The sequence below is a fragment of the Cydia splendana genome, chromosome 23 (genome assembly GCF_910591565.1).
Source record: "Cydia splendana chromosome 23, ilCydSple1.2, whole genome shotgun sequence".
Lineage (NCBI taxonomy): Eukaryota > Metazoa > Arthropoda > Insecta > Lepidoptera > Tortricidae > Cydia > Cydia splendana.
In genome coordinates this window covers 12,404,030-12,525,925 of record NC_085982.1, presented here as the reverse complement: position 1 = coordinate 12,525,925, position 121,896 = coordinate 12,404,030, and the positions used below count along the sequence as shown (strand labels likewise).

The 121,896-nt window shown below is 36.8% G+C and overlaps 9 protein-coding genes across 12 annotated transcripts in view; 4 read left to right on the top strand and 5 right to left on the bottom strand.

The window, feature by feature from the left end:
* Positions 1-983: 983 nt before the first annotated feature.
* Positions 984-4,899, bottom strand: LOC134801988 (zinc finger protein 93-like). Its single transcript, XM_063774607.1, has 3 exons — positions 4,784-4,899; positions 3,921-4,275; positions 984-3,518 (listed from the first exon to the last, which is right to left on the bottom strand). The coding sequence occupies exons 2-3, from the start codon at positions 4,254-4,256 to the stop codon at positions 1,233-1,235; spliced, it is 2,622 nt and encodes an 873-aa protein (XP_063630677.1). The 5' UTR covers positions 4,257-4,275; positions 4,784-4,899; the 3' UTR covers positions 984-1,232.
* An 8,964-nt stretch (positions 4,900-13,863) lies between these two features.
* LOC134802036 (zinc finger protein 429-like) lies at positions 13,864-15,553 on the top strand. The gene is made up of 2 exons (XM_063774650.1): positions 13,864-14,145; positions 14,404-15,553. Exons 1-2 carry the CDS (start codon positions 13,951-13,953, stop codon positions 15,394-15,396), a joined length of 1,188 nt encoding a protein of 395 aa, XP_063630720.1. The 5' UTR covers positions 13,864-13,950; the 3' UTR covers positions 15,397-15,553.
* A 614-nt stretch (positions 15,554-16,167) lies between these two features.
* Positions 16,168-17,864, top strand: LOC134802041 (zinc finger protein 26-like). The gene is made up of 2 exons (XM_063774656.1): positions 16,168-16,465; positions 16,553-17,864. The coding sequence occupies exons 1-2, from the start codon at positions 16,280-16,282 to the stop codon at positions 17,783-17,785; spliced, it is 1,419 nt and encodes a 472-aa protein (XP_063630726.1). The 5' UTR covers positions 16,168-16,279; the 3' UTR covers positions 17,786-17,864.
* A 671-nt stretch (positions 17,865-18,535) lies between these two features.
* Positions 18,536-20,422, bottom strand: LOC134801702 (gastrula zinc finger protein XlCGF46.1-like). Its single transcript, XM_063774297.1, has 2 exons — positions 20,056-20,422; positions 18,536-19,752 (listed from the first exon to the last, which is right to left on the bottom strand). The coding sequence occupies exons 1-2, from the start codon at positions 20,251-20,253 to the stop codon at positions 18,616-18,618; spliced, it is 1,335 nt and encodes a 444-aa protein (XP_063630367.1). The 5' UTR covers positions 20,254-20,422; the 3' UTR covers positions 18,536-18,615.
* A 253-nt stretch (positions 20,423-20,675) lies between these two features.
* LOC134801797 (uncharacterized) lies at positions 20,676-27,503 on the top strand. Its single transcript, XM_063774398.1, has 2 exons — positions 20,676-20,804; positions 23,463-27,503. The coding sequence occupies exon 2, from the start codon at positions 23,463-23,465 to the stop codon at positions 27,072-27,074; it is 3,612 nt and encodes a 1,203-aa protein (XP_063630468.1). The 5' UTR covers positions 20,676-20,804; the 3' UTR covers positions 27,075-27,503.
* A 909-nt stretch (positions 27,504-28,412) lies between these two features.
* On the bottom strand, positions 28,413-73,898 carry LOC134801858 (cuticle protein 19-like). The gene is made up of 6 exons (XM_063774498.1): positions 73,794-73,898; positions 65,520-65,560; positions 41,206-41,340; positions 38,628-38,717; positions 29,103-29,306; positions 28,413-28,559 (listed from the first exon to the last, which is right to left on the bottom strand). The coding sequence occupies exons 1-6, from the start codon at positions 73,867-73,869 to the stop codon at positions 28,434-28,436; spliced, it is 672 nt and encodes a 223-aa protein (XP_063630568.1). The 5' UTR covers positions 73,870-73,898; the 3' UTR covers positions 28,413-28,433.
* LOC134801860 (uncharacterized) lies at positions 29,401-38,420 on the top strand. 4 transcript variants are annotated; one of them, XM_063774500.1, is made up of 11 exons: positions 29,401-30,396; positions 31,059-31,107; positions 31,855-31,881; positions 32,049-32,069; positions 32,566-32,607; positions 33,846-33,878; positions 34,093-34,131; positions 35,270-35,386; positions 36,222-36,242; positions 36,968-37,093; positions 38,245-38,420. In XM_063774500.1, exons 1-11 carry the CDS (start codon positions 30,316-30,318, stop codon positions 38,394-38,396), a joined length of 708 nt encoding a protein of 235 aa, XP_063630570.1. In that variant the 5' UTR covers positions 29,401-30,315; the 3' UTR covers positions 38,397-38,420. The 4 variants fall into 4 exon arrangements, with proteins under 4 accessions (XP_063630570.1, XP_063630571.1, XP_063630573.1 ...); XM_063774501.1 differs by lacking the exon at positions 34,093-34,131 and having other exon boundaries at positions 29,403-30,396; XM_063774503.1 differs by lacking the exons at positions 33,846-33,878; positions 34,093-34,131 and having other exon boundaries at positions 29,408-30,396; positions 35,273-35,386.
* A 21,957-nt stretch (positions 73,899-95,855) lies between the features above and the next one.
* On the bottom strand, positions 95,856-98,370 carry LOC134801754 (uncharacterized). The gene is made up of 3 exons (XM_063774350.1): positions 98,276-98,370; positions 96,630-96,916; positions 95,856-95,929 (listed from the first exon to the last, which is right to left on the bottom strand). The coding sequence occupies exons 1-3, from the start codon at positions 98,368-98,370 to the stop codon at positions 95,856-95,858; spliced, it is 456 nt and encodes a 151-aa protein (XP_063630420.1).
* A 23,430-nt stretch (positions 98,371-121,800) lies between these two features.
* Positions 121,801-121,896, bottom strand: part of LOC134801727 (uncharacterized) — a 4,180-nt gene continuing 4,084 nt past the window's right edge. Inside the window, exon 4 of the mRNA XM_063774322.1 lies at positions 121,801-121,829. Within this exon, the coding sequence (XP_063630392.1) occupies positions 121,801-121,829 (29 nt within the window). The remainder of the gene's footprint in view (positions 121,830-121,896) is intronic.

Sequence of the window (121,896 nt, the reverse complement as noted above, 5' to 3'; positions counted from 1 at the left end):
AAAAAAATCGACTCAAGCAACATTTTTTACTTTTGGTCGTTTTTCCGGAAAGCGGGAAATATTTTAGTAAAACTTTGAATGCAATTTTATTACGAATTTATTCAGCTACAAAAAACAGTAAAATACAACGATCTCGCTTGCGTAGTTTTTAGGTTATTGCAGTTTTTGTACAAAATGGCACTTTGCATGGTTATGATATGCACGAGTTGTGCCCCCTTGAGACCAATAAAAACCGGTGTAACCGGTTATTTCTTATCAGTCGCTTATCAGAAGTTGACCAGTGCACACCTCCTCGCAATCTTTCACCGGAATCACCTTGGAAAAATGGATACCACCGAAGCTGAAGTCGTCGCCTTGGTGAATCGAGGATTCTCGCAGCGTTCTGTTGCTGAGCAGCTGAATTTAAGCCAGTTTGCTGTCTCCAGAGTTTACCGTCGATTTGGAACCTTGAAACGGAAACAAGGATCTGGCCGTCAGCGGTGCACAACGGATCATAACCATGCAAAGTGCCATTTTGTACAAAAACTGCAATAACCTAAAAACTACGCAAGCGAGATCGTTGTCTTTTACTGTTTTTTGTAGCTGAATAAATTTGTAATAAAATTGCATTCAAAGTTTTACTAAAATATTTCCCGCTTTCCGGAAAAACGACCAAAAGTAAAAAATGTTGCTTGAGTCGATTTTTTTTGATCGCGAGTGTATTATTATAGTCTATGAATTTACTGAGTCGGTAGTGCTGCACTCTGGCGGCAGAACATTGCAGTAATATCCCCTATTAGGCGGGCCCCGAGCCGCCTCGCGAAGCAGCTCGGTCGGTGGAGACGTGCCTCGCCCGAGGCAAGTCATCGACCGAGCTGCTATTGACTGCGCTCACTATATGGCGGTAGTATACGAAATTCAAAGTTCTGTAAAATGAAGTTATGGCAGTCAAAAGGGTAAATAAAAGATACAAAAAAATCGCAATATTTTTTTATAACCATGGAAAATAACCACAAACATGATTTCATCTATTTTACAGTTTATCTGTTCCACCTGATTTAAAACATTTCAGTATTTATTTTAATACAAAATATTTGACTACAAAAAGCGTAAAACCCGCTTGATGGTAAGCACAAGCAGTCACCGTAACCCATGGACGCTTGCCCCCCCCCTTGATTGAAGGGTTAAGGGAGCCCTATTTCCAATACTGGATGTCTTTTGGCTGATGTTGATGACCTCTAATTAGTAATTCTCTACTCATTTACCTCCTCAATAATGACATTACTAGTACCATCATCATCATCATCCAACCGCGGTCTCCGTCCATCCTCAAACAGATGATAATACTCCTTCCCTAATCCCTCTACTTCTCTATGGTCAAACTTCTTATCCTTATGAAGCCAATGGAACTTCTTGAAATGCTGTCTCATCTCCACGGCTATGTAAAACATTCTATCACAAAATGGACATGGTATAGACTTTTCAGAATGCCGTTTGATTCCATGTGTTTTCAAAGCGCTCGCTGAAATGAAACTTTCTGCGCATATTTCGCAGTAATATGGTCGCTCACCAGTGTGTAGTCTTAAATGCATTCTTAAACAGATTTTATTCGAAAATTTCTTATCACAAACTTCACAACTATAATTCTTAGTCACATAATGAGTGTCCATATGTCTAGTCAGTTGTAGTTTCCCGCAGAAATCTTTTTCGCAGACTGAACATATGTATGGTTTTACTTTTAGATGGTGACGGTTGACATGAGCCTCTAATATACTAGGATCTGAAGCCATATAGTCACAAACCTGACATTTATATCTACGCTTCATTTTTTCTCTCATAACGGGATCATCTTTGTATGAATGATATTTTATGTGTTTTTGTAATCCAGCAGGCTTAATCAACTTCTCACAAATTGGACAAGGTGTGGGCTTCATGTGGCTCTGCTTATGATACCGGAGATACACTTGAGAGGAACATGTCTTGCCGCATACGTCACAACTATATGCTGGTGCTTCACCAGACTCTACAGCGTGTCTTAGCATATGCTGCGATAAGCATGCTGCTTGTAACTCCATGTTACATACATTACATTGCACCCGTTCGCAATATGACTTCACATGCTTACGCCTATGTACATGTAGTTTCTTTAACGTATCAAACTCTATATTACAAGTTCGGCAAGGGAATTTAGCATTTGGTCCATGCGTTCTGATATGCCGTTTTAAATCGGCTCTAGTATCAAATTTCTTTTCACAAATAACGCAATCTGTAAAGGATCTCCTATTTCTATTCTGCAAACCGCTATGCACTTTAACCGTATGCTCTTTTAATTTTCCATCAGTTAAAAATGTTTTCGTACATAAATTACACGGGTAAATTTCTTGAATATGCCTTCTCTTGTTATGGTTAGTGAGGAATTTAAAACTGTCAAATGAGGCTGGACATTCATTACACTTAAAGTCTCTTTTAGTTAGCGCACATTGCTTCTTATGATTTTCATAGTAATTTGTGCTTCCCTTGAATTCTTGATCACAATATTCACATACGTAACTTTCTGTATGGAACTGATAGATATGTCCTCTTAACCCTACTTTGGAGTAGAAACGTTGCCCACAAATATCACAGGCAAATGATATGTGATCCAAATGCTCTCGATTTGCATGTCCAATGAGAAAATCTTTCTTATGGCACACATAGTCGCAATCCATACATTTTATCTTTGACGCTCTGGCTTTTATTTGTTCTCTATAAGATATTAGATACTTGTGATGAATGCATGGTATTTCTGAGCATTCAGAACACTTGAATTTACATTTATGTTCATTTAACTCTTCTCCTTCAAAGTGTTTTAGACACAACAGACATTGTGACTTTGTGCTTTCTGGATCTGGGTCGTCAGCATTAGGATGACTTATTTTCATATGCGAATTAATTTCGCTGTTTGTATAAAAAGCTAGATTACATATATGACAAGTTTTCTTGTCATCTTCATGGTTCAATCTAAAATGTTCGTTTAAATCTCCATCTGGTACAAGCAAATTACAAATCTTGCATTTCATCATAGCATGAGTTTTATAATGAATTTTAAGACTCTGCTCTGTGCTTAAAACTTTGTTACAAATCTGACACTGTATTTGAGGTTTTTCATGAAAATCTCTTTCATGTTGTTTCCATTCTTTGAAAGTTTGAACTATTATGTTACATTCAACACACCGGTAACCTGCTGGTTTTCTATAAGTCTTCTTTTTATATTTTTTCTTTTTGACAGTAACTGTATTACTTCTAACTTTAGATTCCTTAGCCGTATATTCAAGATATGGTGTTTCAACATTCTCTAAAATTATAAGAACTTCTGAGTTTTCATAATCTTCTACAGGGTTTAACTGTTGTATAGCATTGACGACTTTAAAGTTCAACTCATTTATGCAATTGTTGATGATTCTGTATGAGTCTCGAGTGTTGCGTATGAAGATGTATGATGGTAAGACCTTGTCGATGCATTTGTCACACATGTAGGAGCTGGCTAGGATGGTTTTGACCTGCAGTAAAAGGAGGAAAAATGTTAAGCATATTCATGACCGAATTTAGATTTTGATAACTAGGATTCTGGTACAGAATCTAAAAATATCTAATATTTCGAAAAAAAAAACTTTTTTTCTATTTTGTGCCCAGAAAAGTAGCAGGAGACACGGGGTCTATGCTACAAATATTTATAATTTAGTTTAAAGTTAAAGAAAAGTAGTTTTTAAGTTGGTGCTAGGTTTTCACACACAAAGTAATTAATACCAGAATGTTTTATATAAGAATGTTTTAATTTCATAGGCAGAATCAGCATGCTGATTTAAAAAATAGCACACCATACCTCTATGACAATATGTAAGTAGGTATTTGTATAAATCTGGGAATTAGTCTTATGCATTATATTTTTGATAAATACTTACACTATTATTAAAAACATAGCTGACAATATCTTCAAGCGCTCTAACTTCAGTGCCCTTATGCGTGACCACTTCCAACTCCACTCCGACAGGACTCATGTCATCACCAGCCACAAGACAGATCCCGCAGAATTGTGGAGAGTACAGAACATTCTTTAAATTATCCCTGATGAAATCAAAGTCATCGTAATCCTTAAAGGTTATTAGTATATCTGTGTTTTCTACATTTTCTGTCTCTGTTATGTCTAGATTTTCGCCAATTATGTCTTGGTGTTCTATGTAGGTTATATTTAGGTTTTCTGTGTTAGAATCTGATGCTGATGTTGTTGGTTCATCCATTATGAATTAAATAGGGTATCTGAAATGAAAATATTATTGCTATGCGTTAAAATGAGAAATAACGATTAAGGACCAGACCAGACGGCTTTTTAGCAGGTTTTTCAGTAGGTATATAATATACTACTACATTAAAATTACTCTGATAATTTTGTGATAAAGTGGTGTAGATGTTTATATTATTATTATAATCCCAAAAATAGCTAAGAATAAATTACCATCAATAATAGGGTCAGACCAAGATCTTTATTACCATGGACCTATAACTCCTATGTCTATCACTGTATAAATTAAATACCTACACCTTAAAAACCGAACCAAAAATAAAATTGTACAGTAATAATATTAAATTAAAAGTTTATGTGAAAATAAACATAGGATGGACCTAAATAAAAATTCATGTAGATGCCAAGTGAACAAAATGGCGCTCAAAGAAAGCCAATTTGCTGAACGATTTATATAACTATTAATAGGAATTTAAAGCGTCGAATTCGATCACCAATACCTACATTTAAAAAAAATATACTTACAAAAACATAGTAGAACAATAGCTTTTATGTGAAAGCTAGAAAAGTTATATTTTAAGCCGAAAAAATAATTATATTTAGCGCAATCTCGCATCACACTACTTCATTGACATTGACACTATATTGACAGGAAGCGCAGATAAGCTAAACTAAAGAAATGTTACAAACGTTACAAACATGTTACAAATAACAATGGAATAACAACATGTTTAGCCAACGTAACAGCGTAAAGGGCTCCATAGACGTTGTAAATTATCGCATGTGATTGACTATCGATTTTTTGTCAAGCAAATATAGTCTGGCAAACTAAATTTGTCAGTTAGGGTGGTATTCCACCTGTCCAATTTCTAGATTAGAATTAGATTGAAATGAGACAGTCCCTGACCAAAACTATAGCATATATAGTTGGTCAAGCAAATCTTGTCAGTAGAAAAAGGCGGCAAATTTAAAAAATGTAGGCGCGAAGGGTTATTGTCCCATAGAAAATTTGAATTTTGCGCCTTTTTCTACTGACAAGATTTGCTTGACCAACTATAGGCACAACGGATTGAATGAAACAATCAAATATTGAAAATCGTCTGCAATGGGGTTGGCAACTGTCAAAGCTTTGCCTAGATGGCGCCATCATAGCTTGCCCCTTTTTCTATGAGATTTGGCTTAAAGAGCTGGCATCCAGGGTATTAAAAAAACAAAAATTTGACACAATTCTAGGGATTGACGGGGCAAGCTATGATGGCGCCATCTGCTAAAAACTTCCACCGGCCAACCCCATTTGTTGCAAAATCAAACCGTCAACGTTACATAACAACCAGAAATAATCAGAAAGTTGTTTTTTTTTATTATAGTTAGGCATGAATCTAGTATCCCACCAAAAACAAAAATGTAAAAAAGGAGAGCCAAGTTCAATACAAAAATTATGCTTGGCTGTGGGCTTCGGCGCAAAAAGAATGGAGATCTAAATGAGTGCCAAGTTCTATGCAAAATCCAAATACATATGTATTTATACGAAGTTACGAACAAAATAACATTATGAACAAGTATTAAACTCTATTTTTTTGCTTAATTGGATACCTATAACAATTGTTGTTATTTAAAAAAAAATGTGAGATCTTAAACTTAAAGTAGGTTAGATTTGACTTGGCCAGTTTTCATTACATCAGTCATTTTTCATTTTATAAAGTTATTCAACATATACAGGGTGATTCAGGAGACGTGAGCAGGACTAACACTGCGCATTTCGTAAATTATAAGCAACTGTTTCGTATCAGTATTAGTGAGATTAAAGTTAATTTTCTAGTCATGTTGAAAAAAAAAAGTTATTGATTTATTTACGACATGCATGGTCACCCTAAAATTACAATACTAAACTACCGATACTCTGTGTCAAATTTAATGTCATCACTGTCTGGTTACTTTTGAAAACTCGTATCTCACTCAAGTTTGACAGTTATTTTCTTCGTAATCATAACGCTGTCATTACGGTTAAAGAGTTTTTATATTCAGTGACTAGGTCTAGTAGGGTGACCATGATTGTAGAGAATTAAACTAGCCCTCACTAAAAAGTAAAAAAATAGGAAAAACTGTGGTTGTTTCGCCTAAATACGATGGTGATCGATCAATTATCAGTTACTGAGTATGCAGGATTAGTCCTGCTCACGTCTCATGAATCACCCTGTATATATATTTTTTAATTCTGATAAAAACTGGCCAAGTTAAATCTAAACTACTTTAAGATCTCACATTTTTTTTAATAACAGCAATTGCTATAGGTATCCAATAAAGCAAAGAAATAGAGTTTAATACTTGTTCATAATGTTATTTTGTTCCTATAAATACATATTTGGATTTTGCATAGAACTTGGCACTCATTTAGATCTCCATTCTTTTTGCGGCGAAGTCCACAGCCAAGTATAATTTTTGTATTGAACTTGGCTCTCCTTTTTTACATTTATGTTTTTGGTGGGATATCATTACTTTTTGTAAAGAAAACTAGGCAGGTATTGAGATTTAATGTTACGACACACCGTTGGCCGGTTGTTTAGCGCGTATTACAAGTTTTTTGTATGGGGACACCACTTATTTTTTGACTTAACTTTATTTTTATATTTCTGTTATATAGCAAATATAATAATACATATATTGGGATAGTTCCAAATATCTGCTTGTAACGGTTCCAACGCTACAATTAAAAAAAAATTGTATGGGGATCCCTCCTATTTTTTTAATTTTTTTTATTTTTAGATTTTTTCCTACGCTTACACACAATTACTGAGCTGGATTCCAAATTTCATCCTCCTAGGTCATCTGGAAGTAGGTTAGATTTAGGTACTATATGTCAGTCAGTGCTAAAATTTACGACATTTTGACGTTCATATCTTTATAACCGTTTGAGCTAGCTTCATGAAATTTGGGCTTCTAGATATCCTTATGGATATAATTAAACACACGTAGTTTTATGTGTTTACGTTAAAGAGGTTTTGAGTTATAGACGGGTCAAAAGTGGCACCAAGTGGTTCGTGTAATATTACACTCGGCGCTGGCTAGCCAGTTCCTTTGCTTGAACTTGGCTTGACACGCTGCCGCGTGTCTAGATTTTAACTGGATAAGGCATGATGGGTGGGGGAAATGAGCGAACGGGATAGTCTTATGTATCTTTCAGTAGGAGTAGCAGCGAAAGCGCTATTATCGTTTGTCCTTGTCACAGTCTCACATTTTTTTTTATTGCCCACCTTAAATTAGTATGGGCTATGGTGGGCAACAAATAAATTCGACCAATCATAGTGTCGCATTGCCTATGTTTTGTCCCTCACGGAGACACGCGTATACCACTTCTATAGGATCCTACCTTCTATGTAGTTAGGCCTGGGACTGTCTTATTTTTTCGCACATAGACAGAGACGTTGTTCGATATCAGTTTTTTTGGAATTATGTTGGCAATATGTTATTTAAGACTTAAGACTTATTTTAATTCAATTTCACTATGATTGTGTGAAATATTTCGCTAGTCTGTTATTCTAACAAATGACAGTCACTGAAATATGAAACCTATGGAAGTAAAACGTCAACGAAAAATGCGTGCCAGTGTGACGTCATCCGGCCGCTAAACATGGCGGTTTTAGTGCTGCCCAAAAGATTTTTACTGTTACTAGGTTTTATCGATACATCGATAACTTTTGAACGTTCTCGGCTCATTTTATTTAAAATATGAATGAATAATGAATATGTATGAATTATTTGTGGAATTTATGTTTTAATAGTAAGTAAGTAAGTAAATATTCTTTATGAGTATATTGTTATGTGAAAAGATACTTTGATTGAGTAAGACGTGTAAAATGTAAGACAATTTCGTGCTTCGAATTTAACAGGTAAACCGAGATGACGCTGTTCAACTCCATATATATTGCGATTTTTGCGGTAACTCTGATTTTCAAAAGTTGACGTTTGACAACCCAGTGACCGCAAAACACATGGCGCAGTACAGCGCCATCTGTTTTGGATGTCAGAATAAGTGTACGTGTTTTTCTTAGACTTTACCTCTCTATTACAATCAATTTTGTTGTGTTGTTAACCCTAAAGTCCGTAACACACTACCGCACCGCACCTCGACCTTGGTGCGCCGTACCTATAAGTGAGAGCGATACAAATTCAAACTTATCAAGCGACGGGTGAAAAGAACAAAACACCTTCAGAACATTTATTTAATTACAAAAATAAGGAATGACTTCCGCTTTTCAACTTCAACTTCTTCAACATTTATTTAGCAAATAGGTCAAAAGGGCACTTGTACACGTCAACATTGAATTTACATACAAGCAATAATAATAACAATTAGTGTCCGACCGAAGGTTCGGTTTCGGTTTCGGTTTCGGCCAGTTTCGGCCAAAAAAACATGTTTCGGCGGTAGTTTCGGTTTCGGCCAAAAAACGGCCGAACCTTTCGGCCGGGCCGAAACTTACGAAATGGTACTTCGGACTAAGACCAAAAGTTGGGGAATAAGTAGGACAACAATAGTAATAACCTACATATACTGATTCATGTATAGGTACAGAAATTAATTTATTTATTATTATAAAACACAATTCCATTATGAGGGCGCCACTGGACGGTCGACGCAGTCTTAAGAGGCTGTCAATACCTATAACGCGCACACTGTCTAATTTTATCGGAGTGAATGAGATAGCACTGTCGGACGTAGCCGTTGGCCGAGTATCAGCTCGGCCCGAGTCGAACGATGTCTTTTTCGCTCTTATTCACTCACTTATTCAGTCATTTCCTATCTACCTCTAATGGCAAATTTTAAGCGAGGCTAAAGGCTACGCTCAAGTAGTGCCGCAAAGTTGATTTTCTGTACAGTTAATATTTTGCGAGGCTGAAAAGCTGACTATTGTTTAAAATGAAAAAAAAAAACCCTTAAAAGTGTCCCCAGTACAATTTTTCATACGAATGCTCGACCTTAGCCTAATTTTTTAGTCTTTACCCCAATTTACCATTGGTTTGTATTCCACATGTCCTCTACTTCAGCTTAGCCTTGGGCCTCCCTGCGCCATGCTCGGCCTGCGGTCTCGCTTTTTAATACAATGGACATTGGTTGGAGTCTGTGCTCAACTACTTATCCTGAAGCCTGAAGCACGGCTTTGACTTCGCATGAAAGTTCGCCTCACTGGGGCACTTCGGACTTTTAGGCCCAGGTGAAGATCGGTACGCGGCCTTGCGATCATCATCATTCACTAGCCCATTCATTTGGGGTCGGCGCAGTATGTTTTTTACGTCCATACCTCTCTCTCGCCCGTCATCTCATCATTCACTTGCGTTCGTTTCATATCATCTCTCACACAGTCCATCCACCTTTTTCTCGGTTTTCCACTCTTGTTACTTCCCTTGCGATATTGCTAACAAAAAAATTCGCGCTCGCTGCGCTCGCGTTTTTGATTGGTTTTTTGGTTGACCCTATATCTAATCTACATGTTAGCTTGACTGATGAGTTAGACCAAGAAAATTCGGCAATGATTTTGATAGCATACGTAGTGCTACTAGTGCAAATGTTATTAATACGTCATAATTTCATAGAAGTTTTGACGTTTAAAATAACACTTGCACTGCGTGTGTTATCAAAATCATTGCAGAATTATCTTGGTCTAACTCCAGTAATTTTCTTAAAAAACTGCTTAATTAACATCAATTTCAAGGACATTGGGTGTTGACAGCCCCAAAATATTTGTGTAAAAACGGTTTTATGCCATTTTTTCAACGATTTTAGCAAGTCTACAAAAGTTTCGGTTTCGGTTTCGGTTTCGGCCGAAACTAGAGCCAAAGCCGAACATTCGGTTTCGGTTTCGGTTTCGGCAAAAAAACATGTTTCGGTCGGACACTAATAACAATACATCAACAATTTTATAAAATACAACTAACTGCAACTACCAGTTCAAACTAACATATTACAATTACTTATTGATGTACCTATATGGTCTCTTAATGTCGAATTACATAAAAAAAACTATAATAATAATATAAAAAAGCCCGCAGGGCAGTTTGTGGAGTAACGACCCCACGGACCCGAGTGCTCCCCAGAGTCGGTCAAGGTCTACGTCTCCAACCACTTTTTCTTTTTATGTTCATTTCTTGGTAACCTGTAAAACATGTTTTAATTATTTAATTAAGATAATTTAGTTGGTTTTAAGCGGGGTAGCATGATAAAGTAAGAAAATATAAATAAACAATCATAATAAATCGATATCAAAGTCGATAAATAAAGTACAACCCTAGCTGAAATGTTTACATTATTTAAGCGTAAAAATATAGTTAAATAAGTCAAATCACTTCATGATCTATAACTGCACATAAGAACCTTGCTATTTATAATGTGAAACATCCTTAAAATTCCCAGGAACATTAACAATAACCAATATTTTTAATGTAAATTATAGCGTACCTGTGTAAGGTTAAAGATGGCTGATTTGGTGTTTTTCTTATGCAGCACCCTAATACACTACACACTGGCATATTCGCGACGTAATTGTTCACATTTGGCTTCAATTATTTTCAAACAGAAGCAAAATACTGAAAGATAATTAATAATTTTCATTTTCACCACGACTTTTTGACAGGACAAGTACCGGCTGAACTGACTGACAATGACATTTAGGCCGCTAAACATGGCGGATTTTCGGCCGCATTATGCCGGCTACATACGTAACGATAAATCGTTGCGATAAAACTGTGCAGTCCGACTGTGCAGATAAATCGAACCGTGTGTATGACAAATCGTTACGATAAATCGTTGATCGGTGGCAGTTGCAAATTATATCAGAAAAATCGTTGTCGAAGCGAACTGCACAGTTTTATCGTTGCGTGTGGATGGCGACCGTTCATTTCGGCAGTATTTCACGTCGCTCGCTTGTGTGCGCACGTGGGTTACCTATTATTCAAGTAAGTACATTAATGAAAAAAATAAACTTTAGAATTTGGAAAGTAAAGAAAGTGAATTAAACTAACATTTATTATGTGTAATCAAATATATATACTGTTACTGTCTATCCTTCGGGGCCCCCTGAGGAACGGGGCCCTGTGTGCACGGGCCCCGTGTGCCCTTATGGTCAAGACGGTACTGCATTTAGTGCCAGTGACCCGATAGTAGGGTTCTCTGTTCGTAGTCGCTGTTTTTGCAAGCTTTTATTTAGTTTCACCTGACTGTTGTCTGTCTGTTTGTCGGTCTGTAATCAAATCTAGCAAGTTAAATTTGATCCACTTCCCGGTTTCCGATTGAGCTGATTTTTTTTTTGTATTTGCATTGTATTTGTAATTTGCATGTATAAATCGGATGACAATCCAATATTATGGCACCATTGAGCTGATCTGAGGATGGAGACAGGAGGTGGCCATAGGAACTCTGTGATGAAACAACGCAACCTAATAGTGTTAGGGGTTTTTATAATTGTCTTGATGAGTATTAGTTGTCTGTTGTAAGAAAAGTACAGTCAGCAATAAAAGCTTGTACCAAAAATGAAATTTTTGGCAAAAACTTATTTATGTACTTACGGGATTTTTCATGTTTTCCTACGCTCATACTATAATTTTATTTAATCGTATGGCTTTACCTACATTATACATCTGTATAATAGAGAAATCATAAATCTAACTCCAAAGCAGTGCCATTGTGGATGACATGTTGTTTCTGATGAGCTTTGCGGAGAACTGATGATCGGCTCCGATATCGGAGGCGTGTGGAGGCACTAGGAACGTTCGATTTATCGCACAGTCGGACTGCACAGTTTTATCGCAACGATTTATCGTTACGTATGTAGCCGGCATTAGGTATTTACTCGTACGTATTTTCATGAACCACTTTATGTACGTACCTCGGAGTAATTAACAATGGAGCCGCCATTAACAGGCGTTCCCCTCTGTCGAAAATAGGCGGCCAATGGTCAACAACTTGTCAACCATATGTATGGACTGACGTTTATCTGACATGACGTACCTATACATTTGATGTGCCCCTCCCCCGCAAAAAACGGCAGACTATTTTGTACCGAAAATTTTAGACATGGCGTCTCCGTTGGTTATATCCTCTAAGGTACGTACCGAAATACTGTCATCCTTTTTTGCTGTGGGTGACAGTGCTGAGTAAAAACGAGATAGATAGATATTTATGTTTGTGCCGTCAAAATGGGTGCTATTTGTATAAGCAATTGTACGTATAGAACTTTATTTAAACCTATAACATTTCTTCAAATTACGAACAAGGAAGTAAACAAACAACACTAATTAAAAACTAAACTTAAATATAAATATAAACTAAATAATAATGACGAACAAAAATTAATTAAACTAATAACTAAAAATACTAAACTAAAACTACCTAAAAAATAAAAAAACCTACAAATAAAAAATTGGCCCCAGGTCTGTGCCCTCCGGTAGGGTTAGGGTTGCCAGATCGAAAGGCGCTATTATCGGGAAACAATATAATTTTTTCGGGATTTTGGGACTTATGTCGGGAAAAAAATACATTCAAATTAAAGTAATTGTATTAAAAACAACGATATTTTACATTATTGGCACTACGTCAGCCCGCTCGCTCGACGACAGGTTCAGAACTTGAAATTATTGTTTTATAACGTGAAGCTGTTTTTCGGGACAGTTTACACTTTGTCGGGAATCGGGAACACATGCTAAAAATCGGGAGAATCCCGCCAAATCCCGACCATCTGTGGCCTATTTTATAAAGCTACAAGTTACAATTTACAAGCGGAAGTCTCTTTCTAACCCTATGTGTTAGAACGAGACTTCCGCTTGTAAATTGTAACTTGTAGCTTTATAAAATAGGCCACTGGCAACCCTAGGCACAGAATAATTAATAGTACTACCGTACAGAAAGGAAACTTCCTACAAAAACGAAGTTTGACAGCGGTTCAGGGTCGAATCATGCTGTCCTTTTCTAATATATGGCACTATCCCTTTCGGCTATTTAGGGTTGTCAAAAATCAAGTGATTATCTTATCTGTGGTCGTGCACGCAAAAGGAAGTCAAGTGGTGCCAACCCTAATAATTGCTCGGAGCAATGCTGAGCCGAGCGGAGCCGAGTTTGACCGAAGTCAGGAGTTTCGCACCCCTGCCCTAGGTAGGGTGCCCAGAAGGCTGGCGGCGTTACCGCGCTGAACGGCAACGCCAATGCGTTGGGCGAGGTAGGCTCCAGCCTTCCGGTCACCCGTTGCGTCTATAAGGCGCTTGGCTAATTCTTTGTAAATGCTGTGCGCGCCTTGACCCCACGGCCCAAGCGTCTCCACACCAAACGGCTCAAACATGCAGCCGGTGTCTATGGCTGCATATTTGCGCCGCTTGAGATGCTCGGCCGCATCGGCAGCGGCGCCAGCCCTGGAAGATGGGACGGCGCGAGCGTGTCCACGCTCCGGCGGTGACGAGGGCCCGGCGCAGTATGTCATTAAGACTGGCGTGGCGTGCCATGCGGCCGGAACAATATGTCTTGTCCCTATTATACAGGGTCTATGATGACAGTAGATGCATGACGCATGACATACAGCAATGTCAAGATGACATGTTGATGTGTTGATGTAGAGTTGTTGATATCAACGGCCCTTCAATTTAAGTTTATTTTGTGGCTGCTATTTTATATTTAAAAATAAATAAATTAGTAAAACTTATAAGTCCCCGCGATGCTACCAAACAGTATTACTATGGAAGCTGTGAAACTTATAATTAACCCCAAACTAACAATACAAACTTGTTTTCTGTGCTTCAAACAACAAGATGAGTTATACAATATTCATTCCGATCTGGTCATTATTACAGACCACCAAGAATTCACGGTTTCTGTGTTTAAAATGGTGTCGTACTTATTTTCCTTACAAGTAAGTATCTTTTTACATTAGTCTTGAAATAAGTTATTGTTTTTTTTGGTATTTTAGTACAGTTGCAGAGAAGTTAAGTATTTATTTAGTTTTTCAACACCCTGTGGCTCACAAACGCTCTAAACTTAGATTATGAAAATTCTAAATGAAAATCAATAAAATACCTACGGCACATTTTGTAAGACAAAAGTTTTTTAAGTCAATTAATTTTTTTAGTCAGCTTCAGCAATTATAAAACGTATTTTTCGTCTGTTTCAGGATACAGTATTGCAACAAGTCTGTAATAAATGCTCAGAAATAGTCATAAGTATTTATATTCTCTTACAAAATTACACAATAATGAAACAAAGTCTGAAGAAAATTGCTGAAACCTTAGAAAAAGAGATCTCAGGCATAAAGAAGTTTGACAAAAATTGCTATCTAAGAATACATCGCAATAAAGAGAAATCAGTGAATAAGATTAAAAAAAAGAATGTTAAGTCTGATGAATGCCGAAAATGTGATATGACTTTTGAATCAAAAGAACAGTTACAAGAACACAAAAAAATTACTCACAAAAATACTAACAAAGCAGTTGTTTGTCATATTTGTGGAAAAACCTGCAAGACACCAAGCGCTTTGAAAGCTCACTCAAACTGTCACAAAGTAAAACAATGTCCGTACTGCTCGAAAATGTTGAAAACACATTCGCATTTCAAAAAACATGTTAATAACCATGTGACATACAAACGGAAGCAAAATAACACAAAATACAATTGTCATAACTGTAATTTCGTTAGCCTAAGCAAAGGAACTGTAGAAGCGCATATAAACAAAGTCCATTTAGGAATCAGACCTTATATATGTAGTATATGTGACAAAGGATTTTTCAAGAAAAGTAATTTAACCGAACATATCCACATACATGATAAAGTAAAAACCGAGACATGTGAAATCTGCGGTGACAGTTTTGTCAGCAAAAAGACTCTCATGGAACATATAAGACTACATAAAAATCAGAAACCATACAAATGCGAAATATGCTCGGAAAGTTTTGTCACATCGGGACGGAGATCAGACCATGTTAAAAGAAAACATATGGAGAAGAAGGAATGCTGTTTGATTTGTAATAAAATGTTCAGTTTGAAGAAAACGCTGAATAGACATGTAAGGAAAATGCACTGGCAACAATGCAATGACATACATGTATCAGAGTTTGTTGAAACTGCTGATGGTGGTGTTAATATGGAAATGTTGTTGCCTAGTTCTTGATGCGTTCCAGCGGGATTGGCGGGATCTTGCTCAGCACGGAGGGAAAGGGAGAGGGGAGGCCTTTGCCCAGCAGTGGGACTGGGACACACACATAGGCAAATAAAAAATAAAAAAAACATTATTAATATTGTAAAAATGACTTAGACGAGACTTCATAGGCAAGAAAGTATTAATAATGTATTATATATTATTAGCATAATTTGTATGTATTATTAGCATAATTATATTTAAGATTGTTTTAGATTAATTTTGCAATTGTATCATATGAATAGATCATGTCTATTACTTACATTTTTTTAGTATAATTTAATATTATCTTGTAAGTATTAAATCCAATGGTAAATAATTTGCCTCTTTTTCTATGAAATTTGGTTTAAAGGGCTGGAATCCAGGGCATAAAATTCCATTTAAAAAAGTTTACATCATAACATAAAGGCGTGTCCAGACGAGTCAATTTTTCGCCAATCTGATTAAATTGTCCGATCGAATCAGGCCGTGCGGACGCAAACGCCAATTTGGCTCGCCGAATTCAAACGCCGATTATGACCGATATTACCGATAAAATGGGGCGCGGACGCAAGAATAACAATTTGTGACGCCAGTAAAATTGGTAATTAAATTGGAAATTGACGCCAATTTCATTTCTGATTAAATCGGTCGATTTGATCACCCCGTCTGGACTCCACTTAACAAATCACTGTGTGTATAATAGGCCTTTAGTTATCTGTGCCGAACGCTCCCCAAGTGACGCCTTTGAGACGCTTCTCTTTGAATCGAACATTTTGATTGACGTTTTGAAACTGTCTCTTCGAATCCGAACGATCCAAAGAAATATTTTTGATTTTGAATTAGTATTACGTCTCGTTTTTTATTAAAGTATATCATGGAGCCAGATGCTGGTATTATATTATCAGCTTTCAAGTATCTAACGAAGGACGACGAACAAATTTGCAGGTTATGTTTGAGCCCTACGCCTCAGTACGCAAAATATATTCAGGATTCCGTGATTTTGAAAAAGCCATACTATGAAGACACCGTTACATATGCTGAGATGTTCGAAGAACTTGGTGTAAGTAGAATTTTTAAACTTAGAATACAGGTTAAAATAAGTCTGATATAACAGAACGAATATCAATTGTTATTTGGTTTCTTACAGGTCAGTGAAGAGCCGCTACTGCCGCAAACCTTGTGTGATACCTGCGCCCGGGCCGTTACGAACGGTTATTTATTTAAAAAACTTCACGAACATTCCAAAGAACAGTGGGACACCGTGCTATCAAGTCTTAACAAAACATTGATGCAAGCTGAAACTGTCAGTCCCTCAGTAAAGACTGCTTACATAGTGCTTAGCGAAACAGGTAACTACATAGTGACAAGACGTAAGACACATTCACCTAATAAAGAGACTGCTGCACTGAAATTAAACAAGATAATCAAGAGTAGAACTCGGTATGTGCATCGCAAAAAAACCTGTCTTATTTGTGAGGAATGCGGCATGAAGTTTAAAACTAGAGTTCTCCTAGTTCGTCACATGAAGTCACACAAAGCTAAGCCTTTAAACTGCCCTCAATGCTTCAAAGCATTCTTAACTCAGATACAATTAACGGAACATGCAGAAAGAGTACACTATCCAAAGAAAATTAAATGTACTAAGTGTAAGAAAATGTTCAGTACGCAGAGAACTTTAAAAGCTCATGATCGGCAAGAGCATGTAGCTGTTTTATGCAAGTTATGCTTCGTACAATTCCCGTCTAGATCCGCGCTGAAGGTACACCTGGACAAACATGATGTTATTAAATGCCCTCGCTGTAACAAGAGTTTCATCAACAAACAAACATACAGGAGCCATGTAAAGCAGTGTGGCAATGCTGAAGCCAAAGTGATAAGCTTCTTCTGTGACATTTGCGAGAAAGGCTATATTCGTAAAAATGCTCTGCGCTCACATCTAAAGATAGACCATGGATTTGGTAAAGTACTTTCATGCAGTTGGTGTGCTAAGAAATTTGATGCCGCTAGCAGATTACGTAACCACATAGTGAAGCACACAAGGGAAAGGAACTTTAGTTGCGAGCATTGCAATGGGAAATTTGTTACTCAAGCCGCTTTAGTCTATCATACTCGCTTGCATACAGGCGAGCGGCCATTTAAATGTGACTTATGCGAGGAAAGCTTCCTCTCGGCTTCTAGAAGGATGGAGCATAAACGGAGAAAGCATTTCGGGCCTCAAATGGAATGTCCTGTATGCCACGTTAAGTTTGTGCTTGGCAGTCAGCTGAAGAAGCATGTAGCCCGACATTCAGATCCTCAAAGTAAACTTTATGTGCCAACGTTAGATGGGAAACAGGAGAGAAAATATGTAGTACGTAATGTACTTACACGAGTAAATTAGACTATGTAGTGTGCCTTATGAATAGACATCGTAAATTTTATAGCATTTTCGGTGCAGGGGAGTGGTGTTACGGAATTGGTATAAACAATTTCAACCGTAATGATTAATTTACGTTAATATTAACCTTCATTTACCATTTCAGTTGGAATTATCTATACCAATTCCGTTAACACCACTCCGCTGCATTAAAAATGTGCTATATAATTTACGATGTCTGCTTATGAATTTAATTAGTTATTATTTTATTTTATTATTTAACGAAATAAACTTCTTTTTTTAATATCTGATTTTATTGCAATTGTTTTATAACCAGCATTTAAGCTACAAATTGCAGTTCAATGCCTGCCTGTATTAACCAGTAATCAAGTTTTAAATTTAATAGAGGGACTAAAGGAAGAACAAATAAACAGATGCGTGAAGTGTAAAAAATATTTTATTTATAAATAATGTACCTAATTTTATAATAATTAGCCTATTCTGTGGGGTTGAGATATCTAAAGAAAAGAAGATAAAATCACCAAAATGGCCACAAGTATTCTAAACACCCTATTTTTATACCTCAATATAGCCTGTATTGGCTGAGCGTGCAGCGTCGCGAGGAAATTGCCGAGCGAAGCAGCTCGGCCGGGTTTAGCCTCGCCAGAGGCATTGAGGCCGCGAGTGCGGTTGCTTCGCCAGAGGAACGTCTACCTACACAGACCGATCTGCTTCGCGCGGCAACTTCCTCGCGAGGCGGCTCGTTCTTTGTGGACCCACCTAATGCCGGCAAGTAAGCATTTGGCTCGCCTAATGGTAATTCAATACCATAGCCTAATATAATGTACAATAATCTATATTCTGTTTTCTGTACACCAATCACTGTCCTTTTCATGATGTCTCTTAATGTGCGTCCTTAAGAAATGTGGGGTAACGAATTTACGTGAACAAATCTCACACATTAGCGTAGGCCCCACATGCTTATACTTTATATGCTCCGCTCTGGCTGATGCATTTACAAATGTTTCAAAACAATGTTCACATTTATACGGTCTTTCCCCAGTATGCCTTCTGGTGTGATATAATAACGCCTCTTTTGATACAAAACGGTTTGGACATATATTACATAAAAAGTTCTTTTCCTTAGTATGTGTTACCATGTGAACTTTTAGATAACTTGGAGCGGTGAATTTCTTATTACATTCCGGACATACGTGAGGTTTTGCGCCACCATGCTCAAATTTATAGTGTACTCTGAGTCCTCCTGAAGTACTGTAACTTTTACCACATTCTTTACATGAATATGGTTTATGAAGTTTGGTGCGAAACGGATGCGGGTCTAGAAGTCCTTTTTCGCACAAATCCACATGTTTTAAATAGAAATCTCTTGTAGCATAACTTTTACCACATTTCGGGCATTGGCTTTTATTGAAATGCTTTCCTTCATGAATTTTTAATTTGACAGAGCCTTGGCATGATTTTCCACACTCTTTGCATATGTGGATTTTGTGTGTTTTATTATGGTGTTCCATGAGAGTTTCTGCTGTATTTCTGTATTGGTTACAATCCGGGCATTTTAGTTTTTTACATAAATGGTTGGTCAATTCTTCATTCGTTTCAAATGCCTGCCAGCATTTTTCACAGAGAAGTTGATTATGATTTTCCTCGCAGTGTTTATGGTACTCTTCAGTGGTTGTGAACTCACTGGGACATTCATCACATATTATTTTTGTTTCTCCGACATTATATTTTGTTTCTGAAGTATTTTTATTCATTACTATCAACTCGGAATGGTTCTCATCTACAATAATGTAAAGTGACTGATCATCGTAAACTTTTAGATCAACATTAAGCGCATGTAATAAGTTATCCAAGGCATCTTCTAGCAGTCGGGAAGATTTATGATAAGTTTGTATGAGTCTCAAGCCTCTCAATGCATCAACTACACATTCTGTGCATACAGCATCTAATCCTGGTATTTCTTCATTTACCTGAAATTAAACATAGCTTATATTAGAAGATTTAGAAGTTTGTTTAACAAAGAGTAATTAATAGCTTCTACAAAAATTATAGTCAAGCAGAAGGAAAACAGATACTATAACTAGCTTTTTGTCATTGTGTACAAGTTTTTAAATAAGATCTGCTTAAATACGGGCCAATCTTACTTCACTATTACATTTTTATCCGATCTAGGATTATATTCGAACCGAATTTAAAGCCAATCCTACCACTTTCAGAGAACGAGAATCGACAGGCAATATTTCGAGTTTGAGACTTTATAAAGACACTCTTACCTCAGGCCCAAGGAATTTAGCAAGTAATTCCGATAGGGGCTGTAAACACTGCTGTTTTTCCTCTAAATCCAGGGCTACTCCGTCTCCAAACCGAACGTAATCTTCTTCGATATTCTTCAGACATAACCTACAGTGACTGAACCGTTTCCCATTCGTGATGTTCGAGATTATGAGTTTCATATCTGGTTTAACGCTCATATTTTAATTAATGGCGGTTTTTGGGTTTAAAGTTAATGAAGTGTATTATAAATTGACGAACACTGTATACAAATTTAATCTATTTGGCAGTTCGCGCTTTCGAAGCTTTCGTTCAGAATCAATGGAGGGGAGGAGTGATGAAGTATGAAACGACATTTTCAATATGGCGTCAAGCAAAATACAGATAAAAAAGTTCATAACGTTTTGATAAAGCGCGTTGGTATCGCATGTATATGTATAATGTTGAAGTTGCAATCCAATAGATCAACAGTATCGTTATCTAATCCTAATATTTATATTTAATTTATGATTTTGTACGAAACTATTTTATTCTCCGGAATGCATGCACTCATGCAGGCATGGTCCTAGACCAAAAATTGGGCAGTGTGTAGTGTGCTTAAGGATGATGTCATTTTCCGCCCCAGTGGGCGTTTGTTGTGTTGTGTTTTGACGCCGCCGGTTTGTTGTCTATAAATAGTCGTGTGTCGTGTCTTTCGAAAGTTTCGGGTCGTATTGAAAACTGAAATTCACATTGCAGATTTAGATTCAAGGTAAACTTGTTGTTTTCAATCTCCGATCATAAAGATTACGTTAAGTAAATATTTCTTTAATCTAGCCATATCTTAAATAATATAGCATCAGAACTTGATCCTCAGCTTTACAGACTACCATAATATACCTATATATGTAGATATTTTTCGAGTTCCACAATCCGTTATCCCTGATCAAGTTTCCAGATCAGTTTTTGCAGTATATAGCCCTTGCTACACGGTCGCCGACAAGCCTTCAACCGCGTGGCCTTGGTCTGTCCCGGACCGTGTAGACAGTTGTTTCCAACAAAATTTGACCAAAACTGACCAAGGACAGACCAAGGTCAGACGGTTAGAAGGCTTGTCCGCGACCGTGTAGCAAGGGCTAATTAACCGGAATGGATATGGCTGGCTATAAACAAATCATGCAGAAACATTTTAAAAAAATCAGCACAAAAAGTAACTTGTCATTAATTGACAAAGTTAACTTAGTTAATTCGTAGTTTGCCCAAATATATACGCCGTATCATTGAAGTGAATAAAAGTGACCATAGTAATAAGGTGCTAAAATAAGAGGTGCAAAGACGGCACTACCCAATGGGGTTGGCCGGTGGAAGTTTTTAGCAGATGGCGCCATCATAGCTTGCCCCGTCAATCCCTAGAATTGTGTCAAATTTTTGTTTTTTTAATACCCTGGATGCCAGCTCTTTAAGCCAAATCTCATAGAAAAAGGGGCAAGCTATGATGGCGCCATCTAGGCAAACCTTTGACAGTTGCCAACCCCATTTATTAATATTTTTCGATTCAAATTAAATTCCACTAAAACAATTTATTTCTTTCTTTCTTTAACAAACGTAGTATCTGAATTTCGCATTTTTTGTTGATTTTTATTAAAAAATCTAATAAAAATATGATTAACCCTAATTCCGGAACCAGTTCCGTAATTCCGGAATTGAGACCCTATATCGAAAATCAGTTCCATAATTGGAAACCGTCCGATATTGCAAGCCCTAATTACATCATATTATTATATACCTACCAAATAGGATTGGACTTGGATAGTTTTTACCAAATAAATAAATTTTAGAAAAGTAATATAGACAATCCTATACGTAAAAACTAGCCAAGACAAATCCTTTATAATTTCAGGATTTTCCACACAGCAAGATGGCGCCCATATATAGATCTTAATTGACACATATATTGAAATTGGCTCTCATTTCACATTTATGTTTTTGTTGGGATATCATTAACTTTTGTACAGAAATTACTAGTATTCATCATGAAAGTACTTTTGCACAAGCTGAAAAGGAGACTCTCGCTAACACGCGGTCAATAGGCCTGTTGCAAGTAACAAAGAATCATGGAAATAATGGTTTCAAAGAAACATATATGTTAATATGATTCGAAAAAATGGCCCAATCTCAGTATAAACTGAAGGATTATTAATATATTAAATAAAATAAAAGTGCAAAGTTCTCCAATCGGCCATTATTACTGAAACGCCAATCAGAATTAAGCGTTCTAAACAGTGACGTCATCAATCCATAACATATTTCTTTGAGCAACATAGACAACCTCATTGACCGAAATCCATACGTTCTCACCAAAGAGTTCGAAGGTGCAAAAAAAAATGTTATTTCGCCACTAAACATTTATTACGTCCAAAAAATATTATTACACGATATAAAGTAGATATATATTTGTTATTGTCTAAATAAAATGCTAAATAATACGATATTTCACCAACAAACTTTTTTAATTATTTGGCTGAATGGAACTATCATTGCCATGTTGGGTGTCGTAACTAGAAAAAATTAAAAATTAAAAAGTAAAACCGGCGCTCGGTGATTTTCACTCAAAATTTACATGTATCTAAATAATTCATCTTAAATTGCAACCGTGTGAGAGTTTTTGTGTAAAATGAGTTAATGTGATAAATTTTGGTAGTGTATTTATCATCCCTAATAGTAATATATGGTGCTGAATTAACAATATCATTCGGATTCAAGGGAAATTCGTAACTGTAAGTATGTAAACAATGTCTACCACCCTACCACCAACTAAATGGTGACGTCACAAATGTCGTGCGAGGCGTTTTCGCGCGAGTCTTAAACTAGCTATAATAAAATGCAATTATTTATGTTGAATCTTATGAGTATAGCTGAAATATTGTGTTTTTCGGAACCAATACAAGTGTACCGACAATAATAAAAGGGATTTCAAAATTTGTCATCAGGCCTATTGTCAAAAATGTTCAGTTTTCAGATTTTTTCCTTTGTATACGCCTAATATTGTACCTTCATGCCAAATATCAAGTTTCTAGATCATCTGGAAGTGGGTTAGGGTTTTCATCTATAAGTCTAAATTAATCTAATAATTATCAATATACGATTTTTTCCATCAAATTATCAATATTTTTCAGTTTTCAGATTTTTTCCTTTGTATATACCTAAAAGTCTAGCTTCATGCCAAATTTCAAGTTTGGGTCATCTAGAAGTAGGTTAGGTTTTTGTACTATAATAAAAAATGTCTGTTTTTTAAACGTAAATTTATCAATAACTGTTTGAGCTACGTTTCTGATATTTTGTGTCTAGATCATCTAAGCTACTTAATTCTGAGGCAATCCATCAGTACATTCAAATATCAAAACTAAAACTCACATACTTATGTTTTCAGATGACTCCTTCAATCAAATTATTTGGAAACCTGGGACAACGACATCGGTCCTTCAACACTTTGGTCCATGATGCTTATCTCCAAAACACACCTGTCCCAGACCAGAATCTTCCTGAAGAATCTGCCTTAGACATACTCTTTAAAATAGACCTGGCTTCAAAGAAAAAGAACATAGACTACATAATTGGCACCCTCAAAGATGATGATATGTTGTATGTGAGCAGAGCTTTAAAAAGCCTATGGCTTCTAGACACAGCACATTCGAAGATTATTAACCCAAGTTTCCTTGAACATGAACTCTTCCCCCAGATGACACTACCAGCTGTGAACAAGATGAGACACTCGATCCAGATGCATTTAAAAGATCCACAAAGATGTAAAGAGTTTTATCAGTTTTACAAAGATGGGAACTTTGATATAGCTGCCAAATTCCTCGGGCATTGTCCCAATGAATATATCTCAGCTGAATTCAGTGACATATTGGAGAAAATCACGCCAAAGCTTTTGAAACGTCTTAGCGAAAAGACTCCTCAAATCACGAAGATTTATTACGATAGTTTAAAGCAGAATAAGAAGCTTTTAGAATATTACCTTGAAAACGATTCCAAGTTTTTCGATAATGTAAAATATCTTCTAAAATCGGATGCTGATGTATTTTTCTATGTAATAGAAAACTTCTTCGTTCATCAGAAATTCAGTGCCATGAACGCCGTGATTTCAAAGTATACAATGAAACACCATAAAAACAGATTTCAGTGTAAGCCAGAGTTGTATACTGTATGGTTTCTCGATATGAAAACAGTAGCAAAATATTTAAATTCCGAAGAAATCAAGGACCTGGTGTTGAAACTAGCAAGAGCAGAGTATCTTAAGTCTTGGTTTACATACAAAAACGTAGAGCCCCTAATAAAACGCTTAAGTGAAGAAGAAAGAACAGCCTTCAAGAAATTAGTATTTGTTGATAAAGCATTTGGAGCCACTGTAAAAGAATGGCCGTATCCAATACCAACTCCGCCAGAGTTAGAAACACCTCAGACAAGCCTATTCGATGATGCGGAAATTAAACACTTTGACCCATATTACGAAGAAGATTGTTTCATGATGGAGTGTGGTATGTCTTTTAGATCAGCGCTGAAAAAACGGAAATATTGTAAATGGGAATGCAAGGAAACACTTCTAGACCAACTGTTTGACAAATATCGTTTCTCCAATTATAAACAAACTTATAACGAACTCAAAAAACAGTTGAGAGCTGAGAGTTCTCCACAAAACCGGCAGTTCATGCTGCTTGTTCTCGTGAGCAAGACTGGTGGAAGGACTGAAGATCTCGTGTCTTTGTTAGATCTTCTATCGCAGTACAAGAACGAGCCCGTGCATATCCGAGCTGCAATAATCAGGAGCTTGGTGAAGCGAGCGTTTGTGTGGCGTCTGCCGAGCGAACATTGGGCGAGGCTTTTAGAATGGGGGCACGGATTGGGTTTGGATGGAAGTACCCATGAAGCGGAGTGCCGCGAGGGACTACATGCAGTTGTAATACGCGACTTGCTCGCTAATGTTAAGCCAAGTCAGGCAGTTTGGGAAAAGTTTTTGTCCGACTTCGAGACTCTAAAAGAGTATTCTTTAACTGTTGAAGAGCGTAGTCGCGTTAGCGCTCGTCTACCGGCGTTGCTTTTAGAAGACGCTCAGTCTGAGCCAGAAAAACCCAAATTGAAGCAATTGCAGTATCTGTTGAATACTCTTAGTGCATACTGCATGCGGTATGACTATTTTCCTGGCACAATAGATGCAATAGCGTCAGCTGTCAAGTATTATTGGAATTCTGACGATGAATTGCGAAGAGATACTGAATGGTTGCTCAGTCAACTTTATGACGCTAGAGCGGGGAGAAAACGTCTTATAAAAGAATTCTTTGAAATTTATCAGACAGATGAGTCTTATGTCAATGCACTGCGACATGATGTATCTATTCTTGAAAATACTGAAAAATTAGAAAACATTATCGACGCTAAAAATTTGCAACATGAAAGGTTTTTTCAGAAATTAGCGCTTTTCTTCATGGAGAAAGACGGATTGGGAGAACGGTATCGCGCCTTGCTAGAAAATCGAGCAACTTCTGAGGCCGAGAAAACGGTAGCAAAGGCCAAGGCTTCCTTTTCAGATGAATCTGGAACTAAACCATTACCAGGACGTCAAATGCTGGCTAAGCCCCTGGCATTGCTTTCAGGGTCAAAGTTTCCGTGCCTTCTAAAAACATTTGATGCAGCGCCGCCCAAAACAGCTAATCGACAACTGGCTGCTGCGTTAAGAGCCAATGCCCATCTTGTTAGACCAGCTTTTGACTTGAAATCCTTCGGATGGCGTAAAGCAGGAGCTAAGGCTGTAGCCAACCGCGTAGCTATATGCAGACAAAACGATGTGGAAACGTATCTTACTGAGACTCTGTCCTGGAGACGTACATTACGACTAGCGCTGGTACTAGCTAGACGAGTCAATAAAGAACGATATGTATTCAAATTCTATTCTTCTGAAAGGCCTAATAAAGCGCTCCAGGCGGCATTGAGATACTTCCATTATAAGGGAGACAAATCGGACCTAAGTATTTGGGACATGATCAAGTCTCGCATTTCTGAAGCAGATCCTCGGCAATTGCGTTCATACTTGGAAGTAACGGAATCAGTACCGGAAGCTATTAAGGCGGAATATTGCTTCCTTGTCTACTTAGCATTTAAAAAGAGTGTACCTGATATGGAGTGGAATGCTTTTTCGAAAGTCCCTGCCATTTTACCAGAGTTAGATGAGAAATATATTTTCGACGCGAACGATGCTTTACTCGACGAATATTTTCCAATGAAGGAAATGGATTATAATAAAAGGGAATGTACTTTTGTGTATACACAGATAATTGCCAAATTCCTTGTTCTTAGTACTACTGAAGAAATGTTGGAGGAAAGATTTAGTAAGATTGGGTTGCCATTACTCAATCGACTCGAACGGTTGTGGAAAAAATCTTCCTGGGAAGATCTTCCTGATCAATATTATCTTGATAATTTTCTGTGTTACCTAAAATACAACAAAGCTTATTTCAATCCTAAATACGTATCGTGTCTGCCTGTGTTGGAGAAAATTACTGAATGGATGCATGGGTTTCTGTCTATAGAGAAGTGGTTTGAGAAATACGTATCTGTGCATTTAACTATGATCTATTTTAAAACCGCCAGACACTGCATCAAGGAACACCCAGAGTTATTTGAAGAAACTAGAAAACTAGAGGGCGCATTTATGTTGGGAACAATTTTCGGCAAGTTTATAGCAAACGAGATAGAAGAATTAAACAAAAAATATTTCCCTACTATAACGGAAGTGTATGCTGCAGATCTTGTGGAATATTTTAATAAGCATTTTTATCGTATATTTGACGAAAGCGTAGAGAAATTCACAATAGCTGTCTTAAATGGACTGCTGGTGAATAAATCGGTAGCTTCATGCTTTCTTGCAAAATATGCTTTCGAGCAATACCGGGATCGATTGAAAAGTGATAATGTGAACGACATTTTAAACAAATTTAAGGAGAGTGAGGTTAAAGAATTGCGTTTTGCGCATGATATCGAGTGATATACCTATTCATAAGCGTATATGTGATTTTTAGGGTTCCGTGCCAAAAAGGTACAAAAGGAACCCTTATTTTTATTTGCTTACGTACTCACAACGCGTTACGCTTGAATTGTAGTAAGGTAATAACTAGTAATAAGTAACTACATATATTATATATTTTTAGTTTTTATATTGAACAATTTTTGTGTTAATACCTAGTTAAACATATTTGCTTTGATATAATAAGCAATGTAATGTAAGTAATGTAACAAAAACCTTCATATATAAGGGTTATTAAGAACAAATGTTAATTAAAGTTGATTAAAGTAAAACACTATTTTATTTATTATCTTTTATTTTATAAAAATAAGGTACAAAAGGTATCTATTTCTAACTAACCAATTTTGTATTTATTTTTACATTACAAATAAATATAGCTATAGTACGGCAGTTTCTATGAGTATTTTAAAAATAGAAATAATACTTATCTTTACATAATAATCATTTATAAACAGAACACAAATAAACGAAAAAAGGATTTTGTTAAAAAGCATCGAAACAACAAACAAAAAATCGAGAATATTTTTTATGCGACAATGGTAACTATAATTGAAATATTCTATCTATTTAAACTAGAAATGGTAACTTTCGTTTTAAAAATAAAACAAGCACATACATTTTGGCGCCAGTCCTCTTGAGTTTTGACAGTTTTACCTTTTTTATAATTTAAGGATGTCTTACACGATCCAATTATCTTAATTTCGTCGAGTTGTCACGATTGGCTTTCACACTTAGAAAATATTCCCATGATTATAAAAATTTCGCTGTTTTCGCTCATCTTACATAACCATACAAATAGCCTATGGATCTCCGAGGCATTTTAACTAACGAATCTTAACATCTTAAAATTGTTTATTAGAGAATCAGAGAACCATGCTTCTAAAATATAACGTATTCTAGATACGTAGTTATTAAACTTTATGATTTAGGATTCTGAATTAAGTAAGATGTGTCAAGTGCTTTAAGCGCATAGTACAGTCACCTGCAATAATATATTATTCTTTGAAGGCCGCAAAAATATGTGACACGCTCTTACGGCTTTACAAATAAAATCGTGTCAGATATTTTTGCAGCCTTCGATGTGTAACATATAATTGCAGGTGACTGTACGTACTTGCTTATATTTGTTAGAAATATTTAAGGTCACTACTTTTTTCGTCAGAATCTGACGTGTTGCCTCACTATCACACTTACGTACGAATTTACAAGTGCGACAGAGAGGCAACACGTCGAACGTGGTTCGCGGTAGATCCTCTGAACACAATTTTAGGTCAATTTAAACTTTAACGTTATCTATTCTTGCATCGAACGACTAAAGACTTAATACTGGTAACCGCCTCCTTGGCTAGGGGGCACGTACTGCTGACCGGGACCGGCGCCGGCGGCGTTACCGGACGGGTAACCGGATGGCTGGTCGGGGTACCGGGCCTCGCCTTCGTACGACACCTGGAAATTTAAAAAGATGGATGAGTATTCACCGCATATTTGCACTCCGTCTGCACCATTTGCACTAGTTAGAATCTTATCAATAAATAATTAAAGTTTAAATTCTTCTAAATACTACTTCAGTGTTCCCAAAAACTGTTAATCAATTCTGAACCTTGTACTTAAAGTCCTTAAAGTGCAAATTACCTCCGCTTTAAAACCGAAAGTCTAAAGTCCTCCAAAACACTACTTCAGTGGTGCCGTGACCAGGATCCCAAAATTTGTTTATATATTCTGAACCTTGTACTGAAGCATTTAAAGTCCAAATTACCTCAGCATTGAAACCGTTCTTCCAATCAGCGGTCTACTTCACAATCTGCGTGCGTCCGTCCGGCAGGTCTACTCGGTATTCTCCTCGGGTGTAATTATGACTGTAGACCCTTATAACTAAGTAATTAAAGTCTAAAGTCCTCTAAATACTACTTCAGTGGTGCCGTGACCAGGATCCCAAAATTTGTTTATCAATTCTGAACCTTGTACTGAAGTACTTAAAATCCAAATTACCTCAGCATTGAAACCGTTCTTCCAATCAGCAGTGTACTTGACGATCTGCGTGCGTCCGTCAGGCAGGGCTACTCGGTACTCTCCTCGGGTGACGTCACCATCGGACACGGCGTTGTGGCTGTAGTCGTTACCGTCCTCGTTCACGGAGTAGGCGAAGTCGAAGGGCATGCCGGGCTCGTGGTGGTGGTGTTCGTCGTGGGAGTGCTGGAAAATGAAATATTTTTATTTACCAGCTTTTATTTTATTTCCCCAGTATACCTATGCTTGTTAGTGTGGGCGGGTCAAATCTAGGAAGCTAAATTTGACCCACTTCCCGATTTCCGCGTGAACTGAAATTTTGGATATGTAAATCGGATGACAATGCAATATTACCTATGATAACATGGAGCTGATCTGATGATGGAGACAGGTCGTGGCCATGGGAACTCTTTGATAAAACAACGCAAACTAATTGAGTTTGGGGTTATTAGAATTGTCTCGGTGAGTATTAGTTGCCTGTGGAAATCAAAGTACAGTCAGCGATAAAGCTTGTACCAAAAATGAAATTTTTGCCAAAAAAAATCAATTTAGTAATATAACATGACAGATTACAATAGTGCGCCCAAAAAGGCAAAAGCTCTAAATAAGGGTCTGAACGTTAAGAATTTTCGGTTATTGCGGCCGAAATAGGGCTCAAACAATAAAACTAAGGCCGGACAAAACCGCTACGTAACCAAACTTTGAACCCTCGTTCACTACAACCAACGCGATATTAAGTCAGTAAAGAATAATTCAATTCTAAACGACGTTCACCGTTTTTTGCCGGCAAATTGAAACGCCTGAGAATGAAAGGGACTAAGAGAACATCTTAATACTGTTTAAGGTTAAAGAACCATAAAATTTCGAAAACTCGTTCTTATATTTTTTGTGTCACTAGGATACAACCCATACAACGTGTGATCTTTGTGCGCCTACACAAATATCGATACTGCAACTGTTGTAACTCTGACGTGTTGCTATAACATTTCTGTCAGGCACTTCAAAATCCCACGCAATTCAATTTATTACGCTTTACGAAAATTCGACTGCAAAAGAAATTCAGTATACACGATAAGAAACCAATCTTCTCACGACCGAAACGAAACGTATTACAGTTTACGAAAAGCAAACGTTGTCGTTATGTTTTACGACTGAATAAAAATAAACATAAAATGATGAAAAGTGTTTGAAACAAATGTGTGTTTCGCAATGCCTCTATTGCCTTTGGAACAAAATGTGTTGCGATCGTTGGCTGCGAATACTGATTTGTATTACAGTATGTATGCATTATTTAAATACCTGTACTTACTGAGTTTTAGTTGTGGCTTCACAGAAGGGTCCTTTTGCTTCATGTGCAATAAGTACCTTTCTATCAGAATTTCTCTTGGAATTTCAGATAAAAACGACCTTATTGCACTAGAAGCATAGGACCCTTCTGTGATGGAAAGCCACAATTAGTCTTTGAGGCGTTGGTGGCCTAGCTAAGTGTGCGACTTTTAAACCGAAGCTCGCCGGTTCGAACCCGGCTTGTATCAATTACTTTCAAAGAAATTATGTTCGAAATATCTTTTGATATTTATCAATCCCTTTTCGGTGAAGGAAAACATCGTGAGGAAACCGGACTAAAGGACGACTCATGTTAGACCGGGCCGTGTCCGGGCCGGAGCTTCCGGCGCATCGTTTTCTATGGAAACAATCACGTGATCGCCTGTCATGTCATAGAAAAGTAAGCGCCGGAAGCTCCGGCCCGCACACGGCCCGGTCTAACATGAGCATCCTTAATACTTACCTATACCCGAAGAAAAGAAAGTATTAGAGCTAGACCAAGCTAAGTTTGCAGCTATTTTGATAGCACAGACGGCGCAAGTGTTATTTTTACTAAAGTTACATCCTTCTCTTATTTATGTGAGCAGTGGATAAGTCTAAATTGCTTTTCAGGCAATTATTATATCAACAAATGGAACAGGACTGGACCGTCTCAGTTACGGTAAGAACAGTAAACTGTAATAAATGTCATATAGGTATAGGTACGAGGCTTTGAATAGAATAGAATAGAATAGATTTATTCGTAAGCACAAACAAACAATCGGAACAGTACATAGTATAAAAGAAAACACAAAATAAGATTAAAGTGCCACGAAATGGCCCCATCTCAGCATGTTGCTGGTGGCTTCCAGCGCTGATCTTCCGATGAGACCATCAAGTAAGAAGAATCACAATCACTTTGGATTGTCACAAAGAGTACAAAGCCTGGCTCTCTAATGAATACAGAAAAAGACGGGTAGTCTATCTCGCGGGCGAGATACTGTAGCGCCACTCCTGTGCTAGGCCTACTGGTCCCGAAGGAATTGAAAATGCTGCCCTTGAGCTCCATCATCCGATCATGTACAATCAGCATTAAGAGCAGAGTTAAAGACGTACTAGTAGTAGTACATATATAGTGCATAATTGTTTTCCATCGTATTTTCTCGGAAACGTTCGTATTTGTCATGCTACTTCAGTTAACGTCAGTACTTTTTGTACCGAGACTGACTGAAATAGTTAATTTAATTGAGGCTTTTGAATAACGGCGTAAAACTACTATATATATATACTCTTAACACAAAAAATCGATTTAATTAAAATACTTGTATTTTCAGCGTGTAAGTATCATTATTTTCCTTGTTTTTTTTTGAACTACCTAATTATTACTTTTGTACTTTATTTTACAATGAACACTCAATTTGTTTTCCAGACGATAGAATGAAACAACAAGAAATGGGTACGTATTAATGTGCCCTTATAACTTTCAAGACCTTCCCTGAAACTTATTTTTTAAAATCTTAATATATTTAAGGCAATACACCTCACCGTAGTGTAGGCGAATGCTCATATTATGAACATAAGTTAATTTTAATCAAGCAAATGTTTTTATTTCAATATTTACAGACTATGGAGAACGTCTGTCAAGTAAGTAAATGAATATTTTTTCAAGAAATTGCCTACTCTCGTATTTAATCATAATTTTATAAAAATTTTAAAAAATTCAATCGCTCGCGGCTGTCTAAACCAAAATTATTTCTCTTTGTTTATTATATTATTTAGTCAACCAAATAACATGTAAAGTCGTAAATTATTTATATTTGTAATGTAGTACCTAAATAATACAAACTGAATACTTAAGTACCTACTCGTAAACATTCCCAACATTGCCTGCTAATGTCAAACATTGCCTAGTTAGCTTAAAAACTTAATAATGGAGGAAAGGTGACCATTTTATTTATAGGAATTAAATATAGACAGTTGTTAAGTAGAGAATCTTTGTAGGCAAATTAGGCAATGTTGGGCATGGTGGGCAATGTTGACTATTTGTCACTAAATGCACAAACTTGGTCAGAACGTATGACGTTTAAGTATTAAACTATTTGCTGTTATTTACTTCTAATTGTTTTTTTTTGCAATTTAGGTATGGAAGATGGGCCCACAGTACTGCGAGACGAACTCGACCGTAAAATAGTTTAATTTGTATTATTTATTCATACATAGCTACATTATAACCCCCCAATTATCCTAGATAGACATAGATGACGGATTATTCAACGTTTTAAGCACCCTCTCATGATTCTGATTTCTTTCGCTAGCAAAGAAGTTTTGAAAAATATGGCTCCTCTACACGATGGCCCAGCGCTGGACCAGCGAAATGGCCATGCGAGTTGAGAACACGTACTATGGATGGGCCACGTGTAGATGCGTACGTACCATCGCTGGGCCACTACCTTTGATCTGCGGACGAATAAAACTGACACCGTGGCCATCCCATCGCCATCCCACCGCGCCATAAACCACCGACACCATTAAGGATAACTCACGTTAGACCGGGCCGTGTCCGGGCCGGAGCTTCCGGCGTTTACTTTCCGTAGAAAACGATGCGCCGGAAGCTCCGACCCGGACACAGCCCGCGGTCTAATGTGAGACATCCTTTACCCTCTCTACACGCTGGCCCATCTTAGTGGGCCAGTATGATGGCCCATCGTGTAGAGGATCCATTAGACATAGTTAGGGCCGCTTAAGACAAAGATTAGTCTTGATGACAAGCTTCAAATGTCAGTCAATCAATTCAAACATACTATAATTATGAATTGTGTGGTAGAATACTTTCCTTTTTGCTATCTACCCTCCCCCGCAGGGAAAATCACAGGCAAATTCCTACGCGAGCGGAGCCGCGGGGACAGTTAGTAATTTATATTTTAATTTATAAGTACTTAACTAACAGTACGGAACTAAACGCACGCCGTGGCAAAAAAAATGTTGAGCCCTTCATACTATTTGACAGATGCCAATCGTCAAATAACGCCGCCAGGCAATCACCGCATCATGCACATAGTCAATAGGCAGGTCTGCGAATTGATTGGGTATTTGTTATTTTATAATTTTATAATCGAGGAAGTTTATAAGATAGTGAAGAAAGCAATAAAAAAATTTTTTAATAGGTATTTGCAATAATTAATATTGTTGTATTAAGTTAAAAAGTCGTATATGCACAAGTTTCATAACGAATTAAAGATCTACGGCTTTTTGTCTTGAACTCTAGCTGCCCACGAATCAAAACTTGCCAAGACAAATACAACTTTAATTTTTCAAATTAAAGATTCAATATTCATTGGAACGGAAATACTTTTTATAGGCCTCTGGGAGACTTGAGGTTGAAAAGATGGATTTGTGAGTTTTTTCTATTTTCTCTAACAGGCGAAGGCCAACTATATAGTGACTATACTTTCAGTAAGTTTCCAATTCCAAACATTTCGATGACGTAACTCTAGCAAAATTTATTAAACGATATTGAATTCTTACTTTTTAACTTACTTGTAAGAACTTAGATGAGTTTTGGCCAGTAATATGTCATATTTTAATTGGAATTATATGAAATATTGAATTTTGAAACCCCAAAATCAATTCAATTATAATTTATATGTTTCTGCCCAAACTTGTACAGATAGGCTAAGTCACAACTCGCCGAAATGGTCAAAGATAGGTAAGTAAGTATTTTAAGATAACCAACAAAATGTCATCAAAAGGGTCACATTTGAAATTTTTGAAGTGAAAACTTCTTTAGCGGCGCTGCGCACTTTTTGTGATGGGGAAAAATGTTACACTCGCGACAGGTAAGATTCGTAAGACGTAAGACGGACACGTGACCTGATCGAAAAACTGTTACAATGTCATTGAGTTTTTCTTTATTGATTTAAATGCCATCTAGTGAGTTTCCCTCTAACTGGTACTAATATAACTCGAGTACTAACAGTGATGTGCTTAGAGATTTCAAGTAATGCGACGAAATAACGCTAGATGGCGTTAACCTCAATTATACATAGTGCTGCAGACATTTTGCACTAGTCATTGAGTTTTCACTTCTGCCGGCACTCCCGGAGTGCAACCCGTTGTTTTTATGCCTGTATGTTACGTTGTTATTATTATTAGTCCTGAGGGTCTAGCCTACATGCCAATCGTTTGCGTCGTAGCGAACTAAACGGTAGTGTCTCTTTGTCACTCTTCCATATATAAGTAAGTGTGCGAAAGAGAGACATTAGCGTTTCGTTCGCTACGGCGCAAACGATTGGCATCTTGGCTAGGCGCCCCGATATCATTCTATTTTTTTAAGTTAAGTAGATTTTAGATTATTATGTAGGTACATATGCATTTTATATTTGTACCTAAATAAATGTTTCTTACCTTAAAGAGGGATATTAGGTAGGTTGATGGTTTGTACCTTACATACATATATTATATTTATATTTTGTTTAATGAAATGTTTATACAATTAAACATTAATGTGAAACCATACAACTTTGCCCAGGAGGGCAAAATGTATAAAGAACAAATTGACATACAGAAACTGTTAATAAACAGCAGTAAATATACTAATCAATATCTTAGAACCTGAAACTGTCCTTTATTTCATATTCAGGGTGATTTTGTTATGTCCGACCGTACTCTGAGAGGTGAATGTGGTATGCGTTTAGGAAATCCCCTGCACGCGGGCCCTATCGACCAATGAAAACAGTTCCCCGAATGCGGGCTCTATGGGATGCGGTATGGAAATCTTCCGCACCCCGCACGCGGGGCCTATCGGCCAATGAAACTGAGCCCTAAATGCATTATCTTTGTTACAGAAGGTTCTGCAAAACCTGAGCGGCTTATAGGCCAAGTCGCAACTGCTCCGCAACTGCTGAATCAAGGGAAATCCAATACCCCGTCTACTAAATGTACAACCAATCAGCCGATTCCCCGTAAGAAATCCATACTTTATTTTAACCTCCTGAGACTAAATGTACATTACAATGTACATATTCGTGCAATCTAATTTGAACCTTTCATCAACCAAATAAAGTAGCATTTCTTTTGTTTCATTGCTTTTTAAAACAAACGAAATACGTTCCAATTTACTTGTAGAATAAGGTTCAAATAAAAAAATTGAAAACTTTATATGATGGGTCTTAGGAGGATAAATATGAAAGTAGCTCTGTCTGTGTCTGTCCACGTCCAGGTCTGGGCATACTTAGTGCACTTAAGTACCGTACAGCGAGGCAACACCAGCAGCATGCTTGGTACATTTATTTATTTATTTTACAGTACACCTGGCGGCTTAGCACGGTCGTGTTTTTATCCCTTGTCACCATGCCTGTCACGTTCTAACAAGTATGTAAGTGCGAAAGGGACGCGCATAGTGATAGTCGATAAAAATAGAACCGTGCTGAGCCCGCAGGTGCCACATTACGACACCCTGCGCTATAATAGGCACATTACGTAACTACGTTGAAAATTGAAAGGCCATATGTACCGTAAAACGTCCGATACACGTGCGAATAGGTAATTCGCAACTCGTTACTCGCCACTCGCGAATTTCGTACTTGTATCGTAAATAACTATTTAGATTTAAGCTTGATAGTGAAGTTAATGTTATTTATATCTTTGTATAATATATGTAGGTGGTGTTTATTGTTTACATGTCAACGTCAGCTTGTTTTTCACCCAAAATGTAGAAAAGCAATAAAGAAGAATCTTTCACGAAAATAGAAAATAGTACTCATTCAATACGTTCAACATTTTTACTGTATTTTTCAGTGGACTTAAATAACGTTCCAAGTAAGTTTATTTTTTTTAATAATCCGTTTTCATAGTTTTATTTCATTTTGAATTTAAATTTTTTTAGACACGGAGGAAATGCCCTTTGTAAAAAGTGAAATACAATTGTGCATAATTATTTTCCATCGTATTTTCACAGAAACGTGTACGAACATGTCTTGCAATTTGAGTCATGTCTCGGTACAAAAGGTACTGACATTGACTGAAGTAGCATGACAAATATGAATGTCTCCGAGAAAATACGATGGAAAACAATTATGCACTACATCAGTATATGTCATAGGCAAACAACCTAAAGGACGCCCAAAAGCAACCTGGTGGAAAAACCTTCAAGACTGTCAGAGGAAATTCCAGCTGACGAGTGCTGCCCTCCTAAGCTAAAAGGACGTATTTTCAAAGAAAACTAAATGCAAATACCGCTTTTTAGTTTAGGAGGGCAGCGTGTGACAGAGATGAATGGCGGAAAAATATTCGGAGGGCCGACCCCAAATGAAATGGGATAAGGCACGGAGAAAGAAGAAGATCGGTATAAGTCTAAACTGTAAAGCACTACATAACTTGTATTTGAACTATAGTTGGTCAAACCAATTTGTCAGTCAGTAAGAACCAGGAAAACTATACTCATCCTTTTCTTTTGGGTGCTAGTACTAGTGTAAGACAAAGATAGTATGATATTCTCTGTCTATGATTCAAATCAGACAGTCCTTTGACAAACTATATTTCAGAATCCGACGATGAAACCCAACTTACGGAAGATGATACTACCCCTGAGCCTGACATCAATGGCGATCAAGACGAAAGCCTGGCACCGGATGACAATGGCGATGCTACTGATGCTACCACTGATAACGGTAAGTCGGAATGTCGTTCTAGTGTTCATAAGAAAGTAGATCAATTTGAGCAGCAGCGTCTGGAAGATCTAGATGCTAAGCGTCATATCCGCAAGACGCGACCTAAGCCCTCCTACACATACATCCGCAACTCGACTGGACAACTCCATTGCGCATCGCGTGACCGCATCTTCAAGACAAAGTTTGGTTTTGCGAGCCACATTAGGACATTTCATAATCCGGATAAGAATTGTTGACGGAGTCGCCATTGCCGGATACGGCAAGGAAGGAAGAGAGAGCGGTAAGTTATAATCATATGTATGATTTAGACTCTGATGATGAAGGCACTTCTCCCGTGGAATTGGATGGTGTCCCTGACATCGGTAGGGATCAAAACGAAGGCCCGGTACCGGACATCGACAATTATGGTAAAGACAACGGTGGTAGCAATGTTGGTAACATCAATATGTTACTGATGCTACCACAGCTAGCGGTAAGTTATTCAATAATACGTAACATTTAGACACTGATGATGTAGCCACTTCTCCCGTGGGAGTAGATGGTGACCCTGACATCGGTGGGGATGAAGACAAAGGCTCAGTACCGGATGTTGACAATAATGGTGAAATCAATAGCGGTACAAGACCCACCATACAAGAAAATTTGGCAGTCAAATTTGAATCAAATGGTATTAGAAAATATAATTGAATTTGTTTCGTTTTAAAATCTAACGAAACCAAACAAAAGCGACTCTGTTCCATTTAATAACGATTCAAAATTTACCTATATTTTACTAGAAAAGCTCAAAAATTTGGCACGTTTTTCAGTCAATCCATTTTTACCTTTAGAGTTAGACCAAGATAACTTTGCAGCGATTTTGAAAGCCCGCTATGCAAGTGTTATTTTAAACGTTAAACTTCTACGAAATTATGACGTATAAATAACACCTCAAATACTTGCAGTATGTGCCATCAAAATCGATGTAGCGTTAGAACAATACCGAAAAAGTATAAAACTTTGCACTTTTACATAACTTCGCCCACCGCATCACAGTTCAGTAATAGCGAAATAACTTAAAAGCAGTTACGGATACACTTTCTTCACTAACACTTGTACAGTCTGTGCCATCAAGTTATCTTGGACTAACTCTACTGAAATATGATCGTTTCCAGGCTTATCAGATGAAAACAAGGTAGATGGTGGTGGTCAAAACCAAGATCCGGCTAAAGACGACGATGATGACGCCACCGTGTTCACTAAGAAGTACTTCGCCCCCCAAGGCTCCTACTTCCCCGATCATTTTATAGATGATGCGCGAAAATAAATACAAGTATTTTGTTTTATTTTATTACGAGTGTTTATTTCTAGTTCGTGAATTACTTGTTATCTGAACCACAATAATCGAAACAACATTAAAAAATATTTTAATAAAACGGTACCTATGTACCTAAAATCTAGTTAAATTCTAGGGCCCAACTTTCACAACTTTGCCCACCCTTCCCAACTTTGCCCATATAAAAAAGTTAGTAGGTACTGTAGGTAGTTAGGTACTTACATCATGCGATGGCGGAGGGTTCGGCTGCTGAGGAGGGGGCACGTACGCGGGCCCGCGGGTTGGGGGCGGAGGCCTAAAGGGGCCGGGAGCCTGGAACAAACGTACATTTATATTAAATAAATAATATATGTAAACTATTTTTTTATCAAGCAGACACGTCTGCGAGCGATTGGGCATTTATTGGGCATGGACCTCCCTAAGGGCCACTTGCACCATCCCGCTAATCCGGTTAAACCTGGAGTTACCATGGTTACCAGTAGAATTTAACACTAGGGTAACGGTTTAACCGGTTAACCCCGGGTTAGTAAGATGGTGCAAGTGGCGCTTGGGTACTTAAGCTACTTTTGACTGCTGAAACTAAAAGCAATGTAAATTCTTAGTCTTTAAGAACAACCATTGTAAGTACTATACTTTTTTCAATAAATTATTTGTATTTGTATTTGTAATGGCGGCTTTGTCGATGAAGATAATAATTGTGTATTTTTATTTGAAAAAGAAAAAAAACGGACGGATTTCACCGCATTTACACGGGTAGGTAGGAAGGTATAGGTAAAGGTTAGCTGGAAGAGATCCCTTAACGGGATACGTTCGCCTTTGTACACATTTACTGTTTTCTCTCTGTGTTATGTATTTGTTTTGTGCAATAAAGTGTTTACTACTTCTACTACTAATTTGACCATGTCCATGGGTAATCATACGATAGTCAAACATTTGTTTTACAATCCCATTATATGGACTAATATTCTTATAACAATTAAAATAACGGGCCAGGGGCCTCCTACGCTTATGATAATTATCATAAACAATAAATAGCCTTGAACCCCAAAATACTGTTACAGACAAGTGAACTGCGTTAGCCGAGGTTTAATCTCACTTTTACTTTTAATTTGACTGAGGTACGGTTTTATTATAATCCGAATAACATGGTTAGATACTTAATAACTTAGATTTTTATTTTTTGTAATAGAAAACTTTGACTCTTCGCTAAATTGTTATAATATAATTAATTAGAATTTATTGTCTAACACAATATAATTTTGTCTATAAATATGTACATACATCTAAAGAAATTTAATTTTATTTTTGTTAAAATATTATAACTTCTAATCAGATTATGAAGTAATATGTATACCTAGTATTAAGTACCTAAGTCATTACTTTTTAATTTATTTAAAACACTAACTAGGTACTAAACTGAATACACGGGATTGAAACTGACAAAATATGCATTCACAATGGATTCTCAAATAAATAAATAAATATTTATAGGACAATTTTTACACAAATTGACTAAGCCCCACGGTAAGCTCAAGAAAGCTTGTGTTGTGAGTACTCAGACAACGATAGGTATATATAATATATAAATACTTAAATACGTAGAGAAAACAACCATGACTCAGGAACAAATATCTGTATCTGTGTCTTGCCCTGGATTTGAACCCCATACCCACATTTACTCGTTATAAAGGCAATTAAACTACGGTTAGTTAAAACCCCACCGGCCCAGTGCCAGCGCAGCGTCCGTGAAAACGAATCTCTAATAGCATAGTTACCTTATAACCGTTGTTTAACGTTATTTAGATGCCGTGCAGTTTAGTCTATACTTACGTTAAAGGTTAACACTATAAAGATCGACGAGGACGGGGTTCTGAGTTATTTGTGTGGTTCTCACGGAAAAGGGACATTAGTACGGCAGAGTTCACAAACACTTTATTGACAGTGTCTTATGGATAGTCCAGACGGGATGATCAGAAAAGATATTGGTGCCAATCTCCAATTTAATCACCAATTTTAGATTTATTGACATTAGAGCGCTTTAATAAAAAAAATACCCCTAAACGCGAATACTAGCGTTACAAATTGATATTCTTGCGTTCACCTCCATTTTATCGGTAATATTGGTCATAATCGGCGTGCTAAATTGGCGTTTGTGTACGCACCTCCTTATTTAATCTAATCAGACAATTTAATCAGATTGTCGAAATATTGCTCCCGTCTGGACTGGCCTTTAGAGGCGTGTAATTTAAATATATTTTTGGAACGTAGGCTTATAAAGAAGTTTGTGAATTCGACTGCGTTGTATTTGTATTGAATACTTTGGCAATAATGATGTAAACGTCGGCTGAGCTATGGTGCCTTTTTGTTGGGAACGATGCATGCAAAGTTTGAATCATAGCATGAAGTATTTGAACAGTCAAGTGCTATACATCAATCGTTGGTTATTGAAGTTTACGTCAGGTTAAGCATTATGAGAGTTAGCCCCACTTGCACCATCCCATTAACCCGGAGTTAACCAGTTAAACCGTTAACCCAGTGTCAAATTGTACTGGTAATCATGGTAACTCGGTTTAACCGGTTAACCCCGGGTTAGCGGCATGGTGCAAGAGGCCCTTATAAATATAAGTGCGGTATACATAAAATCAAACGTCAATCGTATGGTACGGTAATTACGGTACCGTACCGTAAATTTCTTGAACGGATCAAACCAGGCAATGTTGGCATAGCTGGCAATGTTGACCAAATGTCAGTGTTTCACGGAAGTTTTGTTATTAAAATGTTGACCAAGTTTTTATCTGACCTTGTTTCCATTGTTGTCGGTAGGGAAGGGTATGCTGGGGGGTTCGTAGTTGTACCCCTTTTGTGGGGGGAGGTATTCGTTGGCCGCCCTCGCGAGGGTCACCACGGCGCACGCCACCATGCAGGTGAAGAGGGTCTGGAAAGAGGTACAAAATAAGTTTTTTGACAAAAAAAATTATTTTTCGTTTATCGCTGACTGTACCTACTTTTCTTTCAACAGTCAACTAAAGGATCTCGTTTAGTTGAGTCAAGAAAAGTCTGCACAGGTTTTGACAGCACACGCACAGTCAGTGGGGAGACACTCCTGACTTCGGTCGAACTCGGCTCCGCTCGGCTCAGCATTGCTCCGAGCAATTTTTAGAGTTGGCACCACGTGACTTCCCTTTGCGTGCACGACCACAGATAAGATAATCACTTGATTTTTGACAACCCTAAATAGCCGAAAGGGATAGTGCCATGTATTAGAAAGAGATAGCATGATTCGACCCTGAACCGCTGTCAAACTTCGGGTTTGTAGGAAGTGTCCTTTCTGTATGGTAGTACTATTATTTTTTCTGTGACGCAGTGCAGGTGTTATTTTAAACGTCAAACTTCTACGAAATTGTGACGAATAAATAACACTGGCACTGCGTGGGCTGTCAAAATCTCTGCAGACTTCATAAATCTCATAGAACAAAACTATACTCTGTATCCTTAGGTACTTAAATAAAAGTAAACAAATATAGACGGTCAAGCAAATCTTGTCAGTAAAAAAAGGCGCGAAATTCAAATTTTCTATGGGACGATATCCCTTCGCGCCTACATTTTTCAAATTTGCCGCCTTTTTCTACTGACAAGATCTGCTTGACCAAGTATAATTTGTACATTTTCGGGTAGTTATAACATTGATTGATTAACCAACCAAATACAAAACCACCTGGATCATGGTATAATAATATACTCCGCCTGGTACTCCATTCCCGTCTTTTCTAGGTCACCTAACTGACACAAGCCTACGTCATCATGCGACAGCGCTATATGATAATATGCGATAGCGCTATATATAGCGGCCATGTTATTGTGACGTAGGCCTGTGTCACTCTGGGAATAGAAGACCATGTTTTATTAGACTATGACCTGGATCTGTCACTGAACGACCTGACTTTAACCTAAATTATTTGTTCATGTAATGTTTTTATCTACCCTCAACTTGTTTAAGAAGCCATTTTGGGGTAGATTTTGTTTACTCTTTTTTAAATACCTAAATATACAGACTTATACTTAGAGACAGGTTCCACCTATGCTGGCGCCATCTATGCAAACCTTTGACAGTTGCCAAGCCGATTGACAGACAAATTGTCATAAACATAGTAATGTTGTTATACAGTAAAGTGTCCCCAAACAGATAACATTGATCGCGGTTCGGCGAGAGGCTCGGCCTTGCACTATCGATGCATTGTTGCATGTGCAGCGGAGCGACAGCAGATACGATGATTTTCATAAGTTGTTTAGTAAAATTAAAAAAAGATGAATTTCATAAACATATATGATGCTTGGGCATGTGCAGCGTATGGATAGCACTCGTCTGCCTAGGCAGATTATGTTGAGCCAGATAGCATTTCAAAAGCGCCGCATTGGAAGTAATGGACGTCCCTTGCTGCGTTTTAAGGACTGCGCGAAACGCGACATGGTCGCTTTTGATATCGATAGGGACTTGGGAGGAGCTCGCGTCAGATCGCGATGGATGGAGGGGTACCATCGGGAAAGGTCGCGAAATCCACGACAACGCAAGGTTCCAAGACCTTGCCCGAAAACGCGCAAAGAGGCACAATCCAGCTGATGATGCCGACATGGCTCCCTGCTTCAGCTTGCATAAATGCGGTGGCAAATGCCGGTCCCGCATTGGCTTATACAGCCACGAGAGACGTTATTGTTCCTCGTTTAAGATGTTAAAGGCCTGATTCAGGCCGCCTGAACGATGAGTATATTATATATGTATAAGTTTAAAATGTAAGGATTATTACAATACAATACAATACTCTTTATTGCACACCTCACATACTCGTAGTTTACAATAAATTTACAGTAACATAAACAAAGACAATAGAGGTAACAACAGGCGGTCTTATCGCTTAAGAGCGCTCTTACAAGAAAAGTCGAAATAATGCAAAATTGATGATACTAGTCGACGAAATTCAGGACTTTGCGCTCATTATTAGAAACAATGAGTACGTGTTCCAGTAAAAGCGTCTTCTTATCTTTATAAATATCGTTGTAAATATTAGAAAAAGGACTTATTAAATTAGTAATGATTTTTTTTCTGATGGTCGTTTCCGAAAAACCCCGTGAAGCACTGAATGGCGAGCTCTTATTTGGAAATGTTGAGAATTTTACTCTGCTAAACCTGGCTATTTTGTATTACTAATACCCTGTACTTTAGGCATATCAAACTATATTTTTCCTACATACCTTTGAGAAAGAGAAAATCAAAGTAAAACGAACTAGATTTTCTCTCCGAAACAAGTGTCAATTCCTACGAAAATCTACTTAATATCGAAGTCATTTTCATACTCAAGCAATCTGCAACGTTTGCTTATACTGTTGGTATACATTAGTGTTTATGAAATTCTACTATAATTTTTTGGCAATTTTTTGAAAACTACTCTATATTACCGATGACGCGCGCTGCGCCAGCTCAGTGCCGCGGCAGAGCTTGTAGAGGCAGGACGTGTGTCGGTCGGCTCCGCACATTTTCAACGGCGACGACGAGGTTTTTTATCATTGTGTGCGGCGGGCGCCGTGTAAAACGCTATACTGTGTGCGTGTAAACCGCAACGAGAGACTTTGATCCTAGCACCGTTTTTATAGTATTATAATTTATAATGGTACAGTTTAATAAACTACCGGACAGGATTAAAAATATTTGAAACGACCTGACATTCTATATGTATTTATTTGACTGAAGATAGTTTGACTCAGGGTCTGATGATGGAGCCGGAAGGTGGTCACCGGTATCAATCAACCATGCAACTAAACCACTTCGTGTTTAGGCTCGTTTTATTCATCTCAACAAGATCTTTGACACAAGATAGTACTCAGGGTCTGATGATGGAGCCGGAAGGTGGTCACCGGTACCAATCAACCATGCAACTAAACCACTTCGTGTTTGGGCTCGTTTGATTCGGCTCAACAAGATCTTTGACTTAAGATAGTACTCAGGGTCTGATGATGGAGCCGGAAGGTGGTCACCAGTACCAATCAACAATGCAACTAAACCACTTCGTGTTTAGGCTCGTTTTATTCGTCTCAACAAGATCTTTGACTTAAGATAGTACTCAGGGTCTGATGATGGAGCCGGAAGGTGGTCACCGGTACCAATCAACCATGCAACTAAACCACTTCGTGTTTGGGCTCGTTTGATTCGTCTCAACAAGATCTTTGGCACAAGATAATACTCAGGGTCTGATGATGGAGCCGGAAGGTGGTCACCGGTACCAATCAACCATGCAACTAAGCCACTTCGTGTTTAGGCTCGTTTGATTCGTCTCAACAAGATCTTTGACACAAGATAGTACTCAGGGTCTGATGATGGAGCCGGCAGGTGGTCACCGGTACCAATCAACCATGCCACTAAACCACTTCGTGTTTAGGCTCGTTTTATTCGTTTCTATAAGATCTTTGACACAAGATAGTACTCAGGGTCTGATGTTGGAGCCGGAAGGTGGTCACCGGTACCAATCAACCATGCAACTAAACCACTTCGTGTTTAGGCTCGTTTGATTCGTCTCAACAAGATCTTTGACACAAGTTAGTACTCAGGGTCTGATGATGGAGCTGGACTGTGGCCACGGGTACCAGTCTACCATGTAACTGAACCACTTCGTGTTTGCCCAACTAGCAAAATAGTCGTATAAGAATTGATTTACTCAGCCTGTAATCGTATAACAGCCGAGTTACGGTTGTTGAAACACCAATATATCGTATAATAGCGGTTAACTCGACTATTTAGCAATTTTCGCTAATTAGTGCTATAATCATGTCGTATAAACGTTTATAGCACTATCTTTTAGCACTTTTATTCCACCTTTTAATAAATGCTGAGTTAGCGCTACTAAATCACTTTTATTCAGCATAATTGTTCTATTAAAATCATATAACAGCTATAGAATAGCTAATTGTCTGAATAAGGCGCTTTAATACAACTGTTACTCAATTCTCTTCTCTGTTGCTATAAAAGCTTATTAAAAGCAATCCAATAACCATTTGGCAACAATGCTGCTGTAACAGCGCGCTTATATCATAATTCGGGTAATGGGGTTCAAACCGCTGTTATAGGAGCTGAAGTGTATTTACAGGTTTTATTCAAAATGTATTCAGCTTAGAGTACTTTTAAAGAGTTTTGAACTACATTAACAGCACAAGTCAGCCATGTTGTCGTTTCAATATAGTCCGGTGCCCAACTGCATGAAACCCTACCTGATAAAAAAATAGAAAAATCCTACTCTGTAGGGGTAGCTGACTTTTAGTAGCATCAACTGCTCTTGGTCGGCCGCGGCTTAATTTGGCAAATTTTGCGCAAATGGCAAAATAGTGGCACAAAAATTCATCAAAAAAAAACCCCATCGTATAATAGAATTGAGGACAGCAAAACAAAAGTGGTCAGCTACATCCTGTGTTGGCAGGTTCCTGTGTCCTACCGAATTTGTGGTACAACGTGACAGCTACAATTTACCTCATCGAAAAATAGAATGAAAAAAACTGATTGTAATACCTACATTAAATTTGTTGACGTATGTCTTGGTCGGTCTCACCTTAGCCTGGCAGCTTTTGCAGTCCGTCCGCATTAAAAAAAATGTCAATGGCAGCTATCCTACCATACAAGTGACATTCTATTTTTCGATGAGGTAAATTGTAGCTCACTTGGTACCACAAATTCGGTCGGACACAGGAACCAGCCAACACAGGATGTAGCTGACCACTTTTGTTTTTTGATGAATATTTGTACCACTTTTTTGCCACTTGCGCAAAATTTGCCAAGTTAAGCCACGGCCGTCCAAGAGCAGTTGAAGCTGCTAAAAGTCAGCTACCCCTACAGAGTAGGATTTTTCTATTTTTTTATCAGGTAGGGTTTCATGCAGTCGGCCACCGGACTATAAATCCATAAACATGGCGACATCATGTGCTATAAGTGTAGCAGTAAACGCAGTTACTCGACTTATAGTCGAATTAATGAGATATAAGAGAAACTAGATCGTGTAAGCAAATTTTTACTTATTTTAATTAATATTTTTTTATTGAAATTTAAGAAAATAGACGGCCCATGAATATATATGAACCAGTGCCTTTGGTTTTATCAATAAAGTATTTTCGCGCTAGGTTTTACTGTATTACGTGTACTTACAGACAGTAAAAACTTATGTACACAATCACGGTAAAAATAAATGTCATGGATGACAGCAGTAAAAAAATACTTAAGTACCTTTTTGTTTTATTAGACACGTGAAGACGATTAGGCCTCAAACATAATAAAATAATTGTAATATAATCGCTTACCTGAGATCGTTTTTAGCACATATTAGTTGAATAAAAGCATTTACTACACTCTTACACATTTAAAATGCCGAGTAAAAGCAATTCGGCTACTTTTACGAAACATTTTTGCTGAGAAAAAGAAGTGCGGCTGCTTTTATAGAACACTTTCACTGAGTAATAGTAAATTGCTAATGTTTATAGAACAAATAGTCGAATAAAAGCACTATCGTTGCTATTAAAACACCAGAAGCGCTTTTATCCACTTTTACTCAACTCTTGCAGCATCGATTTGCTTCTTATACAGCGCTTACTCGATTTTTATAACACTTTTAGTCTGTATAAGTGCGCCTTTTCGCGTTGAGTAAACGCTTACAGGACTTTTATTCGACTGTTTTTACACCTTTTATAGCACCAAAAAGCGAAAATAAAAACGTGCTCTCAACTTTTATAGCACATAGATTTGCTAGTTGGGTGGGCTCGTTTGATTTGTCGCAACAAGATCTTTGACACAAGGTAGTACTGAGGGTCTGATGATGGATCCGGAAGGTGGTCACCGGTACCAATCAACCATGCAACTAAACCACTTCGTGTTTGGCTTCGTTCGATTCGTCGCAACAAGATCTTTGACACAAGTTAGTACTCAGGGTCTGATGATGGAGCTGGACTGTGGCCACGGGTACCACTCTACCATGTAACTGAACGACTTCGTGTTTGGGCTCGTTTGATTCGTCGCAATAAGATGTTTGACACAAGATACTACTCGGGGTCTGATGATGGAGCTGATGATGATAGACAGGTACCCGTCGCCACCTTCGCGCTCCATCATCAGACCCTGAGTACTACCTTGTGTCAAAGATCTTGTTGAGATGAATAAAACGTGCCTAAACACGAAATGGTTTAGTTGCATGGTTGATTGGTACCGGTGACCACCTTCCGGCTCCAACATCAGACCTTGAGTACTATCTTGTGTCAAAGATCTTGTTGAAACGAATAAAACGAGCCTAAACACGAAGTGGTTTAGTTGCATGGTTGATTGGTACCGGTGACCACCTTCCAGGTCCATCATCAGACTCTGAGTATCACCTAGTGTCAAAGATCTTGTTGAGACGAATCAAACGATCCTAAACACGATGTGGTTTAGTTGCATGGTTGATTGGTAATGGTACCTTCCAGCTCCATCATCAGACCCTGAGTACTGTCTTGTGTCAAAGATCTTGTTGAGACGAATCAAACGAGCCCAAACACGAAGTTGTTTAGTTACATGATAGACTGGTACCCGTGGCCACCTTCCAGCTCCATCATCAGACCCTGTGTATCTTCAGTGTCAAAGATCTTGTTGAGACGAATCAAACGAGCCTAATCATGTTACTACATGGTTGATTGGTATCCGTGACCACCTTAATCATCATCAGATCCTCAGTACCAGTTCGTTTTTAAACCCTCGTTGATACAAACTTTACAACCTATAGGTACCAAATGCAATGACGAAACATGTAAATAAGCGAGTAGGTACCTATAATTTCTTTCGAGTAATATACCTTCATAAGTACAAGTATGGGGCTATTCATAAATTACGTCGTTTCAAATGGGAGGAGTGGGGGGGGGGGGGGGGGGGGGTTCTGGACATCGGATGATGGTAACATGACGTAGGAGGAAACAGATTCATCCGAAGCTTGATTTTTGGATGATTTGGGGGGGGGGGTCAAAAATCGTCAAAAATAGATGACGTAATTTATGAACAGCCCCTATGTACATTTGCACTGCATTTAGTATTTTCGTACTTACCAAATAACAGTTTTAGAACTTTAAAAGTTAAGTACAGTTAGTGTTGTTATGGTTGATTTCAATATGCTTCGCGAAGGATCAAGAATGTTTAATCCATCATTGTAGTGCGAGTGTGGTAGAAGGGATCGGCGTACTGAGCTCGCACGGCCTGCCGCAGCGCGTAAAATACCTAAACTCGCTCAACGCCGAAATGTAATAGCGCTCTTAAGAGCGATCTCTTCTAGACAACCTTTGGGTATCGGAGACAATAGACTTAGAATATACGGTAGGTAAGGATTATTGTTAGTTTTTAAATGACTTTTTTTTCGATATTGGACCTATGTAAGTAACATAATTGTATGACAATAAAAACGCAACTAGGTATTTCATAAAATTCTTTAGGTGTATATTTCCATGCCATTTGGGGTCGAGATCCTTAAACCCGCGGGGTCCTAAATTAGGACTCCTAATGCTCTACAACTTTTCAAAGAGCTATCCCAAAGACCACTCCACTCCACTGGCGAGTGGCGACCGAAGAGCTGCCAGCTTTCTCGCGCAACTTATTAGCATCACAATACAGCGGGGAAAATGATAAGGGACCAATTTTATAGACATATTTATTTTTATTCAGTATGGTTTGTAGTTTTATTAAAAAAAAAAGTTTTATTTAATATACCATGTATGGTAGATTATGCTTATTGCAATAAAAAAGTATTATTAGAAGCAGGGTCGTCTTAAACTATGCTGGGGCCCTTGGGCACATAAGAATTTGGGGCCATTTTGGAAAGTAAAGAAAGCGAATTAAACTAACGTTTTTCTACTATGATCTTCTATTTATTATGGGTGATCAAATATACTGTTACTGTCTGTTCTTCGAGGCCCCCTGAGGATGGGGGCCCTGGGCACGGGCCCCGTGTGCCCTTATGGTAAAGACAGTACTGATTTGAAGGCCTAATATGACTGAAATGCCTTTACCCTGCTGTCTCTACAGTCATTGTATGCAGATGCGCGTCGGCGTCGCCTCGACGAATATCTCACGCGCACAAAAACGGTTCTTTACTGTGATTTACGCTTAAACTGTTGAGCAAAACGGGTAGTGTTAATTATAGGTGTCACTATCGTGTAGTACCTAGTTATTACAAAACAGAGCAAGGTAGCAGTCGGTAGGTCGTATCTTGAAACCGATCCATTGTGATGATCATTGGCATTATGCCTGTTAATCGGTGCATCCGATCGATTATTCCGACTATCGATGGTTATACATAGTTTACAATTGTACCTTTGATTTGTGAATTTCGAATTCGTGAATATGCGAGTAGACACAGGTCATCTATCAATTAGCAACATGAACTTTCTAGTGCCAGTCTGTCTACAATATAATTGATTGCATAGCACGGTCATTATTCCCCCTATTCTCAGTAATCTTATCAGTATCTGTGGAATGAGCATCTGCAACTTTGAATCAGACGTAAATTCTACTCTGCATAAAACAGACCAAGTGCGAGTCGGACTCGCGCACAAAGAGTTCCGTACCATTACGCAAATAACGGCAAAAAAATCAGCGTTTGCTGTGTGGGAGCCCCACTTAAATATCTATTTTATTTTATTCTGTTTTTAGTATTTGTTGTTATAGCGGCAACAGAAACACATCATCTGTGAATTTCTACTGTCTAGCTATCACGGTTCATGAGATACGGGCTGGCGACAGACAGACAGACGGACAGTGGAGTCTTAGTAATATGGTCCCGTTTTTACCCTTTGGGCACGGAACCCTAACAAAGTCGTGTCGTCCACACAACCATAGACAATTTAATTAAAGTTTACGCAACTCTCGCGGCACTTCCTAGATTTAATCTTAATTCTGTCTGACGGCTGAATAACTGTGGACGGCTGAATAACGTTTCATTATCTTTTTGATAATGGAGAGTCTTAATTATTTTTCTAATAACACGTTTCTGTAACTCAGTGGTTCCTAATCTTTTTTTTTGACGGAACCCTTTTGGAAAGCGATGATACTTGATGGAACCCTACAATAAAACAATAGGTTTTAGAAGTATGTTTTTTGCATAGTAAAATTTTTCGAGGCGACTAAAGCATAGTGTTCTAAATTCTTGCGGAACCCCTGCAGGGGTGTCGCGGAACCCTAGGGTTCCGCGGAACACACTTAGAGAATGGCTGGTGTAACTTATTAAATCATAAATTTAGTCCATCACTTTGTACTTACATAAGTAATGTCTGTATTTGTTATAAAATGTCTGAAAGGCAAATAACATAATTTAGATTTAGTTTTTAAGTTTTATAGGTTAGTTATTTAATTAAGTTTTATTTATATTTTTAGAATCTCAATAAACGATTTAGTATTTTTTTTAATAATATATAAATATATATTATCTATAGCAGATAAAGACGTCGTTTTTGAACTAAGGTAAGGTAGGATAAGACTATCACCGGGGCTACTATCACTTGTATGGAATCCTCATACTGTTTGTCTTGCCCCGAGCAAAATAAACTATGTTAGTTTTACCCCACCATACCTTATTCATCTCTTAAGTGGGTTATTCATTTATTCTAGGGATACCTAAATTCATTTGCAAATATTGCATGGTGGCAGTGTCAAATTACTTTTGGTGAACAGTGGGTAAAGTAAAGAAAAGTCCATTTCTGTCCTAAAACTAGAAAATTTTTAGGGCTCATCTATAATTTATGTATCGAAATCTATCTACTTAAACAATGATAAGTTATGTGATTTTGCTATCGAAATCATGATAATAGTAACTTGTGAGCCACACCTCCGACGCGTCGTGACCGCCGATTAACTTTAAGGTTAGGTTGGAATCGTAGCATTTACTAGACCAGCTATGTGCCCTTAGGCTTGTAACTGATAACAGAGATGATAGAAGAACATGGTACCTTTAAGGTACTGTTACACATGCTCTAAAATAGCATGCTAAAAAGCGTGCTATTGAGTATGCTCAATACGAGCAAGCTTATGAGCAGTTTACATTTGCTAGCAATACGCATGCTAGTTTTAAGTATGCTCCTGAATAAGCATACTCAAAGCAAACACTCCAAATACACATGCTATTTTATAGCGTGCTCTCTCGCTCTCTGTCAGTTCAAACAAAGCTATGGACAATCAAACAGCTATCCGTATGGAGCTGAATAAGATCATCCTTTTGCTGGCGATGCAATGCATCCAGAAACTTATATCAGCTCGGCAAAAAAAGAAAAGAAAGATTTGGGTCCGTGATTGGATATCTAGAAGACAGACATTTTTATACTGCGGTATGCGGGGATTCCACAAGCACTCGTTATTTCGATACAAATTTGAGCGTTTTTTCGTCGCCCCAGCGAGACATTTTGGCGTTAAAATTGTTCATGCGCACCTGTTGCAAACGACTGATCGATACTAGCATGCTCAATAAGCAAACCTGTTCACACGCGCTAAAAGCACGCCCCTCTCCACCCGCGCTGCAGGTAGCATGCCCAAAAATCGCACGATCGTTGATTTTTGAGCAAACTCAAAACGAGCATGCTCATTATTAGCAATGTTTCAACACACATGCTACTAAGTAGCAATTGCTCAATAGTGGCATGCTTTCGTGCTAGAAATCAGCATGTGTAACAGTAGCTTTACTGTAGGTTCAGGACTGAGGAAGCGGAAGGGTATGGTCGTGAATTCATTATGGCGTCAATTTTACAGAAAATTCTTGTTAACTCCTCAAATGTCAAAGCGCTGCGACATATAGTCTGATAAAAAAAGTGGCAATACTGTACTGTCGTCCCTTTCAAATCAATCTATATAAGAAAACGGGACGACACTACAGTATTGCCACTTTTTAATTTCTACTCTTTTTTGTCAGACTTTACTAATAATACTGGTCTACTATTGGTTGGTGTACTATTGGTCACTATCATTTCGTGGGTCTTTTTCTTAATTATAAGAACAGCAGGAAAACGTTTGTGTGTCCAAAAAGCATTCTAAAATATTGATCTTTTTAAAAACAAGCATTTTTTTAAATTATATATACCTATTTATCTAATTTTCATATAGGTATATAGGTAACGATATACATATAACACGGTTGAGCAAGGTGGAAAAAAACGGTAGGGTGACTGTCTGCCGACTATTTCCTGTGAAAAATATTTTCTTTGTTTTACCTATACATTTGACAACTGGTAACATGCCATCTAGATTCGAATATCATGAAATTAATTAATATAATCGTACATTTCAAATAATTATCTCAAGCTTAATCTATTCTATTGACTTTAAAGTTCAATATGGCAATTAAAATATGTCACCTTTTAGTATTGTTCATACAGATATAGTTCACTCTGCACTTTGAATTTCGAAATAGGAACACGAACGAACAAAATAACCGTTCACTCAAAATCACATTATCTAAAAATGATAAAAGTAGACTATATGACAATAGTGTTAAGGTTGGTATTAGCTTGAGTTTTTTAATGGATATAAGACGTTGTAGTTTTTAAAGTGTAATGTAAGTCTAGAGTCACGTTTACGAAGCTAGATGTAACGCAGGGAGGCGCGCGCCACGATTTTGTTGTGAAAAAGTTTAGGTATGTTGGCTAACTGTGTTTATTGAGAAATTTCATTACTTTTTAACTATTTTTATTACTTTCGTGTGATTCTTATTGTTGTGAAAAAAAAGGATACCGCTTTAAAAACCCAATAGAGTTAAATCTTAAATAACTGCAATTTAAGCTAAGTCTGTGCGGAAAGAGCAGAGTCGTGAAATGTATTGGACCCAATACGTACGACTCTTCTCTTTCCGCACAGACTATTTGACATACGAACTAGATTTTTTTTGGTCCAAAAAAATCACGTCTAATATTAATTAAATTTCAGTTATATATCGTTAGGTAGACTGCATTTTTGCTTTTTCATGGCATTTGCCCTTCTTTAAAACCTCTACAGTGATCTATACCTGACGTTTGTAAAAATAACATTATGTAAACGGCTTGTAATTCTGTATTAATTTACGATCATTCGTAATAAATTCACAATTTATTAAAGCATCTATCATAAGTTCATAAGAAACAAACAAAATTATAGACCACAGACAAACCTATGTATTATCGCACAAAACACACGACATCTCAGCATTGAAATTACAAAGGTCATAACTTTACATAATAGAACTTTAAACACCACAATTATGGGCGCAAGGTGGCGTTGGCGAGTCGCGCAATATTCAATTACAGTATAATGCTTCTTACAATATATTGTGTTTTTTTTTTTTAGGCAACAAACAGTCTCAGTCAGTTTGTTAAACAAATAATGTAACTGATGAGACCTATAATGGTTATAATTAAAAACAGCAACTCACAAGAGTTATAGTGTTATCCGTATTTATTTGCTGTTAAAACTATGTGCAAGCGGATAGTTCCAAAAAAAGTAAGATTATTTTCGGAAATTTCTGGAAAAATTACCCATACAAAAACATAAGTAGTCACCGAAATTTTTGAAACTGCGACAGCACATCATGACCATACATAAGAGAAATGTCATTATATTGAGCATATCCTCAGAAAACCTGACAGCCTGACACTTTCCCAAAGTGGGCGCAGTAGCGTCTTTACCATAAGGGCACACGGGGCCCGTGCCCTAGACCCCCGTCGACAGGGGGCCTCGAGATCAGACAGTAACAGTATATTTGATTACCTATAATAAATAGAAGGTCATAGTAGAAAAATGTTAGTTCAATTAGCTTTCTTTACTTTCCAAAAGGGCCCCAAATTATTGTGCCCCAGGGCCCCAGCATAGTTTAAGACGGCCGTGAGTGGGCGTAACCTGGTATCCTTCAGGTTCGGCAAACGGGCTCCTAGCCTAGTCGGTAGTACCTCGCCTACAAAGTCCCGGATTCCAATCCCGGTAAGGGCATTTATTTGTGTTATCGCAAATGTGAAGGTACTGTAAGTTGCGTTTGACAATTCAGTTTGCTATAAAGCACCGTACAGTACCACTTAATTCAGCTGTCAAACCCGGAGGTTGGATCTCTCATCAATAGTTCTTTAGTAAAACGGGGTGGCTTTAGAAAAATTTGGGGTTACTTTGATAGTTTTAAAACGGACAGAAAATTACTATTATTCATTATTTACTGAAACTGTTATGTAACTAGTTAGATTACTATACGACGTTACTATTGACGTTAATCTATTGTAAAAAATCAAGAATAAAAATATATTAAGGCTGAAAAACTGAAATTTCAAAGTCGCTCGTGCATTTTAAAGCCACCTCGTTTTAAATACAAAATACACGCCCGCAACTGTAATCTTACTTTTTCTAACGCTGTTATAAACATGACTGCGATTTATCATGATTAAAACAAAACTCACATTTCATAAAATGCGCAATGAATTATTTTATCTCCGAGAGAAGCAGGTTAACATCGACATAAAGCGATGTCAATACGATTTATATAACAAAACGAAATTTTCAAAAGCGTTCTATGACCACAGATAATGTAAACGTTATGACACATTGTGGTGTTCAGTTCCCATCCCACATTAAAAAACAATGGACCTAATTGGGCCAGTGTTGCACTATTTCGAAATGGCGGCGTTGCGTTGGTATTGTTTTTTGATTAAATGATGCATGTATTGTTTTCGATCGTGTAGGTCTTCTAATTGTTAAGTTGTTTTTCGGTGCGAAGATTCGGCCTTGTGATCATCAGACATCGTAAATTTTATAGCATTTTCGGTGCAGCGGAGTGGTGTTAACGGAATTGGTATAAAGAATTTCAACCCTAATGATTAATTAGCGTTAATTACGTTAATATTAACCTTAATTTACCATTTCAGTTGGAATTATCTATACCAATTCCACCACACCACTCCGCTGCACAAAAATGCTATAAAATTTACGATGTCTGGTGATGATAAAATCAATATCTTTTGTAGTTTCAGGTTTTCTTTTAAGTGCCCATTTTGATATAACAGCCTATATACACTGGCTGTCACATTTTCTTAGAGAAGGTATTAAATAAATCCCTACTAATTATTATAAATTAAATGCTATTATAATGTCTGTCTGTCTGTTACCTCTTCACGCTTAAACCACTGAATCTATTTAGATGAAATTTGGTATAGAGATAGTTTGAGGTCCGGGGGAGTGCATAAAATAGCTTTTATCAATCATCATCATCATCATCATTTCACGCTGACAATGTCCGCGTCCGCGAAACACCCCAGAAGTGCAGGCGTCCATAGGCTATGATGATCGCTTACCATCATGCTGGCCGTAAGCTTGCTTGCCTCCGATGTAGTATAAAAATATGTTTTAAAATGCTTATAAAAGCTGCATAAAAGCACTTATAGCAATAAATCAATGTCAAATGTAGTTAGCCTATTACATAAGGTAATTTTCATGTAACAGCCATTTTGCCGTGATGACGAAATTGGTGCACATCACACAAATCATGGTTGATTAGTAAATTACAGATAACTGTGATTGTAGCATAGATAATCAATTATACAGGAGGTTTTTTGACGTGATAACGTCTTATAAATCGATGAACACCGGTAGCATGCACGAAAAAGTGTCACGTTGTGGTCATATCTCCATGGTAACGTTGTGGACAGATCTCCATGGTAACGTTGACGACAAATCTCCATGGTAACGTTACGTAATGTAATGGTTGTTTTCTTATGACGTTATCACGCAAAATTATTGTCCGTAAACCGACTTTACAGACAACCATATTTTTTTTGTTATATAAATACACATCCATTCTTCTCCATTTTTATTCAGTTTCTGCCGTGAAACTGAAATATGAAATTGTGGATATACGAGTAACAATTAGAAAGAGTAAACGAGTACAGTAATACAAAATTGTAGGATTTAGTACTATGTACTTTACTCGTCTCTACAAATTATGTAGATGGCGCTATGTGTATGGTTTAACTTTGTGATCGTTTGATTGTTTGGCAACCTATTTACCACATATAACAGACCATTTGTGACGTTATCTATGAAAAGGGACCTTATTGTCGACGGCGCTTACGCCATTATTAACGATGCTCCGATATAAATACAATGTCTGTGTGGCGTAAGCGCCATCGACAATTATGTCCCTTTTCATAGATAATGCCCCATTTGTGTTTGCACTGCTTTATACGAGTATTTTATATTTAAGATGCCCTCACAATCTCCCGAATGTCTCTAAACGACTATTCCAAATTAAGGTACGTAGATTTTGATAGCCTACTATTGCGAAATTAGTACCTATATAAAGCTTGAGATGGCCTGATGCACTTGATTTGAATGTATATTGTCTCATATTTTACTGTTTTAGCCAAACAAGGTTACCTAAATTGAATTCGGAAATTTAATTTTATAAATAAACCTTGGAAATTACTCCATAGGTATATACTGTGAAATTAAAAACTTATTAAATCTGTAAATATCAACGCGAGACACATCATTCGATAAGTCTTTAAAACAACTTGAAATTTTCTAAAAAAGCTTTTTGATTAAGTGTATAAATACTTTTGAAAATTACCGCTTCGTTAGAAAGTCCAAAAAATGTATCTCCGCCTTTAAATTATACCATGTCTTTGGCAAAAAAGCATACAGCCAGCCTGATATAAGTATGGTTGGAGCAGTTAAACTTGTAAATATCTAAAAAGTAAATAAGGTATGTTTAATTTTGTGTCGACTATGTTTAATATTAAAAAAGTTTAACGGCTCGATTCGGAAAATGAATTAGATTTCTACTAGACTTCAACAAGTTACGATACGGATAATTTAAAGATATTTGTAAGATAGATATGTCAAATTTGACGTTTCCGCGATTCTGGAGGTCCTCTTGAACGATTTCGACAAGTTATGACTTAGATATCCAAGTCACATCTAGTTGATCTCTAAATCGTCTCAAGATCTTGTGATTATCTCGAAATCCGAATAGGCCTGTAAGTAATTTATGCTAGGAATAACGAATAAGTGTTGCGATTCAGCGTGGAAATTCTGCCAGCATCCTTGGCACTATTCCTCAGGGGCTCTTTAGATATAGATTTTTAGTTTTTTTAGGTATTAGTTTTAGTTTTGGGTTACTTTATATTGTAAGTTTGTTGTTGAAATAAATCTGTTGTCCATTTATGCTATCTCAATTTCGCTACAGCCATTTAAAGACCATAAAATGTCGACAGATCTCTTCAAGTCTTCATTCGGTGTTTCTCAGTTTCACGGTCTATTATACCATTAGTCTCGGCTCATTACGATATGTATAAATGGATAGTTTGTCTCTTTATTGTTGGTACAGTAAGTATTTAGCAATTTTTATGTTGCAGTATTATATCGGAAGATTTTTTGTTTACAGCAACAAATTGTTTTATTGTTTATTTATTGACCAACTTTAGGTACCTAGCTGCTGTAACTGCACTAAAATATATGTATACCAAACATGTAAGTTATAGGTTAAGCGTTTGGTATAGGTATGTACATATATTATTCAATTTTCAGCCGTTTTGTTACTTGTGAGTTTAGAGTATTAGTAATGAATCATTGAAGTATATTGTAGTTCCACAATACATTTAGTAGGTTTTTGTTAATTAAAGTAATGCTCATGTTAGTTCTTTTATTAAAAGCTTTTATTTAACTGGCCCTGTTAGTAATATGTATATTAGTGTGTTAGTTAGTGTGGGTCAAACCTTGGAAGCTAAATTTGACCCACTTCCTGATTTCCGATTGAACTGAAATTTTTGAATACATATGTAAGTCGGATGTCAATGCAATATTATGATGACAGGGAGCTGATCTGATGATGGAGACAGGAGTTGGCCATAGGAACTCTGTGATAAAACAAGGCAAATTGTGTTTGGGGTTGTTAGAATTGTCTCGATGAGTAGGTATTAGTTGCATGTGGAAAGAAAATGTTGCTAAAATGAAAATTTTACTAAAAACTTCTTAATCTTATTATGTTATGCTAACATTAGTTAAGTTCCATTCAAAATTCATTATGTCATACACCGTGTCCTATAATATTATACAACTGTTTATTTGGCACGCATTGTAAAGCGCCCAACACATGCATCCACGGCCCATTATAAAGCGGTTGCAGACGGGTCAAGGTGTAACATTGACTCGTCATGTTGGTAGCGATGCATTGATTGCTCTATTCATCCAATGAATCATCTTCTGAATTAGGAAGTTGTCTACGCCTTTAATGTTTTTAATGGAGTTCCTTTTAGCGTTGTATCCTTCGCATTTCCTAGTTATTGTATTTGTTTAAATAACATAACATACTGGCAAATAATAGCGTGGGCTGTTTGATAAGCTGTACATATAAGCAACGAATGAACGCTTGCAAACTTAATCGAAATTAATTATTATGCGAATATATATACATATTAAAATGTTTTTTAGCTTTGCAAAATTCAGATAAATAGGTACAATTAGGACTTAATGCCGCGAGGCTTTCTTTATCAAGCAATAAAATCAAAGACAACATTTGATTTCTTTTGAACAATTATATTATTTGCAATTTAAAAAATTAAAACTTAAAGTTGGTCAAGCAGATCTTGCCAGTAGAAAAAGCCGGCAAATTTGAAAAATGTAGGCGCGAAGGCATATCATTTCATAGAAAATTTGAATTTCGCGCCTTTTTCCACTGACAAGATTTTGCTTGACCATCTATAGTTTACCAATATGCCTGCGGGCGACAAACATCGAAAATTTAAATTTCTTTTTCCGATTGTCATTTTTAACGCAATTATCTATGACATTTATTTTTTTACTGCAACTTTCTTTAATCCTAATATGGCTTAGACACGCTTTCTGTAATCAGCCGTATTTAAAAAGTTAAATAACACATCAAATATAATTTGATTACATTGTTGTATAAAAATAGGCCGTAACGCATTGTGATAAGGTTGTCAATGACATAACAATGGAATGACAAGTGTTACTAATGTGCTGTCTAACATTCTTGTTATGAAGATTATATTTGTAATGTAACAAAGTCATATGTGAGTTTTATGTGACATTTTGGTTTGACCTTATGGTTCGTAAAGTTTATGTCATTTTCGATTACTGGTAGGGTAATTCGTCAGTATCTGGCCACCTGATAGTAACTGGCCACCCTAAACTAAAAATGAATTCTATTCACCTATAAACAGAATTCATTTTAGGATAAGGTGGCTAGTTATTGAAGGCTGACCAGTTATTGAAACCTTATACTAAAATGAATTCTGTTTATTAAGTGAATAGAATTAATTTTTAGTTTAGGGTGGCTAGTTATTGGCCGGTGGCCAGTTACTGGCGATTAGCCCGCTATCTTCAAAAGTAGTTAGTATAGCCCTGTTAAACAGTGAACTTCAAAACTTGAAGATTATAATATTATATTATGTGTATAATATCAAATAATACTATACACCGTGGTGCGACAAATCTGAAAGATATTCAAAGCGCGTTTTTTTGTACCACCGCCCACCGTGTAACGAACAAGTAATAAAATAGGATAAGATGAATCGTAAGTAGGTACTATATAGTATATTCAATTTTTATTTAGTTACTACTTATACCTATTTATGCCAATAGAATTTTGAACCTATAGTATGTGTCTCTGTACTTAAAAAAAAAGAGTAAACAAAATCTATATATCTGGCTTCTTAAGCCAGTTGAGGGCAGATAAAAACATTACAAGATCAAATAATGTAGGTTAAAGTCAGGCCGGTCAGTGACAGATCCAGGTGGTTTTGTATTTGGTTGGTTAATCAATAAATGTTATAACTACCCGAAAATACACAAATTATTTGTTTACTTTTAATTAAGTACCAAAAGATACAGAGTATAAGCACCGATATGACCTACAATCGATGGTTAATATATAGGTATCTGTTTACTGCACACCACGGTGTATAATTGTATTGTACAGTTCCATACAATTACCATTGTGAAACGGTTCGCAGCGATTTGCGGCAATTCTATCAATTTGAGACGATTTACATCGCATCTTGTTCATTTACGTAAACTAATGCCTTCTTATATACGAGTAACTAGGAAATAAGTAGGCCCAGTACAGTCGCCTAGTCTATCTAAGCTAACGGCTCGGCCACGACATTGCGCGACTGGCGACGGCGGCGGTGGCAACCATAGGTGGGAACGAAAGGTCCGATCGCTGTGTCTCGCTCCAACCTATGATTGCCGCCGCCGCCGCCGTCGCCAGTCGCGCAATGTCGTGGCCGAGCAGTAAGTAAGGCTTGATAAGTAGGCACAGTCCAGTCAACTAGATAAAATTAAAATATACCCAACCTCCCAACGTATTTGCAATGAAACAGTGTGGCAATGTCAAATTTCTATGAATAATGACACTCATTCACTTTGTTTTATTTAAATCCGCGCACAGTTAGCTTAAACGGACTCTAACCTATACCTAGTTTAATGATCCCCTTTATCTATTTAGATTAGTTAACGATAAATTGCCATTGGCTGTAAACCATTTAACTTACATAACACAATTTAAAAAGTTAGCATTCGAAGTTCAAACTGACAATGCTGGCAGCCTACAATTATCATTACAGGGTTACCAACTTAACTGCGCGTACAACTTTAACCTTATTACTTTGCAAAAGGGCTTAATTTAGCTTGATCGGTGTTTAGATATGTTTGTATTGTCCGGATGCTCTGCTATTACCTGTGCTCTATGGAATTATGTAATCGGCGATTATCTGTGGCATTAGTCTGTTTTTTATTACAGTTTTAAAATTATCTATTAGGGTTCTTCAGAGATTAAAACTGCGAATTATTTTCTGTTTGTAATGTGCTTTGTTTCCGTGTTTTTTCGTTTTAATTTAGTAAAATAATGATGAGATGTGTTTATTTAGCCGATCTTTGATAATAAACTAATGACTTTAGATATTAACATTGGTTTCTTAAATATAATCATTGGTTTTATTACAATATTCATCCATACTTTTCTGTGTTCATTGTAAAGTTAAGTTATCTAAAAATAAACATATATTATTTCAAATGCCTATTTGGTATCAACATAATGTTAATGTACCTATACGCACATTGCTTCACACAGACTTTGCCAAATTATTTTTATTTCTATAAAAATAAATGTTCACGCTCTCTTTCCACGATTTCTAGCACAATAACAATATTACGCTATCACGCGTAATCTCATTCTTATATTTGTTATTGTTTCCTAATATGATTGTTTCCAAAATCAACAATACCTTACACGCAACGCCTCGAATGGAAATCGGTTACGGTTTGTGCCACCACATTAATTTGAGTTCTAACTCTTTGCCTCTTTGGTTACGCCTCTATAGTTCTAGTTCTGCAAACTACACTACATCCAAACAGATCTTCCAAACAAAAATAAATATTCGCGTATTTTTTCTAGGTTTTTTCCAATTTTAAGAATTATGCTTATAATATCTAACAACGCCCTTAACTTTTCATAACGTGTGTTGTGGTCAAAAATTGTGGACTCGAAGTCAGTCAGAAGAAGAAGACAGTCGTCAGTTTTTGTTACACCCTGTATTTTAAAACTTATACCGGGTGTTTCCTGTAACAGGAGCAATAAATTAAACAGTAGGCTGTACTCCTCGAACTAACCAACATTTGTTCAGCAACTTTTAAAAATAACTTATTTTTTGATTTTTATTACACTTTAAAGTTTATTCTAAGCTACAATGTATTGGTAATTTTGTTATGTTTAAAGCGTGACAAGCAACATCAAACACACTGATGTCAGCGTACATTGAAGGCAATATTTATTTTGTATGAAAAAAAAGGAAGTCTAAAGGATTAATATTTTTTTTAAAGTTGTTTAACAAAAGTTTTATAGTTTGAGGAGTATACTACATGTTCTAATTATTTGCTCGTGTTACAGGTAACACCCTGTATGTTCAGCTTGTATACCTTCTAGGTTTGATGTAACAGCAATATGATATACGTCTATAATCTGAGATAGTATGTCATCGTTACATGATCCACAGTTCAAATGATGACACGAAGATTGTCCTCACTGAGGCGACTCTTATTTTCTTTCACACTAGCTATCCGCTCCGTCTTCGCTTAACAAATTATACACCAAAACCTTCCTCAAGAATCACTCTATTGATAGGTGAAAACCGCGTGAAAATCCGTTCAGTAGTGTTTGAGTTTATCGCGAACATACAAACACACAAACACACAGACGCGGCGGGGGACATTGTTTTATAAGGTGTAGTGATAATATATCATAAACCCTCTATGATGCGTTCAAAAACGGAAATTACGGTCAGCATAAAGACGAATTGTTTTTTTTTTAACATATTAACGTCATTACCGATTTAATAATGACATTCAAATTTTAAACATCTCCGTTTCTAGCACATAACTAGATGACAAAGAACAACTGTCATACTTCAAAAGTGCGACCAAAAATTAAATGCAAGTGTGTGCGTAAATTGTCTATGTGAGATCAAAACTAGTGATGTCATGTTACAACATAAGTATTAACAATCTATCGGTGTTTGACTGCTTCATCGACTACTTTTTCAAATGTCGTTATTTTATCTAAATAAAAATGTTATAGAGTTAGACCAAGAGAAGTCTGCAGCGATTTTGATAGCCCACGTCATGAAAGTGTTATTTATACGTCATAATTTTATAGAAATGTGACGTTCAAAATAACACTTGCACTGCGTGGGCTATCAAATTCGGTGCAGACTTTTCTTGGTCTAACTCTTATCAGTAGAGAATGTCGAGATGACGTTTTATTCGAATTGATATGCCAAACGCGAACAGTGCAATGCACACACTAGTAATTTAGAAGTTCTAATGTATTGGAACACAATAACTTCCAGGTTCGATCTGACCCCTACTGCTCTGACATACAGAATGCGTATTATTCAGATAGGTACAAATTGCAGTAGTGAGGTAATAGTCATTTGGTGACGTAAAGCAAATATTTGTGGGGTCGTCGCGAATCACGATGCGGTTTTCGCAAAAACGAGAAATAGAATGCGGATTTTAGATATATAATATACCTACGTTACCTAAGTATAGCATTTTGCCTAGGTTTTTTCGAGGAACTATTACATAATGGGGCTCTTCAAAAAAGGAGTGTACATATTCAGGTTTTTAAGGATCGGTTACGCGCATGTAACACATCTGGAGTTGCAGGCGTCCATAGGCTACAGTGACCGTTTATTATCAGGTATGTTTGTTTGCCACCGAAATGGTTTAAAAAAAGTAAAATTAATCAAGTTACCTATACATGTATGATGGATGTATTCCACCTTCAATATAATAGGTACCTACATAATTGCAAACTCCATTTATTTTTTCCTAATTTCATAGCTAATGTGTATTGTTTTGTCTTACGACGCTTAATCATACAGATTCGTAGTCTACAAATCATGTATGTAATAGTACTAGACAATACAATTGCTTTTTAATAGTTATGGAATGCCAATAATTTTGTGTGCAACTTGCGACAGATATAGTGCAAAAAATAATATTTATTATTGAGCAGTGTCGCCGTGTAGAGTTGAATACCAACTATTTAAAAGTTAGTAATGGAAAATTTAACAGAGGTTTAATAAGTTTTATAGAACTCGGAAAGCGGCTAAGTTAAAATGGGACCGGGCTGGTCATGTCTGCCGAATGCCGGACGACTTGTGGGCCAAGTTAACCACAGAGTGGGGCCCCACGAGTCTAACCGGGGAGCCGGCAGGCCTCGTCGGCGATGGCGGGATAACTTGGACTCCTTCTTGAGAGGCTGCCCAGATATAGCACTAAACAGAGACGAATGGAGGAGAGGGGGGAGGCCTTTGCCCAGCAGTGGGACACAGTGGGCTCTGAATAATAATAATAAGTAGTTACTCTGACCCTGCAGTGCGTATGACAGTCGTAAAATTCTCGATTTGCATATAAAAACTAACGACCAATGCATAAAGCTTAAATAAGTAATTAAAACCCAATGAACATATAATCATAAGCCTAAAACAGACACTTTTCTCACGAGAACAATTATGCAACTCGTACTTAGAACCATTGATTAGAAACAATAGGAAACAATGACATTTGTATAGGTTCAAATTCTTTGGTACTTCATGAAATTAATGTCGTTTGATTGGTTTTTCTTAAGGAACATAATTTGTAGAAGGTTGTGCTGGTATTGTTGCAATGAGTTCGGGTGTTATGGTGTCAACACTTAATCATAAACCTAAAGTTTTTAAATAAAATAAATAAATATTGGGGACATCTTACACAGATCAAACCTAGCCCCAAACTAAGCAAAGCTTGTACTATGGGTACTAGTCGACGATATACATACTTGTATAGATAAATACATACTTATATACATAGAAAACAACCATGACTCAGGAATAAATATTAGTGTTCATCACACAAATAAATGCCCTTACTGGGATTCGAACCCAGGACCATCGGCTTAGCAGACAGGGTCACTATCCACTAGACCAGACCGGTTTTATAGATAGGTTTTATAAATTTCACGTTTACATTATGTAACCTTTATTTTTCTATAAGTATCTATGATTTAGGTACATGTTACTTGATTATTTTAATAGAAAAACAATTTCCATAAAAAAAATCTAACGATTGTCTAAAAATCGAATGTCATGACCGGACTGGACCAAATGCTGGAATGTCATGACAAGTCATGTCATTATTCATGATAGTGTCGGGCCCGTATAAATAATTAGGTTAATTTGATCAATATTTGTATGCGATATTTGACATAAATTGATATTTATTCCCCTATTATTCGACGTAATACAAATGATACGTAATTTTTAAGAGGTATGTCAGGATCGTAGCAAGTGGAAGTCCTTGGTCTCCGGAAAATAGGCGTGATTATATGTAAGGCGTAATTTAATTTTATATAATAATTTTATTTAACTTATTTATTACATAAGTTGTCATTGTTTGTATGGTAATTTTATCTTGTATTTTCTTGTGAGCGTGTTTAGGTCACCTGTACTCCCGCAAGAGATTTTCACAAATAAAATATACTTTTTCAGGTGCAGAAAGAAATGATTGAGAAGACTTACCTTTCTTGAGGATTCCATTTCTATTTTTGCCCTAAAAGTACCTGAAAACACACAATTTTAATTAATTAGGTTACTAACATTAAGACAGACTCTGAGTCGAATAAAGAAGCAAAAGAAACACAGTAAAATAATAGTAGTTTACTGACTGTTTTATAATGAGAGGCATTTAAATACGACTTTCACATGAGGAAATTTAGAATTTTAGTTTTACAAAAAATGTGAGTTCTCTAAAAAAGACTCAAGTCTCTACAAAAGACTAGGGTATCTAACAAGTTGAAAAGAGCTCTATTTTCAACTTAATTACATGCGGGCTCAGCACGGTTCCATTTTTATCGACTATCACTATGCGCATCCCTTTCGCACTTACATACTTGTTAGAACGTGACAGGCATGGTGACAAGGGATAAAAACGCGACCGTGCTAAGCCGCCGCTAAGTGACAAAACAGTCAGTCTTAGCAGACATTTTAAATCAGGGCAGTGGCGGATTTGCAATCTTTGCCGCCCTAGGCCCAAAGCCCTGTAGCCGCCCCTTTCTCAGCACCCATCATATTGACTACATTTTGAGTTATTTCTTGTTAATTTGTTGTCACAATTTGCCGCCACTAATATCTTGCCGCCCTAGGCCCAGGCCTACTTGGCCTTAGGGCAAAACCGCCACTGAATCAGGAACCGTTTCGGTATAACTAAAAATCAACACAACACATACCATTCGCAATATTTCTCTGATGTTCTAGAATGATATTTAGGCAAGGACAATGAGTTATCAGATTAGATAATTGAAATGCAAAAATATACATAAACAACCGATATACCGATATTGAATACCGGTTAATTTGTATGAAACAAATACCGGTATTAGGCAATGACCTTTTATTTATGTAGACGTGTGACGTTCATAGTTGACAAAACTAAAATTTGGTCCAACGATTTTGACAGCTTGACATGTTGCCGTCACCCATACGACTAACTAAATATAGGTTCCGGAACCTATATTTGATGGCTCACGATCGTGCGCCTGGTACCATATCTACCTCTTTTTACTTACATCCATGGTATTAGGTCCCTGTTTTAAAAGTATCTTTAGGTATTTAAATAAAAGTAAACAAAATCTACCCTCAAATGGCTCCTTAAAACAGTTGAGGGTAGATGAAAACATTACATAATCAAATAATGTAGGTTAAAGTCAGGGCGTTCAGTGACTGATCCAGGCGGTTTTGTATTTGGTTGGTTAACCAATAAATTTAAAATTTACAAATTGTTTGTTTACATATTTTTAAATACCTAAAGATACAGATTATAATGATATTAATGATGAATTAGTCAAGGAGTTATGCTACGAATAAATCGCATGGTAAACTACGTTACTGAGTCTTGTATTCTAGCTTTTTAGATGTCCTAACATCGTAATTGTTACTCACACTTAATTCAACATTACTCTATTCGTGACTCGGCGGTTAAAAACCACAATTTGCGGTCGTATTTAGGTAAGCCTACGAAAATGTGTTAACTTCTTCATTTAATCTTTACTGACACGAAACTCTGACATTGAATGCAGGTAACATTTTAGATTATACATATTTCCTAGTCTACAATATAGCATGACTTTTACATACAAAACTTGTACTCGATCTTTCTTCGTATTACAATACAATTTGTAGCAACGAAAACTAGTACCACACAAAGGTATAATAGGTATTTTGTGAATTGACGCGAGACCAGAGGGCTGGGTCATATCTAGCGCAGCGGATCAGCATTGCCATACGACGTGGCAATGCTGCCAGCCTTCTGCGCACGCTGCCAATAGACGGCGTTCTATTTGTAGTTTATTTTTTAATTTTAGTTGTATTTTTTATTTTAAGGCTTTTTATTCTTTGTTGCATACAAATAAATTAAATGAAAGTTGATTATATTATGTTACTTGAATGTTTGTTAAAATCATGTTATTTCAGAATATCGTATGAAAATGAGAGCGTAACATCGATTGTATGGGAGCGGCTACTGTTAAATATGATATTTCATACGAGTAATTTATAATTATAGCATGTGTTATATGTATGTACAAATAACACAAATCAAAAAAGTTTAATAAAATGATTTAATTTATCTATATTTTCCAACTAACAATGCTAGTTTTAGTGCGAACATTTACACGAAGCACGTCATAAAATCAGATAGAACAAACAAATGCCAGTAAAATAAAGTTTTCAAAGCAAACATTTGTGACGTTTTCAATCAAAAGGTACCACATTGTCGGTTGATAAGGTCGATTTAAAATTGAAGCTATATGGAAATAGCGCCTGACAAGACAATAAGTACCCTTTTGGTTGAGAATGGCACATTTTTATTAGTGTGGTGGATTTCATCACTGTGCTTTGCAAACAATGTAGTATTTTATTGCTAATATGTATTAAGCTAATTTATAATTTTGCAAAGAAAAGGATGAATCACGCTAGAAGCTAGAAAGTCATTTTGTACGAGATTATGAACAGCGCTCCAAGCGGGACGTTTTGGAAATTCAAAATCCCATATAAAATGAGACTTAACGCAAACGCGTACGTCCGTCACGCTATCGAATGAAATTTACACACACTTTGTTCTGAATAAAAAATTCGTAAAAAAAATACTTATTTCAAATATTTGTACTAACGTATTTAAATCATCGCCTACCAGCACTTCAATTCACTTATGCATCTTTGCTTACTTTCTCGTTTTTCCTCAAAGATGGCGCTGTACTGCAAACCATCTTAACTGTCAACCTAATGGCTCCTGTACACGATGGGCCAGCGCCGGCCACTCCAAGGGACGCAGCCATGCGGTAGAATGAGATAGCAATATCACTTGCTCCCTCTAACGGATAAATGCGTCCCTTGGAGTGGCCGGCGCTGGGCCATCGTGTAGAGGAGCCATAACTTTACTTCTCATTTCGAGCGAAGAGCGAAGAGCAATAAATCTAGTGTCGTGCCTATAATATGCCAATATCGTGCGAACGTAAGGTCATTGCCCTGTTCCACAGATACCCAGGGAAGTGCAAACTAAAACAAATTCAGATTTAACATCTTGCTACGGATTTGATCCTTTAAAACGAACTCGAAGATAGCTCATGCTGATTGGTGAAAATTAATAAAATAAAAAATAAATAATTTAGTCTATATACGCCCCACTGCTGGGCACAGGCCTCCTCTCAAGCATGAGAGGATTTAGCCCAATGCGAGTTGGAGAGTTCACATACACCTTTGAATTTCTTCGCGGATGTATGCAGGTTTCCTCACAATGTTTTCCTTCACCGAAAAACTAGTGGTAAATATGAAATGATATTCCGTAAGTTCGAAAAACTCATTGGTACGAGCCAGGATTTGAACCCGCGACCTCCGGATTGGATTGGTAGAGGGCCGTTTTCACTGTTACACTGAATGCATCGATACCATATTCATCCATATCCGAGACGACATTAGCGAAAATCGATTTCTAGAAGACTTTTCTTTCGTTGGCCGGTCTACTATGGGGCTATTCATAAATTACGTCATTTCAAATTAGGGGGGGGAGGGGTCTGGACATCGGATAATGGTAGCATGACGTAGGAGGAAACGGGGTCATTCGAAGCATGATCTTTGGATGATTTTAGGGGGCGGTCAAAAATCGTCAAAAATCGATGACGTAATTTATGGACAGCCCCTATGGTGAAATGAAGTGAAAATGGTGCGTGAGATGCGCGCCAATCACCAAGACGAACGTGAAGGTCGTATCAAAACCAGATCAAAACTATAAGAAGTTGATAAATCAGAATCCAGTTTTTAGTTTATTCCGGCCCCTATTTCACCACGGTGACAGGTGCGACAATTGTCGACATCACTGTTACTGACGTCATATGCCTCCATAGGCTACGGTAACCGCTTACCATCGGACGGGCGATGTGCTTGTTTGCCACCAACATTTTAATTTAAAAAAAACTCCATTATATCGCCAGTAAACAAGTAGGTACTTATTTTGCGGAGCTAATGACAATTGTCACAAGAAACACGACAACGTCGCCCCTGTTACCGTGGTGAAATAGGGGCCAGGGGTGCAAACTAAGATAAAACTGGCACAGACAGAAAGTCAACATGGTAAAAATGTACAGGCGCTATTGCAAAAATCATGACGTTTAAAAAAATAAATATAAATAAATAAATAAAAATATATTTATTTAAGTACTAACACAAAAAAAACAATGAATTGTAATGAATTGAAATCATCAAAATTGATATATTAAAAAACATATACATATATATATATGTTTTAATTTAATCTAAATAATTATATTTACACGTTATAATAATCAGGTACCTACAGAATAGGCTCAACTTTGAAATAAAAATCATTTAATACGCTATTAGTAGTTTTTTCAAGTAGGTGAAAATAACTATTTTGTCTTTAGAACTTTAATTTTTATATTCCTTTACTTTTTTATAAAGTCAAAGTCCTTTTTTTAGCCAAAAAGAAAACAAACAGACAGTCTAGGTTTAACTTGTTGATAAAAACGAAACTTTCGAAAATATAAATTATAGAATTATAATCCAATTTAAACTGCTACGCTTTTTTTCAAACTTTTTGTTTGATTTTTTTTCGTGTCGGCGCGCGGCTATCATGAATTTGTGACCGATACTCAGACACTGTTAGCGCTTGAAAATGGAGATATAAGCTCTCCGAAACATGTTTACGAATGACTAAAAATACGTGAGATAAACCGTAAAATTAGTTTAAAATTATACGACTACCTATTAGATTAGGTAGTTTATAAGTAAATTATTTAAGCAAAAATTGAACGCGTCAATAAGCTTAACAAAAGCTCGATTTACAGTGGCAAGGTCGAGGACACAGGTTACAAACAAAAGGTAATCCATCTATCGCCCACTGTACATTTAATCTACCATCTATCTTCAAAAACGCACTTTATATCGTTAACTTAAAGTCTAATGTTGATTGTAAGATTGAAGCCCTTTCAATGAGTTTGTGGAGTAGGTCAGTAGTAGGTGTATGTATGATAGTAAATGTTGTAAGTATGTATGGAGTTTATGTGCACTTGTTACTTTCTTTGTTTCGTTAGAATGAAAAGGATGATGCTAAGGTTTTCAGCGAATGGCGGCTCCAAGGTTGGAAGTCACATTCCTTAACAGTCAATGAATACAAGTATGAAAGTAAGATGAATAGATAGTCAATATGCAATGTCTTGGCAAGCGACAGAGTGTGCAAGTGCCACCATGATGAAAGAAAGAAAGAAAAGTAATTTGTTCCATAAAACACACATACACAGGACAAGAAGATGATAGAAAAAAAAGATATCAACAACAATACAAAAACAACAGACAAAATTATCGACGACCGAAGCGAAGCGAAGTTCTTACATTCAACTTGGAACACACGGTTGCCTAGTGCACGTTCCGGCATTTCGATGTTTTTAAACTGAACTAATAGTATCAAAGGATAGTTTTACTTCTCATAACTTAAGTAAATTTATTCTAATTTAAATAAAATTAGGTAAGATAGGTCAAAATTGGATCTACGAGTATGTTAATAAAACATTATTACATATAAATATAGTTTATCGACATTTCTATACACTACCTATGCCTATATACCTATATTTAACCCATTTAGCCCGACCAGGTGTCTAACACCGCTAAATTTTTTTGGTTTTTTGTAGTGGCTAATTGATACTAAGTATATTGAAAAATCATAAAAAATCCAGGGGTAAGATTTTTTTAGTTTTAGGGTTATCTGGGTAAGTATTTACTTTAATCTTGAAATCTTACTATGACACACGAATAAAAAGTAAGATGTATATCATTAAAGTAGCGTCCCAATTCTAACGAGATGTTAGATTAAGATCTACAAGATGGGCGTATCTATAGGTAACGTAATCATTTATATCACGATTAAACTATATAAGCTTGAGAGCCACACAATGTTCTTGCTATTCTAGATTGTAGCAAAATGTATAAGATATAATCTTAAGTGTTGAGGATATAAATGTAAGGAGACACCCAAAAAGAGGGAAATAAGGTAACATTTGCCTATAATATGTAATTGCCTGAATAGCAGATCCGTTAAATCCAGGAACCATAAAAATGAGCGGAAAAACAAGTTACGAAAAATTTATATGTTTACTAAAGTATCAGCGAAAATTGTATCACAATTTCATTTGGACGAATCATCAACCTTTACATTTATTAATGAACGCCGAGTTGGATCGTAAACTAAACGTTTTATAATTTATAGTTGGAAATTTATTTTTTGCAGAAAAAAAACTTGCTCTGATCTAGTTTCCATACAGGTTGTCTCAAAAATACGTTTACAATTATTTTGGAATAATTTTCTTACATTTAAGTACCTATTTGTAAATGATGTACAAAATGTCATTACAATTTAAAATTACAAACATCGAACTGATACAAAACGTATTATGTTTCAAAACATTCTCGTTTGACTTTGATACACATAACAAAGGCAAACCTTAGTTTAAATATCAGAAAAATGCACTTACAGAAACTGTAAGCCTATTTTTGGAACAAATTGTAATAATTTTATGATTTTCATGCTTCTAAATGTATTCGGACTACAATTATGAATCTAATTAATGTGCACGTAACTTCCCACGAAAAGATTAGATGCTTTATGTATGTATATTAACATAATAATATTCCCCAGTGAACGAGATTGAGCTTATCCAAGGATTCATCTGATTGTACTCAGAATGTCTGGTCTAGTTTTGTATGGTTTAGCTTTAATTAGGTTTGTGAATTGAAAGGACTTTGCAGTTGACTAGGAAAAGAGATGGTCCTTGTTTTATAATAAAGATGTTTCAGGTTCGGTTTAATTCATTTTGATTGTAATTTAAATGTTATTTTAATTTACAATTTTATACTTATATTTAAAGTGACGTGATACAATTTTAATTTAAAAATTTAATTTTAATGTAATTTAGCTAGGTATAAGTTTTATTCGTTATATGGATTTCTTATTGTCCGAAATAAATGTTTTTTTTTTATAAGATGGAGATATAAAAATAAATCTTTCAGTAGCTTTTCGTAAACCGCGCGTCAGATCACGACACAGTAATAAGATGGATGTTGTGCAGTCGCCGTCAGATATATCCGAGCGGCCAAGATGCTCACAAATATCGGAACACGCTTCTATTTTCAAAGCTTTAGAGTGCTTTTTCAGATATGATCACTTCGGCCGCTCCGATCTGACGGCGACTAGACTGTATATTTTAAAGTAAGGAGTAATACTAATAATATTTAAAACAGTCATAAATGTTATAATGTAAACTAAAATGGCTTATAAAAGCTTTTATGACTCTACCGATCATAATGATGATAAATCATTATCGGACATCTTGACATAATCTGTCATTATCAATCAATTCAGTATTGTTACGATGGTCATTCTGATCATTATCGTGTTAAAGTATCATTTGTAAGTATGTTATGTTTATGCTAATATTGTTAATTGCTTGTTAAGATTTTGAACGACATTGAAAGTAACTATCATTTTATAATGTGGTTTAAAAAAAGAGTGTTAAGATTTTTTAATGTTTTAGAAAATCTAAATTGAACTATTATTGCTACAAATTATTAGGTATTCGATTAGAAATTTTGTTTTAATATAATTTTTGTATTCTTTGTATATTTTATGTGTAAAATGAATCAGAATTTGATGACATTTGGCATGTATTAGTAGTTTAATTTTATTTAGATTTAGATAAAAATTAGGTATTAAACTCCTATATAATAACTACAACTGATTTTTGTTGTTATTTAATGAATAATATCTGATCGCAGATTTGCTTCATTTGATAAGTACATTTAAATAAAATAAAAATCAAGTATAACATGAGCTGTTGTTATTTTTACTTTTTAGAATCAGTAATTTATATATAATTAGTTTTATTTTTAAAATTGTAGATGTAGTTTTAGGTGTAAATTTTTAATTTTTAATTTTAAAATTTTACAGACCTGAAAATATCTACATAAAAAATAGGTTATATGTATCAATAAAAGCTAACAATTTTTTTTTTTGAGAATGCGTAGGCATGATAAAATAATTCTTTGATAACTATTGCTTATATTGTACACATTCAGGATGTACCTATGAAGAAAAAAAATCTATTTAAAACAACAATTCTAAAAAAAACACGTTAATACGCACGAAAATCCAACAAAATAAAAATCCGCACACTTAAAAAACACAAAAAATCACTTAGAATAAAAACACTAATAAAATAAATGTATTACCGTGCACTACGATCCAACACACACACTCACGGCCGATCACTAACTGCGCGGAGTCGCTCGCGCAGCTTATATACATGCTCTCATTTACTAGGGGGGTCGCGCTTTTCAGGTGCATCCAAATTTGCCAACTTTTCAATGTATTTTTTATACAGGGTGCGGGCTATTCTACTGAATAGTTTTAATGTAAAATGAGTTACCAACTTGCTACATCAATATAAAATGACAGACATTTTTTCAGTTTTCTTCGGTCCTGTTTACATGGAGGCATAGCAATTTCTTCTTCAACTGTCAACAGTTTTCTTTGACAGCTGACATAAAAGCCATAACCCTTTCATAACAAGATTATAGAGATCGAATCGCCCTCTTGGTTGTCTATTTAGTTTAATAAAACGACTTCCGGTTTTTAACAAGCTGTTATTAGGTCGACCTGTATTATGTAACTAACATGTAATGGAATCTAAGGTAACTAATTTAACCATCTTCCAAGGATCGTAGCGTCATGAAAATTGGCAGCTGTATGTAGTTCTGATGATAATACAATAATATGGTACTGTCGAACTGATCTGATGATGGAGACAGGAGGTGGCCATAGGAACTTTGTGATAATACAACGCAACCTAATTGTGTTTGGGGTTTTTAGAATTGTCTCGATGAGTATTAGTTGCCTGTGGAAAGAAACGTACAGTCAGCAATAAAAGCTTGTACCAAAAATTAAATTTTTGCCAAAAACGTCTTATTCTATTCTATTATATTATATTATAATTTTAATGTAAAACGAGTTACCAACTTGCAAACAACAACATTTTACAGTTTCCAGTCGACGGTCCTGTATACATGGAGGCATTTCTTCTTCAGCTGTCTACAGTTTTCTTTGACAGCTGACATAAAAGACCTTTTCATAACAAGAATTATAACCTTTTTATAGCAAGATTATACAGTTCGAATCGCCCTCTTGGTTATTTGGTTTAGTCTATTTAGTTTCGTAATAAAACTACTTCCGGTTTTTCCATGTTTCGCTTCCTACTAACTAAACTAACTAATTTTCAATTTCAAAATTGAGTACTTGGATTAAATATTTTCTTTAATTTTCCATTGTTGTCATCTTATTTAATTAAGTATCTGTCATCGTTTTTTTTTGACTACCCCATTTAAACGACGATAATGACATAAATTTATTTTAAATTTTAAATTACCCTAGGTATACATATTAAAATTCTTCGAGTAATGAGGGGTTCTAAAATATTTGATTTTTAATTTAAAAATCAAGACGCGGTCCTAGTACATGACTGTCATCTTGAAACTTAAGTCATTGTCAATAGAGGTGACAGCAGGGTGTCATCTATTGGGCGTTAGCATGTCGAGCACTAGTACCACTACCTTAAGGGTTCTAAATTTTTTTTTTCAAGTATAAAAAATACTTTATTGGGACATAAGAATACAAACTAAATAATAAAACTAAACTTTTAATTTAACTTAATTTAATTACTTATATTTAGAAAACTATTGCCTTGTTATGTCATACTAATATCCATAACTAGATCATAATTTAGATGCACCTTAGTGCGACCTTGACCGTTCAATCTCGCGTCGAACTTTTGGTATTAAAGGTGAACAAATTACCTCTAATTGGCGATATATCCGCTTAACGAATTATTTAATTACACTAAATATTTTTTATACATATTAACATGATTTCCACGAAGGTTCTAACAAAATGTATCTAACATTATGAACACACCACAATCGGTTTATGCAAACAATTGTAGTGTTTTTTTTAAATTTATATTTTTTTACAATTTTATAACTTATTTATTTATTTAATTTAATTCAGCAGATGAAGTAATTTAATTGTATTTATTTATTTAATTGGCCATCCATTGAGGTAACACTGCCAGGCTTCTGGGCACCATAACACATAATAGCGGCCCGGGGAGGATTTTTTATTTATGTATAAGTTTATTTTAAGTCTTATATAACAGGTATGACAGGTAGGTTATTGTGATTAGTTAGTTCATGTAATTTTTATTTACTTAACCTTTATTTACTGTAAGTATATTGTCGTTTTATGTATTTATGTAACTATAAATAAATAAATAAATATTAGGGGACATCTTACACAGATCAACCTAGCCCCAAACTAAGCAAAGCTTGTACTATGGGTGCTAAGCGACGATGTACATGCTTACATAGATAAATACATACTTATATACATAGAAAACACCCATGACTCAGGAACAAATATTAGTGTTCATCAGACAAATAAATGCCCTTACTGGGATTCGAACCCAGGACCATCGGCTTCGCAAGCAGGATCACTATCCACTAGGCCAGAACGCGAACGGTCGTCAAACTAACTATGTAATATCTTTTTGGCTAACAGACATAGGGACACATTTTTTTGTTTATTATAAGTAGTCGTTTAAAATTTTCAGGAGTTTCACGTATTCATGTCACTATTTAAAATCTATAAAATATATTTTTAATTTTATTTTTTTAATCACCAATTCCATACAAATGAAGTATACTAAAGTGTCGTTCTATGGAACTTGCTAACTATGTAAACAAACCGCCATATTGAAATCATCATTCAGTGACAGTTTCAATATGGCGGTTTGTTTACATAGTTAGCAAGTTCCATAGAATGACACTTTAAAGAAAAAAATCAAACCAAAGGGGAGGGCCTGGGGGTTCAAACACAGCTTGAATCAATATGTTTCTAGAATCTGCAAAGTGTTCACTACCGCTAATATTTTAACCAAGAAAACATAGCGAGAAAAAAGTGACCGTTATTAGTAAAGAACCCTAAAAAATATAACAAATTTACGACAAATTGATGAATGTCCTACAAAACATATTTATATCCATTCGTTTTGGACCGGAAACGAGCGTCATGTTCATACTTGGAGATGATAAATCATCTAGTGTCTTAAGACGAAACGGGAGCTGAGCTAAAAGTCAATTTTGAGATTTCAAGCTGAATATACCCGTCGCTCTGACGGGGCGTGAGAGACTGTATTTGTGTGTGTAATGCACGCACACAGATGCGTACGCTTGCACCCGCGCGCGCCTCATTGCCGACAATTTGCAATGTTATTTTTCGTGCGTTACTGCCACGAGGCGTTCACTTATTACTTACTGTGTTGCGATTGAATTTTTTGACCCGGCTTACGTTTACGGAACTCGATAATCTTTCTACTACTGTGACTTGGCTTTGTTTACATGACTTTGCTGATCAGCTTATTGTTTTGGACTCCGTGAGTTGTGGTTACCTATTGGACCGCACGCAATTCATCTACCTTTATTCAAGTAATTAAGCGTAATTAGCCGAAACCTTTATAAGAGTGTAATTCATAAGAAGTACATAAGATATAATTTATGTACTGGTTTGCTGTTAGCTTTTAATTGTATCACTTTACATATATGTTACTCAAATAACTAACACGGTTACACTGTTGTAAGAACATTATTTTTCAGGTAGGCCTTATTATACCTACTATAGGCCTTATTACCTCCTAGTACCTTAGTAGTAGTAGTACTACTACGGAAATTGATTCAAAGACTCAAGACTGACTTAAGTGGCAGTAGGGTGTAGGGTTTTTTCTAGGCTTAATGAGTTCGCTGAAGCTTATTTTTTATACTTAGCGCACAGAACCACTAGTTTAACAGTATCAGCTCTAACCACATGTCACCATTTTGTCCTTTACGTAACAAACTCAGGGGCCCAGAATATCCGATGTACCTATCAAATCAAGGTTCTGTACCAAATAAGGCCCGGTTATTATAGTTCGTTATTTTTTAGCATTAGAAAGAAGGTAAACAATCATGACGTGTCTTTTTATTAATAATTATTGAAAAACGCTTTCAAAAATTAGTTTATATTACTTATGAAAGCAAAAGAATATAAAAAAGTATATGATTAATACATACATACATACATACAATCACGCCTATTTCCCGGAGGGGTAGGCAGAGACCACGGATTTCCACTTGCTACGATCCTGACATACCACTTTCGCTTCCTTCACATTCATAACATTCCTCATACACGCTCGCCGGTTTAGGGTGCTCTTGCTCATTAATATAATTAATATGATTTATAATTCTAACATATTTGCTATGACTTATTTTTCAATGGTAATTTTTAATAAGACATGTCAAAATCTGTTACCTTAATGCAAAAAAAACGAACTTTAAGCGTGCTAACTTTCAAAATTTCATTTTTTATAAGATAGTATAAGTAGATGGGCAAAAATTTTGCGTCCATGTCCACCAGTGAGTAAGTGATTGAGATACCTAAACATTTAACTTTATAATGTAAAATGATATAATTTACTAACCTACTCGTTTAATTTCAGGTAGGTTGAATAAGGAACCAAGTAACCATGGGGAGGAACAGTATTTACTAACATTTTCTTTTTGGGTCTTCAGAGTGTATCGTTTCCTTTTTTTTGCACATATTACACTTAAATATATATTCTCTGTGTAAACCCTTACGTCTTTCAATGACAAAGGCAAGATCAGCAAATGTACAATTTGTATGATCGTGCCTGATATTTGAGATCACAGAAAATAAATATTTTAAATCCACTATTCTGCGACCTTCTAAAATTTTGTTTTATCATGATTCATGATCAAAAAACTCGGATTCAATAGTCATATCAAACGTCGATTATGCAGTTGATGATGAGCTTGCATTTTCTACCATTGGTGCTGCAAATGCATCAACCGGTGGCGATAAACTTTGCCCTCTTGTAAAACAAATTACTATTGTGATTGTGTCCAGCAAAAGGCCAAAATTCGGTTTACTTTCCTGTTTAAAATATTACTAATTTATTCATATTTCAGATTAGGTACATAGGTAACTGTCTGAATGTTACAATGCCAGCTGGCAAATTCTATCACATTTGTTTGTTTGGTAGTCATGGTAACATTCACTTACATTGATATCCTTATTAAGATCTGTATCTTATTATCCAGACCTTAAAATATTGCCACCGTTGCCCTTTAAAAAAATACTGTTTAAATAATTGGCTACTCAAACAATGCTTCTATAGTATAAATAATGACTACACAAAAATGGGTAGTATTGTATATAATGCACGAAATAAGGCCCGATTCTTAAGCGGGTTTCAATTTTGAGGCCATGTCCGCTAATACTATAGACAAAATATCAAGTTTAATAAACACAAAAAAAAAACATTGATGGGCCTTATTTTATAATTTAGGCCTTACTTTGTAATTTAAAGTAGAGTTAGGCCAAGAAAAATCTATAGCGATTTTGATAGAACACGCAGTGCAAGTATTATTTCAAACGTCGCTTCTATGAAATTATGACATATAAATAACACTTGCACTGCGTGTGCTATCAAAATTGCTGTAGATTTTTCTTGGTCTGACTCTAAAATATTCTTTATTACACCACAAACATAAAAACAAAATTAAAAAAAACCGGCGAAGTGCAAGTCGGACTCGCACACGAAGGGTTCCGTACCATTATTTATAAAAACGGTCACCCATCCAAGTACTGACCCCGCCCGACGTTGCTTAACTTCGGTCAAAAATCACGTTTGTTGTATGGGAGGCCCCACTAAAATTTTTATTTTATCCTGTTTTTAGTATTTGTTGTTATAGCGGCAACAGAAATAAATCATCTGTGAAAATTTCAACTGTCTAGCTATCACGGTTCGTGAGATACAGCCTGGTGACAGACGGACGGACGGACAGCGGAATCTTAGTAATAGGGTCCCGTGTTTTACCCTTTGGGTACGGAACCCTAAAACCGATTTACAATGTAGATAAAGGTAGCAACAGGCGGTCTTATCGCTGTTAGTTCTTATTCTTCGTTTGTTTAGCATTAGAGTGAAGGTGACGTGTCTTTTTTAAGCATGCAATCGTATAATTATTTAGCTTTTTTTGTAATAGTTATGTACTTAGTGGTTAATATTAGTATTTACTATTTCTTTTTTCAATAATGCTTAAAAACGAAGTATAGACATGACAACCAAATATTAACGCCATTGTAGGGCAGGATATACAGAACATGAATCATTAGTACTGTCACGCTCCGTGATTGTTGAGCCATTTAGGGTTCTAGCTAAATTGGACATTCCATAGAGCACGAGTAAGTATGGAACAACCAATTCAGCTAGGACCCTAAATTGCTCGACAATTACGAAGCGTGCCTGTAGGTACCTAAAAATTTTGTTAACCCATTTTAACCATGCACTGAGAGAAAAATCATCACCAGGAATTAATAAACAGTTCTGTACTGGGGGAAAAAATGAAGTTTTAGTAGTAATCATAGAAGTTTCACTATTTCTGTAAAATTTATTTATTTCTACAAACAGCTCAGTAATACTAAATCTAATTTCAGCAAACAGACTTTAGTAAATGGAGCATTAAACAAAGTTCAGTATTTGTTACAATCCATTTTTATTACTACTAAAATTCTCCGATTTTTACTAGTAAAGTTTGTGATTTTTGGAAAAAAGCATCTGTGATTTCAAGTTATGATTTTAGTAAATGTCTCACTTACATAGTTTTGTAATATCTAAAAAACGAGTTCGCGGGAATAACATTACCCCATTTAAAATAACAATTCAGTTGTTACTATAGCGACATTACAAAGTTTACTGGTATTTAGTAGATAGACTTGTTGTGTTTATGTTCATTGTTGTACCAATCACTAAACGAGTTTTGTAATACCAACACAGCTACTTGCTACGTTCATTTGGTTAGAGTTAGTATTGTGTCGGATGTCGGGCGGGCGTGTCTCGTGTCTTCTTTGTTTAAAACATACTTAAGTTAAATAATAAATTTAGGATATATTGTGGGCCATGGACATATTAACCCGCGACCTACTGTGTAGTTGGGGTCTACAGGAATATATTGTTCTGCAACTTCGAGCTAGCTGTTGTTATTCTAGTGATAATGACATCATAGGTAAATCTAAACTGTTTGCAATTCCAACCTCCCTAGCACAGGTGCGCCGCGAGAGCATGTTGCGCGCGTAATAACTACTAGTCTCTTTCTGACTGTATGAATAAGAAAGGAATGGGTAGAATATCTCGACAGGCTTTTATAGTGCCTCTTTAGTACAGAGATATACTACCAAATGCTTTTTTATTCATACAGACAGAAATAGAGACGGGTAGCTACCACGCGCGCGACATGCTCTCGCGGCGCCCGTTTGCTAGGGGCGGAGGAATTGCAAACAGTTTAGTTTTTGCCTGTGACGTCATTATCTCTAGAATAACAACAGCTAGCTTGGAATCGCAGTACAGTTTAGTAAAACCTATGACGTCATCGTTTCCGATATTGCTAAAGCACGCTTAGAATTACAAAACGGTTAGTTTTCACCCATGACGTCATCACCTCCGATATTGCTAAAGCACCTCTCGGAATAACAAAACCAAATTTCTGAAATTACTCTAGCATACTTCAAATTACAAATATAGAAGTTGTATTTCCTACTAAATGGAAATTGCAAAAGTCAATTTGTTCCTATTAGTTGACTCTCCTTGTCCCCGGATTAAGTTTTATTTTTGTAATTCTAAGTGTGTTTTTGTTAGTTTTTTCTCTCAGTGTGCAATAAAATATTTTTGATTTTGATTTCTAATTTGAAATATTAGAATCAAAAAGTTCATAATAGATTGTATATCATAACTACAAAAATGTGTTCCCTACTCTCAACCCAAAACCCCTTGTATCTTAGGATCTAGATATTTTCACACAAGACGGTTTATCGATAACTTCTTACATCACTAGATTATCGACATTAAATGTCGACTATTGCCCATCACTTTTCTGGCTGTGTACGTATTTAGAAACTTGACTCCGCCCCTAAAATTAGTGCGATAGGGACAACTGCAGCTGAGGCGAAAAATCCTGCGTAAAAATGACAAAAATCGAGGTTTCGTAGTCCTCTTTTTCCTCCCCCAAAACTTAACCAATCGTAACCAAATTTGGAAATCTAAATGATTATGAAATTATCTGTGTCGGACCGTTTTGCTTTTTTGGCTAATTGATATCAGTTTTGAATACCACGCCTCTCATTGCGGCATAGTCTATTAGGCCATTTTGGCCGTTTTTGAAGGGCTCTAGCGCCTTAAAAAACAAAAATATCAAAAAAAGCAAAACGGTCCGACACAGATATTGACAATATTAATCTGTGTTGAAAAAATCATTGCTCTAGCTTCAAAAACCACGGAGGAAAACGAGGACTACGTTTGTATGGAGGAATGACCACTCCTGTTGGCTCTTAATATTAGTTGGTGATTATGTACCAATTTAGTAATACCTGTTTTGGTAATTTTGAAGCGCTGGTGGCCTAGCGGTAAGAGCGTGCGGCTTTCAATCCGGAAGTCGCGGGTTCAAACCCCGGCTCGTACCAATGAGTTTTTCGGAACTTATGTACGAAATATCATTTGATATTTGCCAGTCGCTTTTCGGTGAAGGAAAACATCGTGAGGAAACCGGACTAATCCCAATAAGGCCTAGTTTCCCCTCTGGGTTGGAAGGTCAGATGGCAGTCGCTTTCGTAAAAACTAGTGCCTACGTCAAATCATGGGATTAGTTGTCAAGCGGACCCCAGGCTCCCATGTGCCGTGGCAAAATGCCGGGACAACGCGAGGAAGAAGACCTGTTTTGTTAATTTTAGTTTAATCTGTTTTTTATAACATTATTTTCTATTATCTATGAGGGGTTAATTATGAGGGGTGAATATCAATACCCTAGTTCAGTACCGAAAGCGTAACGTGACGTACGCGTTTACGTTAAGTGTCATTTGTATGGGATTTTGAGTTTCCAAAACGTCTAATCGAATGAAAGGACCATGGGCAACTTTGTATGGACCCTGGACCCAACGCCAACAGAAATGAGAGTAAGGTCATTAGATAGGTATTTCTATGTACTTCATTTTGTTCTATGGGCACCAAGCGGAATTCCATTGCAGAACTGAGATATTGGTATTTTAGCCAAAATGTCGTCAGCTTTATTGCCTAGGCAATAGAGTCCAAGTAAGTAAATTAATTGCTGCAGGGTAGATGTTAGCGCACCGCCCGGCGAGTGCGGCAAATCATTCGTCTGGTGGACTCTATTGCCTAGGTAATAAGGGTGACGACATTTTGACTAAAATACCAATATCTCAGTTCTGCAATGGAATTCCGCTTGGTGCCCATAGAACGAAATGAAGTACAAAGAAATACCTATCTAATGACCTAACTCTCAAGACTGTTGGTTTTGGGACCATTTTGACGCATAGTCCTTTACACTAGGGTTTCAGACTCGTACTACCTACATAGCTGAAAATGAAAAATGACATCGACAAAAAACTCAAAAGTAAAAAGTTTCTGAAGTCTGTTATTTTCCAAACCCACAATACCTACAATAATGTATTTATACGTCAGAGAACAATGACGACCGACGGACGGACAGACGGACCGCGCTAATTAGTTTATGTAATGTAATTACGTACTTATGTGATTGTATGTCGATTGAAGGCTGGAATGTGAGAGTATTGTGCTTATCATTATTTTTCACTACACTATATAAAACAAAGTCCCCCTGCCTCGTCTGACTGTCTGTATGTTCGCGATAAACACAAAAACTATTAGGAGGCTAACGGGCAGACAAATCGCCAGATGATAAGCAATTACTGTCGCCTGTGGTCACCTGCAACGCAACATCCGGGTTGCAAGTGCGCTGCCAGCCTTTAAGGTGGGAGCGCTCTTTTCGTGAAGGTTTGAAGGTGCTATAACTCGACTTCCAGGCGCAATGGGTCTCCTGATTTAAACATAGACTAGGAATCCTCTAGATGGAGTTTAGAGCAATTATTTCATGAAACCGATGCTGCCAAAAATACTGGGGTGCGGGGGACGAGGTGAGCGAGGTCCCGTGCCGTGATTGGTCCGTTCAAAGACACGGACGTCACACAAAGACACTTTCGACTCGAAAATGGAGTAAAATTACCGTATTTGTGGCAGAGGGGGTAGAGCTACTATGCTCAGTCTGGAGGATGTCTTGTCTGTGGATTTAAAGAATAGGTTAAGATTTAGATCTGGATTAGATATGGATCTGATCTGTCAGTGTCAAAAAAGGCGATTCTGGTTGAAGAAATATGTAACTTTTGACACCGGCAGATCTAGACCGAAACTAGAAACTTCTCAGGATGTGTGCTACTATCCAGCTCCTAAACAAACGATCTTACAGATTATTGACTCTATTATGTAACCCACCGATTACTTTACAAATCTCTTCTTTCTATTATCCACTTTCAAAATCACACCTTATCATGAAAACAATAAGGTTGAATTTACAAAAAATAGTTAAGGAAATTGTTCCTTTTTCAAAATTACCTTCTGCAGTGGATAAGAAGACGATTCAGTTTTTGCCGTTAGGTCGAGGATGTCTCCATCCAAAATAAAAAAGTCTTAAGTACAGTTAGATCTTAAACTTGCCATACAACTGTGAATCTTATGCCTCGGGTGTAAGGTTTAAAATATATGGTTATTATTTACAACTATTAACTTATTACGTTTTACAAAATGGCTGCCCGTGTCACTGGATGGTCTTATATGGGAGAGAGCCAGCAAAAAGTTGATGTTTATTTTTTGATTAGCCTTTGATATCCCTAGTTGTGTGTGACCTTAGTTTTAAAGGTAAATAAATATTTTGAATGTTTATTTCGGTTTCTTTGTTGTTTACCGCCATTTACAATAGGACAATAGCTGCAACATGATATATTTAATAATAATAATTGGTGTAGGTATCAGGCAAAATTGACATTATTTGGTCATATACATTGAATTTTAAGTCGGATATCGTGGGTTAGAATTTAGATTCAATAAGTTTCGTAAAATATTATGTACTGAGGCAACAATTCATAAAGAAACCATAATAATCTTAACAATATCTAGTTTCGTATTCGGACTTTAAAAATGAGTGATTGATTTTGCAATTTTAGAAGTTTGAATCGGTTGCCTGATTGATCTAAATATCATAAAAATATTTATTTAAACTTTATTGCACATAAATATACTATTATATACAAATGGCGGACTTAATGCTAAATGGCATTCTCCACCAGTTAACGTTAGGGCCAAACAGAAACACTAAAACTACTAGTATGTGCCCCAACTTATTTTTAGAATCAAAAGTTTTTTTCTTAAAACCAGGAAAGCGCTAAAAAAGGACTAATAACGTATACACATACCCCCTTATTCATAAACGCGCTATAAACCTCAATTAGCTAATAATCGTTTGTCCTTATCTGTCAGTTTGACTTATGTATTTGTAAGAAAGGGATAAAACATAATTTAACTAAATCAGACCCGTAAAGTTTTATGAAGAAGGGGGATAGACTGTTTGTAAATGGCGCCATACGGCATAACACCGACCCATGATTGCCGTGCCCAAGTGTCATAATATTAAATTAAATATCAATTTGTCATAGTTCCCGATCATACGAGTAATTACTGTTGAGTTAACGATATGGGAATACGGAGAAGGACGGTCAAGGCGGTTTAGGGTTAACTGCTTTGACACACTAAAATCCGTAGACAGTGACAGGGTTAACTGCTAATTTGACACACTGACATTCGTTGACAGTGTCAATTGGCAATTAATTGAAATCCGTGACAAAAAGACGATTTAACATGGAATAATTGCAACAGTATAAATTTGGCGTTAAAGTATGAGTATCACACTATGTGACATTTCAAACATTCGTCCGCCATATTGAATTTTTTTGGCAGTGTAGGCATCGAAGGCACATACCCATCGACATTCAGCCACAATTGAAAATTGTGCGTTTCCGTTTATAACGGCTATTGAATTAAATATTTTTAAGCGTACCTAAACAAAAATTTTAAATAATGAACGTCGGTATTTTAAAAGTAAAACTCCTTTATACCTTGACTTTAAATAAAATATTTTACTTATAACCTACATGGTTCGTATGAATTAGTGACATAATAAAAAAAAGCTATAACTCCCTAAGGAGTTATAGCTTTATTTTTCATAATCCATAACTCCCGAGGGAACAATATAGACCTTTGTCTTTCAGTACACTTGCATGAAATAAGGTATTTTTCGAGCAAGTGTGAAGAAAAAAAGTTGCATAAACACGATCACCACAGTCTGATGAGATCTATGCATCAAGTAACCTGCTGAGAAGATTCTTTAATTGCATCCTTATTTGGTAAGTCTCTAATTTTATTCCATTGGACATGTATGTTTAATGTCACACATGTCATCTTCTTTTAAATTGACAGCTTATTGCATTGGATTGGTAGTTTTAATTTAATTTAATTAGGGTTCCGTACCCCAAGGGTAAAAACGGGACCCTATTACTAAGACTCCACTGTCCGTCTGTCTGTCACCAGGCTGTGCTGTATAATGAACCGTGATAGCTTAGTTAGACAGTTGAAATTTTCACAGATGATGTATTTCTGATGCGGGTATGACAACAAATACTAAAAAGTACGGAACGGTGGGCGGTTTATTCAAATTTAGATGCAAAAGAGTTGTATTCCAACCAACCCTACGGCTTCTACATAATCGTACCCAGTGTTCCTCAGTACCAGATAATCGCCCAATAAAAGCTCAGTACTCATATAATGGTCACATTACCGACCATTATACAGCTATAGGTGCAACCTTTGCGTTTTGCCATGGTGGTGTAAATGGTAGTACTTATTGTCATTGAGCAACGATACGATATCTATGGGATTGCATGCCATCATGCGTATTGAAATGTATATTTTATTGTATTGTGTCATCTTTGGGCCGTGTGAACTGTGAAGGAAAGTAGAAGAAAATATCAAAATAAACTATTTATTTAACAGACCAATTTAAATATGCACCTGACATAAAACCGATACTTGAATTTATATTGTCATAATGTCAGCTATGGTAGGGGAGCCCAAGAGGGGATTTTTGTGTTTACTCGAGCGCGTCAGATTAAGATATGAATGATATCTTGCTACCCCGTGTAGTCTACCTTTACCCCTTTTACCCATCTATGATGAGCCCTTGGTTGGTGGGGGGTACAACAAATTGCTAAGCAGATTGTGGGTTTGGTCATATTAGTCCAAATTAACGCTATAATTATGCTATTACTAAATCTGATAATTATTTGCACGCATTTCCTTAATCTGACGGTTACAATGTAAAAATTAGGCGTCAAACTTGTGTTCGTCAGATTAAGAAAATGCCTACAAATAAGTATTATATTAAGTTATAGAAAAAATATAGCATTAACGTGGACAAAAATGACCAAACCCACAAACTGCTTTAACGATTTTCTAACCCTTTTTTTTTTTGATGACCCAGGGGGAATCCTTTATGGATCCCACTGGCCCGGGAGAAGCTCAGTGGGTATGTCCGACTTCCACGGACTAAACCCCCTGGGGTGTTCCGCCGCGCGCTTTGTTGGCGGGGTTACGGGAACTCGATTGTAGACCTCCGATACACGATTTTTTAACCCTCCACCAACCTCCCGAAATTTAAAAAAAAAATTGTAGACGCTTTCCGGCTCGATGGAAAAAAAAACAAACTTTATATAACTTTTTTTTCTTCTTATCATCTAATATTTCGATTCCAATAGGTCTGTATGACGCTCGAGTAAATCCCGATTTAGCATCGTGGGCTCCCCTACTACTAGCTGTCATTGGCGCCCGACTCCCTTGCACTAATTCTTGTACCGAAAATTCTGAGCGAATTGACCGCGCGAATGACAGCTAACTGATATGATTCTAATATGATTCAAATATCGGTTTAATGTCAGGTGCATGTTCGAATTGGCCTGTAAGTATAGTTAAGGTTAAGTTTTCTATAAAAAAGAAAAAAAAAAACATATTATAATAGCATCTACATAATACTTATTAGGCACCTAATGTGAATTTATAGGTTTTCACTACCTTACAGCGTAAGCTCTAGATTTCATCCTCGCAAATGTCGTATAAAAGCAACAATTAGCGCCACTTGCACCATCCCCACTAACCCTGGGTTAACCGGTTAGACCGCTAAACCAGTGTCAAATTGTACAGGTAACCATGGTAACCAGGTTTAACCGGTTAACCCCGGGTTAGTGAATTGTGCAAGTGGCCCTTAGTAATGTAAAAGATAGGTTTGAAAACCTTAAAGCATAAACTCTAGATTTCATCTTAAATGTCATATTTATAACAATGAACTCATCTAATGGGGGGGCTGTCAAAAAGCTGTCAGTCAAGAGTTAAAGTTCAGCTCGAGGACGCTACACATTCCTCGCCTGACTCACCTGGGAACGAACCTGCGACCTTACCTTACGAGTACCTTAGGCAAAAAGCTTTAACAAAAAATATGGTTGTCTGTAAAGTCGGTTTACGGACGATAATTTTGCGTGATAACGCCATAAGAAAACATTACCATTACATTACGTAACGTTACCATGGAGATTTGTCCACAACGTTACCATGGAGATCTGTCCACAACGTGACACTTTTTCGTGCATGCTACCGGTCTTCATCGATTTATAAGACGTTATCACGTCAAAACTTTAACAAAAAATAACCGCATATTTGTACGAACGGGTCTACCGTGATATAATTTCATTGTTTTTACCTTAAATTGGTGTGTTTATAATACTTTATAATGTGTATTAAATATTTTTTTATTTTATTGATGTGACTAGTATTGTAAGCGCTTTGATTTGACACTGTAAGGGTAACATTCCATTTCTGACCGCAGCTGCACTACTAGTACGACTACGAACGCGTCGGTGTTATTGTCAATTTCCATAGTAAAATGAATGGTAGTGCTGCTGTCGTTGGAAATGGACTGTCACCACACTGTCACATTAATGCTTATATAATATGCTGAAATAAATGAAATGAAATTAAAATCCTACGTTTCAGCTGGGTTGCACCAGCTGTGGTCACGGAAAGACTGACGTCCCAGGTATATTATTATACCATGGTCCCAGCAAAATGTCATCGGAGATCATGGTCTAATAAAACATGGTCTTCCATTCCCAGAGTGACACGGGCCTACGTCACAATAACATTGCCACTTTATTTCAACATAACATGTTACATGGGTACATTATACCTATGGTTAATAAGTTAAAATATTTCTTTATAGTTTTATAATTTTCATTTATATGTATTTTAGCTTAAATTTTACAATAACACGTCATTTTTAATTACTCGTTAGCAATATCTTCCGATTCACGAAAGAAATTTCAGACTTTCGGGTAATTCTGTTTATACTACTGGCAACACAGGATAGCGCTGTGCACATTTGACAATTCGGATCTAGATAACTTCATGCCCTGACCGTCATCCTTGTCGAACGCGTGTTAATTGTTATTTCCTTCTCGCTCAGTGTCAGCAGTCGCAGTGTTTTCCAAACTTTTCACGTCGTAAGCTTGGTAATTAATGTGTAACTGTGAATTAGTTTTTAAAACGTTTGTCTTGTATAGATAAATAAAGTTTAATTTAATACATTAGATTTGTTTTATTTTACTATGTTTCTACATGAATAACTTAAAATGAATGCCGTTAAAATAATTTTCACCGTTGGTTAAAATTCTCCCACATTTCAAAGTTTGAGAACCTGTAAACAGCATGATGACGTAGGCGCGTGTCAGTTAGGTCATACGCGAATCTCGGAATGGAGTACCAGGCGGAGTATATTATTATACCATGATCGGAGATATAAGTAAATAACACTGAACTACCCGACTTTAGTTTATAAAAATGTTCGGGGTAGACAAAGAAATTGCCACTACCCGATAATGTTTATTGTCCACGGCGCGACACACAACACTCACAATATCCATGCAAAATGTAAAAACCGGCCAAGTGCGAGTCGGACTCGCGCACGAAGGATTTCGTACCATTACGCAAAAAACGGCAAAAAATGACGTTTGTTGTATGAGAGTCCCACTTAAATATTGATTATATTCTATTTTTAGTATTTGTTGTTATAGCGGCAACATAGCAGGAGATCTAAGGTCCCGTTTTCTAAGGGGACCTTGCATTTTGGAGACAAAGCAAACCGCTTGGAACAGGTGTTCCTGGGGGTGACCTGAGCTGATTAAGCCCGGTTGCCAAGAGGTTCCCCCCAGCAGGTGGGCAGGGGAGGGGGGGAAAAAGTGCCTCCGGCGCGCCTCACTCTAAGCTTTATATCTGCATACATCTCGCAACTATATCAAGTTTGGTGTCTTTTTCGTGTAATTCGAGGATGAAGAATTCATTTCTGTGACTAAATTTTCACTCACCCATACAAAAAATTCGAGAAATTCAAAATTCAAAAAAAAATCTTTTAATTTCACTTTTCGAAAATCCTCTACAAAATTTATACTATGAGGATTTGCTCTAGAAAAAAAATACCTGTGAATAGCCCAGTTATCCTACTACACAGAATAGTAAACTTGTCAAACATTTTTTTTCATAACTCTGTTAAAAAAAATGTTTTGTGTCGCACGGCGTACCTGCATTGTAAGAGCGGTATGCAACGTTTAGGATTTTTAAGTATGTTTAGATGATTTCTGATAAGTTGTTATTCTTCTGGTGGTAGATTACATTAATAAATTACTTCTGGACGTGATATATATACAAATATAAATTAAATATATAAATAAAGATGTTGGGAAAACTTTCGCTAATAGAGTTAAGTATTATAAATGTGATAAAATTAACATAGGAGATGTTTGACAAAAAATGCGGGTTAAAATAAGATATATATTGTTCGTAATTGCCATTACATGCCCATGGGACTGTGCATTTTAGGTTTTTTTTAACGCAGTTGCACCTCCCTGCGCATTTTGTTTTGCAGCGGCAACGAATAAGCTCTAAACAAGCAGCAGCCGCCGCAGGTAGGCTTGTCCACATGGGCTCCGAATAACCATGTTGTTTGGACCAGCCCCAGTCAACAGGGCATGGTGGCTGTTGCTGAGGGGCTATAATCTGTCCCCAAACATAGACCAAATCCTACACCGGAACATGCGACACAACTGAAAACCGCCGTGTCGCCGAAATGTCAACCTGGTTGACAAGGTGCAGAAAACCCTAGAGGAAAAGCAAACCGCTCTATGTGCGTTCCTTGATGTTGAAGGTGCTTTCGACAATACACCCACAGAGACCATACTCAATGGTATGAAATCAAAGGGAGTAGACGAAAGATGGGTACATAGCATGCTCTCGAACAGAGTAGCCACTCTGACCATCAATACTATATATAGAGCATGAATTTTATACCACTAAAGGGTGCCTACAAGGAGGCGTTTTATCCCCACTATTATGGACCCTAGCGGTGGACCAACTTCTTGTAATCATGTCAGGCCAAGACTTTGATACACAAGGATATGCCGACGACCTTGTAGTCATCGTCAAAGGCCCTTGCCTCAACACAATATCCAACCTAATGCAAGGAGCTCTAAACACAATATTCAAATGGTGTAGAGAAAATGACTTGTCCATTAATCCGAGCAAGACTGTAATAGCCATTTAACCATTCACAAGGAAATGGAAGCTCGATAAACTCACAAAACCAAGACTTAATGGACAAATAATACCGTTCTCGGCAGAGGTCAAGTATCTAGGGGTCACCTTCGACCAAAAGTTAACTTGGAACCCTCACCTGAGAAACATTATACAAAAAGCGAAAATGGCCATGTGGTCATGCTGTCGAATGGCAGGAGCAAGATGGGGCTTAAGACCCAAATTGCTATGTGGTTATACACAGCGGTAGTGACACCAATTGTCACCTACGCCTCCGCAGTCTGGTGTAACAAAACCAGCCAAAAGACAGCAATAGACACTCTAAACAGCCTGCAACGCACGGCTTGTTTAACAGTAACAGGCGCCTACTCCTCGACACCGGGAGCGGCCCTAGATGCACTGCTGGACATCATACCACTCCACTTGCAGGTGCAAAAGGAGGCCAAGCAGTGCGTCTACAGAATATGCACGCTAAACAGGCCAAAATGGCGCTCTCAGGCATTAACCGATCTAAAGGCCTGGGTTTTTGCGAATAGAACTCTTAGCATACCCACTGATGACACGCACACCGAATGTCATCTCACCAAACTGTACACAGTAGAAATACCTCTTAGAGACAAATGGATCCACAACCAAATGTACGTCGAAAAGGGAAGCCACATCTGGTATACAGATGGTTCCAAGAAAGGCAATGATGTAGGATGTGGGATCTATGGTGAGAGATCCAAGCTCAGAGCGCTAGCTAGCATGGGCACACTGGCCTCAATCTTGCAGGCAGAAGTCTTCGCCATCAACAAATGTGCGGAGATCAATCTGGATAGAAACCTAAGACACCAGCATTTCTACATCAACTCAGACAGCCAGGCTGCTCCGCTGGCACTAGAATCCCTTCAGTCAAACTCAAAACTAGTCCAGAACTGTAAAACAAACCTAAATGCACTGGCTTACTCCAACAAAGTTACACTTAGATGGGTACCAGGGCACTCCGACATTAACGGAAACGAAGAAGCGGGCGAACTTGCTAGAAAGGGCGCAGACACACCCCTGGTCGGCCCAGAACCGTTCTGTGGAAGCACAAAACGAGATGCATATTCTCTGCTCAGCAACTTAGAAAAAACGAGAGCAATCGATTGGTGGAAGTTCGTTAAAGGACAAGAACACTCGAAAGCTCTGATCAAAGGGTTCAACAGCAAAACTGCTAAGGAGCTTTTAGGACTCAAAAGGCACAAAACCTGCGCGGTGACCAGAATACTGACTGGACACTGTAAGTTGAACAAACATATGTTTCAAATTGGCAAGAAACAAGATGCGACATGCAGGTTCTGTCAGGAGTCAGAGGAGACTGCAATGCACATTCTCTGTTCTTGTGGACCACTAATGTCAAAAAAAAGTACCTACATAGAGCGACACGTAGTGCAACCCTATAAGGTACAAAACATTACGGCCCAAAGAATCTGGAACTTTCTGGATGCAAAGGGCATTAGTAATGAACTTAAAGGGCCGTCACAATAGATCAATGCTGGTCAATGCATCACTCAAAGGCCCACAACACCACAATAATAATAATAATGTCCCGCGGGGGCAGCTTGTGGCGAGCTGACGGTGAGTGGCGACACCGCGGACCCCTATTCCAGAGGGCCCTGTCACCTGGCCCTCGCCTCTGTGCTTGCCTTGATTGGCCGGCCAGAATGGAGTCGCAAGAGAGGGACCTATGCTCCAGGTTGGAAGTGTAAAATGTCATAACGCCGGCGGCCTGCTGAACGGATTACCGGGATCTGGCTACCGCAGACTCACATCTCGACAACCTCACAGCCACTCCAAAGTGTTGCCCTGTTGTCGCATTGTGCGTGCGGCCATTGCGGGGCCCACTCAAGGAGTTGGCGAGTCACCACCTGTCATTTACAATTTTGAGACTGGCAGGTGTCTGCTAGGCTCTCCCATAGCCCATTATCCAGTCCATCCAACTTTCAAATCTATAGCCCATGACCTTAGTTCCCATCGCAGCACAAAAGTGCTGCACTGCAATAGTCTTTGCACCTGGCGGGGACCATCTCCGGATGTATCACATTGTGCGTTCGGGGATAGTATCCACCACATGTATCCCTTGCTTTTAGATTAAAGTGCCTTAAAGGGCCTCTGCGCTGTTGGCTTCGGCCCCACGTACGCCTCCTAAAGGTCCGGGACCCCGTGGTCCCGAGATATGGAAAAGACATACAAATAATAATGTTAATTTTATCACATTTATAATACTTAACTCTGTTGGCGAAGGTTTTCCCAACATCTATATTTATATATTTAATTTATATTTGTATATATATCACGTCCAGAAGTAATTTATTAATGCAATCTACAACCAGAAGAATAACAACTTATCAGAAATCATCTAAACATACTTAAAAATCCTAAACGCTGCATACCGTTCTTACAATGCAGGTACGCCGCGCGACACAAAACATTTTTTTAACAGAGTTATGAAAAAAAATGTTGGGCAAGTTTACTATTCTGTATAGTAGGATAACTGGGCTATTCACAAGTATTTTTTTTCTAGTGCAAATCCTCATAGTTTAAATTTTTTAGAGGATTTACGAAAAAAAAAATTAAAAGATTTTTTTTGAATTTTGAATTTCTCGAATTTTTTGTATGGGTGAGTGAAAATTTAGTCACAGAAATGAATTCTTCATCCTCGAATTACACGAAAATGACACCAAACTTGATATAGTTGCGAGATGTATGCAGATATAAAGCTTAGAGTGAGGCGCGCCGGAGGCACTTTTTCCCCCCCTCCCCTGCCCACCTGCTGGGGGGAACCTCTTGGCAACCGGGCTTAATCAGCTCAGATCACCCCCAGGAACACCTGTTCCAAGCGGTTTGCTTTGTCTCCAAAATGCAAGGTGGTGGACCTTAGATCTCCTGCTAACAGAAATACATCATCTGTGAAAATTTCAACTGCCTAGCTATCATGGTTCATGAGTTACAGCCTGGTGACAGGCTGACGGCTAGCGGAGTCTTAGTAATATGGTCCCGTTTTTACCCTTTGGGTACGGAATCCTAAAAAGATGATAACACTGCATTTAATTAATATTTATTTCTAAACAGTGATGTAGTTGTATTTTATAATTGTTGATCATTAATTATTGTTAACCTTTTTTCGGTAACTGACGTGCTCCTGCAATAATATATTACACAACGAAGGCCGCAAAAATATCTGACACGATCTTATTTGTAGAGCAATAAGAGCGTGTCACATAGTTTTGCGGCCTTCGAAGAGTAACATATTTTTGCAGGTGACTGTACTAAGTGCCCTAATAGTGCCGTTTGCTAAAGAAGTATTTGATTTATATACCTATAAGACAATTCTCAAGAATTGTTAGGAATCCACCAAAAATAAACGTAATGTGTTGCTCTGAAAACAAAGTTTTTATTTAACCAAATGTTTACATTTTGAAACTTAACTTATTTAGCCTTAAACACACTAAAAACATACCTGAAAACAAAGAAACGACATTTAAAGTCTATTAATTGAAATTAAAATCTTTTTTTAATTGAAATCTCATTTCTTTATATACCTATATGAAGACAATACATTTAATTTCGTTCCACATTTGAAAGTAGGAGGCTCGTTGAAGAGGAGTGTACAGGTTCCTGACGGGTTACGCGCATGTAACCTTTCGCGTTGCAGGCGTCCATACGTTACGGTGACCGCTTAGGCTGCCGTATGCATGTTTGCCACCATCGTGGTATAAAAAGTCATTCGTGGTATAGAAACAAACTTACGCACTGATACGGACGTTTTCTCACACGCATACTTCCGCTATGACCTATGCCTAGGTTGATACCTAGGCAATCTACGTGAATAACTACTTATTACATCAACACCTCATAAATATCCTCATATGTGCCATTCTCAACCAAAAGGGTACTTATTGTCGCTTGTCAATAAGGTGATATTTCCATAAAGATTGAATTTGAAATCAACTTTATCGACAACCGACAATGCGGTACCTTTTAGTTGAAAACGTCACATGGAGTATCATTGTAACGGGTGTGTAATGTTTAACATAATTATGAAAAAACTATCATACATTTGTTATAACGCCATTTGATATATTATTGTATGTTATAATGTAATTTTTACTATACGTTTCCTTTATTATATAGTGATTTCATCTAAACTTTCATTGATATAATGCCTAATGTAATATAATTTTCAAATAGTATATAGACAGAATACAGAATACAGAATACAGATCTTTATTGGTAAAAGCAGATTTTACAGGTCACATTTTATACATATTTACAAAAAATATATGTTAGTAGGTACACACATATAATATGTTCTTTAATTAAATTAATTATTACATAACATTTTTTTAAACAAAAACATTTATTTACTTATTACGTTTAACATTAATACAATTTTAATTATGGTGCAGTAGTCAACGACCTCATCGAATATTTATAAATTCGTCAATGCTGTAGAATGCTTTTTCTATAAGCAGCAGTTTAAGTTTAGTTTTAAATACTTGGTCACTATTTAAGTTAAGTATATCTGAGGGTAACGAATTGTAAATAGTTGGTCCTATGACGCTGAGTAACCGTCGTGATTTGGCGAGTCGGCGCCTCGGGGCAAGTAGCCGGGGACGTCGCTCACTACTAGAACGGTTATAGTTCTGTATGTTTTGCCTAACGTACACACACGCGGCCAGTATGTATACACAGGGTAGGGTAAGGATTTTATGTTTCTTAAACAACTGTTGTGCCGGATGGTCCACCGGCTTTCCATCAATTACACGAATCGCGCGTTTTTGCATTTTGAACGCCCTGTCCCTATCAGCAGCAGTGGCCCACAGTTCCACTCCCTGAACTAAAATCGAGTGAAAGTAACCATAGTAAGCCATCTTTAGGTTCTCGATTGATAAACTGCCGGCTAACCGGGACAGAGCATAACATGCTGAGGCCAGTCTGTCACAAGTCATTGAAATATGAGACGCCCACGTCAGCCCAGAGTCGATCATGAATCCCAAGTACTTAGCAGTATCAACTTGTGGTATTATTGTGTCATTTAGTACTATATTAAGTTTATTTTTTATTGAATTTCTTAGCTGAAAATGTATGATATTGGTCTTTTCAAGATTAAGTGACATGCCATTAGAAGTGAACCATTTTTCAACTAGTTTTATTACATTACTAAGGTTAGATTTTAAGTTAACAAAACTGTCGGCATTTACAATTATGCAAGTGTCGTCTGCAAATAAAACATATTCTACGTCTGGACAGGCTGTTGTTATGTCATTTGCGAGTATTAAAAATAGATTGTTTCCAGCGACAGATCCTTGAGGGACGGCGCTGTTACCAGTTGACTCAAGGTCGGATTTAGAGTTTAGCACGTAGGTGCGTTGCTTCCTGTTTTCTAGGAAGGAAGAAATCGTTTTATGAAATGATCCTGTGACACCGTACTTAAACAATTTCTTAAGAAGAAGAGAGTGGTCAATAGTCTCGAAGGCGCGCGACAAGTCGCAGAAGATGGCGGCGACCTGTCGCGAGTCTTCCAGGTGCCCTAACACTCTCCCCACCACGTCCCGCACGGCATCTGATGTCGAGCGACCAGGCTGGTACGCATATTGCTGGCTATTTAATAATCTGTTAGATGTAAAATGATGCATTAATCTATTACTAAGTAGTCGCTCAAATATTTTTGAGATGATAGGAACGAGTGATATTGGTCTATAAGACTTAGGTAGACATAATTCGCCCTTGCCTTTGTATATAGGTTGAACTTTAATTAATTTTAAAATGTTAGGATAGATACCCGCACTGACGCATTCGTTAAATAATGAAAGGAATAGTGATAAGGCTAATGGAGACAAACAATCTATAATATGCGTAGACATATCATGAATATCTTTTGAGGTTTTTCTTTTAATTTTTTTACAGGTTGAAATCATTTCACTTAAGGTGAATGGAGTAAAAATAAGTTGTGGGGGAGATTCATCTAAATAATTTGATAGGTATTGAAGCGCAGTGGGGATGCAAGGTTTCGCGTTGTTTACGTTAGCTCCAACATAGTACCTGTTTAGTAGTGCAGCGGCCGAGGCGGCACGTGCGCTCGCGCAGTCCCCCGCCGACTTGCTAACAAGAATATCGATCGCACGGTTACTATTTTTATTATTTCTACACGTTTCCGCTGATATCACTTTCCATATATTGCGGCACATATTATCACTACTTTTAGAAATTTGGTCGTTTATATAGCTTCTTCTACAGTTTTTTAATAATGCCCAGTATGAGGGTTCCGCCTTTATAAGCTCAGACAGCGACTCAGCGTCATCAGGGTTTCGGGAAAGATTGATCTTCAATTTACTAATGTATTTGCGTTTAGTTCTTATGAGGTCAGTGACCCACACATCGTTTGATACTTTTGCAGGGTGATATTTAATTGGAAAATATACATCAAAATAATGTTTTACGGTATTTATTACAGATTCCATTCTTGCATTTGGACAGTTAGATTTTTTTAAGATTGAGAGCCAGTCGTACATATCTAGGCTACGAGAAAATTCTTGATTTTTACAATGTGAAAAATGTCTTTTTAATATGTGAGAATTCAATGTCCCTTCCTTAATTATTTTAACACTAATTTTAACAGATAAATGGTCAGATAAATTCATGTCATTAGAGTGCATATGAGTTATGTCAGACTTAACTATATTAGAGTAAACGTGGTCAATACACGTTTTCGAGGTACTCGTTATCCTCGTTGGTACGTTGTTGAGGCTCTTAAATCCACACAATTTAATAGTATCATATAAATTATTAGTATTGCTGCAATTTGATAATAAATCAATATTTATGTCACCCAAAATCATTACTTTACTATTTTTAATAGCAGTTAAATTTAATAATTCATTAAGTTTAGATAAATATAAGTTTATGTCACCATTGGGTGGTCTATAAATACATACTACGATTAGGTCAAGGCCGATACACTCGATGGCGCACACTTCAAACTGCATTTCGACGGAGAGATCAGTCACTTCTTTGCGTTCCATTGTCAAGATGTCGGCAGCAGCGTACATGCAGACCCCGCCACCCATCCGTGATGGTCGGCAGTAGTGTGCCCGTAGCTGGTAATTCAGTATATTTACAGAGGTTATCTGACTCGATTTGAGCCAATGTTCAGATAGACACAATACGTCGATGTTATGCTGGAGTTGGAGTTCACTTTCCAGTTTGCCGGTTTTGTTGGCCAATCTATTTATGTTTAAGTGTAGTATATTCACCAGTCTATTGTTAGAGTCCGCTTTGGCCGGTGGAGTGGTCGGTCTCGTTTTCGAGTTGAGCGATTGTATGTTTTGATGACATAGTACAAACCGCGACGAGTTGCTGTTTTTATCAGTGGCTCGAGGAGGCGATCCCGGTGGGGCTGCCGGCGGCGGGGGGGCGGCGGTGCCTGCTTGTCGATCTATCGGCCGGTCGCTCGATGGAAGTGAGTCGGTGGTTGCGGCGGCGGGGGGGAGCGCGCCCGGCGCGCCCGGCGCTAGCTCGAAACCACTCGCTTACCTCCGTCCCAGATGGCCAGATGTTAGGAGACATAATTTCATCAAACTTACTGGATGGAACGGTTATCGCGAACGACGCATAATGTTCGTGTTTAAGACGTAACTTTTCTACTGTGCAGTTTGTGTAACCTGTTTTTTTAGCAATATAGGATCGGATGGCCTCAGCGGTCGTATCGCTTTTGAAGAAACAGGCATGAATTTTCTTGCCACGCTCTATAGTCTGTATGTCGGTGTCTATTGGGCCAGTCCCAGTAATGGGGATTCGTCTTGGTACAATTGGTTTCGACTGCATGCGGCCTCTTTTGTAGGACACTTTACAAAAATCATTTTCTGTGGCATTAATGGTATTAGGCAAACCTTCATTCGCCTCGTCGGCTTCCGATTCCAGGGAGTCTGGAGTCGTAGTCACAGGGGTTGATATCGCTGGCGCTAACGGCTCCTCGGGTCTTGGTTCGTTCGAGTCCTGTCGGCTTACCTCGGGGGTGATCGTACCACCGGACGTTTGTGATCCGCCTGCGCTTTTGGCGCTTGATTTCTTCGCAGCGGTCGCGGCAGCTTTTAACCGCGCTTGACGCAGTGGGCGCTGCAGCGCTGTTGGGGCTGGTGATATTGTACGGGTGTTGATAGACTTACGACTGGTCGCTGAGGTACCCTCCGAGTTCATTTTGAGCAGTTCGATCACTTCTGTTTGTTTGTTGATTTTTTCATTTTGCTCGCTAATTTTCTTCTCCAGCGCACTTAGTTTATTTGTCATTGTGGTGACTAATTGTTGAAGCTCGTGTATGGCACTTTCGAGCCCCTTTTGCGCCATTTAGGTAATTTTAACGATTAAATTTTGTGGACGTGATGTGACGTGTGGCTGTGACGTCGCGCGTGACATGTTTTATAATGACATTTGTTATATTATATTTTTGTATAACGTAATACTTCATACAATTTTATCATGTATAAATACATATATCGTATAAAAAATTTTGACATATTTCATTTACTGATAACGTAAAGTTTTACATACTTTTTATAACTAGTACGCAGGCCTACTGCTTTTGCTAGCTATTTTACTCCAGGGTGGTCGCAGTTCTAACCTAACCTAACCTATTTTTTCACGGATTTCGTTCTGCGGGGACCGCAGTTCAAACCTAACCTAAACCACTTTTTTGATAGAATATTTTATTCTACGGAGGGTCAAAGTTCTAACCTAACCTAACCCTCCTTTTGTTAGGTAGTTATTCGTTTGTGCGGAGTCGCAGTTCCAACCTAACCTAACCCATTTATGTCATGCAACTATTATGCTACATAAATAATTATGTGATGTCACTTGTTATAACAAATAATATGCTTTAGAGTATGTAATAAATATGGCAATGTGTATTAGACGAAGTGTAAATATACCTTATGACCATTATACCAATAATAACATTATGTATATCGTTAATTAGGTATTACGGTAGTATGCCATTTATTACGTTATTCAAAATAACGATATATCAAACTATAATATATGAAAAGTAATTATAACAAATGTAATGCACCCCATTGTAACAGCGTAACCCGTAGCACTTAGTGGCAATGAATGTGTTAATAATGGCGTAAGCGCCATCGAAAATAAGGTCCCTTTTCATAGATAACGTCACATATGCATTCGTGCTCATATCATTACAATTAACAATTAGTATCAATTGTTGAAGGTGTTAGCTCATCAATCAATACGAGCGAAGCCGCGGGCAAAGTCAGTATAACAAATAGCCATTGTTAATTAGACTTCGACAAATTGTGTAACAATGGATTAGTTAGCCTTCATCTAACAAAAGTATATACAGTCAGCAGCAGAAGTTGCTAAGCGGGCCTGGTGTTCAAAATGATCTCGACGCGACTTTATTGTCAAGAGAATAAGAGCGTTTCAAGGTAATTTTGAACACCTCGCCCGCTTAGCAACTTCTGCTGCTGACTGTACATAACCTCATACGAATATTTTAAAGTTAGAAATATTTAAACAATTATAGTACATTACGATACAAGTGCGAAAAGTAAGATGGTGATAAATTGAAACACCACATCGTAACAGTACATATGGCCCTTTAAATTTTCGACATAGGCACGTATTTTGCTAATTACCGCACAAGGGCGGTAAAGTGCCATATGTACTGTAAACTTTATTGAACGCCTGCTAACCTAACGGGTAGTGACCCTGCCTACGAAGCAGGAGGTCCTGGGCTCGAATCCCGGTCAGGGCACTTATTTGTGTTTTCATCACGATTGTTTGTTCCGGAGTTATGGATGTTATGTATGTTCATTTATATTCTGGGTTCGAATCCCGGTAAGGGCATTAATTTGTGTGACGAGCACAGATATTTGTTCCTGAGTCATGGATGTTTTCTATGTATTTAAGTATTTGTATATTATATATCGTTGTCTGAGTACCCACAACACAAGCTTTCTTGAGCTTACCGTGGTACCGTAAAACGGGGTGAGTAGGTTTCGCGGGGGGAGTTGGATTGCGAATCCAGAATTTCATTTTTGAGTAGCTACTTTAATTTTTGGGCTTAGGTTGCTCTCAAAGTAATTTGATTATATTTTTAGACATATTTTTTCTTCTTTTCGCAACACTAAGCTGCCAAATCATACAATTTTGAAACACAAATTCACTGTTAAAGTTGATGCTCGAAATCGGCGGATTTTTAGTTCAATTTAACTTTGTTTTTAAGTGATGTTTACCAAAGTAAGTGTTCATCCACCTTTCGGATATCGTTTATATACTTACATGGCTTATTGGAAACAGAAAAACTTAAGTTATATTTTCTTTATTTATAATGGTTTTAACATAGAAAACGATCCAACCGCATTTGAGGATTGTTACGGGGAGAGTAGGGTCGTACTGAGGGGTGAGTTGGCTCGACAACGGGGACAGTTGGGTCATGAATGTGGAGAGAGAATGAATGGGGAGAGTTGGTGTTACGAACGGGGTGTACCGGTTTGATAGAGGGGGGAGTTGGTGTTCGTAGTTCAGGGTTGTCGATTTACATAAGTAGTCAAAAGTGTCTTACATTATGATAAAATGGTAAATATTATTAAAAAAAATATTGATGTAGCGAAGGATAAATTGCAAATTAAATAAATATGTTATATTAAAATTTGCATTTTATTTATTTCATACAGTAATTATGGAAGTCGGTAGTTGATATTTGACCATGATTAAATGTCAATGTGCAATGTGCTGTGCTGATCATGCATTTGCATACCTAAATACGACACTACGTCGAAAGACATCCCTTCTGACAACGCAGTGTCATGCTAGTCATGTGTATGCACACAAAATTGTGACACTACGGCGATAGACGTTTCTGTCTGTCGACGTGTCATAATGTGTCATGCAGGTCATAAATTTCATATTAATGTTTTTGATGGGATTCACCTTACTAATTCCATGTAGATCAAAATATATTTTTTAAATTGATCTAATAAACTATTTATACGTCATAAAAATAAGGGTCACTACTTACAGAAAACATTAAACCGGTTTAAGTAGGAGCATAAATAAAACATAATTTTGCTACATTCATAAAAAATTATCTTGACAAGTCGAGCTATTGTCTTGATCCGAAAGTGTCAACCCTAACAATTTTTCCATCTCACCCCATTGCTAAGCCTTACAACCCCAACTACGGGGTGAGCTAGCTTTGCCTGCTATTATGAATTTTTCATTGAAACTATGCAATGAAGCAACAAACTATCATTGACAAACTAAAATTCATACCTCCGGAAAACTTTTTTTGTATATAAATCAATGTGCCACATATAAAAATAAACTTTTATCCAGGTTTGAACTTCGATTTCGAGCCAACTCACCCCGTTTTACGGTACTTAGTCAATTTGTGTAAGAATATCCCTATAATATTTATTTTATATTTATAACTAAGTATGTATTTATCTAAGTATTCTATTGTAGGTATGTCTATTTGTCTATCGATCTGTGTAAGACTGTCCCCAAATATTTATTTGTTCCTATAAAATTAAATTATGTTATCGTGAATGTTAAAATCAGTGTTGTAGTACACAATAAGGAGGCAAAGTATTTTATCTACACACATATCATAAACTCTCTATGATGCCTTCAAAGTCCGTAAATAATGGCCCACATTACGATAAACTGTTTTGTTACAGCAAATTTCTTATCTGTGAAAATGTGGTAATAGCTTCATTACTATATCAAAATCGATTTGGTAATGAAATTCGAATTTCGAACATCTCTGAAAAAAAAAGCAATTTGATTTGACCCCTATTCTAATATCAGTCGAGATGACGTTTTATTCGAAATCAAATGTCAATTGCATACAATATTGACAAATCTCGCTTGTAAGTTGGTATCGGACGATATGGTAATCGACCCCGACTCTAGTTTGTCTCTGAATTAAAAAAAACTACGGATGCGTGACGTATGCCATTTGACGTACAGTTTATCTTTTAATTAGTTTGTAGTAAAAAATAATTTGTTTTGTTGTTTTTAAAGTAACTAAGTATAACAAAAGTTTCGTGTAAAATGTGCGATAAAGATATTTCGGAGACGCCATCTCATATCCGCGAGTTCCGCCAGAGAGGAAAGTGCCCCAATGTCGGTTGTAATATGAGGTTAGTGAATATATCATAGAAAGTTTATAATATGTGTGTAGATAAAGCAGTGTATGTAACTGTACATAATGAGGCATTAAAACACTCGTGTGATACTATTATGAAACTCATTTCATTCGTTTCATAAACCCACACTCGTATTTTAATGCCTTTCATTATGTAGCAGTCACATAAACTACTATTAAACTTCATGTTTCAATATTACGTGAAACATTCTGGTCATATAGATAATTTATGTCACTTTATGTATGTTACATACAGGGCTACCATTTACGTACATATGTATTAATGTAAGTAACGACTATTGTATACAATTAATCTTGAACATTGTCACAACATGATCTAACAGGTTATATCAACGGCAGCAATCAGACATGCCTTGTCAACATTGTCATCTAGTTTCATAGATCACTAATACTAGATTACTTAGAGCAGCGGTCGGCAACCTTTTTTTGCGTAGTTTTAGTAGCGTAGTTAACGATGAGTAAGTTGATGCGGGCCGCACTTTGTTAATATTTATGACTTTATCAGACATTGTCGTTTCTCAATATTACATAGCCAGAGAGGCTCGCAGGCCGCAAGTGACAGTTTCACGAGTCGCATGCGGCCCGCGGGCCGCAGGTTGCCGACCGCCGACTTAGAGGATCACAACCCCCGGTGTTTTATTTATTTATTTAAACTTTATTGCATAAAATACAAATAAAATGTACAAATGGTGGACTTAATGCCTAAAAAGGCATTCTCTACCAGTCAACCATAGGGCTAAACAGAGATGTAATAATAATGGTGCAAGAAGAAAAGAGAAAAGAAAGAAAGAAAGAAGGAAAGAATTCATATAGCGTGACGAACGTTTGCGTTTAGTCTCATTTTGTATGGGATTTTGATCAGCGCGCCAAGCGGGACGTTTTGGAAACTCAAAATCCCGTGCAAAATGAGACAAGAGTCCCCAGCAAGCTCGGTTCTCCGTACAAATGTAGTATCGCTCTCATTTTAAAACGACTAGCTAGATTTTGCTCTGAAACTTTGTACTTACAATAGGCTAAGGCAGCGGTCGGCAACCTTTTAGCAGCCAAGGGCCACATAGTACTTAACGTTACTTATTTTCGTGGTTATAGCCCAGTGTTGACGTGCGACATTACTGCCAATGACATTGCTAATGCAAATGTCAAATCGTGTTTTAAGTTTTAGGTAGCAATGCAACAGGCAGCGATGTTTGAGCATTAGAAATAAGGTAAACAATCTTGATGTGTCTTTTAACTAAAAAACACATTTTAAAAATAAGTTACGGCAAATATGTAACAATTATGAATCTAATATGATCATTTATATTCTTCTACTTTCATAAGTAATAGTTACTGATTTTTAAAAAGCATTTTTCAATTAAAAGACATGTCAAGATCGCTTACCTTCTTCCAAGTTCTTTCTAATGCTAAAAAAAACGAACTTTTCGATATCTTTATAAGACACAATAATGCAATTTTATTGCATTATTCTAAACTGTATATAGAATAGAATATGTTTATTGCTCACATATTGATCTTACTCTACATCTACAAGTACAATAACGTTACAACATGTTACCCTACAAGGGCATTGCAAATCCACGTGCATATAAAATATGTATACACATAAGAAAGGTACACTATAATTTATCTATTTATCTATTTCTACGCCTATTAAATATAACAAAATTATTATTTTATTATCTTTGAATTATACTTTGTATAATTACATATAAAATGCAGGGTATCATGATCGCGTTTTTATCACCAGTCATGTCATGCGTCACTTTCGCACTTACATACTTGTTAGAACGTGTCACCACGCTGACAAATGATAAAGAGCCGGCCATCTTAGCTAGGGTTTCTGCTCGGGAATTCTCGAAGCGAGAAATCTCGAGAAATATGCTCTTTGTCGAGACGGGAAAAAAAATCTCAATGCCTCGAGAACTCGAGAAATAAATCTCTTGTGATAAGTAACAAGAAACACGCGTATAAAGACGTGATGTGTATATACTGTGTGTGTATATACACTATATATACATATAGCGTATTTCATTAAGCAGTTAAATAAATGTAAACAATGTTATTTTACATTTTAAGGTACCTACCTAAAACATTTATTAGTTAACCAACCAAATAAAGAACTGCTTTGATCCATTTCACTTTTAAACTACTACCCTTAAATGACTAAATAATTTTGTCTCATAATCTCATTTTAGGTTTATTAGGTAGGTACTATAATTCGTTTTTTTTGCATTAGAAAAAAGGTCAACAAACTTGACGTGTCTTTTTATTGAAAAACGCTTTAAAAATGTAGAAACTGTTACTTATGAAAGCAAAATTATATAAATGATCGTATTTATATGATTTATAATTGTTACATATTTGCCGTGACTTATTTTTAAAAAGTGTTTTTCATTAAAAATACACGTCAAGATCGCTTATCTTCTTTCTAACGCTAAAAAACGAATTATTACAAAACTAAATTACTATTGATAAATCAAATCATCCCGATATACCTATTCCTATTAGAAAAATAGCACAATATTAGCAGGTTCATTGTTACGTTGAGTACGTATTCGTATTACCTACTTAGAAAAACTTGAAAATTCTTTTCTTACCTTATAAAATACCATATTGTGGTTTATTTACATTTTGTTAAATACCTAAAGAAATACACTACCTATAGCATATCAAATCGCCGGCGCGTACGCCTGCACAGTGCACACCTATAGTTTTTTTTATGTAGAATTTTGATTATTAAGTGCAACTTTTGGTAGCTAAAATTTGCCGTTTGTTTGATTATTGATCTTACCTACGACTCCTATGAGTCTGATTTGTAATAAAGCAAAACAAATTAAATAACAAGGTGTTTTATAAACTTTCAAAATTTCTCGAGATACTCGAGAAATCCTGGTCGAGAATTCCCGTGCTTCGAGTAATAAAAAAGGTCGAGAAACCAGAAACCCTAATCTTAGCCCTTCTGATTATTTTTATAACTCAGTACCTACTTATATAAATCTTTTAGTATTAGTATTATTTAGAATTAGTTAAATATTGATTATGTTAGTTTAGCTTTTATTTAGTTATTCTTGTTTCATTTCATTCTATTCTCCTATTCCTATTGTATCGTGTTCTATAAAACAGTGGATTGGTTAATTCTGACACTGAATTTTTATTTCTATTACAATATTTGTATGAAGCAACACTCGGTCATTAAAGAAGTGTAACAAAAGTATCCATTACAATAAAAAGTACAGTCGGCAATCGATTGGTTCCACTGAATACAGTTCAAGGTGCATTAATTAGAGTGTATCTTCTTTGTTTCGTAATAAATGTGGGTGATTATACTAATGAACTCAGGAAATGGTTCAGCTTTTAGGCAATTCAATATGGCGGGTGCAACTTTAGACAAAAGACGACTTGACTGTAATAGAAAGGTCAAGTCAAGAGAGTTAACGAAATTTAAAATGGCGGTCATTTTTATGGTTCAGTACCGTACCAAAAGGGTAAGAACGGGACCCTATTATTAAGATTCCGCTGTCCGTCTGTCCGTCTGTCTGTCCGTCTGTCCGTCTGTCCGTCTGTCCGTCTGTCCGTCTGTCCGTCTGTCCGTCTGTCCGTCTGTCCGTCTGTCCGTCTGTCCGTCTGTCCGTCTGTCCGTCTGTCCGTCTGTCCGTCTGTCCGTCTGTCCGTCTGTCCGTCTGTCCGTCTGTCCGTCTGTCCGTCTGTCCGTCTGTCCGTCTGTCCGTCTGTCCGTCTGTCCGTCTGTCCGTCTGTCCGTCTGTCCGTCTGTCCGTCTGTCCGTCTGTCCGTCTGTCCGTCTGTCCGTCTGTCCGTCTGTCCGTCTGTCCATCTGTCCGTCTGTCCGTCTGTCCGTCTGTCCGTCTGTCCGTCTGTCCGTCTGTCCGTCTGTCCGTCTGTCCGTCTGTCCGTCTGTCCGTCTGTCCGTCTGTCCGTCTGTCCGTCTGTCCGTCTGTCCGTCTGTCCGTCAGTCTGTCACCAGGCTGTAACTCAAGAACCGTGATAGCTAGACAGTTGAAATTTTCACAGATGGTGTATTTCTATTGCCGCTATAACAACAAATACTAAACCCAAAATACAAAATAAATATCTAAGTGGGGCTCCCATACAACAAACGTGATTTTTTTGTCGTTTTTTGCGTAATGGTACGGAACCTTTCGTGCGCAAGTCCGACTCGCACTTGGCCGTTTTTTGACAACTTTGACTACGAATTCATATTATTCATATTCGGATCCTCAGATATCAATTTTCATCACGATTAGAACAGATTTGCCGTCGGATGTACCGTTTCCGATCTACAAGCAAATTACTGAATAAGAGCAAACATGTATGCGAACCTCCTGGGATTGCGCAAACTCGGATTACACGCATTTAGGACCAAATGAAGGTATTAAAACTATTTCCAGCTTGCTGGGAAATAATTTTTCGAAAAAAATCTAATTTGATTGGCGTATTACTTTGACAGCCGAAATAGATTTTTATTTTTAGTGAAAAGATTCATTCGGCTACAAATATAATGACCACCAAAAAATACTTTGGTACCCTAAATAAAAAAATCATGCTTACCAAAAAAAATTACTGAACACCAAAAAAATAAGGCCTAAAAATACAAAAGTACCACCACTTTAATTACGACTGCACTTCAAATTGTATTCAAATACCAAATATATTGAATGATCACCAAAAATCATTAATGATCACCAAATCTTGAAGACCAAATTAATGCGATATTTTCACCTAAATAAACCACTATGATTACCAAAAAATTTATACATATTACCAAATAAAGTAAACTGATGCCAAAATTACTAGCCCCTCCCGCTCAACCCCCCGTAGCCCGCACCGCATACCTACCTAACCTAATCTACTTTTCTAGTAGCATTTCGTTATGCTACTAGAAAAGTAAGTTAAACTGCTATCAGTTAAGTGGGTTAGGTTAGGTTAGCACTGCGACCCTTACAGAAACGAAATGGTACTAGAAAAGTAGGTTAGGTTAAGTTTCAACTGCTACCCATACAGATACGAAACGCTACTAGAAAAGTGGGTTAGGTTAGGTTTGAACTGCGACCCTTACAGAAAAGAAATGCTACTAGAAAAGTGGGTTAGGTTAGGTTTGAACTGCGACCCATACAGAAACGAAATGCTACTAGAAAAGTGGGTTAGGTTAGGTTTGAACTGCGACCCTTGCAGAAAAGAAATGCTACTAGAAAAGTGGGTTAGGTTAGGTTTGAACTGTGACCCTTACAGAAACAAAATGCTACTAGAAAAGTGGGTTAGGTTAGGTTAGAACTGCGACTGTTACAGAAATAAAATGCTACTAGAAAAAGGTGACGAAGTGGATTAATTAATTTAATAGGATAACGATATATTAAATGATTGCACATTTTTAATTAAAATGTGGTTACAATTTTGTGATCATTTACTATTTTTGCGTTTACAATGATTATTTTGGAGCCATTTGCTTTAATAGGATAGCAAGATTTAAAAATTTGGTTATCATTTTACATTAAAATGGAGTTCTAATTTTGGTGGTCATTTACTATTTTTGGGTTTACAATGATTATTTTGGTGTCATTTTCTTTAATAGGATAGCAAGATGTAAAAATTTGGTTATCATTTCACATTAAAATGGGGATTGAAATTTGGTAATCATTGACTATTTTTGGGTTAATAATGATTATTTTGGTGTCATTTCCTTTAAAAGGATAGTAAAATGTAATAAAATTGGTAATCATTTCACATTAAAATGGTGTTATAATTTTGGTGATCATTCATGATTTTAGGGTGGTAAAATAGATTTTTTTGGTATTAAATTTTATTAAATCTGGTGATCAGTTAAATAGCAGCCAAAAGATTCTAGTTCAAGATAAGATAAAGATAATTCATTATTCAAGTAGGCATATTACAATGCGCTTATGAACGTCAAATAAAGCTACACCAGCTCCAACCCTCCACCTCTGCCTCGAGAAGATTTAAATCCCCCCTCAATTGGAGGAGGGTATCCCAATATGGAACTGGCAACAAACTCGGCGGGACACATCTTTTAAAAACATTACGTCTTATAATCGTTCGTTGGTGGAAAGACACATAATATCCAGCATACTCGTATTTACTCATTAAAATCCGTTAATCCGTCTTTCTCTGAAGTAAATTACTTTTTATCAGATAATATTTAATATTTCAAGAAGTCTTAAAAAATCCAATATTTGGTAGCGTTTGTACATTCCATAACATGATTTAAGAGCCCATCAACGTGCACACTAGCGCCACTTCTAAATTATCGTGATTATTTAAATTTAACGAAAGATATTTCACTTTCAGACTAGTTTTGTTTTATTTGGAGGCATAGATTGACGAATCCAGCAACATAAAAACTAGTTTGATGTATTCAAAAGGTACTTAAATACAAAATACAGTACGTAGCGGACCCCTTTTTTAAAATATCTTTCGTTAAATGTAAATAATCACGATTATTTGGCAGTGGCGCTAGTGTGCACGTTGATGGGCTCTTAAATAAATATTGACTCCGATGTATAGTCAGACCGTGAAAAGTCTGCAGCGGATTTGATAGCCCACGCAGTGCAAGTGTCATTTTAAACGTCAAACTTCTATGAAATTATGACGTATGAATAACACTTACACTGCGTGGGCTATCAAACCCGCTGCTGACTTTTATTGGTGCGACATATGGCTAGTATGTTTTATATCTTGCATTATCGCTTTATAATTTCTACTATCATACTTACTGACACTATTAATTTATAGACAATAAAACAGTTTTATGTCTCTATCAACGATCAATAAATAAATGCAATAATGTAACATTCATTGACCAATTGTATTCCTTATTGCAACGTAGTAAGAACTACCTATAGTCCGTTAATGTTGATGTAATGATGTTAGTGCTTAGAAAATTGCTACAATATGAGTGTGTACTGTAAATGGGTGAAGTATGCTTGAGTGAAGGCAAACGGATGTAGGATTCACACCGTGTGACATTGTTAACTATGTAGGCAACGAAGGTGTAAATAATAATATAGAAGGACCAAGTCCTGCAGTGGTAGAGGCCGGATATGAACCGGCGTGATCAGCTTTCTGTCTGGATCTGTCGAGAGCATACCCATTTGTGGAGCATACCTTTGTGACTATGACAATCATGTGGGTATGTTACTAGTTTTTACGAAAGCGACTGCCATCTGACCTTCCAGCCCAGAGGGTAAACTAGACCTTATTGGGATTAGTCTAGCAATGTACAAATTGCAGAACATTCCCAAAAAGCGGAAACATTCTCGAGAATGTTCTCAGAACATTCTGCAACATGGAAATTTATTGATCCGCCATCTTGGATTTTTTCCAAAAAAAATTTTTTGTCGTAGGAATCTAGAGGCCTCCATCTCCCGCCATGCCAAATCTCAGCGCGCTCGGACCAACTTGAAAAAAAAAAAAAAGTCGGCCATTTTGTTTTTTTTTAATGCAGTTTGTTTTGTCTCGGGGCTCTCTACGACATTTGGTCGAGCACCCCCCACCTATCACGCACCGTTTAAAAGTTGCCATACAAATTAGAAGTGGCCAGTTTTCCCGCAATTGTAGCATTTTATCAAAAAAAAATTTTTCATAGGTATCTAGGGGACCCCGAGATTCCGTGACCAAAATTTCAGCGCGCTAGGACAAACTTGAAAAAATAAAAGTCAGCCATATTGAAAAAAACATGGCGCGTCAAAAACTGCCAGGGTCCCTCTATGACATTTGGTCGAGCACCCCCCACCTAGGTCTGACCGTTTGGCCGGGCCGTCATACATTTTTCTGACCGGAAGCGGTAGACCAAAAGTCGGAATTTTCTGGGGGCAAGGATACTACACCTAAACTATCGTGAATATTCATGGTATAAACTACGATAAATAAATAAATTCTCGTTCTCGAGAACATTCTCAGAAGTTACCGAGAAATTCTCATGTGGAAAGTTTCGCAACTTTGGAAAGTTCTCGTGCGTGCATTGCTAGATTAGTCCGGTTTCCTCACGATGTTTTCGTTTACCGAAAAGCGACTGGCAAATATCAAATGCTATTTCGTATATAAGTTCCGAAAACATTGGTATACGAGCCGGGGTTTCAACCCGCGATTGAAAGTCGCACGCTCTTGCCGCTAGGCCACCAGCGCTCTCCGCGCTCTTTATGTATTGTTTACATACATACATACCTAATACGCATGAACACATCTCTTATATTGAACACTGAACAGTCAGTCAGCTGACTTAGAACTGCAAGTGTAGAGTATAGACAAGAATGCGGTCGATGGCTCTGTCGAGAGCATGCCCATTTGTGTAGACCTTTGTGGCAATCAAGTTATCATAGTGTATAAGTGTACTTATCCGCGCATTACATTACTATATAATAAACATCAGATAGAATATCTCTATGCTAGCTTTCAAAAACTTTTTTGTATGAGTTAAGGTACATCTCACCCGTGAACATAATAACATAAACGGACATTAAAGCTAGGCCACCAAACGAAGGAAAAACGGGGGAAATAATAAGTGTATCAGAGTATCGGCGCGATTCGGGAAATGAATTAGAGATTCACTAGATATGAAATAGTAAAGATATGTGTCGTTCCACGGCAAAAGGTACCTTATGGCGCCGCAATAATATTATTGCGGCGCTATGCGACGTAAGCGCCAGCCGCCATAAGATACCTTTTGACGTGGAACGTCACATAGGTCTTTACTACTTTATATCTAGTGAATCTCTAATTCATTTCCCGTATCGCGCCGTATTTTGGCATAATTGTAGAGAATGGTGTATTAAACAACATACTGAAAGTACCGGACGGTGGGAGTGAAGCTAACGGGTAGGGTTTAAAGGTCCCTTTTTATCGTTTTGCGTAAATCATTCGTAAACGGTAGCCCATAGCAAAAAATAGTCACATACGCAAGTAATCTGCTTCAAATCACCCCCACCCTCCGGTACTTTTAGTAAGTTGTTTTTCAAAAAAAACATTTTTGGAATGTTTATTTGTACTTATAATAAAGGATACTGGAGCCCGTTTAAGCTAACTCTGCACCGTGTTTGATAGCGTAGTAGAGTGTGGAAGTATTATTTTAAACGTCATAATTTCATAGAAATAATATAAAACGCATTTTTTGATATGAACTATGAAAACCCCCTCACCCTTCTAAGAAAAAATAAAATATGTTCGACTCCCCTCCCTCCCTAAATCGTCTTACGTAATAAATGAATGGCTTCTTAATTGAAACATCAGCGAGCATTGTTTCCATAATAGTTTGATTCGCAAGATTGCGTGCGTACTGTTTCATTACGACTGTGGCGACATGATGAGAATATTATTTTAGTGTCAGTAGTCAGTAACAATAACAATGAAACATGTCAATTAATTAATTGGGTGAGGAAGTAGTTCTATTACGAAACAAATTAATAATTATTTTATGAAATTATTGTCATACTCACACCGGGTGTTTCCTGTAACAGGAGCAATAAATTAAACAGTTGGCTGTACTCCTCAAACTGACCAACATTTCGCTGGCCCAATATTACAGGGTTCTATGTTACATTTTCAAGATAGTTGACATAGAACCCTGTAATATTGGGGCAGCGATTTGTTCAGAAACTTTTAAAAATAACTAGTTGTTTTGATTTTTATTACACTTTAAAGTTAATTCTAAGACGTAATGTATTGCTAATTTTGTTATGTTTAAAGCATGACAAGCAACGTCAAACACACTGATGTCAGCGTACATTGAAGGATTTGAAGGTAATATTGATTTTGTATAAAAAAGAGAAATTCTAAAGGATTCATAATTTTAAAAAGTTGTTTATCAAAAGTTTTATAGTTTGAGGAGTATAATATATGTTTTAATTATTTGCTCGTGTTACAGGCAACACCCGGTATATATTTCACTGAGCGGACTAGGCATCTGCCGCGAATGCAAAGGATGCGATTTATCTTATGAAGTCTATTCAAATTCTACATACCTACAATGAAAAACACATAGGTATTAGTTATAAATATTTTCGCGTGTTGTAACTGGCTTAAGTAAACATTTTCCATAAGCGTCCTTCGTTTGAAATATGCCGCAATTTAGGCAATTTAATTGCCACAAATTAACAATGTAATTACAATATATTACATAATATATCTAGTGACTCTCTAATTCATTTCCCGAATCGCGCCGATTGTCGAAGGCTAAAACCTACATGTTGCTTTATTGATGAGTCAAATATATTTTAGGCACTAATAATTGATTTTAATTGTTATAATTAAACACATGTAGGCAAATAATTATAGATATATACGGTTGGTTTAAGAGTCATGGCGGCATGACTTTTCTTTTCTGGTAGAGAATCTTTCTGGCATTAATGTCAGCGCCATTTTTTTTACTTTAATCTGCAAAAATAATCTTTTGACATAATAAATAATAATAATAAGGGTCACTACTCACTAGGCCAGAACGGTCATGATCTTAGTTTCCAAATTATTACGGCTATAACATAGCAAATTACCTGGTTCACATATTAACGCCTGATTCGTTAAATCATGTGGTTTTATAATCACATTGACAAATATATTGTTAAAAACCGCATCATTTGACCAAGGCTGATTGAAACATTAACTTAATTTAGACTTTAACAAGCCTGACCTTGTCTTTAAGGCATAAAAACTTAGATGAAATTTGAGATTTACGGTGAACTTCTACCTACTGTTTTTTTAATTATTCGTTTGGAGGCTTAGCTGAGTTAGAACCGAATTATTAATTATATTACCTACATATAAATTATATTTATACCGGGTGTGGCCTGTAACACGAGCAAATAATTAAAACATATATTATACTCCTCAAACGGTGACACGTTTGTTCAACAACTTTTAAAAATTATGAAATATTAAAACTCCCTATTTTTCATACAAAATAAATATTATCTTCAATAAACTCCATCGCCACGCCATATCATTGAGATTGACATTGCTTGTCATGCCTTAAACATAAAAAAAATTAGCAATGCATTGCGTCTTCGAATAAACTTTAAAGTGTATTAAAAATCAAAACACAAGTTATTTTTGAAAGTTGCTGAACAAATGTTGGTCAGTATGAGGAGTACAGCCTACAGTTTAATTTTTTGCTCGTATTACAGGTCACACCCTGTATAGTTCCCCCTTCTTGAATATCTTCATTTTTGCTTTAATCAGTATCATACTTAATAAAAATTGAACGTATAACCTGGTATAACGATAAAGATTTGTCCTTCAAGGCCAATATCACGATTCCCTGACCATACTATATTAGTGTAACGGTTTTTTCCCTACTAATGTTTATAAAAACCAATATTGCGTCAAACCATAAAGTTTTTTCCCTCACGATTCGCGCTTCTGCCGTGTGGCAACCATAATGGCTCCTAGATTGACAGTGTTACGACTAGTGATGGGGCCATTCTATCGATATCGAGGGGATTCGACATCGAGTATCTTAAATTGTGTCGATTAGCTTAAGATTAGATATAGTATAGTCTGCGCTTTAATAATGTCCTTATATACTCGTATCGTATCGTCAAGGTCATACAAAGAGTTATATCAGTTGCATCTTACACTATTTTATATTACAACAGTGTTAACCCTTCAACAGTCACAAAAAACATAATGTAGCATTGACTAGGTACAGGTATAGAAAGTAAAGTTTTTTCTTCACGATTCCCGCACTTCTGCCGTGTGGCAACGATAATGGCTCCTAGATTGACAGTTACGACTAGTAATGGACCGATTCAATCAACATATGAAATGCCAGGTTGCCTAGCCAAAATGACAGTCATATAGGTTGTTTTTTAATAACCTGCAATATTTTACGATGTAAATATGTACGTCGTACTGAGCAACTTTTACTATAGGTACCTATTAATGCTATATTTACGCAGCCCAAAAAGTTACCAAAAATAATGCCCAGCAGCATCGATACAGCCACAATTGAAACTGACACTTTCCGGAAACTGGCAAGTTACAAAATTTTAAAGAACCAAAACGATACTCCGTAAAAAAATCTAAAAATACGAGTGTTATTTTTTTGTTAGCGTGTTGTGTCCCACTGCTGGGTAAAGGCCTCCGTCTCTTTCTTCCACGCGTCTCGTTCTATGGCAATATTAGGCCAATCTTTCCAAAAGACGTCAAGATCGTGCTGCCATCTCCTTCGAGGTCTGCCGTGACGCCGCACTATGTTTGGTGTCCACTTGGTAGTTTTCTTGGCCCACAAGTCGTTTGGCCTACGGCAGATGTGTCCGGCCCAGTCCCATTTAAGCTAATGACGTGTATTTATTTTAAACTTTATTGCACATCAAAAAATATAAAAATAGCGGACTTAATGCCTCATGGCATTCTGTACCGTATGGTGTATCGTGTGATGTGTCACATCACTATACAATGCAATTATAACTCATTTCATTCCCATTTGCCGCCACCACATACCACCGTCACTGTCACAAAGTAACAACTACAAACTATAACCAAATAAATTCATACCTAACCCCTTTCTAATAAGATTCAAATTCCAATCATTCAGTAGTTGTCATATCTAGCTTTACAGTTAGGGTTGTGACATTGTAGATGTAATTTTATTTTTTAATGCAATTCTTCGCAAGATCACTGTCGTGTCGTCGCAAGTTTTATTTGATTATTTCATGTGTTTATATAATTGTGTTTTAATGTTTGTAACATTAATCGTTGACACTCCATCTATTATTGTAACAACCCTAATGTGTTGAAATTCGAAATCCTGTTTTGTTTGCAAATTGTGTTTATTTTGCGTAATAATCTTGTTAGGTCCATCCTATTTTAAAGACAAGTGAAATAACCTAGTGTACTAAAAATAGGACATTTATTTAAAAAAATCAGGCCCCAGTATTAAGGTCCGTTTCTACTTGAAAAACCCTTGAAAATTTTTTTGGGCCGTTATTACTACTGATTTGCGTCCTAAAATAGGCCAATGGGTCTTACGAGGTTAATCTGAATGTATAGGTATCTTTATTTATGCAGGGTATCTTTAAACCAATATCATTATTTCATTATTTATTTATTGTGTCAGCAGATAAAGCATAAAAATTCACAATTTCTTTTTTTTTGCTTTTGTATGACTTAATTAATAATTTAACGCTTGATATGATAACGCTGCCTATGAAGCAGAAATATTTATTATATGTATTAACTATTGTAATCTGAATAAAAACTCTTTAAAAATAAAATCTAAAACAATATAATACAAACATTAAAAAAATATCATATAATATAGGTTAAAATACAATATCTGGGAGACCGAGCTTTGCTCGGAAAACATATAAAAACTCAAAAATGCGCGTTTCCCAGAGATAAGGCCTAGCTAGATCGATTTTTCGCCCCCGAAAACCCCCATATAGCAAAATTCATCGAAATCGTTAGAGCTGTTTCCGAGATCCCCGACATACATATATAAATAAATAAATATAAAGGAATTGCGCCTTTAACCTTTTGGACGCCAATGACCGATATATCCGCACCGCAGGTTCAACGCCAAAGACCGATTAATCGGTCACAGACCACAGAGCACCATAGACCTAAGTGCATATGCATAAAGTTCAATTTCAGTTTTGAAACACTTCGGTGACGTGCGTAGGGAATGCAAATCGGTTATTTTTTGTATGGAAATAACCGCGGTTTCGGTTAATAACCGATAATTTCCATACAAAAAATAACCGAAAATAACCGATTTGCATTCCCTAGACGTGCGTGCGCGTGACAGCTTTTGTGTTTGACACGGCGTCGAAAAGGTTAAAAGTATTAGATAATATGTGGCGTTCCACGGGAAAAGGTACCTTATGGCAGCTGGCGCTTACGCTGTTATTCACGACGCTCCTATACGAATACGCTGCTAGACGTCGTAAGCGCCAACCGCCATAAGGTACCTGTACCCGTGGGACGTCACATATAATATAAGTAGGTACTTATACAATTACATACCTATTCGTATTACATTACAAAATTACGCACTAGCAAAGTCACGCACACATTTCAATAAACTAATATCTTCCCATAGATCCTAATGCAACAGTAAGTGATTCAGACAAAAACCAGGCTCACTTAGTCCATAATGATTAATGATCTATGGCGTGAGAATCTGCGCGCGAGCATCTGATGATCATCTTTAAAGATGACTCATGTTAGACCGGGCCGTGTTTGGGCCGGAGCTTCCGGCGCTTACTTTTCTCTGACATGACAGGCGATCACGTGATGCTTTCCATAGTGTTCAGCGGTGAGGTGGATAATGCCGGTTCAGTTGAGGCGAAGATAATTAAAACCGTCTTGTATAGTCACAAATAATTATATTATCAAAAGCACAAGTTACATATTTTGGTGTAATGTGAAGTATAAATTATTCTCGTTCCCATGGTAATATAATTCAAGGATAGAACAATACCATAGATAACTATGAAAAGGAATTAGTCTTCTGTTGGACTTGCCAACATGCTGGGGCGGGCCGAAACCTTCGCCTTAAATAATAATAAGTCCATAATTTGCTACTAAAATAGGTATAACCTCATTACCCAGCATCATGGTATAATCCAATTAAAGAAACTTATGTTTACAATGAAAGCTAAACAATAAAGAGTAACATCTTATTAAACGTTATTCAAATCCTACAGAAAAAAACAAGAGAAAATCAATATTATTGAGATCATCCTAAGAAATATTAGCTAAATAACAACAAATACAACGCATATGTTGATAAACGCAAGAAAGAGAACTAAGGTAACGGCGGCTATTAACGCGGGTGTCAAAATCGACGTCTAACACCGCGGTGTTTACAAATACGCATTTTGCAAGCAAACAGATCTATTCCCTAAGAAATAAAGCATACACAAAACAAGCTCATTCATTGATCTATCGTGCCCATTAGTGTGCATTTGTGTGATTGTAACAAAAAAGTCGCGATTCGTCAGTTTGTGCGACGGCGGCGCAAGAACCGGTTATTCCATACAAACGCGTGACGCCACAGGTGGTTTACTAATATGTGGCCGAAAATTGTATGGCAAATTATCACTACCCAAACTATTTTTCCCATAGTATCATTTGGCAAAACTATCAGACGGCAGACCAATGTTTCGCATATATAACATGTCGCAAATGATTATTTACAATATTATTGTATGGCAAAATATTTAGTTGGTCATGTTTCAAAATGTCTTTTATTGTTATGTCGAATGTATTGATAGGCATAAATTATTTTTCGCCTAATATTGTGAATAACCTACCTATCTCTGGGAGCAGATTCGTTTTTAGGGTCACCAAAAAAAAAATAACCCTAACCTACCTATCTCTGGGAGCAGATTCGTTTTTAGGGTCATCAAAAAAAAAATAACCCTAACCTACCTATCTCTGGGAGCAGATTCGTTTTTAGGGTCACCAAAAAAAATAACCCTAACCGACCTATCTCTGGGAGCAGTTTCGTATTTAGGGTCATCAAAAAAAAAATAACCCTAACCTACCTATCTCTGGGAGCAGTTTCGTTTTACGGGTCATAAAAAAAAATAACCATAACCTACCTATCTCTGGGAGCAATTTCGTTTTTAGGGTCTTAAAAAAAATAACCATAACCTACCTATCTCTGGGAGCAGTTTCGTTTTACGGGTCATAAAAAAAATGCTAAATATAGTTGTGATCCAATAATAAGTATGCGAAATTTCAATTTGGGCAAACGTTATTTAACAATAAATAGTTAGGTATAATAAAACATTTGCTTAGTAACTATTTTTCTAAATAAATCGTGGTAAAATGACCATCTGCTAAATAAAATTGTGTTCAAATAAAAATTATGCTAAATAATAATATGCTAAGCATTGGTTTGCCAACTAAAAGTACTGCAATAAGTTGGTGTGGAAGTGAAATTAGGCGAAAAATATTTCGGCGAGATGGCAGTACACCGCCACAGGTAAGTGCACTCCAATCTTACTTAGTGTTTTACGTAATAGTTATGGCAAATAAACTAGTGCAATGCCTTTTAAGAGGTTGTTTATTGTTTTCTACACGATTTTGAATTACTTTTAACTTAGTTTTTGACCGGGAAATACGTTTAAAATGGAAAATAAAATACAGCGGTGATAGGCGCCAATTACTTCTGTGGTAAGTAATTCCGTGGTATGCCACGGTAATAGAAAAAGTGGTAGTTTGGTTATTTACTCTTTAGTTTTGGTACAAATTATCAGTTTTATAATTTCTATTATTTATTCCAATCTTGATCTATTCACGCTATTAAAGAGCTATTTCCGTGGTATGGAAAGTATTCAACTAACCCTTAATTTTTAACAAAAACTTCAGCAACAATTTCCTTGTTTCTATGGGAACCCTTAATCTGTCAACTTTTTTTTATTTTGAGATAAAACCTAAAATTTACTTGCCGGTTATGTGATTTTGTCTTTATAAGAAGCTTGTAATATACGTGTTTGATTTGATTTAAAAAACCATCTGTGTTTTATTCTTTTTATGGGTCGGAATTAGGTTTAATCAAACTCCAAATTAAGCCTATTACCGATGGTATGTTCAGATTACCCTCGGTGATAGAATGTATAGAAATCTATTACCGACCCATAGAAACATCGAATGGGTCGGTAATAGGCTGGTAATAGGCTCTTAAAGAGTTAACTATTACCGAGTGACTATTTGGTATTGTATTTTTGGTATTTTTAAACATACTCCTATAGTTTTATTTTTTATTTTTGTGTCATTATTAAACTTAATGACACAAAAATAATATACAGAACCCACGTCGTTATTATCGTTTTAACCCTCGGTATTAGGTTTCGAATTTTGAGTTTGGTTTCTATTAACGAGTGTAGAAAAATCATGCCAATTGTACCCTCGGTAATGAAAGCTCAATTCGCGGTAATAGAATCACAGCCTGTTCCTTGCCACGGTAATAGAAGATTTGGTCATTTTGGCTTCAAAAAATATTTTAATACATATAATAACCCAAAATGAATCCAAAAACGTGTGAAACGGAAAGTTCATTAAATACTCTGATGAAAAAAAAATATTCCTGGCTGCTAGACAGCATTGATACCCTTAATTTTTGGATCTCTTTTGAAAAGTTCCTTAACTACCACGGTAATAGGTGCCTTTACCTTAAATGTACTCTCTTTAACTTCTAAGTAGTGTTAACAAGGCAGCAGTTTACCTGCCAAACACTTAAGAGTTATAATCAAAGAAACAAGAACCTTGTCAAACTATAAACTAAGCTTACACACATATTTAGACATACTTAGTGTCCAAACTTAAAGCTGTATTAAACACACAATGCATAAAAGCTTACTTATACAATAGCTAAATTATTCAATGGGTAACACAGCAAAACCGCTTAAAGATCGTTTGTACACCTTTTTATTAGGTGCCAAGAGGTCTACAACGCGTACCTTATTATCATCACCAGGATATACTTTAACAATTCTGGCCATGGGCCATGTCATGGGGGGAGAGTTAGGCTCTCTCATAATAACTAACGAACCAACTTTAACATTTGGTTGGCTATCGCGCCACTTGGGACGACATTGTAATACATTCAAATAATACTTATGCCATACCTTCCAAAAGTGGCCTTTAACCTTGTTACAGATTTCCCAGAACTTTAATCTATTATTAGGTAACTCGGCCAAGTCCGCTTCCGGGAAGGATGTCATAGAAGTACCAATCAGAAAGTGGCCAGGCGTAAGGTAGCTGTAATCGTTAATGTCATCAGCAGTTACAGGCAAAAGTGGCCTAGAATTCAGGGTCCCTTCAATTTGACATAAAATAGTATTAAGTTGTTCATACGTCAGTACATAAGCTTGCAATATGCGCTTTAAGTGGTACTTAGTGCTTTTAACAGCAGCTTCGGCAAGACCAGCAAACACTGGTGAATAGCTTGGCACAAAGTGAAAGGCAATACATTGCTGTGCCGCATAGGATTGCACCAGAGTCTGATGATCCTGTGATGCATTTAAATTGTACAGCTCAGCTAATTGGTTCTTTGCCCCCTTAAAGCATCCACCATTGTCACAAAATACGTCGGTAGGAAGGCCTCTTCGCGCTATGAATCGCTTGAAACATGCAAGGAAAGCATCAGTGGTTAAGTCTGAAGCGAGCTCCAGATGTATAGCTTTTGTCACAAAACAGACAAATACGCATATATAGCCTTTTGTCTGTAAAGCTCTTCTTACGCGAGAATTCTTTACTGCTATCGGACCTGCAAAGTCGATGCCGACCTTTTGGAATACTCGGCAGGCCGTGACCCTTTCAGGTGGCAAAGAACCCATCAGCTGTTTTGCACACTGAGCTTTGATTCTGAAACAAGGTAAGCATTTGTTAACTATACTTTTTACATAGCTAAGACCATTTACAATCCAATATT

Bases quoted from the DNA above. Each gene is read 5' to 3' on its own strand.
- LOC134801988 (XM_063774607.1), bottom strand. From the start codon at position 4,256: ATGGATGAACCAACAACATCAGCATCAGATTCTAACACAGAAAACCTA. The intron at 3,519-3,920 runs GTAAGTATTTAT...CTTTTACTGCAG, and splicing joins GCTATGTTTTTAATAATAGT to GTCAAAACCATCCTAGCCAG.
- LOC134802036 (XM_063774650.1), top strand. From the start codon at position 13,951: ATGCTACCAAACAGTATTACTATGGAAGCTGTGAAACTTATAATTAAC. The intron at 14,146-14,403 runs GTAAGTATCTTT...CGTCTGTTTCAG, and splicing joins CGTACTTATTTTCCTTACAA to GATACAGTATTGCAACAAGT.
- LOC134802041 (XM_063774656.1), top strand. From the start codon at position 16,280: ATGGAGCCAGATGCTGGTATTATATTATCAGCTTTCAAGTATCTAACG. The intron at 16,466-16,552 runs GTAAGTAGAATT...GGTTTCTTACAG, and splicing joins AGATGTTCGAAGAACTTGGT to GTCAGTGAAGAGCCGCTACT.
- LOC134801702 (XM_063774297.1), bottom strand. From the start codon at position 20,253: ATGAGCGTTAAACCAGATATGAAACTCATAATCTCGAACATCACGAAT. The intron at 19,753-20,055 runs GTAAGAGTGTCT...GTTTAATTTCAG, and splicing joins CTAAATTCCTTGGGCCTGAG to GTAAATGAAGAAATACCAGG.
- LOC134801797 (XM_063774398.1), top strand. From the start codon at position 23,463: ATGACTCCTTCAATCAAATTATTTGGAAACCTGGGACAACGACATCGG.
- LOC134801860 (XM_063774500.1), top strand. From the start codon at position 30,316: ATGTGTGTTTCGCAATGCCTCTATTGCCTTTGGAACAAAATGTGTTGC. The intron at 35,387-36,221 runs GTAAGAAATCCA...TGTATTTTTCAG, and splicing joins AACCAATCAGCCGATTCCCC to TGGACTTAAATAACGTTCCA. The intron at 36,243-36,967 runs GTAAGTTTATTT...ACTATATTTCAG, and splicing joins GGACTTAAATAACGTTCCAA to AATCCGACGATGAAACCCAA.
- LOC134801858 (XM_063774498.1), bottom strand. From the start codon at position 73,869: ATGTATATAAGCTGCGCGAGCGACTCCGCGCAGTTAGTGATCGGCCGT. The intron at 65,561-73,793 runs GTAATACATTTA...GTGTGTTTTCAG, and splicing joins GTGTTGGATCGTAGTGCACG to GTACTTTTAGGGCAAAAATA. The intron at 28,560-29,102 runs GTAATTTGGATT...TTAAATTTCCAG, and splicing joins AGAACGGTTTCAATGCTGAG to GTGTCGTACGAAGGCGAGGC.
- LOC134801754 (XM_063774350.1), bottom strand. From the start codon at position 98,370: ATGGGTGGCGGGGTCTGCATGTACGCTGCTGCCGACATCTTGACAATG. The intron at 96,917-98,275 runs GTGCGCCATCGA...TACATCTAACAG, and splicing joins GTCGAAATGCAGTTTGAAGT to ATTATTAAATAGCCAGCAAT. The intron at 95,930-96,629 runs GTAACAGCGCCG...TAACCGTTCTAG, and splicing joins ATCCGACCTTGAGTCAACTG to TAGTGAGCGACGTCCCCGGC.